At 38.4% G+C, this 144,179-nt stretch overlaps 3 protein-coding genes and 2 long non-coding RNA genes across 7 annotated transcripts in view; 3 read left to right on the top strand and 2 right to left on the bottom strand.

Moving 5' to 3' along the window:
- Positions 1-23,594: 23,594 nt before the first annotated feature.
- On the top strand, positions 23,595-107,622 carry plekhh1 (pleckstrin homology domain containing, family H (with MyTH4 domain) member 1). 2 transcript variants are annotated; one of them, XM_028438641.1, is made up of 30 exons: positions 23,595-23,827; positions 34,622-34,781; positions 49,937-49,999; positions 51,856-52,005; positions 52,092-52,175; positions 52,270-52,351; positions 54,559-54,741; positions 57,486-58,267; positions 59,193-59,271; positions 60,993-61,084; positions 61,272-61,419; positions 63,090-63,226; positions 63,320-63,430; positions 65,057-65,143; positions 67,915-68,073; positions 68,316-68,396; positions 71,118-71,297; positions 71,470-71,581; positions 72,920-73,032; positions 83,872-84,048; positions 84,132-84,229; positions 89,497-89,674; positions 92,611-92,766; positions 92,856-92,953; positions 94,446-94,587; positions 95,334-95,476; positions 98,118-98,247; positions 101,399-101,482; positions 101,864-102,010; positions 106,934-107,622. In XM_028438641.1, the coding sequence occupies exons 2-30, from the start codon at positions 34,638-34,640 to the stop codon at positions 107,084-107,086; spliced, it is 4,293 nt and encodes a 1,430-aa protein (XP_028294442.1). In that variant the 5' UTR covers positions 23,595-23,827; positions 34,622-34,637; the 3' UTR covers positions 107,087-107,622. The 2 variants fall into 2 exon arrangements, with proteins under 2 accessions (XP_028294442.1, XP_028294441.1); XM_028438640.1 differs by having other exon boundaries at positions 54,559-54,753.
- Positions 107,623-117,033: 9,411 nt separating this feature from the next.
- LOC114456705 (zinc finger protein Dzip1-like) lies at positions 117,034-123,212 on the top strand. 2 transcript variants are annotated; one of them, XM_028438647.1, is made up of 6 exons: positions 117,034-117,134; positions 118,551-119,923; positions 121,478-121,545; positions 121,631-121,682; positions 121,846-121,963; positions 123,006-123,212. In XM_028438647.1, the coding sequence occupies exons 1-6, from the start codon at positions 117,120-117,122 to the stop codon at positions 123,078-123,080; spliced, it is 1,701 nt and encodes a 566-aa protein (XP_028294448.1). In that variant the 5' UTR covers positions 117,034-117,119; the 3' UTR covers positions 123,081-123,212. The 2 variants fall into 2 exon arrangements, with proteins under 2 accessions (XP_028294448.1, XP_028294449.1); XM_028438648.1 differs by having other exon boundaries at positions 121,631-121,650; positions 123,006-123,134.
- A 2,950-nt stretch (positions 123,213-126,162) lies between these two features.
- LOC114455859 (uncharacterized) lies at positions 126,163-132,208 on the top strand. Its single transcript, XR_003672761.1, has 5 exons — positions 126,163-126,257; positions 127,571-127,627; positions 128,557-128,651; positions 131,932-132,052; positions 132,129-132,208. It is a non-coding gene; the product is annotated as an uncharacterized LOC114455859 (long non-coding RNA).
- Positions 132,209-142,242: 10,034 nt separating this feature from the next.
- On the bottom strand, positions 142,243-142,636 carry LOC114455944 (uncharacterized). The gene is made up of 3 exons (XR_003672773.1): positions 142,569-142,636; positions 142,432-142,483; positions 142,243-142,268 (listed from the first exon to the last, which is right to left on the bottom strand). It is a non-coding gene; the product is annotated as an uncharacterized LOC114455944 (long non-coding RNA).
- A 1,434-nt stretch (positions 142,637-144,070) lies between these two features.
- LOC114456331 (zinc finger protein Dzip1-like) overlaps positions 144,071-144,179 on the bottom strand; it is a 1,267-nt gene continuing 1,158 nt past the window's right edge. The window contains exon 2 of the mRNA XM_028438020.1: positions 144,071-144,179. This exon is cut by the window's right edge and continues 886 nt beyond it. Within this exon, the coding sequence (XP_028293821.1) occupies positions 144,071-144,179 (109 nt within the window).

Below are 144,179 nucleotides of genomic sequence, written 5' to 3'. Positions count from 1 at the left end.
GTCAGATGCCCAACAGTGGAAACATTTGAGGATGATGAAGACGTGTATATTATGAGGAAGATTGGGCGCCACTCTTATCTATCCTTCATAGTGTGTGTGTTCGTGTGTATGGCCTTCAGCAGAGACTCTGTGTTGCACTGAGTACAATACGATCTGTACTGTTTAATCTAACATGATTCAGCTGTTCAAAAGTGCAAAGAGTAATGGAGTCATCATGTATTAAAACATGACAAATTGTACACATGAACACACATTTGACGATATTATGATGAATATAAAAATTGCCATAACAATATTTTGACACTTAATGTGTTGTGTTACTTTAAGTCTTAAAATAACAAAATAAATTACAGTTAAGTAATGATTGTTGTTTTTAAAGTGATATAGTGATATATAGGAGAGGTAATGTATATGGTATCGTTTTGTGCATTTACCTTTTTTTATACTTAAAAAATGCTGAAAATGTCACGTCCCTTCAAACATAACAATAATCTTGAGTTTTGACGTCCATCCCATCATAACAGACTTTATACTGTGAACATTTTTCACTTACCCATTAAAATTATTAAATACAGGCGTTCCAATCACTTCTACTTTCAAAGGTGTAAATCAATATCTTAGTTTTGTGAAAGAATGGCTTCTGAGGACCTTGGTGGTTTCCAGCTTGGTGCCATACCAGGATTCAATCACCACTATTCTTTACTTCTGAATATTGCACATTCAACACTCGGTGGAATTAAAACAAAGTGATTGCAAATTTCCGCAATTCAGCCATGAAGGGGTGGACCACATAAAACGAAGGAGTTGATTTGCCAGTAGATTGTCTAACTGCACAGTGCCAAGGGTAAAGTTTGGTGAAGGTTTGTATGGTTGTGAGATTAAATTAAAGTTGACACTTTAGTTGCAATAAAAGCATACCGATATCAATCATAACTGCATTCAAGTGCACAAAGCAGTGATTTCAGTGTGGATGAACTTGACTGACCTGCTGATAGAACTACTGAACACCTTTGAGAGGAATTAGGAATTACAGCAGAGGCAGAGAGAGACTGAGACCTCAAATTCTGGAAGAATGGACAAAGGTTCCCAGAAACTCACTGAACCACATTATAAAGTCATATAAGGAGAGCTGCAGTTGTCATAGCTGCAAAGATTGGTTCGATATATCAAATTATATGGATTAAGAAAAGGATCAGTGAAATTTATTTAAGTTTGTGGATTAATAACTTTGGCTATAAAATGAAACCTGTGGAAAAACACCATTGTATGAAAAAAAAATAAAATAAATGAAAGGGACAAAAAAAAACTAAAGCTTACTAAAGCTTTTGGAAAAAAAAGGATGAAGTTTATATAAGCAACACTTCAGGAATCAGATTTTTGAGCTTTTGTTTAAAATAATTGACAGCTTATTAAAGTAAATGACTGGATGTATCATGGCATTGCTTTTGGTTGGTGGTTGAAAGACTGGGTCTAATTGAGAGGTTAAAGACTCTCTCCAGAAGCTTCTGGACCAACATCAGCCAATGAGACTAAAACTGGGACCAGAGTGGTTTGGGCGATAATTCAGAATATCACTTTTACAATCACATCTTCAAATATCCGTTTAATATAAAATATAATAACCACAACAATATCAATTATCACGGAAGAGGATTAGGGCCACCGAAAAAAAAATAAAATAAAATAAAATAAAAATATCAAGACTTAATAAAATAAATATATAAATAAAGTATGGGAGGCCGTTTAGAAAAAACACAGTGAAAATGAAAAAAAAAAAAAAACACAATGAAGATTTAATTTATTTAAAAAAGAAATAGTAAAATTATCTTTAAGAGAAGTGACAGTTAGTCGGGAAACTATATGATGAAACATATTTTAATCATTATTAACTACGTATGTGTAAGACATAGAATAGAACTGTAACATGGTTCACCAGATTAGAGTTTAATGAAATCGTAAATGGCTGTTTTTATATAATTTCCATGCCAATTACAATTACCAAGTCAATTATCTGAACTCAATTACAATTAAATAATGATTACAACAGCAACAGATTTTTACAATTACAATTACAAATACAATTACATCAGAATTGTAATTAATTATCTATTATGCAATTACAATTATAATTGACCCCAACCCTGTCTCCAGCAGACAGTGTTGCTACTTTAGATTATGATTCATGATGTTCTATTTTTATTCTATTTTTTTTCTTCATTTTCACTTAATTTTCTTTTAGTAAAAGAATATAAAATAGTATATTGAAATCAATCATAAATAAAGATGGGTGATATTATTGGCTCACCAATAATATCTTCCAATATTTGTCATTAACTGTAATGATGGTTGACATTGATATCAATTTTTCTCTGATTTTGAAAATTATAGTTTTGTGCTGTTGTTGTTTCAAGCTTTTTGTTACTGAATTTACTTTGTTGGTTTGGGCTTCCCACCCTGACCTTTAAAATGCTGGTCATTTCCTGTAAAAACAGGAAGTACCGCAACATACTCGCTTGAGGTGAATGTATCTACGATAAATGGCTTGTTAACCTATAATCTGCATGCAAAAGTAATGTCTGTAAGTTATTACAGTTGGTAGACATTGTTTATGATGTGTTTCAGTCATTTTACATGGTAAAATGTATCGTAGGTCCCTATTTCCTACTTATTTAACAGGCCCAAGGCTAACCACTAAGCTAACACTTACTCGCGAGCTTTGTCAGTCGATATGCATCACATGTACATATGTTATTAATGTTATATGTGATGTTTGCGGCACATTTTTAAAGTCATTGTGTTCTGTTTTGTTACAGTAAACATCATTAAACACTCCTTGTTGTGGAGTTCTTATACGTTTTTAATTGCTTCGATAATTAGCCTGGACAACGACTGTGGACGACAGCTGTTGTTTGGGACAATATATAAAATAAATACAGTATATAATATGGCACAATTTTTAATTCTTTATTCTTATTAAGTATTCTTATTATGCAGATGATATTTTGTGGAACACATTCATTAAAAGTAGGCTTAAAATGTTATTTCCATGGAGATATATAGGCTACTGTATAATGTGACCAAAAATTTGGCTGGTGTTAAATATCAGTATCGGTTATTATTGGAAATTTTGTGTTGGGCAATACTGGCAAAAAGCTATCATCTGTTTGATCATACATATGTATCAGTATAAATTATGCTAATTCTTTTCTTTCACGCCCTGCGATGGACTGGCGCCCTGTCCAGGGTGTACCCCCGCCCAGCGCCCAATGAGAGCCGGAGATTGGCACCGGCAGACCCCTGCGACCCTGAACAGGAATAAGTGCGTCTGAAAATGAATGAATTAATGAATTTTCTTTCACTTGTGATTACTTTTTCAATACGTAAGGGAAACCATTAGGTGCCAGGTACTCCCACCCACAGGATCGTCTTTCAAAAGAAAATGCCAAATGTTACATTTTGTGCTATTTTTAATGTTAAAAAAATGCAAGAATATTTCTTCTATGACCTCTTTAGTAAGTAACTGAGCTTTTTTTTTTTCTTTTTTTTTTTACAAATAGGTTTAATTTCTGTCATTACAGGATCGGCTGCTTTCACTGGTTTTGTAAATAGGTTAAATACTGGCCCATATGAATACAGTAAATGTTTTGGCCTAAGAACCCTAATTATGTAGTAGTTTCCCTTTATTGTTTCTAACGTTATGATCAGGGCATATGCATGCACTGATCTTACAAAACTCCTCTTCCTGCATAGATGTCAGTTTTCCACACCTTTCAAAACACCGCCCACGAAGTTCTCAATGGCTGATTGTATGAAGCCACTATTACTGACCTGCACTCTTTCACCCACAAAACTGCTGCCTCTGCTTCGAACCATTTGGCTGTGCACATAGACACATGTGCGCAGCCACTTTTTATTCATTTATTTATTTCATAACGCCATTGTGTGCCTTTTTTGTAGCTATAGATACACACGTTGGTTCATAAGCACAAGCATCCAAGCATGCATGCAGAACCACAGAGCAGCCTCTCCTTTCTGCTGCTGCTCCATCTGCTGCCCAGATGTGCACTGTTATGACACCATAGGCCTACTCCGAGGTGCTGCTGAACGCAGGATGTTTTGCATTCTCTCTGTGGAACATGTGAGGCGTTCCTGTGGGCCGTCCGACTGGCTGCATCTGTCTGAGTGTCACCGGATCAGTTAGCCTCAGCCCCCTTGTTGGTTAGCCGGCTGCAGGGGTTTGGGCATGTCTGCTGCTCGCTTGCTGATTCAGGGCAGATGTGGGATGCTGAATCAGGTGATAGGAGGAAACTTCAGCCGTAGCAGGAGGGAGACACTAGCTGCCCTGTGTGCAGACCCTGCCCTGTTTTACAAAAACCATCCCAGTCTGACCTTCACTGCTCCTGCAGTGGCCACATCTGGTACGGAGAAGGATATTCTAACAACTTCTGAAGTGTATTTGTTTTTCTACATAAATCATATGGGTGTGTACGTTTCCAGTACTAGTTTCCTCAGCATTTTTAAGCTCCAAACATCAATAGTTCAGTGTATACCTTCCGTTGAGGAAACGAAGCTAATTTGTTTTTTTCAATAATAATAATCTAAACTATACTTCACTGGGAAACCTGACCTTTGAACAAAAACATTAGAGATTTTCTGGTGATCTCATCTTTGAACTCCTAAACCCATAAAGAAATAATGAATATGTATAAATATTACATAACCATGAAAATCAACATTATTGTTATTCCTTCCTGTTTACGAGTAACGACAGGAAACGTCTTCCAGAATTCAAATGGCGTAGAAATATAGACTTGTAAAGAATGTAATTTTGCCATTTACATGCATCATGTATGTTTATATTTTTACTACATTTTATTAACTTTAAACAGATTCCATGGTCTTTCATTATTTGGTCACACAATAGTTCTAATCTCTGCATTGTTTAGTGGGTGGTTTTTATTTTTATTTTTCATGTTGGTTAGTCTAGATCTGTTGTGTGTTCATTTCAGTGTTATGCACAGTAGGTTCTGTGTATTTTTAAATACAAATTTGAGAATTTGATGGTTAATGGTTAATGGTAGGAATTGGTAAGTCTCGCTCAATATGAGGACCTGCAGGATGAATATCGTAACAAACCTCCTGCAGTACGGTAGTCGGCCACTCATGAAAAAACTACAGATTTCCGGCCTAAGTTTTGGCCTAGAGAACATAAATCTGCACAGCAGGACAGACATTGACTTCATTGTTTCCTTCTTTTCTTTAAAACACCAAAATAGCAACTTCATCCTGACATTTAAAGAGAAAAAAAATAATGCCAAAACAGGAACAATTACAATGACTCCGCCTTAAGTTAAACTAGAATCTACCTCGTGATATTTTGCCACCATCTATTTTCAAACTCTTATGACTCATTACACAGGTCCAGCAGACCCTATTGCGTTTATATTCCTCTACAGTATTCCTTCTTATTCAGCAAAGCTGGGCCGTTGGTCGGCGGCTTCACAGCTGGCACAAAACAGTGTCCAGCATAAGCCAAGCGATTGTTGCCACCGCACCACCTGCTATTGGGTCATGGTGTCCAAGTGAGATGAATCAAGATGTTACTGTGAATGTGTGTGTGTGTGTGTGTGTGTGTGTGTGTGTGTGTGTGTGTGTGTGTGTGTGTGTGTGTGTGTGTGTGTGTGTGTGTGTGTGTGTGTGTGTGTGTGTGTGTGTTAAAGCTCCTGAGTGCGTGTCTGCGTATAGAGCAGTAGAGGATGCTTTAACACACATAACTGACACAGCATGAGGCTCCATTGTGTCCTAATCAGTATACCAGGGACTGAGGAACCAGTATGTCCTCCATCCTTCGCTCCACTTGACTGAATAGGATGAGATCGCGATGACGAGAGACAGAGAACTGGAATTCCCCTTTGATCAAAGTGTCCGTTATTCAATGGGATGTGGCGTACTGGGGGCCTGAGTGCACAGAGAGAGTGCTCAATTGTTTTGTCCCTTTCTTTTTCTGGGAAACTTGCCCCCACCAAGAAGCCAATACCAAGGTCATGACCCTTAGCCCCTCCCTTTCCTTTGCCTTCATACTTAAAGGACGCTCACTGTCACAAGGAACTGGAACGACCCCCATCTCAGAAACATATCAACTCTGATTGTCTTTTCAAAGTGACGTCTTTCTTGCCACTCTGCATTATTTAAGATGTGAGGCATCGACTCGGAGGCGGGAGCTTTTTTGTAGAGGAATATATTAGAGACAAGAAACTGACAAAAATGGAACAAAGAAGAACTTGACTGTGTTGGTGCGAGTGTGTGAGCGACGGCAGCATCTGTTGTGGAGTGCGGTAATAGTTTTGCTAAAGGAACCACAAATATTTATTCCAGGAATCAGAGGAGGGGCTGCAGCAGAAGGGGAGTCTGGTGTTATTTACTCCATTGTTATATTGCTCTACAGCCAAGCTGCCAAGCCATCAAAGGCTTATGAGCAAAGCATTTGGTCATTAACAGGCCTGTTTTGTTTGGCAGATGTAGACCATATTTTCACTTAGATGTGCTACAACGAGCAACAGGTCTTCACACAAAGCTTCTGCAGTCTGTTTAGCAGTGACCGACTGCTGATTTCTCACCAAGACTCCACCAAGATCACATTATTAAAACATCACAAGACGTAATTCCAGGATGTCTCTCCGTTAGCAAGCTTCACTTAAAAAAAAACAAACATTTTAAGTCACAGAGCAGCTGTGCTACGAAGCAGGGTATCAACACGTTAACTTAAGCCAGCTGTTTCCAACCTGACACTCACGTAAAAAGGGCGGAGATTGTAGCGTCTGACCAATCACAAACACGGACAAACTCTGTGGAGCAACTTACGGCACCATGAGGAACAATTCTTACAAAATATGAAAAAAATGTAATCCATCATTTAACCAAAAACTTCACTGTTGCAGAAAAAGCAGGAAGGAAGGAATGCATGCAGGGAGCTGCAGACACTGTTAATCCGTAAACGCATGAGATTATATAGCACTTTATCCCCACACTGAAGCAGTCTCAAAGCGCTTTACATAACAGCTCATTCACCCAATCACTCTCACATTCACACACCAATGGGACAGGACTGCCATGCAAGGTGCTAGTCGACCACTGGGAGCAACTTAGGGTTCAGTGTCTTGCCCAAGGACACTTCAACACATAGTCAGGTACTGGGATCGAACCCCCAACCTTTCGATCAGAAGACGACCCTCTACCACCTGAGCCAACAGCGAAAAAGAATGAATGAATGAATGAATGACTTTATTGGTCCATTCTTGGACAGGTCATTTTCCAAGAGAACTGATTGTTCAGGAGGCAGATCTTAGCCAGGGCCAGGTTAGCCATTCAGCCTAAGTTACCATGGTCATTTACCATGGTAAGAAGTTAATCAGCATTGTAGTACAGGAGACACAGAATAAATCCCAGAAGTTAGAGCGATAAGAGGAAATCCAGCTTTGTAGTACAGGCTCAAGGTCTACTCCACACTAGATTGTTATGATTTGTTTTCATTTTTTATATTGCTATTGAGTTGAAAAGGTCATACCCAGACTATGTATGTAAGTGTCTCCAGAAATAAAGTTAATGGTTAATTTTACAACAGCAATTTGTTTTTCTTTTTGGTCTTTTTTTCCTTGCCAAAGAATATCATATCGTTATCGCGAGACAATTTTTGGTTGATTGTAACTTATCTCGAACTCAGTGTATCATCCCATTCTACCCTGGTTCAAATGCTTTGCCCTTGCCATGATGCAATTCCAGACAACAATAAAAAAAAGCAACAGTTGGCCTACCACAATTAAAACAACCTTAATTTTTGTTGTCCTAAAACCTGCCCAGGACATTGCTTTTGAGTCGGCTCAAAGTTGTGCATGAGAATGGTGTTTCACTGCACTTAAAGTACCAGATATTAAAATACTAGAGTATCCTAAATATTATAGCAAATCCCTTTCTTTCCCTCCAACTATTCCCTACTCTAGCTTTTATAACAATAATTACATTTTCCTACTGTTTGGAGCCATTAAAAATAAGTAATTGAATGATGAAGATGATGAAGAATCAAACAAATAACTTTTTTTAGACTTGCTCTAAGATGTAGGAAATTGGTTCTATGAACTAACCTTTAAATTGTCTACTATATAATAGGAGGTCTTTTACACAAATCTGAAAAGATAGGTTTTTATGGTGTTAAGTGTATTGCAATAGTTTGTTGCAAACTCATGAGGCTGAAAGATGTCACAACTAGACTGTATTTTTACTTCCAACTATTACGTCACTCTGATTGTTGACCCTCCTGGTTGAAACATAGATGAAGATGCAAACTGCAGCTTTGGCGGACTCTTGTGGACAGAAATGTTTAAAACACGAGTAATAAATAAATACATAAATATTGTAATACTACTTTCCTCCAACAGAGCGCAGCAAATCACCATGACTTGGGCATCAGCTAAACTTTGTCTTTGGCCTAATTTCTTTTCTCCATCCATCCCCTTCTCTTTAATTCCATTCATTTACTAATAAGTCTTTGTACCTTTTACGATCTAAATCTGTTTCCCTCATTCCGTCACTTTCAGCCAAGTTGCAGACAAACAGACGATACCACACAAGCAGACAAACCGCCCTTGTCTGGACTGTGATTTGTGTAGCAGAAAGCTGTTTCCCCTGTGTGCTTTGCTGTGTGCTCAGCCCAAGTCTGTTAAAGCCATCACTCTACCCCCTCTAACCTACACGCACTCTGTTATTTCTCATCATGAAAACAGTTATTCCTTCTCCTCTGCTTCAGTGTTTGCCTCCTATCAGTTCTCCCTTTTAAGTGCTCTGCTCTTTTCATCCTCTGCCTCCTAATGTCTCTGCTTTACTGTCTCTAATCCTCAAAGGATTAAAGACCCTTCTCCAGTTTTCAAACTTCAGTTCTCACCAAGAATGAGACTTTATTTTCAGCTTGATTGAATCCAAACCCTTATTTGTCAGCAACTACATCATATTAAAATGAAGTGTGGTCAAAGTGCAGTGCAGTGTGGTATGCTCGTTCACTTTTTGTTAAGACAGAAATAAATATTTAATAATGTTACGTGCTCCAATTCAAGAGTTTTCCCTCTGCTGAATAGGCCCATCTTGAATTGCTAAGCTAAAATTACGTTGGAATGTCTAACTAATGTCAGATTCGGAATCCTTGAGGTCAACTTAACCGAAAAAGTGTCTTTGCACATGATTATGGGTGCTTTGATTCCCTGTTTGGTTAAAAACCTAATTTCTCTAATGTTGGCGACATGCCGAGATCTTTGCGAGGGACATGGGGCCACATTTTTTCTAAGAGGTCCATAGAAGTCAAATCAATCGTCAAACCTTACTGTCCAGAGATTGGTCATGGAATTTAGGTATCACTGCTGCTCAGGTTGGTTGCTTACTTGCATATCTGTCTGCTTTCATCTTTACAGTAAGTTTTTATCGAGTCATCAGATTCTTCCCACATTTCAAAAACATGTATGTTTGGGTAATTAGTAAAGGTAGGACATTATATTGTGCAACAAGATATCGCAACATGAAAATGTCACAAGATGCATTGTCAAGGGTGCGAGTGGTATTGCAGGTGGGGGGGTGAAAAAAAAAACATACAATCTACTACACACCAGATTGTTTTATTTTTTTTTTATTTTTTATATTCCTATTTTGAGTTGAAAAGGTATGAAAAGTATCAATAATAATGGTAGGATTTATGTAGTGCTTTTTTCAAGAATCAAAGCGCATACAGAAACCATTATTCATTTACACCAGTCACTCACATCGGTCATCTGGAGACGGTAAGCTACAATGTAGCCACAGCTGCCCTGGGGCATACTGACAGAAGCGTGACTGTCATTTTGCACCTACGGCCTCTCAGACCACCAAAAACATTCATGCACAATTATACCCATTCATACGAGGGGATGTAGCTAAAGTGCCTTGCTCAAGGACACAACGACAATGACTTAGAGTGGGATTCGAACCCCCAACCCTTCGGTTAAGAAAGTCCAGAGTAAAAGTCTAATAAAAGCATGTTTATTCTTCAACCTGCAATTTATTTGGTCTTTTTTCCCTTTCCAAAAATATTTTATTGTATCGTTATAACCCATTGTCATCTATCGTACCATATCGTAAACTCTACTAAATATACACTAACACAGTCACATATTGACTCTGGAGTTTCAAATCCAAACAAAATCAGATTTAAAGCTCTACCAAAAGAATAAGTTCTGATGAACTACGGCCGGGCCTGCGGAAGGTCTCCGCACCAAATAGCATGTGCCATGTTCCCAAGAATTCAGTGAAATGACTCGATTTTACTGAGTAAAACAAATGAAATTGTTAAATGCATAATCGTAATCTACGTTGAATTACCTTTGAAATGGTATATCACATGACTATGTTCCGATAAACTTAGAAACCTTTTTGAAAGTGGGGGTGGGGGGGTGCCCCCACCCCCACTTTCAAAAAGGTCTCCAAGAGGCCCTTGACATCAGCTCAAAGAATATCCATGTCAAATTACAGCTCGATTCAACGAGCATTAACAGAAGAGTATTCATTTGAAAAATTTGAGCCCCCGGGGGTCCCCTGGCGCCCCCGTGGCACACACGGAGTAATGGGCCCCATTCATATATTGGTATGTGTCAATGATTTGGTACCACCAACAGTCGCAATATTTGACACGCAAATAAATGAGAAAACAATTTTAATGGAAATTGCCTAAAAAGGGGGTGGGGGGAGGGACCTCGGAATCCTAATCAAAATGTGTGAGGCATAATTGTAATCTTCATAATCTTCAATTACTTTTGAAACGATATATCAAACGACTATGTTCCCATAAATTTGGAAATGACCAGATATCGGGGGTGGGCCCCCGGGCCCCATTTCTAAAAATGAGCTCCGAGCGCCTCATCATATTCATTCATAGAGTATTCATACCAAACTGCATACCGATCTAATGAGAACTAACGGAGGAGTAGTCATTTGAAGAATGAGGCGTCCGGGGTCCCCCTGGCGCCCCCGTGATACGTACAGGGTAATGGGCCCCATTTATATATTGGTTTGTGCCAATGATTTGGTCACGAATAACAGAGGAGTAGCGATTTTAACTAGTGTACACAAAGAAGAACAAGAACAAGAACAACTTGAGTAGCGTTTTGAGTCCGGTAGCCCAGCCTACGCCGTTGTTTTTAGGCAGTATAAGGTTCATGTCATTTGTGATTAGTTTTGGATATCTCATCTTTACACTTTAATTGTCCATCCATGTCCAAGATGAAGCTGCAGAGATGTTTCCTCAAACTTCATAGTGAGTTTGGTATGTGTCTTCTCCAAGCTGTCCACAGTGGCTGCTCAGGTTGGCTCTGAGATAACAAACACCTTTCAGCACTCACCAACCGAGAGGATTTATGGCTTCATAAATGTCTGCTTTGGGGATATGGTTAACAGCTTTCCTTCAGGAAGTCTCTCTGTTGCTGTTGTCCGCTCTGTCAACACGTCAAACAGCTGGTGACAATGAAAAGTCTGAGAATGTGCAACAAAGATAATTGCCCCCTTTTTCACACGTTTTGTTGAATATTGTGCAGAAATTGGATTTTAGTCAATTGATTTAAATGATCACACCTTCCCTGCACTAATGCACAACTCCAACAATGACAGTAGATGTGATGATGTGTTCATGAATATTGCCACAAAAGATATGTTTATTTTAGTTAAATTTAATAGACAGGGGAAAAACATATGCCTTTTTATCTTTGTGATGTTTGCTTGAATATAATCATTAGTTCCGCTTTCAAGTAAAACTGCCATTCATTTAATTTATTTTTTTTAAACGGAAAAACCTAAAATGTCTGAAAAAAGAGGAATCACAATGATCCTTAACCCTTATTTTATTCACAAAGGGTGGGTTGTGTCCCTCTAAGGGCCTGTAAATGTAAAATAGAGGGCATGAGGAGGGATTTACAAAAAGTTGATTTTGTTTGTTTAGCTTTTGTGGTCATCTTTTAGTTGTTTATTCTGTTTCATTTCAGGTCTTTCTGTGTATTCCTGCTCATGTCTCCACCTCTCAGTGATGACTTGTGTTTGGGTTGTGAGTGATTAGTTGCCTCAAGTTTTGCACTCAGGTGTGACTCGTTACCAATCAAGCCTTCCTCACTATGTATCTGAGTGCTTGGACACAAATTCATTGCTGGTGTATTGAATGTTACCCTCTATATGCTATGGCGTTTTTGTCCCCTGCTCCCATTATTCCTTGTGCTTCTATTTGGATTTTTTTTGTTATCTTTGCAAAGAAACATGGAGTGGTTCTGTGAATCCCACACTGCTGCCTCCTTCTCTTTCTGAGCTTGGGTAAAAATGGCAACATATGAAGACAAACTACCCTTAATACACCCGTTCACTCCTATGGAAAGTTTAACAACACAAGCACAGTGAGAACATGCAAACTCCACAACGGAAAATGGAAAAAAAAAAAAAAAAACATGCATTTCTGAAAATAGTTACATTTAAGAAAAATATTTTATTGTATTATTAGTTTGAATAGTGATAATGTTTAGGGAGAAAGAAGAAGATTGTTTAAGGCTCTTTAACAAGTTTTGAGCTCCTGTGAACTTCTCTTTTGAGGAAATATACTTTTTGACTCTTCCTTATTTGGTGATTACGTTTGAAAACATTTATTTTCATGTTTGTTTGACATTTCGCTCTTTAGACTGGACGGACTGGACCCAAAAGTTATGAAAGGACCCGGAAGTTATTGACGGGCAATGGCCGCGGCATTATAAATGCTGATAGTTTCATCACGTGCTATGTAGCCAAATGCACACCTTGGAAGTACATGCTGAATGCAATTTCAAATAGTTTCCGCGTGTTCGTTTTTTTTTTTTCTCTACACACATCATTGCAACAATTTATGACGGAGTGTGTGCATGCGCGTGGCTGATGCGTGTGCGTGTAGAAAGTCCCAACCAGCAGGACAGGTATCTCACCACACATGAGGTATTTATAATAAAAATAAACTAAAAGAGTAAAATAAAACAAAAAACTAAACAATATTTTTGCAAAAAGTACACAAAACGACAAGAGAAATGCACAAAAATATACAAAAAGGCTCCAAAAACACACAAAATGACTCCTAAAAACAAGTATTACAGAAAAATACACCAAACGACAACAAAAAATATGTAAATGACTCAAAATACACAAAACTATTTATACAAATAAAACACTAAATGACAACAGAAATGCACAAAACTACACAAACAACATACAAAAATACACTAAATGACTCTAGAATCACGCAATGGCAACAAAAATCATAATATCATAATTATACAAAAAAGCACAAAAAGACAACAGAGAGATACAAAAATGCACATAATGACTCCAATAAACATACATTACAGAAATATACACCAAATGACAAAAATATAAAAATGAGTAGAAAAAAAAAACAACAAACAAATTTATCATGTGCATGTCCCATAGAATTAAACCAGGGAAATTGCACACGGTATTTAACTTTGCACCCAAAAATAAACCCCATTTATAACACTACAGAGTACAGAGTATGTATACTGTACCTCTTTGTACATCCAACCTTCAAACACATACTCATTTGGCCATAATTGACAACTCTACTTAAGCTCCTCCCACTATATGAATACATACTTCCGAGGGGCACTGTACTAGTTTGTTGAATAACAAAAGTATTTGCACAGGGTCACAGAGGCTTTCAGACAGAGAATTCCCAGATCAGGAGTTAGACCCTGTGTAATAAACAAGCGTTAATTTTGTTTACTCAAAAGTTTTGTCATAGATTTTGTCAACTACAATTGTCTTTTAGTTGTCTCTGGATGTAAATAACCCAGTAGGGCTGGGACAACTTGATTTTATTCACAATACTTGGGTGCCGATTCGATTGAAATTTTGATTCTGATTTATTATATTTAGTATTGCGACTGGATAATAATGATTATGGCAATTTCGAATTTCCTTATTTTCCTCTATATATCTGAAAACAAAAATTGAGTAGTACCTTTTTAGAAACAATACATGAGTAAAAGTTCCAAAACAATAATGCACGTTAAGTCAGTGCACTACACAACATGTAGTAAAAAAAATTTAAAAAAGAAGGAGTGGAAAAGGTAATGGTAGTCTACATAGTACATTTAAAATAAATAAATAAATGTAAAAAAAAAAAAAGAATTAAAAACAAAAAATACTGATTCTGGTGAGAAATTGATAGATCATCACTAAAAACAAAAACATTGTTAGAAGTTTCACACAGTTCGATCGCTCTCATCATCATTTATTGTCTCTTAATGGTTCTCTTTTGATTTGTCGTCTTCTACTGTAAACACTGGGTTTGTTGTGTCTGAGGGGTCTTTTTTGTGCTTGCTGTTTTGTCTGTCAAAATCTTAATGATCCAATGAGATTTCCTCGTTGTATGGGATGCAATTCTTTTCCTAGCGCTTTTAAATGACAGCATGTAAAAACAAAAACGTTTGGCCTAATGCTGAATGTACATGTACTGTATGGGTTGATAAAGTCATTGATGATGATCGCATTTTTCTGCCCTTGCTTCTTGTTTTGTCCCCTATCTTGTAAAGCTAATAGGAGACTCTCTCTGCATTCTTCCAAAACCCAAAATTATGGAATTGGTCAGCTGGTCTCTTAATGCTATTGATCAAATATTCTCAATGAGAACACCAGGCCGAGGTGAGCCTGTGTGTTCGGATGGAACGTTTGCAGGTGGATACACGATTGATTCTTGGAACAAGTGGAAGGACGTGTGTCTGTCACTTCTTTTCATTGAGGACATTAAGGATAATAATAATAATAATAATAATAATAATAATAATAATGATGCATCAATTTTATATAGCACTTTCTTAATGACACTCAAAGTCGCATTACAGAATTAAGGGATTATTCTTTTACTCCACACTTAGTGGTGGTCAACTACGATTGTAGCCACAGCTGCCCTGGGGCATACTGACGGAAGCGAGACTGCCATAGTGCACCATTGACTCCTCCGACCACCACCAATGCTCACTCACACACTACATTCATACCAAGGATAGGTACATGATTGGAATCATGGTAGCAGGGATGCTGTTGATTGGAGCTGGCGGCTTTCTGATCTATCGTAAAGTCTGTATTACGTTGGCAGCTGTTTTGGGAAGGCTGTCAGTCATATCTGAAGGTTGGGGCAGAGCATTGAACTGTCAGACTATCACGATGAACAAACACAAAAGTAAGCAGGAGGCTTTCCATTGGAAAGGATGGAGAGGATGTCTCTGCCAAATGCTGTTTGATGCCACACTATTAGATTTACTGTGACCAAAGACGTCAAGGCTACTGAAAGAGTGCTAGTGGTTGTATCATAATCTCACCATGGATGTTCACAGATGTGATGCTCCGTCTTCCTTCTACCCCCCCACCTCCCTCTTTGCCATCTGGACTCTCATCTTCTGAACCATAACATTTGACTGTATCAGAGGAGAACAAAGTTTATTTTGTCTAGGCCTTCACTGGCCCTCCATTCATCCCCCCTCCCCTCCTGCCCAGGGAAGGTGTCTGGAGGGGCGCCCAGAGAGGCTGTACGCCCACGCCCTCCAGCGGCTGGATATCCTCTCCCCCTCTCCTAAGAAAGAAATGTGATGCATTATCAAATCCCTTTCAAAATAAAAGCATACAATTGTTTTATTTTTGTTTTAAATGACATTGCATTGAATTGGGCTGTTTTCACTGTTTTGTGAATCTTTGTTTTGCAGGTATGTGTAATGAAAAAAAAAAGTTTTATTTTTAATTCCTTGTTGGCCGTTTTCTGTGTTAACATAATAAAACTGACACGTAATGGGTCAGAATTGGAGGCCAGGCCAGTGGTATCACAGATATTGGTGAGGCGATGACTGTAAAAGACTGCGAGGTTTTACTGTTTTCTTTCACAGCTGTGGCCAAAGGGGATCTGACCCCTACCTGCAACGCTAGCCTTTGTCAACTCAAAGTCACACTGCCACTCATGAAGGAGACCACACACAAAGTTAGAGAAAACACCACCAATCTGAGAAAGAGGGAAGGAGGGGAGGAGATAATGGTTAAGTTACCTCTGAGGGAGGAAAAATGAAATGGTGAGAGATTTTTTTTTTTATATAGTTAACCTCGTGATGTTTTGTTCACCACCTTTCAAACGTCCTCTGAATATTTAATCCACATTACTGTCTTCACACCCACAATACTGCTGTTCAGGACGGCTGAGTTCATTTTCTTTTTTATATAAAGTTTCCATCACACTCCACTCCCTCTGCGGTTCCAGCATGGCTGGACAAATGGCTATAAAACGCTCAAAAGACATCAGAGAGGGAAAATGAGACCCATTTGTTTGCCTAATCAAATGTTTGGCAGTGAAAAAGCCAGCGTGTTGTACTCAAGTGCTGTAAAAAAAAAAAAAAGTAGGAGAGATTAGCTTCTTCATCCCTACAGTGTCTTTGTGTGGAAGTCTAGAGGAAAGTAAGTTGTTTTTTGTCTTAAATGAAATAAAAAGTGCAAATTCTGTATGTATGAATGAAAGCAAAGCAGCTTTGATTTTATATCATATTTCCCATAATTATCTTACAATAATAACACAATAATACTGTTGGTTTCATATTTTTGAATAACCATTAATGATAAATCCTTATTTGAACACTTTGTATGACCATAAACAGAAAGTACTGTATATGTGCTTTGTTATTTGTATGACTTTAAATTGTGCTTTTCTTTTTCCTTTAATTGTACGACCATAAACAATTGTTAAAAATGTACAAGCATAGACTCGTGCAAACAACACATACATGAGTCTATGCTTGTACATTTCTAACAACTGTTTCTGGTCGTACAATTAAAGGAAAAAGAAAAGCACAATTTAAAGTCATCACATTTCTTTCTTAGGAGAGGGGGAGAGGATATCCAGCCGCTGGGGGGCGTGGGCGTACAGCCTCTCTGGGCGCCCCTCCAGACACCTTCCCTGGGCAGGAGGGGAGGGGGGACGAATGGAGGGCCAGTGAAGGCCTAGACAAAATAAACTTTGTTCTCCTCTGATACAGTCAAATGTTATGGTTCAGAAGATGAGAGTCCAGATGGCAAATAGGGAGGTGGGGGGGTAGAAGGAAGACGGAGCATCACATCTGTGAACATCCGTGGTGAGATTACGATACAACCACTAGTACTCTTTCAGTAGCCTTGAAGTCTTTGGTCACAGTAAATCTAATAGTGTGGCATCAAACAGCAGTTGGCAGAGACATCCTCTCCATCCTTTCCAAAGGAAAGCCTCCTGCTTACTTTTGTGTTTGTTCATCGTGATAGTCTGACAGTTCAATGCTCTGCGCCAACCTTCAGATATGACTGACAGCCTTCCCAAAACAGCTGCCAACGTAATACAGACTTTACCATAGATCAGAAAGCCGCCAGCTCCAATCAACAGCATCCCTGCTACCATGATTCCAATCATGAATATATCCTTAGTATGAATGTAGTGTGTGAGTGAGCATTGGTGGTGGTCGGAGGAGTCAATGGTGCTGAAAGTTTGAGGGGTAGGTTTTTCTTCTTCCTGCTCCTTTTGACCACAATTGTTTTAGTTTTGTTATTATGTAAATTAGGTTTGTAATATGCTGCTCAAATGAATAAATAAATGAAATGAAAATGAAATATAATTCAACTATGTTTAAAGGAAAATATGAATTTTCTTTACAACAAAGTTAATAATGAAAGTGATAAATAACAAATCTGAGGTATTTCCTACTCATTTCTCTTACATAGTGTTTAAGTTTTGAATATAGAACCTACTCTTCTGCTCCCAGGTCTGCTCGATGACCCAGTCTTAGTCTAAAGGTCACACAAGGGCAACTAGTGCTGCCCTCGGTGTAATTTAATGTGGCTCTCAAAGTAAATTCTCAAACTGTCTCTGAAAACACAGAAAATGACAGAAAAACACACAAAATGACAGAAAACATACAAATTAGAAAAAATATACCTGATCACAACATAAATATACAAAATGACAACAATAATACTCCAAAAACACACAAAATGACTGCAAAATACACAAAACCCTTTGCTCCTAATGCTTAAATTGGTCATTATTCTGAATGCTGACATGAATGTTGGTAATTTGGCCTCGGATCAGACAATCACATTTTTGTGGCCCCAGCTGTGATAAAAGATGCCCATCTCATGACATTACACTGAGGGTTAAAAAGGTGTAAGAACACACATGAAGCTCCAAACACTTCATGAAATTGGCCCTAAGCATTCTCTGCTTTCCTCCCGCTGCACTGGCAGCTGTGCCCAAGCTTTGGCATGTGAACCATGTTTGCCTGACACCAGTTGTTTTGACTGGAAGCACTGAGGCACTGACTTATTGTGCAACACACTGTTGGCCCTCAGTTTGGCCAGCTACAACATGAAAATTCAGGTAAAAATCTGTACTTAAAAATCACTTTTTTTAAACAGTAATGTGAAAAACTGATTAGGTTTTCTTTTTTTAAAAAAAAAAAAAAAAATTAACAGTAATTTATATTCTAACAAAAGGACAAAGGAAGTTTGTACATATTATAATTTTTTTTTATAAACATTTGGTGATTTTTAGAAAAAGATTTTCAAAATACTAACAATGCAAATAATACACAAAAAAATTTCTGACCGATTTTTTTACAATTACTCAGTTTCCTTTATGGTAAAGAAGAAGAAGAAGAAGAAGAAGAAGAAGAAGAAGAAGAAGAAGAAGAAGAAGAAGAAGAAGAAGAAGAAGAAGAAGAAGAAATAGTGGGAAGAAATAAGAAATAACATCATTGAGCAGACACTATTTTGAAAGTGGGTGAATTTACCGGTAATTAAAAAAATTAAAAAATAAAAAACTTTCTTGCTATATCAAACTGCTATTGCTAGATCCATTACAAAGCAAAGGCAGGTTTGACAAAAATGGAATAAAAAAGAAGTTTTTTTAATGACAAAATGCTTCTAGTATTATTGAAAATAACATTTTTCCTAGTGTAAGGGAAAATAGTTGGGTTTGTTGGACAATTTGATGCTAATTAATCCAAACTCACAAAAGTTTTTGCAGCGTTCTTTGTGAACATGTGTCACTTTGAACTCTACAGTTTCATTGTGTTTGCTTTTTCTTTTCAAATATGTTTTCCATATATTTTAAGTCCATCGGTGATATAAAATTACCATTTAGCTAAGGCAGTGACTATCTGTACGGTTAGACAGAACCCTAACCCTAACCCTAACTGACATTCTATCCGTATGCAGCGCCCCTATTTGGCCAGTTTAGGTCACGTGACTAAGACTAACCCTAACCCATAAACCTAACCCTAAACCTAACCCTAAAACTTGTGTGATATTGGGTTATAACCTAACCCTAACCCTAAAACTAACCCTAATTCTAACCTTAACCCTAAAATGCTACTTTGTACTTTGGTAACCGTACCAATAGCACTAGTGGTTGTCCGTACGGCAACCGTACAAATAGACACTTTCTTGAGCTACTGAGTTGCCCAGAGAATGTTCCTTACATTTAAAAATGAATTTAAAAAAACTTATGAGTGCAATAGATTACTGTAACACATTTTTCAGTCCAAGCTAAAAAATGTCACATAATTAGCAAATGCATATCTTTTTTAAGGTTACATCAAAGACCCCAATATATAGTTTTCCAAATGCTGATGTCATTATTTCACTTTCACTGTATGTGATTGTAGACGTTGACAAGTTCAACAAGAGAAACAAACAGAAAAATTTAAATAATGGGAGTTGGTTAAGTGTGAAACAGAGTATGACCACTAAAAGGACATGTGACACAAAGCAGACGAGGAGTTATTGTGGCTATTTGTGTGCATACTTTGCCTTGCTCTGATTAAGTCTCCATACATGTGTTGTGTGTGTGTGTGCTGGGAGGCAGCAGGGTGTGTCAAACCACTGCATGCTTGTTACATTAGCATTCAAACTTAAAGTGAAATAGCCCATGACTCCATTTCAGGCATCAACATGATTAGTTCTTTTGGTTTTCTTTCATTTGGCTACTGCTACGTTGGTTCTGTGTGATTGTGAACGGAAGTTTGATTTTTATTGTGAATTATTCGAGTGTAAAAAGTCAAACACTAAGACAGGCACTATAAAATATTCCAGATGGAGATGTCTTTGAGGGGAAACCAATCTTCCCATAAGGGCCATAAGTCTTCCTCCCAAACTTCACTGCTGATTTAGGTAACTTGGCGTTCAACAATATCTGACATTTCAGGGATCCTAGTGAGGTGAAGCACTCTGAAGTAAGAATGCATTACCAGAGTGCACATGTATTCATTTGGTTATTTTACAACCCAAAAAAATGAATGGCTACAACTGCAAATCTGTGCAGATTACTGCGGCAGTATTCCTGATCTTTAAAGTAAAAACAAATATGGAAGACCAGGCAGAAATACCTTCTTTGGTATAACTTTTCTGTGATTAAACTTTGTCGTTTTCCATCAACTGTAATCACTGTCTTTTTAAAAAAAATGTAAAAAGAGAGGTTGACTTTTGATGCCATAGTCCAGTGGTTGGTACACTCATGTCATCTAAACAGCCAGTTTAAACTAGAGATGAATATTATCAATCGATATAAACATAACATAAAATGTAATATTGGTCTACATTGGTTTCAGTTCTTCAACTGAAATTGAAAAACGCATATCTGCTGTTGTTTGAGACAACATAATAAAAACATGTACAGCACTTTTCCATCACTAAACTTGAATGATAACTCTTATTTTGCATAGATGATATATACTGTATTTGTTAAATACCTCCAGTGGGGCATTAAATTAAAAGTAGCCTTAATTTGTGGTTTCTACGTTGATATATATTATGTGACCCAAAATTAGGTATGGGGGGAGGGGTGCTATGTATATATCATATTGGTTAATATCAGACAATATCGGATATCTGCAAAAAAGCCAATATCGGACATCTCTGGTTTACCCATTTATGCTTTTCTGTTCATTACTTAAGCCTAAATCATGCTACTGCGTCAGGTCTATGCCTATGCCTAAGTAGGCATAGACCTGACACAGGGGTTGACACAGTAGCATGTAGTATGATTCAGGCTTTAGACTGTACAACTTTCAAACACTGATCACACACATATACATTTAATCATCCAGTGAATTTAAACTCCTACCAACTCAACCATCACACACTCATCATTGTGGTACATTAGTCTCAGGGTGCATTCACACCGGTTTACTCACGTACTCGGTCTGAATGGGCAGAGGACACATGATGATTTTATCACTTTGGTTTTGCTCAGTTTGCGTTCAGGACGCAACTTCTGACATGAGCTAACCGCTTGAGGGGGCCATTACTAGAGTGGAGAGTTATCTAGGCAGAGAAAAAAGAAACCTGAAGAAGAGGCTCTGAACAATGGGTCAAAGTGTTGGCAAAGTTCGATTTTGCAGACTGCACTCTTCTGTTTTACAGGATAATCACGCTTTCCCACTCGCTCTTTTATTTGTTTACCGCAGGTGTAGGTGATTAGCGAATCAGGTAGTCACATGATCACATTACATCATCTGATACAAATGCCTACATAACAGAAAATGTTTTCCTCATCCTCAGGGACAAAACAACAACAAATAAATGAAATGAGAGCACACTGCTCAACACAGCGAGCACTTAATGCTGCGTTTACACCGAATACGTCTTCGGCGACACCGGACGAGTCTGCCGCACGAAACGCAGGATCAAAAAATGTCCCCATTTGCTTCATATGCGCATTTGAAGCGAAGCACCGCCCACCAGCGACACATCCAACTGGGTGAGTTTCACTGCCTGTTGAAGCAAGGCGCTGCGCTCCTTTTTCTCCTCTCATAAACATAAACCACCAGTGAAAAAAGCTGGTGTGATTAGCGGCTAATACTACCCTAGCTCAGTGCAACCTGTCAAACATGAAAACTACAGAGAGAACTTTTACCTGCTGCAACCACCTCCTCGCTGATTCTCCTCCACGCCAAATACTTCCTAGTCCGGTCCTGGTTATAAAGGCCGTGTCATACAGCTCCAGGTGGTCACACACAGTTTCTACTCCATGGTTGAATGGGTGAACAGACCAGTGTCCGTGTTGACGGCCTGACGTCATCGTCAACAAAGACTCTGATTGGCTTTTCTCATTCGAAACAGTCGCAGGAATTCAATATTATCAACTCGAGCGATCGTGCGAATACAACAAAAAATCGGGAGCGCGCTCGCACGGCCAACGCTTTTGATGAGCGGATCGGACCGCACCACCGCACAGAAAAGATTTTTCCTATGGGACGTGTCCATCCATTGACTTTGCATGTAATCTGGTCACGCGAATATTTTGTGACACATCCGGTGTGAAAGCAGCATAAGAGTGCTCAGAAACTTCCGCAAAACCTTCTCCATTTGTCCTTTCACAACATTCAACAATGGAGCAGCAACGAGTTGCTGTGCTTTTGGTAGTTTTTAAATCCCTGTTTAGTGCCCTCGCCGGCTCTACTGACCACCCACAATACTGTGTGCTCTATGTCATCACATACTTCCTGTGTTTGATCCGCTCCGACAGCTGTTGTGTTCATGGTGCTCCTCAACGCTCTAGGCTTCGATTGGAAACACTCCAAGACCGACAGAAACTATTGCTCTAGGATTCGTCTGTTTGATCCGCTCTAGACTTCGTGTGCGTGTTCACACCGACCAAAGGAATCGGACTATCTGATCAAACGAATCAACGCTCTAGGTGTGAATGCACCCCTAGTTTCAATCACCAAATTCAAAGCAGAGTGTATCTAGAATTTCTTCGAATCAAATGCAAATTACTGTTCAGAATGTTTATTACAGTAGAAAGTACTTTACTAATAAATGATGTATATTTACTTGTTTTAATCTACTGTAAAATCAAATCAGAGGTGTTGGACTCAGATCACTTTCAGTTCCAAATATGGACCATTCTTTTCTCAACTGGCCCCCTCCAAATTAATCCAATTAAAATAGAAAAATTAGGAAATTCAACATTTTTGTGCCTTAATTCTAAAACTTCTGTGTCACTGGCTGTATATTAATAATTCATTGTTCCAAAAGTTGTCAAACATTCAGTTCTACCAAACCATGAGTGTTTTCCCTGCAGTTTCCACTGAGAGCCAAACTGTCCTGTTGGGGATCAAATTGGATGGCTTTTAGGGCCGCATCTGGCCCACAGGCCTGGAGTTTGACACCTATGTAAATGATGTTTACTGTTTATCAAAACATCAGGTATTCATTACGCACAGAGGAAACCATAATAAAGATCTATCCAATGGTTCTCAGGTGATCATCTACATCTCCACCTTAAGTGTTTTCTGCTTTTCTTCAAATTTACCTTCGGGCTCTTTTAAAAACGTGTCTCTTTATAAAGTCCCTGTCAGATAAAACATGGCAAGATGTAAGAAAGTCCTTGTGTTTACATCCTTAAATAAAAAGCCAGGCCGTAGGGTTAGGGGGGAGGGGGGTGTGGGGGAGTTGACTCCTGGAGAAACCTGATCCTGCATTCGGCCCTTTAAAGGAAACTGGGATGAGTCTGTTCTGTTGAATGGAGCCGTGAGTGAGTTTCACTGAAGTCTGCGCTGCAGAGGAAGGACTGAGGGCAGCGGGACCGTCAGATTAGGACAAATGAATGAGCGCAGATAGTGAAAGTCGTGAGAAAGTGAAAAAAGGAGACTTTATAATGCACCGGGGAATGTGTCCATGAGCGGAGGGACTGCGGTGCACTAAGGAAAGCGGTAGACAACAAAGTCACAAGGTAAAGTAGCGGTGAGACACTCCATGCTAACTCCAAACTGTTTGTTTGGCTTCCGTTCACATCCTCCCGGTGTGTGTGTGTGTGTGTGTGTGTGAATCTGTGTGTGCGGACTTTTACGCACGGCTGCACGAGGATGTTCGGGGTCAAAGGACGTCGCTGTGTTTATAACCGCCTGCTTGGACTTTTTTTTTTTTTTTTTTTTGCTGAGCCTTGGCTTTCGCTTGTGTGCACACCTGTTACTTGAAGACTTTTTTTTTTTTTTTTTGGGTCCAAAACATTTGCGTAAATGTATCTTTTGCGCATGTGGACAAGTCCTGTGAGCAGCTGGAGCCATGATTTAACACACTCCCATACTGATAAATGGACATGACACAGAGTATAATCTGTCCTATAGTGTATGGTTAGGCATGTCTCCTACTATAAATCAGTTCTTCTTCTTTTGCTTAGAAACTGCTTTTCTTCTCTCCGTGCCCTGCAGTGCTGCACTTATCCAAAGGCAGAGCAGAGGAGTAGATCTAGAGGTAGATGTTTACACCATGATGCCAGGGCCTGTATTTAAGCCTCAGACTCATAATGAGTGTAGTCACTACTTTGCTGAGGTCTGTTATTAACCTGTTCTGGGAGAGGGAGCGAGATCTGCAGAAGGTTAGAGGAGCAGATGATGGGAACAGTAGGAGATGGTGAGGCTGGAGGGAGCAAGGTGTGGGAGGAGGAAGTGGAGAAGACAGCTGTGCAGCTCAATGGAGAGAGATAGGACAGATGTCTACAGAAGAGGTTTCGGGCCAATTTTGATGGAGAAACTAATTTTGGGCAAATCAGGAATACATTTGAAATTTCATACGAAGTGTCACACAAACCTGACTATAGTTCAGGTGTAGTGAAAAATAGTCCTATGCGTGAAAGCATGCGCGCTAATAGTAGAAGTAAATATTTACACGTTAACGTACAATATTATGCTACCTTAAATTTTCCTTCTATGATAAACCCTAATTCTAACCCGAACCCTAAAAATTAGAGGAAATATTATAACCTTTTTTCAACATGACAGACGCGCATGCGCAGTTTGCCAGGTGCGCATGCCCGTTGTCTACCGTTGGAAACGTTCATGGTCACTGCCGGACCTTTTCTACATGAGCGTAATGTGCCTGTGTTACAATGGCTGAGTGGGCCAAGGCGCTAGACTCAAGGATTTTTCCTTACGCTGATGGGGATTCAAATCCCACCTCTGACATATTTAATTTTTTTGCATTTTAACATATTTAAAACGGCAAATTCCACTTTTAAAAAAATATATATATATATGGAAAAAAAGAAACATTTTAGGGTATTTCCTGGGTTAGGGTTATGGTTAGGTTTAAAATAAAACTGACAGAACTATAGTGTATAGCTAGAAGGACACAGGTCCAGCAGTGACGGAATTGCCGGCATTCGGTTTGCTGCGTATACAAGTACCGGAACCATGGTCTAGTCCGAGTCAGGTGTCACGGTCTGAGTTCACATCATACTCAGATTGTATATGCGCACAGGCGCACTACTGAAAAATTATTTTTTGCTTTTGTTTATTTTTGTTTTCAAAGTGAATGGACACGTGTTTTATTTGTTTCTTGGATTATGTTAGGGTTAGGGTTATAATCTCAGTATGGGGGTAAACTCAGACCGTGACACCGGACCAATAGCAACAGCAAATATAATATCAAAATTAAAGTCACAATTTCGAAAATGAAGTCAAAATACAATGTCCTAATAAAAGTCGAAGGTCCGCAAATGAAGTCAAATCTACAGAAGCTGACGAGGGCCAAGTAACCATATAAACAACAGCAGATTGTGGCAGGCTGTCTACAAACCGCTGTGTATCGATGAAGGCTTTGAACTATACTTTAATAATAACAGAGATTCTTTCTTTATTAGATCATAAACATGGTGTTGTAATCTGTTTAAGGACTTTGAAGAGATATTACCAAAACCTTAATCTGTTCAGAAGGAAAAACAATCATCTGAGCATTCAGTCCGTCTGTGGCTATTGAGGAGCTACGGAAATGGATTAGGGCCAGTTTTGATGGAGACTGTTGTCGTTTATGGTGAATTGGCCCTAGTGGATTTGACTTGACAAACCGACTTTTATCACGACATTGTAGTTTGAGTTTATTTTTGAAACGTCAACTCTATTCTCAAATTTCAACTTTATTCTCAACATTTTCACTCTATTCTTGGTTTGCCCAAAATTATTTTCTCCATCAAAATTGGTCCTAATCCTCTTCCTTAGATATCATCCAGGACCGGGTAGTGTTTTCTTTATATTATATATATATATATATATATATATATATATATATTGTATTATATATATATATATATATATATTGTATAATATATATATTAACAACAATCAAAATAGACCATTTACTAGACTAATAGATGAAAGGATTAAGTGTGAAGCTAAATTGTAGTGGTGGGACGATATACAAAGTTGAGACAATATACGGTACTGGGCTCACGATTACGATACAAGACAATATTAGTGGAAAATTTAAAAAAGCCCCCAAAAATGCGGTTTAAAACCTAACCATGCTTTTATTTGAGTAACTCAATATAAAATAAACAATAAAATAAATATTTTTTTTCCAGTTTAAAGCACAAAAAGTGCCACACTGCAAATGGAATACAAAAAACAGAGGCTGACAATTTATGGCATTTTAGAATTAAAACTAAATCATGAATCAAACGAATATTCCTATCTGTGCATGAATTCTGCATAACGAAGTGTTTTTAAACATTAAACTAGAACAGTGTACACAGCCCCAATCTAAGATATAGACGTGTTATTTTTCTTCAGTATTAGCACGTCTACATTTCTCATCGCGATAAACACTCGTATTGTTGCACGATATATTGTCGATAAAGTATGTTCTAATAGTTGCTGTAGAATGCAACCAAATAACAACAAAATAGGTCAAAGGCATCCAATGGACTCTACATGAGTTTATCTTTGTCACTGACTTTTACACACACTCATCCGTCACACACACGCACACACACACTGACCCACATTCACACCCTTGCTATGTAATGCAGTATGTTATTCAAAGAGGTGTTTGGATGCCAACGTGTTGAAAAGCCAAGTTAGACCTCAGCAGGGACAATAGCAGCGAGGATTAGAAAAGTGTGTTGGAGGTGATATCACCGACCCACCCTAATCACTTCCATCAGCACAGCTGCACGCTCCACACTGTCTCGTCGTCTGCATTTGCTTTTGGGTCAATCTCCTCTCTGGTAAATGAGCAAAAAAAACAAGTTGGTTGTGTGTGTGTTTGGTTTGCATGTGCTCTCTCCTTATCCTCCAGGAGAACTCAACATTGATCATCATCAAACCATAGGGAAACATAACTCTGTCCAAAATATTTTATTATGGAGCCTGACATCCGTCAGCCGCTGGATAAAACCTCTCCCTGGATATTCATCCTGACCTATTGAGGAGTAATTCATCATGTTAGGGAATGGAAAGTCATTGGCAGTGGCAGTGGTAGAAAAGCGTCCTGCTGGGGTTGTTTCGCTGTGGCGTTTCCATTCAGTTTTGCTCCGATTGTGACCACATGAAGTTCCCTCACAGCACGTCAGTCATCTAACATCCATATAACACACATTTTTTTAGCGTAAATATCGTCAAATTTCCTTGTCAGTCACCTGAAATCCATCATTAACATGACGTGATCAGAAGGAATATGAAACGGCTGCTGCTGAGACTGTTAAAAATATAAGTAAAGAATGTGGAGGAGATGCTTTCAGTTTCAGAAATATAATTCATTGCAGTTTCTGACTTTGCAGTAGGGCTGGGCAATTTTGCTTAAAAAAAAAAAAAAAAAAAAAAAATCAGATTTTTTAAAGAAAAATTTGAGTTTCGATTTGATTTTTGATTAATTTTTTCAATGCATTTAAAAATGACTGCAGACATCAGATATATTGTCAAACTTTATTGCTGTGATTGTCCTCAAGAGTTAAAATGCATAGAACAATCCCAAAATAAAAGTAAATGAGTCTCTGTCATTCAACAATTTCAAGCTTTAACCCAGGTTTAAGCAAAAGTGCAACAGCAACTTCACAGTAGCTTCAATTTTCAGATTAAGAAATCAGATAACTACATATTCTATAACATATAACATTACAATTAAAAAATAATAAACTCTTAGCCTTGGCATCTCAGCATAGTGCGAATAAAAAATGAAACATGCCTGTGGCACATATATAGCCTACTCAAAGGGTAAACACTTGTAAAGAAAGAGGGTGCGGGCTCACATCGCGTTACAGTAACCCACATGGCGGAATGCAAAAAAGTCCAAAAAAATATAATGGGAAAAAAAAGAAAACGTTTATTTTTTTAAACTCAAATTTGCAAAATAAAATTTTTTTTTATCAACAAGTTCGATAAACTGAATAAATCGATTATTTATTTATTTATTTTTCTTGCCCAGCCCTACTTTGTAGTTGGTTGCATGTAAAATGTGACTTTAACCTGCTGGATTATCAGATAAAGACATAATACAGGTCTCATAGATCAATAAATCAAAGATCATTTGCTCAAAAAAAGATGTAAAAGGTTGAAATTGCTGCTCGAAAGTCTGTTTTGATCTCTACTGTAAGAGAGTATTTAAAGTGGAGATCAAAACAAACATTTGAGCGGCAATTTTGACCTTTTACGTCTTTTTTACAAACAATGGGTATAATTTGTGCATTTGGTCATGTAACATATTGAGGAATTCTATTCTAGCATAAACAACTTGTCATTTCCTGATGTACTTTGTTTTGCTTGACATTAATTGCGTTTTTTAAACTACTTTACTAACGCCTTAGTGTGGGTCGATCTCCATTGTTGGTAGCCCAAGTGTTATGATAGGTGTGTGTGAATTTGAATTCTAAGGCTGTTTTCGAAATTGCATACTAACGTATTACTCATACTAAGTATGAAGTCAAAATTTGTATGTTGTGAGTTTACATTAGATAGCATGGAGCGATTGAGTACACGAGAAACACCCGGATGTCTACTATATCTGGATATTTATGAAGTATGCACGGTGGGAACACACTAGTCACACTCAACCGCCCCATGATGCATTGCGAGCGGAATGTAAAATTGCTCTGGGACCAGCTTGAAGCTAAAAAATCAAACATCCCCCTTTCAAAACAAAGCATCTCTTCTTGTCTTCCATTAGTTTTTTAACGCTTTCATAAATAGGGCTCTTGTTTTGAAGTTAAACAGAAGTTTTGTCAGTAGCGCAATGATGGGTCTTCGAAATGTCACTTTCTCGCGTAAAATACTTTCAGAACTTTTAAAGGTGGCAAATCAACAGAGATATTTAACCTCAGTGTGCTTCAGGTTTTTGTCATTGTAGGTTCGAAATGCATCTTGGAAAACTTGGAAGTATGCTTCAGTGGGAACTGTCATCATCCTAACCATGCTTTAGTGGTTTGACTTTGTAGTGCGTAGTATGCCATTTCGAACACAGTCTTGGTTTGTGTTTTTCGCGACCCTATCCTCACTGTGTTCAGCACATATTGTCCCAGACGAACACCTTCCAGTAAAAAAGATACTTATTATCAGACGATCTCTAACAAACAGCTCACTGGAAAATTGGCTTCAGCAGAGTGTAACGCTGATGCAAAAGGAGAATGTGACTTCAGTTTAAAATGTGATTGGGTTATCACTCCCACGCACTTCATGTATATTATATTGCCTCATACTTGACACGAAAGTGCTGAGTTTTTCATCTCTTCCTGATGTGCTCAGGAGAAGTGATCTTAAAGGAGTACGCCTGCATCAACTCATGCAACCTTTGCTTCCTTTATACTTGCTGGCCTTAAAGGTCCTATGTCATGCTATTTTTCACTCATCTCCATGTGTTCTAAGAACCCCAAAAACATAGTATTTGAGGTTTATCTTCCCAAACTTGCCTGTTTTCAAGAGTTTTAGCCTCTGAAAAGTCACTTTCTGAGCAACTCTACACAAACAGGCAGATTTGCAGCATAGTTATACATATTCATGAGTGGGCGTGTCTATAGACGGGACACTGACTTCCTCCTCCCCGCACGGTGACGTAGCGCCAGAGGATGGCCCGCCCTCCTCCCACCCACTCCGTAGCTGAGCTCATGCTGCTTTATAAACACGAGACAGAGCATGGGGGCGGGGCGTTCACCGGTACATACATAGACTGTAGAAAATACATACATAGCACTGCGCGAAGTCTGTTAACATGTCAATCACGGCAGAGAGCTTCCTGGCGGCACGGTTTCTCCAGCTCAGTGCCATGTCAAATTTGTCATCAAAGTGGGAACGCATCATCAAATTGGAGCGAGGTGTTTGTGCTCGCCCTGCAGTAAGAAAGGAGCAAATCCCCCTCTAAACTAATGACTGAGGGAATTATTGAAAAAACGCTTTGGGCATGTGTATGAAGCCCAAATAGCACTTTTATGATGTTTAAAGCACAGAAAAGTTGATTTAGCGTAACATGGGCCCTTTAAACAACCCACAACAAGAGAATTAGCACTCCAACGCAGAGTGTTTTACCAGCAAATGGCTTGTTTACACCCATTTGTTTGGGATTTGGAGGAGGGGAGCAACAGTTTGACCCGCAAGGTTTTTTTTATTTTTCTTCAAACTGACTGATCCCTCCTCCTCCTCACCACAGGGATGTCCGGCTTTTCTTGTCCTTTATCCTCAGATTTGCCTCAGAGAGAGAAAGACGTTGGTTGGTGGACCTTGGGTTCTCAGGCTGGATAATGTGGTTGACTGGCCAAACCTCCACATGCTTGACTTCTGTAATTTGTTTGTTAGGCCTGTCTTTATGAGCATGCTAATTGTAGGGATCGCCATAGCTAAGTTACAGCTTGTGGACTTTGATCGTCTGCTGACAGCGTCTGGCTGCACACCGAGGCTGAAAAATAACCCTGAATAGACATCATAAACCAACTGTTTCGCTGTTTTCGTGTGAAAGTTTACTCAAACTCCGACTTCAGATTCTTTATCTGAATTTGAAGGGATCACACGGAACAGTCACGGCAACTTTCATCGCATGATAATTAGGCATCTCTGGAGTTCACACAGTGAGGCTTTAAAGTTTGTGAATGGGTGTCTTGCCAGAGAAAAATAGCCTCCAGCCAATCCTCCACAGGTAAAAATAACTTCAGCGCCCCAGTTTCCCACATTCAGCCCTGAGCCCATTCATTGTCACACATTCTTCCTTCTCTCTCTTTTCAGAGACAGGCTGACAGCCCCCCCACCCTCTAGCTGTGATGGGACCGTCATGCAAAAAGACACTATTGTGCCGTGCAGGATCCCCTTTCGCTCCTTCCTTGTAATTAAGAAGGGATTGCAGGAGGGATTGTGTTAGTGGGTAATTTGGCTAAAAAGCAAAGCGCTGACCTGCTTTGTGGCTGCCAGGCCTGAGAGTCGGCACGCATGAACCCGCTCTCCTGCTGACACAGAGCCTTCCCGCTGAGGTTTTGTTCAGTGTGTGTGGGCATGAGAGAGTTGAAGGAGAAAGAGGGAAATAGTAGCTGCTGTAACATCTCTAAGGTGTGTGTTTTGTTTTATATGAACAGACGGCTGAGATTCACGTGTTCTATCTGGGAAGCAACAAACTCTAGTCTATCACTTTTGTCATTGCACAGTCATCGTTAGTAATCACTTTACGCACATTTTTTCCTGTGAGTCATGGGAAGTGCGGTCAACACAGCACGTTTTCCACTTCTTTTTATAACATGTTGTGTTCAAACTGCAGGCAAACAGATACTGAGGTGCTCTTTAATGTCTATTTTATTTCATAAACAATCCTTTTGCTTTGAATGAAGTCCCTTTGGCCATCACTTTGTATAGCATCCTGCTTTAGTTCCATAATGATAATCTGTCTTCCTAACTGTATAGTATACTCTTGCTAATTTCTGTTTATGGCTTTTCTTTTACTGCAAAGTTCAGAACTATTCTCTCTTTGCTTTTGTTGTATTTCTAAGTGCTCTTGTTTCCTAGGAGTCTCTAAATCACCCATCAGAGGGAGTGGGTGTGAATGATATCGTCTGTCTCTATTTGTTGGCCCTGAGATATGCGCCATGAAAAAAACAGGAACAAGTTAGCATGAGACAAACGGAGTAAAAAGGACGAAAACCTTCATTTTCTAAGAAAATAGTGATTCGTCGGTTTTTTGTTAATGTGCTTGTTGAAGTTGTAAAGAAAGCACTCCATGCTTCAGATAACCGTGTCAGAGGTTTTAAAAAGGTAAACTTTGTCTTTGAAAACAGCTTGTTTTAGTACCGAGCGAGTCCCTTGTTTGGGGGTGTGGAATCTCACATCTCATCAACATATCGGCCAATAAACTACACACTGAAGTAAAACCCGTGGCTTCTTATGCATCTATTCTGATTATGAGTCCGACTAACGCTGCTTTATGAAGTGTGTGCAGCAGCAGCAGCAGCAGCGTAAGACATTTAAAGGGGAGGCATGCTGAAAAAATCACTTTATAATGGATTTGCTCCAGTGATATAGATCTATTTAGCCTCATCCAGAGGGCCAAAGTTGAAAAAGTTCTGTTTCCTCCCCTCCTTGTTATTCCACATTTTGCTAAAAGTTGGCTCCAAACAGGCGAGTTGGATTTTCCCTCGTACTTGACATCACCTACGGGAAACTCCTCCTACCATGGACATAATACATGCCTCCCTATAAGAATGTGAGCTCCTCCTTCTCAAACTATCAAACAGCTAAAACAAACACTGCGGTTTAATGTCGAATATATGTTATACTAGTTTATTGCCATATATGTAAACGCAAACTGCACTACTGGACGCCCAAACTGCACTACTTTTCCTGCTGCTTGTGTCTGCAATCTTTGCGATCGTGTCAGGAGTCACTGCTTGGAGCCACGGCCGCATTGTTTACACCCATCAGCTGTTAGCACTCTGTGCTAACAGCTGATGAACACCCGACATCCCTCTTGAATTGAGGTGTAATCCGGGGCACATCACTATCAAGGTGCAGTTTTGTAGTAAGGATATTAATATGTGTGTCCCTGTGGAGGAAGAGGATGTTCAGCTGCTGAGAGGATGATAAAACATTGTTTGTCTAACTCAAACTCACAATAGCCACTTAAATAGCCACGTGTTTACTACAATGTGCAGTTTTTTGGCTGAAAACAATAACAAGAGTGTGTGCATAGTTTAAGATAATCGCTAGTGATCAGCTGTTGAGTGTGGCTAGCATCTACAGACATGCATATTCATAAGTAGGCGTAAGTGGGAAAATAAACCTCAAATACTATGTTGTTGGGGTTCTTAGAACAAATGAAGATTGGTGAAAAATATCATACTAGACCTTTAACTGGAGCAACCTGTTTCAAACACTCACCAGAGCTGCTCAGTCTCTTTCTTGTCCTCCTCACCTCTTCTGACCACAGAAATAATAATTTTAAGACAACAATCCTTTGTTTTTCTTAGCGCTGTGTTGCATTGAGTGACAAACAACATATCAGCTAATCCGACATACATAGGCTATACGAGTGGAATTCAGTCAATCCATTTCTGAACACTCGCGCTGCGCTTCGATTTAACTCTATACGGAAGGTGAAGTCATTCACTGCGGCTGTGAATTGCATTAAACCCATTAAAACATACATTTCGAAACATTGTTGGGGGTTGGGTTAATGCAAATCCGCAGCCTTTGTTTATGCCCCCTCAGCTGGCTGCTTTAATGTGATTAAAACTTCAGAATCTTTCAAAACCGATGTTCAAATGGTTCAAAATTCTTCAAATATTATTTGATGTCTTTGTGCGTGACACAATTGAAAAGCTTAAAATCCACACTTTGAAAATTCATAGATCAGTGGTTCTCAAACTTTATTGGCTCAAGTACCCCCTTTCTCTTATTTCTGAATCCAAGAACCCCATTCGTCCGACTACAAAATTTGAAACTGTAGAGCATAATGATGGAGTAAATGAGTAATAAAACACATTTTAAAGAATCTCATTTTGTAAATAAGTGGAAAGAAACAGTATTTAGTGTAGTGGTTCTTGAACCCCATTTTGATACCAAGAATCTCTGGTGACCCCAAAGACATTTTTTTTCTATATTTGGTTTTAATCATGTTTGAGCTCGGATTTTTTTTTTTTTTTTTTTTATTGCATTTTAGTGTAACTAGATGTATATTTAACAAAGTGAATGTATAGAAATACAATTGTTTAAGATTGTGTTGTTTTATTAATAAGAAAAAAAAAAAATTATTAAAACATTTCAAAAATCTATTTACATTTTTCTGAAATTGCAGGCGACCCCACATGGGGTCCCAACCCCAAGGTTGAAAAACACTGATGAAGTCGCTGCTGAATAGATTTATTTGTATAGTTTTGATAATTTACGGTCATCTCACGCCTAAGATGGGACCAAGACTGACACTTTATTTGTTCATTATTTGTTCATTTCTCTCTCTCTCTCTCTCTCTCTCTCTCTCTCTCTCTCTCTCTCTCTCTCTCTCTCTCTCTCTCTCTCTCTATCTATCAAGTACCCCCTGTTGTGCCATTGCGTACCCCTAGGGGTACACATAACCACATTTGAGAAACACTACCGTAGATGACTCAAAACGCCCCCTGGCTGACTTGTTCCTGTTTTCTCATGGTGCATCACATATACTAGCTTGATTGAATGCTCCAAATCCAGATTTTTGTCCCTGGGCCAAGAGTCTCTGACTAATCTCAGGTTTGAACAACTAGCAGAGTAATTCCAACTTGACATTTAGAAAGGTTTTTTCTTCCTTCACATTGCAGCCACAGAGTCGTCACCATGGCGGACGTGTTCGAGAGCAGCGGAGCCGGAGCTGCTGGAGCGGCTGGTGTGGATTGGCAGAAGCGTTGCGTCTCTCTGGAGATGCAGCTGCTGAGGTTCCGGCTCCAGGCGGGGAAAATCCGTGAGCTGCTGGCAGAGAAGGTGAGAAAGTAGAAGGAGCATAATGGGAAGTGTGATAAGTAGCAGAGATGGCCTGCAGAGTTTGTGTCTGAAATCACTCTGTTGATCTCTCCATGTCAGACTCTCTATAGTCAGCGATGATGATTTTCAAGCTTCCTATTCATACGTTGTGCACCAACCCTGGGGCGTGCAGAGCAGACGCTGTCTTGCCAAAAGTATCTTCATCCTAATTCAAATTTTGTGCCTGGCAGAATTTGGACGATGAAATAAAAGGAGCAGTATGTTCTGATAGTAGAAACATCATGGTTTTCTAAATCAGGAAGGAAGAATAACATTTACTTGTGTGTAACAATCAATCCAAAATATAATATTTGCTGGTTAAAACCCTTCATTCAATGTCTTTTACATTTGTGGATGGGTTTTTACTTTATCTTGTGGAAAGTGTTGTGAACTTCATCATGGGACACCAAGCCATTTAAATCTAAAGTTGAGGTTTAATAAACTTTATGTTACTGAATTTTACTAGATTGTTGACGTGACAGATTGAAGCTCCCGTGGCATGAAGTGAAACTGCAGGCGTGTGACATAAAAATGTCAATATGAACTCCATGATTCTATAAATCAGAGATGGGACACTTTTATCTCAGCGAGGCAACACAAATGTGATTATCTGATCCTAGGGCCACATTATCAACATTCATGTTGACATTTAGGATAATGATCGAAAAAACAAAGGGATTGTTTTTTGTTTGCAGTCTTATTTGTGTGATTTTGTTGTTTTGTTTTTTTCATTTTGCTTATCTTTGTGTCATTTTGGGAATTGTTATTGTAATTTTTAGTTATTTAGTCTGTTTTTGTTATTATTTTAATTATTTTTCTGTCATTTTCTTAATATTTGTTGTCGATTTGAGCTTTTTTTGGAGTTATTTTCTGTAGGGGTGTCCAATATCAGCCAGAAAATGAATATTGGATTTTATTGGGCTGCATCTAAAACCTCCGATATAATACATATTGGTTTTTTGGATTTATTTTTTCAACATCTTCTATTTTATTTTTTAACTTCTTTTGTTCATTCATAGAATATTCTTATTCTAAAAGATCAATTATATGTAATCCATTATTTCATAATAAATGGGTCTGTTTTTTTAATAATTAAGCTTTTTCTAACATTCCACACTACAAAATAAGCAATAAAAATATGTATGATTTGTGCTGATGTTGTATCGGCTCGATATCGGTATCGGCCAAATACTCGAGGCTGCAGTATCGGTATAGTATTGGAAGTGAAAAAGTTGGATCGGGACATCCCTACTTTTCTGGATATTTTGTAATTTTGTTGGCGTTTTGTGTTTTTTTAAGTCATTTTGTGTATTTTTGTGCTTTTTTTTTTTGTCATTTTCTGCATATATAAGTTATTTTGTGCTTTTGAAGTCTTTTTGTGTTTTTTTAAGTCATTTTGTGTATTTTTGTGCTTTTTTTTTTTGTCATTTTCTGCATATATAAGTTGTTTTGTGCTTTTGAAGTCTTTTTGTGTTTTGTTTTTTTTTGTTGTTATTTTGTGTACATTTTTCTGCATTTGCATTTCTGCATGTTGTTTTTGGAGTTATTTTGTCTATTTTTTTTGTAATTTTGTTGGCGTTGTGTGTTTTTGAAGTCCTTTTGTGTGTTTTTGTTATTATTTCGTGTACTTTAGTTTACATTTTGTTGTTTTGTTGGAGTTATTTTGTGTATTATGTTGCACTTCATATTCCCTCCAACTTCATGAATTACAATTTCTTTTCTCGGGGGCCACACAAAACTAGGCCACTGGCCACATACTGGCCCAGTTTTGTGTGGCCCCCGCCAGTTCCCCTGTCTGCTGTAAACATTTGTGTATTTGTGCAAATGTAAACTCTGTTGTCTTTAAAATAAAACATGATATAAGATTAGGAATATTCTATTTAAACCCTCCAGATTGTAGTTGGGCCATCTTTTTCTTCTGGTCTGTTTTTCAATGCATAAAAAAAAGAAAGAAGATTAAAGCTTTTGGGTCACTCTGAAATACAGGTGGTGATGACTCGTTGTTTGTGTGTAGGAGTAAAGACAGATGGGATTACTTAGTTTATATGAAACACTTGGATGTGCTCATTGTGTGTCATCAGAGGTTTAGTACAGTTCCATCCAAAAGGAATACTCATCCTCTATTACAGAGCTTGTCCTCATTTCCTTCATGTGGGGGGAAATAGCCTCTTGCCACTAGCTGAATAATCGTAAAATCATGGCTGTCGTAAAGTCAGACTATAAAACACTAAAAAGTAATCACTTTTCTGAAGATGCGGAGAAGAAGAAGAAGAAGAAGAAGAAGAAGAAGAAGAAAAAGAAGTGTAGTAGTTTTGGCTGATTTCGAAGTGGCCGTCTTTTTATAGATCAGCCGAGGGTTACTTCCATTTGTTTGTCGCGCTGCTTCACTTTTTTGCATCGTCTCTAATGACGAGACAAGTGGAGCGCTCCATTCAGTGAGTCAGCAGGATGTTTACAGTCCAAACATAACCCGATGGCTGATGGGAGCAGGATGATTCCCTGCTGTGTCTGCTGTCAGGTCCTGTCAGACCTCCTGCTCGCCTGTGAGACCCAAGGAAGTGTGCACCTTTACACAAATACACAAACACACACACACACACACACACCAGAGTTATTAATGAGAGTAGTTCCATCCACCTCAGTAATCCCACAGGAAGTTATACGCCATTAAAATGCTTCTGCTGCTTCATCTTTATTTTGTTAATAATGCAATAATGACGACAGAAAATTAAAAAAAGAAATACTTTTGTTGCTGGAAACGTTAGACAGGTAATCAAATAGTTTCATATTAATTTAGGCACCCTAATTAACCTAAAATACATGTTTTTTGATTGTCGGAGGAAATTGGAAAACCTTCTTATTCATTTTTTTTTTTTAAATCAGATAAATGGTAAATGGACTTGATTTATATAGAGCTTTATCACCACACTGAAGCAGTCTCAAAGCGCTTTACATATCAGCTCATTCACCCAATCACTCTCACATTCACACACCAGTGGGACAGGACTGCCATGCAAGGCGCTAGTCGACCACTGGGAGCAACTTAGGGTTCAGTGTCTTGCCCAAGGACACTTCGACACATAATGGTACTGGGATTGAACCCCCAACCTCTCGATCAGAAGACGACCCTCTACCACCTGAGCCACGGTCGTACATACCATACGATCGACACATACCGTAGTGTAGACCTCATAGATCCACTGGGAGCAACTTAGGGTTCAGTGTCTTGCCCAAGGACACTTCGACACATAATGGTACTGGGATTGAACCCCCAACCTCTCGATCAGAAGACGACCCACTACCACCTGAGCCACGGTCGTACATACCGTACGATCGACACATACCGTAGTGTAGACCTCATAGATCCATAAATTGAAGATCCTTTGTTCCAAAAAGATATGGTAATATTTAAAATTGCCACTCAAAACTTTGTTTTGATCTCCACATAAAACACACTTATTGATGTTGCAGAAAACGTTTTGTGCATTGCATTGTGGGATGTTGAGTCCTGTAGATAGATGTATAGAAATGTTTTTCTTCTTCTTAATGTGATTTCTTGTGGTTCTTTGCCAGACAAGAAGGACAGTAGCTGGGTACCCATTAAAGATTTTTGCAAAATAAAAGCTGTTTCTAAATGTCGACGAAGTATAATTTCGTTTTGAATGTGTTTCCATTGAACGTTGTTTTGGGGGGAAGGAGCCTCATTGCTCCTGTGAAATCTCATCTCACGAGGCTTCGCTGCAGGAAGATGGATGCTCAGAACCTCCTTATAACACTCTGTCTTCCATTGTTGTTTCACACCTAATGTGGCAGTAATTAATTTTTTTTGTCCTGGTCTCCTCATATGTTTACAAATACCCCGCCATGTTTTTTCGGAGAGAAGTGGTCAGGTACCTCACGTCATGTGACCATGTACGTGTATTTGTGGAAAAAGCGTTTCCATAGCGCTTTTGCGACACATTTCAAAATTGAAATGTCTGAAATTCCTCCTCATGAAAGCAGAGAAACTTTTTAGTGATATTTGAGTGTTTTTTCATATTCTATGTTATATGTTTTATTTTTTAATATTTTTGGTTTTGCCCCTTAGAAGGCCCAAAGTCTCACCAAAATTTGCACGCACCTCAGGTCTGCTGATCAATTAGATATTTTGGCGCAATGAAAAAAAAACTAAAAGATGCCCGATTCAATACGAAATTCGCCACATGTATTCTTGACCCCAAGATGAGCAAAAAGTTACCCGATAACCCACGCCTCAAACCAAACAGGAAGTCAGCCATCTTGACTCAAAAGTCAAAAATGGCTAAACGCATTTGTGTGAACTCGTCTAAGGGGGTTCATCCGATTCGCTTCAAACTCTTCCAGAACACTTAAGACCCACTGAAGATTAAAAATCATCGAAATAATTTGCGTATCTCTAACGGTTTGATCGTGGCGCCGCCGCATAGTTACAATGCTAATTTCTGAAGCACGCCACAATTTCAAAAAACCCATAACTCTGACACACAAAGTTCAATCAGCCTCAAATTTCACACAAATGACATATGCCCATGCCTATTCACGACTGCCTTGAAACATTTCCCATCATGCCTTGCATTTTTGACTGGTGCCATTTATGGTCATGTTCACTGTTAGCAACTATGGCACGCATATAACTCTAATATACAAAGTTCAAGCCGCCTCATATTTGATACACATGATGGTTGCTGCAGGTCGCTGATGAAGAAAAAACATTCTGTGATCAGTGGGGGGGTCCTATAATGTCACTGGAAAACCCTTCGCCATCACATTCTAAATGCTGTATCTTGGCTATTTTTCAATGGATTTGCATCAAATTCACTACATTCAGTTATAAAAATCCACTTTCAAGCCTCCAACTTTGAAGCTCCTTTTCATCCTCTCTCTTCCTTGGTGCCATGTAGCACGCCATAATAGGAAAATGCATATAACTCTCAAATGCAAAGTTCAAACTGCTTCATATTTGATACACATGTTGACTGTCCACCCCTAAACAAGACTCAATGTCGAAATTACCTATCATGCTTTTTCAGAGGGCGCCGCTTTTAGTGGCGTCCAACGCTAACAGCTCTAGCGAAAAGTCGTGTTGACTTCAAAATAGTGTTGGATAAATCTTATAAGATGGGAGAAGGTCGCTGATGGAGAAAATACAGGCTTTGATCAGTGGGAGGGTCCTATAATGTCACTAGAAAAGCCTTCGCCAATCGCATTCTAAATGCTGTATCTTGGCTTTTTTTCAATGGATTCTCATCATTTCCTACCCCTATCTAAGCCCCACTCTATCCTAATGGATCCTGTTTTTCACCCTTCTAGCTACCTGCACTAACAGCTGCAGCTCACATATTCGACATATTCAACCAGTTGGTCCGAGCGCCTGAAAACTGCATCTCGCGAGGGTTTTCTTGCAGTGCAGTAAGTATCCATCACGCCAAGGAAGGAAAAATGATGAACCTAAGATTTGGGTCACAGGCAGCCAAGGTTCATTGATGCACATCTGGAGGGACGGTTAGCTGGTTTAGTACGGACTCAGCAGACCTGCTATCATAGTTCCCAGTGCTAAAGAATGTAAACGGTTCTGAGACAAATGTGTCCTAATACGAAGTGCAGCGTAGGTTGTTATTGCAGGGGTTAAATTTTGCTGAACATTTGACATCTATGTCTTTGTACAGGTTCACACTATTGTAGGTTTGGGTTTCTTAGATTCCTACACACAGACGCACAGAGCATAGCTTTAAGTGGAGGCCCGTGCTGCTGAGTGAATGTTTCATGGGGGGAGGAGGGTGCGGGGGGTTGCTGAGTGACTACCGTTTCGTCATATTATAGCTGTTTGGAAAGACTGCCTCACTCTATTCATCTCTTCTCTTGCCAAGTTAGGAGTGTTTTACACATTGACCCACTTTGGTGTGGAAAAACTTTGGGGGGGGAGGAGAAAGTTGACGTGGTTGCCTGTGACATGGCGTTTATCTCTAGGAGATCACTGGGAGTCAGAAAGAAGAGAGATGACCTACTGGCCTTTGGAGAAGTGTCACAAAGTTTGAGCTTCAGTAGTTCACAAGTTTACGATCACACATGCACACACACCTAGACGCCTACACCTGGCCTTTGCCACAATGTAGGAAAACTTATTCTTATTCCCAGATTATTCTAACAAAGATGTTATTCCCAGGTTTTGGTTGGTTTCACCTCGCTAATCAAATCTGGGACTAATTAGATTACTCCTAACACAGAGCGGCTGTGTGGAGTGAGGAGAAAAACACTGGTTTGAGTCAGACCAGTCGTATCATTGAGACAGGAAGCAGGATGAGAGGTCACCAGGTTCACTCTAAACATTTACTTTCAGTTAAAGAAGTTAAGCAGTTTGTTTTTACGTAGAGCTCAAAGAGTAAAAGCCTTTGTAAACCTTGTTTTTGCTGAGTATAGTGGTGTTTTGACTTTTTGATGAATCTGCAAATGTATTTAAAATGTGTTTAGGTGATGTAATTTGTACCGGGGTGTAATTGAGGGATAATAGTTGCTTATATGAGGCAACCAGCCGACTCATGGCACAGGGCGGCATACACCACATTAATGGGCTCATGTGTATTTCTGCCAGATACAGCTAATTATACAACCACACCAAATAGGTTGAATTCGTGTGTGTAATCAGAATCAGAAATACTTTATTTATCCTCGGGGCTGATTACTTGCAGTACAGAGGCTCAAGAAATATTACAAATAAAATGAATAAACACGAATCAAAGAAAGGAAAAGGAAAAGAAAAAATTACATAATTAACTAAAAGACTGTTAATTAAATAAAGATTTAATACAATTGCACACATTACAGTAGAAAAAGACAAGATATAAGAATAATAATACAAATATAATACAGATATGTACAATAATCAAAGCAGTTTCTAAAAGTTCAAGTATATTCACATATTAATGTATTCTAAAAGCACAATGAAAAGAAGCAGAGTTAAGTTCAATTACATTTTTCAATTACAATTATGTCTTCAATTATTCATGTTCATGTACAACTCAATTATGATTACGGTGACTGGCATTTTTCCCAATTACATTGATATTTTTCCCCTGAAAGTCAATTACAATTACGTTCTCAATTACTAAATTTCCAGTTCCCCAGTTTTACATTTAATTAATTTGTAATTGACAGTTTTTATAAAATGTTAACTTTCAATTATGATTACAATTATGATAATGTCATAATTGTAATTATCTATCAATTATGAAGAGAAGGCACTAATCTTTAATAACTCTACTGAGACGATCAAATGAGCTGATGGAGAACATGAGGTGTACCATTTAACAATGTATTATTGATCTCCTGCAGTAGTTTTGCTAATGATAACTGCAAATGCAAATGTTTTTTTGTTTTATTTTGGTGTACGGTCAAACTTTATTCTTTTACAGAATCAGAAACGTTTTTGTTGCCATGAATGTTTTCACGTACAGGGAATTTGCTTTGGTCACATACATAAAATACTATGAGTTTAAACTTTATATACCCTGTCCAGTTTGTGTCTGATGCTCATATGTTTGGTAATGCTTCCAGCAGTGGACAGTGATGGAATGGGCATAATGGGCACCTAGACTGGCCTCAAACAAGCCTCAAAATAAACATCCACCATTATTTTTGCCGCAATTTCCAGTCCATAAAAACACCAGAAATGTGTTGGGAAGGCACTTTGGTAGAGTTTTTTGGGAGCAAACACAGGAAATCACAGTAAAAATGAAGTAAAAACTCTTCTATTTATCCCACAATGCAATGCTTTTGTGACATGGTCAATAAGGGAGTGTTTACAGTTAAGATAAAAACAGACTTTTGTGGGGTATGTTAAGAAGCGAAATTACCTATTATCGCGCTAATTTCCAGGATTTAATCAGTGTGTGCTGGACAATTAAGCTGGCTAACGTCTTATGGAGCTAAATCACCATGGTAACTTAAGCTGAACGGCAAGCCTGGTGGTCGAGAGCAGGTTTTGCTCTGGCTCGGATTTGAGCGAGTGCTCAAGTTCCGCATCCTGACCAATCAGATCTCTTAGAAAGCGAGCTGTCCAATAAAAGGTGATGTATGAACACGTGCGCGGATGGGTGAAGTCATAAATGAATTAAACAATATGTGACCTCAGGGCTCGAGACTGCGACCAAAATTGGTCGCATATGCGAGTATTTTTTCAGTGTGAGAGTGAAAATTTTATCTGGTCGCATCCGTGCGATTACGTATAGAGTGACGTTATTTTATAGGAGCGGCTGAGCACTTCGTCACGTCCCACTGAGTACACTTCTCTTTCTCTCTCTCTCTCCACACTGCGGATTACCGTAAAACCATCTTTAAACATGCACTGCAAATTGGCTGGCTGCTAAGTTGAGGAGGCTGGCTTGACCACAGTGCTGCGGGTGAGGAGACGGTGCACGCTCACACATCTTGGCTGTGGGTAATGCAACGATGAATGCACCGAGTATAAACGCCAATGTGCTCCTTTGGAGTGCGCGCGGTCCGCTATGAACGGAACCAGACATAACCAACCCTTCACTGAGTGCACGCTCACATTGAGAGCAGCAGTAAAATGGAAAAATGTGCCGAGCTCAGCGATGGAGCGTACACGCTCATCAGAATCAGCATTTATTTTATTTTAAACTATTTTTAAGTTAACGTGATCAATATGAATTAAATCTAACATTATTCTATATAATTTTAACTGTATATAATTTAATACACTGTATTGTCTTCATTGAGAAGGTATTTTTTTGGCTCCAGGACGACTTTAATCCAGGTGAGATGAGGTTAAATTGTTCCTTGTAAAGTAAAGGTTGCAGACCCCTGACAAGGGAAAGAGGGATGGAAGACCCCACCATAAGAGCTGGACCCTCTGAATTAAATTCCATGGGGTGAAGCAATGCAGATGCTAAGCTGGTTATGCTACTGTTAAGTTAATTTGAGTACAGCATTTCTGCAAAATACAATTTTAGCAAATAAATCTCGATCCATTGTCAATCTTTACGTCATACAAAACTACGGTATGCCAGTTAAGTCAACTATTCATTAGCATGAATGGCTATGCTGTACACCCCCCCCCCCACCCCGCTCAAAAAAAAAGAAAAAAAGGTGCGACCAAATTCTGTGCTGGTGCGACCAACTGGGAAAGTTAGTAGCACCAGTGCCACCACTGGAAAAGTTAGTGTAGAGCCCTGGACCTCACTCGTCCGCGCATACGGCATCAGCTGACACTGCGAATGCGTAAAAGTGTCACATTATTTATGATATTAATCCATTGGATGGGATATCCCATGATCCAATGGATTAATGTGATGAATAATATAATGCAGCTTCCTGCCTGGGTTCTTTCATTTCTGCTTTTTCTTTAACAACAGTGTTGTTTTGGTCTGAATTATGGATTTGAATTATTCCTAATTTTAAACTTAAGCAACACCTAACCTGGTCAGGACCAGGTTATGAAGTGGATCATATCTGAGCGAGTATAAAAGCTCCGCCTACTGGTGCGCAGCACAACTGTTGCTCTTTCTGTCATCATGGATTTAAATTCCTGATATTCATTTAAGATCATAAGCTGTTCCTCCTGTAAACATGGTCGCTCTGCCAGGTTCTCCATTGATTGGTCAGACGCTGCAATCTCCACCCCTTTTATGTTAATGTGCATGTACCAAGGCTGAAAACACTTCGCCTAAATTAGCGTGTTGTGATCGACTGTCGTAGGACAGCTTCTCTCTGACAGGTAATGTTTGGTTAGTTGAAGCCCGCTAACAGAGAATAATCCAGGATATAATTATCTAGATTCGTAGCTTCGCCCCTTGAGCGATAATTTAAACTTTTTACACCTTTTCTCGAGCCAAATATCTTTCATTTATTGATCTATGAGGCCTACACCATATCTTTATCTGTTAAACAATATATATTGTCCAACAGCTTTAAAGTATTCATTAATATTTGAAATATTAGTCATGGTCAAATTGTGTAGCTGATCACTGTATCTAACCATTAATCCTACCTTGTCATGTTTTATACCTGCTCCAGATCACAGTCACCTCAAGTTGCACCAAGTGTGTACTCAAAACCAATCACATGTCTATAACACTTATTGTCTTATTGATTCATACAATCAGCTTTTTCTTGTTTTACACATGGATGCACAAGGTAAATATACACCATTCAGTTGGAATAGTAAAGGTTGTTGTTTATTTACTTCTTTAAGGATTCAACGGCTTTAATGTCAATTCACCCGCATGTGCCTGACATACGGAGAAATAGACAACACAGTTCTCCTTCTCCCACAAAATATAAGAATACATTTAAAAAATGCACAGCAAAACAAAAACAGATAAGACATTTAAAAAAAACTCCTTTGTGAGTTGTGTAAACTTGGTCCAAAATGCTATTTATTGTCTGTTGTTCACTGACAGCCTGATATAATTCATAAAGTGACGCGTTCATATCACTGTTGGTTGGAGACTAGTGAAATTACTGTAAATTCCTTCAGCAGACAGAAAGAACAACATCTTATTGTATAGTGTGAACTCTGCCAGTGGTGAGCAGTGTTTGCATACCACCTCAGCGTCCCGACACCACTCATCACGGATGTAAACACGGACTTCACAGTTGCGAGTCTTTCCTCTGTTTACGAGGGCTTTGTCCACTCGATAGCATGTTAGGTGCTCCAGTTGTACAGCAGAGTCTGCGATGTTGTCATTTAGCCAGGTTTTAGTGAAGAAGAGCACAGAACAGTTCCTCACACTGATGTCATCATTTGTATGTGATCCATGTTATGATTTTCTTGCTATGAAATGTAATTGAAAGTAAAACTGATGGCTTTATGTACAACAGACATGGATGGGCATTTTATTATCCCCTGCCCAAAGTGTGAAGGGGGATATAGGTTTGGGCTGCGTCCGTCTGAGTTAAAAGGGACAGCTTTTTTCAGAAACTGTTTAAGATAGGATAACCAAATTGGGTGTGTGGCTTCAGGGTATCAATACCTTAATGGAGTTCAAAAATGAGAAGTGCGCTATTATTTTTCTGGAGTTATTGCCCTTGTTACGTTTTTCTTTACTCTGGGCGAGTTTGTGTTTTGACCTACCACTGTTGCCGTAGTAGTCGGAAGTTGCCATCTTGAAAATCCATGGTCTACTGGTTTCTACTAACTAAGTTCTTGTATTTTCAGCTTGAAAAAACATATGCGTGTGAGTATGTTTAAGTGTACTGTGTGATAACACTCCTAAAACTGTGTTTGTGAAAGTTGGGCATAAACGGTGTCATATAAATCACTGCCGATCACAGTAAATGTTAGCATAAGCATATACATGGGTTTTCCCATAGACGTTAGAATGAAGCTAGTGGACTTTTTGTATAGTGGTATTTTTTATCCCCCGCCACAAAGTGTGGAAGGGGGATATAGGTTTGAGCTGCGTCCATTCGTCCGTCCAAGTTAAAGGGGACAGCTTTTCTCAGGAACTGTTTAAAATAGCCAGATTTGGTGAATGGCTTCAGGGTATCAATACCTTGATGGAGTTCGAAAATGAGAAGTGGGCAATTATTTTTACCGAAGTTATTGCCCTTGTACCGTTTTTTTTTTTTGGCAGGGGATGTTGTTGACTGTCTTCTTTTTTTTTTTTTGCAATTCCAAGCAAGAAGGTCCTGGGTTCAAGCCCTGGGTGGACACGTGGGTCCTTTCTGTGTGGAGTTTGCATGCTCTCTCCGTATCTGTATAAAATAAAAGGTTTGTCAAAATGTATAATTATTTTTCAAATAAAATAACATTAATGAAATCAATTCAAACTAAATAAACTCTCAGGCTCTAAGTATAGCTACATTTACGAACTCCAAAACTGAGAAAATAATAAGCATTTAGTGCTGTTTTGGTACCGTTAATTACGTTTAATCTGATTGGTCGGCTATGATGTGATGCATTTGATTGTTGTATGGGTCATTTCATTTTTTTGTAGTTTCACAATGTCTGTTGATCATTTTAAAACAAAAAAGAATAATTTACTCAGTATCCATTGGGTGTAGAAATGTAACAAGTTACTGTACTTCTTTTAAAACATACTTACTGTAAGTACAAGTACCCGTGAAAGCAACCCAATTACAATAAAGTGAGTACTTGTAATCCACTACTTTCACTTCTGCATATCACCCAATGAGAGCTGGAGTGGAGATCGGCACCAGCAGACCCATGTGACCCTGAAAAAAAAAGCAAGCGAGTCAGAAAATGACTGGAAAGATGCTTTCACACTAAGTGTATTCGAGACCACATTTATTTACAGTTGCTAATATCCAATTCCGCTTACATATTGGTTACATGTGTACATGCAATTACAATAATAATCCTCTTACCTATTAATGCAGTGGTTCCAAAACATCCAACCACTGACTCTCCCATGTCTACAAAGCAGGAAGTGCCAGTTCTTCTGACCTAAACTGCTCACATCTTTTTCTATATATGACCTCTCTTTCTCCATTAGTACATGTTCACCCCTTCTTTTCTTGTTCTTAAATTGGGGGATAAATACTGTTTACACTTCTTTGGCTAAAGCTCAGTAAAGCCCTTGACTTGCACTAAAGTTCTTCTGACCCTGGGGTGAAAAGTCACCCAAGCACAAACACTGGCTCTCCAGCAGCGCCCGGCCCTGCAGATGCTCTGTGGGGTTTGCGAGCGTTAATCTGGCTTCAGGGAAGCGTTCAAATGTTGTGAGGAGGAGGGTTCTGTTGGAATCAGAGGTCCTTTGTGGAAGCGTTGAGAAGGCAGAAACGAAGACTGACGGAGACAAAGGGAAGGGAAACAAAAAAAGATGTGAGGAATCCAAATGCATCTCTCAGGCGGAGGGAATCCATTAGTGTGTTTGTTCTCCTTTCAGTTGGGTCACTGAACTCCAAAGAAAGGCCATCCTGTGTTGAACTTGTGCGTGTGCAAGCATTTTGTGTGCATTTCACTGCCGTGTATGTACGTGCATGGACGGGAGAGGGTGCTCAGAATGGACGGTGTTTGCCTTTGAAAGCATGAGTATGCATGCTTGCACAAAGGATGACGCAAGCTTGTGCACACACACAAACACACTGACAGAGAGCCACTCACACATTCTTCCTTCGTTCTGTTGAAGAGTTTAAAAAATGTCAAAAAGGTTTTTGAAACATGGAATGAGTTTTTACGATTTTAAAACTTGATTTAATGAAAAACTTTTACTTAACAGGTTTGCCTTGCCCCGCTGATTAAAGTTCCCTATTTAAATGTTTACCTCAAGGATTTCTTTATTAGAAGTTATTAAGTGTGCTGCTTGGGCTAGGTGTGAGTTAAAAAGGTAGACTTCTTGCTTGGTGGTCTAACGCAGGGGTTCTCAACTAGTCTCACACTGGGGCTCACATTTTGCCACGGTTATTAAATCAACCAACCGAATTTAGTTTTTCAAAAATAGCTGTTGAAAACACACACATTTAATCCTTTTTAAAACATAAATCTATATATTTTCCTGTGTAACACGCATTTCACAGCATGTCTGTCAAAAGAAAAGTTTCTTTCAAAATAAAAGACAATTTGAGAGAAGTTTTTTTTCTTTTTGACCAGCTGTCCACGACCCACCCAATACAGGTCTGCGACCCACTTTTTGGTCCCGACCTACCAGTTGAGAATAGCTGGTCTAACGTACCTTTTTATGGAAGGTTATGATGTATGTTGACATGATCGTTACTCTAAGATGCTGTTTTTCCCCAGATTTAAATGCAAAACCAGACCAAGGAGGGAAATAAAAAAAACAGCCATCTAACCATTATCCTAACTAACTCAGGCTTTTATTTTTAAAGTTTAAAATTTTAAAATAAAAATTACAGAACTACATTGCTACAATGGGACAATGGTGTTTTTTTTTTTTTAGTTTAACTTATTCAAAGGGGGTAAAAGCATTTGCTTATTTAATCATCATCATCACTTCTATTACAGACTCATGGCCCAAATGTAAAAAACAAGAAAATAGAAGAAAAAAAAAGGAAAACAAGAAAAAACAACAAAGTTTGTCATTTCTTAAGCTTCACTATATGGTACAGTACCAATATATACCCCCAGAAACAGAAATCATACAGCAATCATTTAAAGCCAAATAAGAACTAATAAGAAAACAGGAAAATAATAGCAAAAGACAAAAAAATGTAGATTTTAAAATAATTAAAAAAAATAGAATCATATTAAAGTGATCATGTGACAGTCAAACGTTCAAGTCTGTTTGAGCTCCACAACATCAGAAATACAGAAACTCTATTCTTACAGAATTTTTTAAATTCTCAAGTTAAAAAAAAATTCCCCTGAAGTTACAAGTATTTGAATAAATGAATTGTAATATTTTTGACTGTAAGAATAGTTGTTTTTGGTGTGGTCCTGATATCTAGCCTTATTAATAATAAATAATGGCTATAATTCAGTTTTGTAAGTATGGGCTGAGATTTGTACCACTAGAAACTGAATTTGAATAGATGGTATGGCATTTGAAAGTAACAACTTGAAATTTAATTTACTGTTTTGAAACTGAATTAGAAACTCGAAATTGTATTTTGCCTGTTGAAAATGAATTCATTCCAAAAATTAAATATTCAATTTTACTGCACGGAGACACACTTCCGGTCCGCGAGGTTGAGCAATCAATCACTGATTCATGGAACTCCTGTTTACGTCTACAAAAACTCCTTTATGGACATTGTTGGTGAGACCATAGATATCTTACAATAAAGGCATTTATTATCTGTATAGCCCTGGAAAAAACTCCATATTTAATTTTTGAAAATGCAATTTCAAGTTACTGATTCAGTTTCAAAACAGTAAATTCAATACCAACTATTCAAATTCAATACAAACTATTCAAATTCAGTTTCGAGTGGCACAAATCTCAGCCCATATGTAAGTATTTCTCCAGACTTACACAGTATATTCTGCACTGGTCTCTCCTTTTCTAAATTAAAGTGATTTATAGTCAAGAAGATGCTGTTTTGCTTTAATACTTTTTTGATATTTTGGAATGGATTTATTTGATGTCCGATTCCCAACTCAGTTTTTCTTCTTATACAATTTTAAAGCATTCAAAATGTTGCTGTGCCTTTTGCAGATGCAGGAGTTGGAACAGAGGGTGACTGAGGCGGACCAACGAGCTGAAAGTGCTGAGAAACAGGTACAGTGCCAACCTTGAACCTGTTATGGACAAAACATCAGGTATAGCTTCAACAAACAAAGCTACTTATCAAGTCCCGGTATCTATCCTGTTAATTCGACTTGGAAAACACACTCATGAATTGATCCAGTTGTAGAGAGAGGAGGCTGACAGAATTCTGATGGAAAAAAACAACAACCTTGAAATAAAAAAGAGCAAAGTACAAATCAAAAGGAGTCCATCAAACAAAAGTACTTTCATCCAAACCAACAGAACGCAAACGTGGCAAAAAAGGAAACGGAGATATGTTTGGCAGAGAATCTAGAAACATTACATTACTGCTGGCTCTGAAGAAGTAGTCCAGAGTAGGGCTCACTTTGTTTTTTAGTGTCAGTGTACTTATTAATCCACTTTCAAATAAGCTCTTATTTTAAAGCATTCATCTGAAAAGTGCCTGGAACCAACATAGCAGATCTTTTTGCGACTTCCAAAGATAAACTCCAACCATTGTTGACGAATTGTTTCATCCAAAAGAGGGCTGTTTTCTTAGCATCCAAAAATAATTTTTTTAAATTTTTAAAAGCTAAAGGCAGGCAGCGTCTACGGTGAGCAGAATAAACTGATCGACACGTAGTTATCTCTCAGCTGTTTTTGACGTAGGTGCGTCCTGAAAGTGGGGGGAGGGGTGCAAGTTTTATTTTTATTTTTAATTTAATTTTGAATTTTTATTTTGATGTATAAATAAGTTAGTACAGACAACATACTGTAAGACATGGTTTTCTTACAAAAGTATTTAAAATAAATAATTTAAAAGCTAAATCTGCGGAGGCAGGTGCTGTGGGATGAACTACGAAAGAGAACATAGGCGGGGGAGGGGCCTCGTTCCGAAGGCGGAGCCTCGTCCCCTCGAGCAAAACAGCTGGAAAATGGCTGCTGGCAGGAGATTTAAAGATTACTCAAAATTACGTGAATCAATCTGAGCAACACTGGAGGTATGTGTTTCAGGAGGGAATGACACTAACATGATTATAAAGCTTGAAAAAGTGATTTTTACATGATAATCCCCTTTAACATTGAGACAAATTAACAGAAAACACATACTAACTAAACAAACATTAAATAATATAATTTATTACAAATTTAAAAAATCTAAATGATAGAAACACATACAAACATGTATAATAATCTAATCTGATCAAGTATATATCTGGGAATTAAAGGAATTAAACATTGATTCATGTCAAACTTATGTCTATTGGATTGAATTTTAAAAGTTGACATTTACCAAAAGTCTGTGTAGAGGAGTAGGTGTGAATTACATCCCATGTTTATAGGTTGAACTTCTAAAGCCTCAAAAATTCTCAACAGGCTTTAAAAAGTTTAAACTAAACATAACTATTCTCCTGCCTGGAAGTCATTGGCTCAGTTGTAACCGTGTGTAGATCCAATAGAAGCTGTTAAAAGGCCAACAGAAAGCATCCCAACATGGAATAAAGAACAGTTTGGGCTTCATCATGACTAGCTGAACTCTCAACATCTTAGAATGAGTTGGCGCTTGTGGACACAACAATAGAAGTACGAGTTTGTCTGTGGTTTATAGGTTGGGAAAGCTAATATATATCTTGCACGCTCTGTCTGCTGCTGTCAGGTTTAATCACCTTTTTTTTTGGTTTTTCGCTGTCTTTACTGGCAGTTCCAGGTGTTTTCTGTATGTGTTAATGGTACCCTTTCTTTGGAAACAAGCCCTACCTCAGGGCTTTGGAAGAATTTCCGCATCTCATCAGCATCCACTGTGTTTTCGTCAAAGCTAAACAAATCATGTAAATGTGAGGTTTGCCTCCGCATTTGTTCCTTATATCCTTAATCACCCATTTCAGATTCAGGTCATGGAGGAAAAGCTGAAGTCTGCAAACGTGCAGACTGATGAATTGGATAGTTCTTTGTATAAAAAGTATCAAGACCTGACGAGTCAGATTCAAGAAAAGGATGTCATCATAAAGAGGTTGGAGATGCAGCTGGAGAAACAGGTATGAACACAGCCATCCGATTATGCTGATGATGTGTGAGTTTTAGAAATGCTCAGAGATTTATTTATTTTCCTTTTCAAATGCAGATCTTAGCCAGAGCCCAGGAGGCAAAAATGATTGAGGAGAAGGCTGCCAAGATTAAAGACTGGGTCACCTTTAAGCTCCGAGAGGTAAGTTCAGACATGCATCCAACCTAACAACGCTGTATCTTTAAAAATCTCCTAGTGCATAGAGATGTTATCAAATTTGTTCTGCTTGGTACAGATGGAACAAGAGAACCAGCATCTGAAAATGACCAATCTGCAGCAGACAGAACAGATTCTTCTACTGCATGACAAACTACAATGTGAGTATACAGTAGATAGAAGGGTTCATTCGTTTTGTCCCGATATAACTTTTTCACTTTCAGTACAATACCAATATTGCAGGCTTGTATATTGGTTGATACCAGAATCGATATCGGTATCACATCAGTACGAATATTGGCAGGAATCGTACATACTTTTATTACTTGTTACTAGGCAATGTTAGAAAAGGTTTAATACAGTGATATAGGTATGGAGAAAACTGACCCATTTACCTATTAACCAATGGGTTTTGTACATTTCACCCTTAAATATAATAATATTTTACAATGGAATAAAATAAATAAATTAGAAGACCCTGAAAAATAACCTCAGAAAATCCAATAAAAACAAATGATGTATCGGCGTGCTTATATCAGAGATTTTAAATATATATAATCTGATATATAATTTTGTTCTTTTGCTGAAATTGGATTGTGGCTAAAAAATGTGCTAAGCACTCCTGATTCTAGAAAATAAAGGTTTGTCTTTAAGGTTTTACTTCAATTTCTTGAGTAACTGCGTTCTTGTGCTGCGTTCACACCGGACGCGTCACAAAATGTTTGTGCGACCAGATTACATACAAAGTCAATGGGATGGATGCGGTAGGACGCAAATTTTTCTCCTGTTGGTTGGCGCGGTTAGATCCGCATGGCAAGAGCGTTGGCCGTGGCATGCGTGCTCCCGATTTTCCGTGACATTCGTCATTTGCCTGAGTTGAAAATATTGAATTCCAGCTTATGTTTTGTGTGACGCGCAGGCGCGAAAGCCAATCAGAGTCCTTGACAATGATGTCAGTCCGTCAACACGGACACCGGTCTTTTTACCCATTTCTGCATGGAGGACAAAATATTTGTGGTGGTGTGTGACTTCCAGGAGCTCTACGGACCGCACTAGGAAGGATTTGGCGCAGCTCCAGAAGAAAACAGAGTTGGATGCTTCGCTGGTTAACCTGGTGAATCCTGGAATGCCAGAGTTGAATGTCTTGATGGCTCTTCAGCTTCCACAGACGGTCAAGAGTATCGATTTTACTGGGGTCCTCCATAGTTGATGGTGAAAAGAAAGGGATTCTGGTTGGTGGTACTTTTATATACGCTTCAGATGCGCATATGAAGCAAATATGGGGAAAACGTTTTTCGATCCTGCAGTCCGTCATTGTAAAGAGGGAGCTGAGCCAAAAAGCGAAGCTCTCTATTTACAGGTCGGTCTACGTTCCAACCCTCACCTATGGTCATGAACTTTGGGTCATGACCGAAAGAACAAGATCACGGGTACAAGCGGCCGAAATGAGTTTCCTCCGTAGGGTGGCTGGGCTCTCCCTTAGAGATAGGGTGAGAAGCTCAGTCATTCGGGAGGGGCTCAAAGTAGAGTCGCGGCTCCTCCGCATCGAGAAGAGCCAGATGAGGTGGCTCGGGCACCTAATTAGGATGCCCCCTGAACGCCTCCCTAGTGAGGCGTTCAGGGCACGCCCCTCCGGAAGGAGGCCCCGGGGAAGACCCAGGACACGCTGGAGAGACTATGTCTCTCGGCTGGCCTGGGAACGTCTCGGGGTCCCCCCGGAAGAGCTGGAGGAAGTGGCCGGGGAGAGGGAAGTCTGGGCCTCCCTACTGAGGATGCTGCCCCCGCGACCCGGAAACGGCTAAGCGGGAGAAGATGGATGGATGGATGGATCCTGCAGAAGCTTTTGCGCAGTGGCCGCGTCTCTAAAATTTGTGCCGCATCCGGTGTGAACGCAGCATTACAGTTAGTGACAATCTGATGAAATGCCCGAGGAGGGAATCTCTCCTCTGGACTTTATACTCATTATATGTTACAAAGTGTTCGCAAAATGTGGATATGGAATGTAAACAAATAAACACCTCGCGTAAGAATGGATAATACAGGAGCCTTCTAACTGAGCCCAAAAAATTGGACACAGTCAATGTCAAGCTGACCATGACACACAGGAACCTAGTGGCTACTTCATGCTTAAATCCTAGTGTAACTAAATATGAATTTACAGGATCTATATCAATATTGGATGTTCGGGACACTCTTCGGGAATTCAATGCTAAAGACATGAATATTAATTTGTGCTTGTGATTCAGAAATATTGGCTCATGCTCTCCTATTAAAATAAAGTTAAAGGTTATATATGAAGGTATCATATTATTTAAATGGATATCCTGAATTTCTGTGGGCAAAAGGTGTTTTCTTCATGTCTCCATAGCTCTACTGGAGAAGCATTCATCCTTCAGCTCTCCTGCCTCACCCACTGTGATGGACACCCACCTGGTTCCCAGCAGCCCCCTGTTTCCCCCCAGTTGCCCGAACACACCCCCAGACCATGACGAGAGCTGGAGACAGACGGGCCCTCATGGAACGGCTGCTAACACCAAGACCTCACCTGCAGGTGCTCTGAACTGTAAGAGTCAGCATTTCTGGCTTGCTAATATTTCCTGTGAAAATTGAGTGATCTGATTTATTGTGAGCTCTGTGCTCCACTATCTGTCCATAGCTCTGAGAGACCGGCTGGGTTCATACCTGACTATCTGCTCACTGATGTATTCTGGACCAACGTAATTCACTAATTCATTTATACACCAGCAGCAGAACTTTAAAGTCTATTCAGAGGCTGACTAAGAGCCAGCCTAAAGACTTTAAAACTGGAGTAATGTGTTCTGACCTCTTTGTTCTGGTTAAGACCCGAGCTGCAGCGTTCTGAACCAGCTGTAGCTGTTTGATGCTCTTTTGGGGGATTCCTGTTAGAAGACCATTACAATAGTCCAGTCTGCTGGAGATAAAAGCATGGACCAGTTTCTCCTGATATTTCAAAGTCATTAAACCTTTCACTCTGGAGATGTTCTTTAGGTGGTAGAAGCTGTTTTTGTGATAGATTTGATCTGACTGCTGAATGTCAGATCCGAGTCAATCAGAACACCAAGGTTTCTGACTTGGTTTAGCTTTTAAAGATCGAGACTCAAGATACTCGCTGATAGCAGTCCTCTTTTCCTTGTTACCAAAGACAATCACCTCCATCTTGTCATGATTTTGTTGAAGGACGTTTTCACTCATCCAGCAGTTTACTTTTTCTAAGCAGTCACACAACACCTCAATGGGACCGTGGTCATCTGGGTTCAGTGATAGATATAGTTGTGTGTCATCTGTGTAGCTCTGATAATCAACCTTACAGTTCTGTCAAATTTGTCTTAAAGGAAACATATAAAGGCTAAACAGAAGGGGTCCAAGAACAGAGCCCTGAGGAACCCCACAGGACATTGGTAATCTGTCAGATTCAAAGTTTCCAATGCTTACAAAATACCTTCGCTCCTCCAAGTAGGACCTAAACCATTGCATTACTTTTCCATTTTGTCCAACCTACGTTTGCAATCTGTGCAACAAAATTGTCCGGTCCACAGTGTTAAATGCAGCACTTAGATCCAATAGAATGTGAACAGCTACTTTTCCTGAATCAGTGTTCAACCTTATGTCATTGATCACTTTGATTAGAGCAGTTTCTGTGCTGTGATGAGAACGAAAGCCTGACTGAAATTTATCAAATATTTTGTTGACTATTAAGAATTGACTTAGTTGGTTGAAGACCACCTTCTCGATGATCTTGGCCATGAATGGAAGGTTGCTGATTGGTTCTATAGCAGGGGTGGGCAACTCCAGTCCTCGAGGGTCAGATTCCTGAGACTTTTAGATGTGTCCCTGCTCCAATACACCTGGTTGAAACCAATGTGTTGTCATTAAGCTCTGCAGAAGCATGATAACGAGCCATTCATTTAATTCAGGCGTGTTGGAACAGGGGCACATCTAAAAGTCATAGGAATCTGGCCCTCGAGGACTAGAATTGCCCACCCCTGGTCTATAGTTAGCCAGTATAGAGGCATCCAGTGTTCTCTTTTTAACAGATGTTTCACAGTAGCTACTTTCAGGGATTTTGGTACGGTGCCTGATTGGAATGAGCAGTTAATTATCTGACACAAATCAGTGACAATTGACTTTACAACAGTTTTAAAGAGGTTTGAGGGTATTGTATCAAGGCAACAGGTTGATGGATTCAGCTACCGAACAGTTTCCTCTATTGTTTTTGGGTTCACTGTAATTAACTCTATCATTGTAGTTGACAGATTGTTCTGATGTCTGTCCTCATTTTCCATTTTACAGTAATTCAGGGGCTATCTGATCTGGGGAGGTTGTGAGCTTTTCAATTACAGTAAACAATATGTGAGAGTTGTTGACATTTTTAGCAATAATTTCAGAAAAGTATTGCTGCCTCGCTTTGAACAAGCCATCATTGAATTAATGCAGACTTCTTTTGTACAGTTCTAAATGAATTTGCAGTTTTGTTGATCTCCGTTTACGCTCAGCTCTTTTACAATCAGATGTCAAATTCTGCATTATCTCAGTCCTCCAAGTTTTTTTGTGTGTTTGGTTTTCTCTTAGTTTTGATTTGAGCCAAAATAGTCTATTTTCCCCAAATCAGTCTGGTTCTTTGGTCGGAACAATTATTCTCGAAATATTGTGAATTCATTCTCGAAATCATATGACAATAATCTTGAAATGTTATCACTTTAATCTCATAAAATTACGACTTTATTTTCGGAATATTGCGACTTTAATCTTGAAATATTATGACTTGAACTCATAAAATTACGATTTTAATAAGATACTTCTGGATTCTTAATAAAATTACAACTGTATTCTTGAAATATTACGACTGGTGGCTTAGGGGTTAAGAAAGCGGGCTTGTAACCGGAGGGTCACTGGTTTGAATCTCACCATGGGCCATCACTGTGGGCACCTGAGCAACGGCCTTAACCCCCAACTGCTCCCCGGGGGCCACACCGTTACTGGCCACTGCTCTTCAGGGATGAGTCAAATGCAGAGAATAAATTTCATACTGTATATGTGTAAACATATATGGCAATGAAGAAAGGCAAAAGCCCTGATTTACTTTACTTTAATTTCGTAGTGCCCAGATTTTTTATTTTTATTTTATTGTGGCCCTAATATGCCATTGTAACTAATCACCACATTAGCCTTTTGTAGTAATGTGCCTAATTTAATTGACAAGTCCTCTGACATGGACTTTATTGTCTCTTTACTTTGTTGAATTTGTTTGTACTCTGATGTATTCTATCCTGACAGATGTTAAACGGACTCCTGAAGAGGTCAGTAAGGGGATCTGTGTGGGGGAACTCTCAGCACTTGAGGTGGGCTCTCCGAGTCGGACCAGAGAAGGTCCCAGCAGCAGCAGCAGCCCTGTGTTCGTCAGTCGAGCAGAACTTTCTGTTTGCCTGAAGGAACAACCAGAGAGCTCGGATAGAGACAACTCCTCAGATGAGCTCAATAGCAAGTTTCGCTCGCAGTGTCTTCACTCCTCCTCTTCCTCCTCATCTTCATCTTCTGCCTATGAAATGGCTCATGGACCCTGCTCCCTAGAGGCAAACATCAGAAGAATAACAAAATCTCCTCTCTTGCCTCGCTCCCCCTCCACCAACAATCCCTTCCCCAATCCCCCTCATGTTCCAGCTCACCAGTCAGGAACCAGTATGACGTTACCAAAGGTACGGACTCCTCTCACCCCTAGAGACAGTATCCAGTTAGTCAAGAAGCACTACAGTCAGCCCCAGCCTAGCCTGGACAGGCTCCACCACCTCAATGTCAACATAGACATCATGACTCCATCCTCCACTTCCTCTACACTGAAGAGCACTGGGACCAGCACCTCTCCTTTCTCTCATGTAGTGGAAGAAACGGATATTGACGATGGACTCTTAGACAGCATGGATGGAGTGGTAGAGGGCCCTGGCTCAGAGGAAGAGTCTCAGGATGGGGTGTCCTTTGTGGGCCTGGCAGAGGAACTGGAGCGACTGGATCCAGAGTATCTAAAGCCTCCCACTCCTCCTTTACATCGCTTTCCATCATGGGTATGAATTCACTGATGCATGTTGGTTGTTATTGTCCTGAGACAATTTATTTCTTCGTCCTCTTTTTAATTTTGACTTTTCAGAATTAAAACAGAACAAGAATGCATTAACTCTTAAGTGTTATTTATAAATAGTCTAATCCAGGGCTGTCAAACTCATTTTTGCTTATGGGCCAATATACAGAGCAGTTTGATCTCAAGTGGGACACAGATTTTTGGTGGGAAAATGGTGGTTTTAACATTGTTGTTTTTATAGTTTGCCCAAGTTTTAGGCACGGGCAATATCCAAGTAATAAATCAGTCCCTTGGTAATGTTTGTGAGAAATTGCTAGATTTTTCTCAAAAATTGTGAGCTTGTGACTGCAGTTATGTGTAGTCGCTGGAAAAAGGCAACTCCTACAAATATTGTGGAGTGTTACTGGATTTGGAGGGACTGAGATAACAACAACAAAATTATTTGGAAATTTACAAAATAATTCATGTTTTCTCTGTCATTTTTATTTACAAATTGGATACGCTTAAGGGCCTGATTTGACCCCCGGGCCTTGAGTTTGACACGTGTGCTTTTAAACCCTTTTGATTCTTTTACTTATTCAATGTTTAAGCCATGAAATTTTCAGAAATCGAATATAATCAATTGTTCCCTAACATGATTTTTCCAAAGTTTCCTGATTTAAAAGGATAACTAACACAGTAGTTACTGTGATTTCTATATACATTGGTCATAAAATGCTGTGTGATCTTCATCAGAGTCACACTGTAGCAAAAGGCAAACACTGTTTTATATGATTTCATGTCAATGAAATGTTTCCTTACGTGAACAGAACATATAGAATATATGGCCCGTAGATTAAATATGTTGAATTTAATCTCAAACTCTCTTTCAAGATATTGCTTTTCATCATTATTCTTCATTGTCTCCACAGGAGAGTCGGATCTATGCTGTAGCCAAGTCAGGAATGAGAGTGTCTGAAGTGTGTCCTGGGGCCCGGGGTCCTGGACGAGGTGAGCCCACGACAAGCAAACAAACAAATATGCATTAAGCTGTTCCTGCGGTTTGGGAAATGAGCGTGAGAGATGTGTCATTCAGATGCTTCAAATTGCAGGGGGATGAGTGAGGTTATTTTGGATCTGTCATTGCTGCTTTTGATGTCACTTCCTGTGGCCTAAGGCTCCACACACCTGTGCAGGTGTGTCATCTTCTCCTGCAGGATTCTCCTCCTCTTTTTTCAAGAGCTTCTCAGAGATAATGGGTGGAGGGCAAAGAAAGGCAGCCTGCTTTTTAATCAGCAGCAATGAAAGGACTTGTTCTTAGCGTAATTATTGCTTTTCCCACATCATCTGTTGTGTCAGGATGTGGACGGCAAACTCTGTCAGCTCTTTGAGCAACTTCACTTTATGCAGCTTCTTGCCCTGATCCTGCCTGAAGGTGCAGAATCTGGAGAACCAGGCTTACTGTCAAACATGTTGACAATGATATCTTAGAGCAGAGATAGGCAACTGGTGGCCTGAGGGCCACACGAGGCCCTGGGTCTAGTTTTATGCGGCCCCCCCAAAACAAATTTAAGAAGTTGAAAGAAATATATAACCCATCTCAATAGACAATATATCGAAAACAAAATCCACAAAATGACTGAGAAATCCACAAAAGTATACAAAACAAAAACGCAAACAACAAAAAAGGCACAAACAGCATTTTAACTACACAAAATTACTCACATAATAACAGAAAAATCCACAAAATTGTGCAAAAATACAAAACGTAAAATTCCAGCAGAAACCAAAAATGACTTGAAAAGTAGTTTACAAAATGACAGAAGAATACACAAAGTATGCAAAACAACTAAAAAAGCACAACATTACAACAAAAATACACAAAAGTACGAGAAACAACAAAAAACACAAAATTACAAAGGTACACAAAACAACAAAAAATATTCAGAATTATACCAAAAGCGCTGAAAATAACAACAAAAACATACAACATCACAAGAAAAGTATATATAACTAGAAAAATATGCAAAATGAACTGAAAAACCCACAAAACAATCCTCTTTCATGTACTAATGCTCAGATTGGTCATTATTAAAATGCTGATTATGTGGCCGTCAGATCATATAACCACATTTTTTGGGCCCCACTGTGATGAAAGTCTCCCATCTTTGTCTTACAGCATTTATTGGCTTGAACCTGCTTTACTGAATTAAAACACGTTATATTTCATTTTCAAATCTTTTGAAGTATGTTACCTACAAACATTTTATAAATGGCTCAAATGTGATTAAAAAATGTGTATTGTTATTGTTTAAAGTTGTTATTTTTTTAAGCATTTGTGTTTAAAGGATTGATCCTTGGGATGTTAATGGACAGTTTCAAACTAAGTGTTGGTTAATATAATGTTATTATATGTAATGATACATCAGGCAGCACAGTGCTCGTAGTGCTTACCTCTGTGTGTAGTTTGCATGTTATCCCTGTGCTTGTATAGGTTCTCTCCATGTACTGCTGCTTCCTACCACAAATTTTTTTTTTTAGTCATTAAATTGCTTGATTGTGAATGGTTTGTTGCTATGTGGTGCTACAGTGGACTTTAAAGCCAAAGTGTGCTGGAGATTGGCACCAGAAGAGTTGAAACGTCATTTTTGCTTACAATACATTTTGAGTTGTGATTTTGTTTTGTATTTTCCTCCATCATATTAAACAAATCTACTGTATGTGTTTCCCAGGCTCCCACTTACCTCAGTATCCAGCAACAGGTCTATTCTCCCAGCTGATTTATAAGAATATCAATGTACCAGTCTATACCACACTGAAAGGGGTGAGTCAAATGTTGCTGTGTAGAACTTAAAATGTGTTATGCTCTAACTGTTCTAATCTTAGAACTGTGGTTTGGTGTGGAGCATGATGTGTTTACAAGAACGTAAATGTCATTTGAATTGTTTTGTTGTAATTTGTATTATATAGACAAATAAAGTTGAATTGAATTGAACTGTTTTAATTCTCAGAAAGCCACTAAAATCAGCAGTGTGCCTCTGCCAGAGGACGACTCTGGCTCGGAGGATGACAGCAGTTCTCTGGCCAGTTTACGGACCTCCATCCTGAGTCCTGAGAGAAAAAGCAGCGTTCCTGGAAGCCCACGGGCTGTCAAAAGAGGTAAGGACCACAGATTGCACACATTGTCATATCCGACCCTCCAAAGCATCCAAATCCAACCCATGGGAGGATTTTGTTCAAAGTAAGAAAATTACAGAAAACATTCATTATTATGTAAATCCCTGTAGAATTCAATCTGAATTTGTCTGGTCCAGCTCACTACGGATAAACATGGGTCGCATGTGGCCCCTGTTATAAGCAGGGGTGTCAAACATGGGGCCAGTGGTCCAGAACTAGCTTGGCAGAGGGTGCAATCCGGGCCGCCTGGGGAATTTGCCAAATGTAAGAAAGTAAATAAAGTAAACTAAAATGTCTTTATCTGACTACAGAGGGCGCACATTAAGAGTAGTAGTACAACACAGGGGCCGTTTCTCAGTCTGTGTACTTGTGTGGATTTGTGTGCTCGTGGACTCGTGAAACGTCATAACGCGCAGCCCAAGTCCTGTTTCAATTCAAAGTCCGCTTCCCATCAAGTCTGCTGTAAATCCCTGGATGAGAACTTGCTCCACCCATTTTACTGAGCATGCATCAGAGGAGACTTGTGCGTACTCCGCCAGCTATATTTCCCAGCATGCACTTCGAACAAGTGCATGATATCAAAGATGACGACGGAGGAGGATAAGCCGCACATGTGTAAGTTACAAAAAATACACTGACCAGCATATTGAACATAATAATGATAATAATAATAACAATAATGCATTAGATTAGTTTAATGTGATGCAGATTCTGTTTTGTCCTAAAGAAAATATTTTCAGGACAGAATTTTGCTTTTCCTTAAAAAAATGTAATACCTAAAACAATTATTGAGAATTAAAAAACCTCATTCTAAAAGGGGAATTACTTTTATATTATTTTTTTAATATAATTATTATTGTTGTTAGTGTGCCGAAAGTGTTTCGAAAATCTATCCGGAATTATCTATTAGTTTTTTAGCTACTCAATGATACATATTTTTTTCTTTAATGTATACAGTGGAGCGCACATACTCCACACTGTTGCGCACAACAATGTCAGGAAGTTTGCTTAGTCCCAAAACGACGAGTAGGCAAAGTTTGCGCTTGCACATTCCGCAAGTCCGTTCTCCAAGTTTGTTCCCATGAGTCCGTACCAAGTACGGAGTATGATACTAAGAATTGATTGATTTTTTTTTTAAACACCTAAGTTTTATATTTGACCACAGGGAGGCGCACTGTTTCACTGAGGGTAAGGCTACAACACAATGTTTTTGTTTGTAAATAAAATTCTGTTGTTAATTTTTATTTCCTGGTTAGAAAAATGAAGTAAAGTCATCTGTCGTTAGTTTTGATGTGTACAGTAATAAAATGAGGCATAATATTGCTAAAAATGCGTTGTTTTTTTAAATTAAAATTCTAGGTCTTTTTTAATGAAATATGAGTTGTAAATGGATTATTCAGTGTCATGTCAACGTCTTAATGCATCAATACTTCTTAGCATGAAAAAAACTGACATGCATTTAGAGTTTTATTTATTTATAGAGCAATATTTAACATGTGCAGCCCGTCTTAAATTAAATTGCACTGTATGTGGCCCCTGAGGTGAAATAAGTCCAACTGTTTTTGAATCATTTCACTTCAGGTTTAGATCATTTCTCCAGTTCCGTGACGTTCCCTCTTTTCGTTTTTCCCCATGTTTCTGTTGTGCTTCAGGCGTGTCCATGTCCTCCATCAGCTCAGAGAGTGATTACGCCATTCCTCCAGACGCCTACTCACTGGACTCTGACTACTCGGAACCAGAACATAAAGTTCAGCGTACCTCCTCCTACTCCTGTGAGAGTATTGGGCCTGTGAGTCTTCAGTCCTGTCCCACATAATGGACTAATGGAACCATGAAGGAAAGTCTCTGTTGATGGTAACTCTGTGTTGGTTTGTGAGTTTAGGAGATGCTTGAAAAGTCTGGGTACCTACTGAAGATGGGCAGTCAGGTGAAGGCGTGGAAACGGCGCTGGTTCATCCTGAGAAATGGAGAGATTCTTTACTACAAGTCTCCAGTGAGTAGGGCTTTGATCTGTGGTCACCAACATGGTGCTCGTGGGCTCCAGGTTGCCCACATGGACCATAAGAGGGGCCCACATGAGCTCTAGTCACCAATAAGCATTGTCTAAATTCACTTTCCATGCTTCAAACTGATTTAAGTGGATCTTTAGTGGGACTACATACTGCTGCACTTGATCAGTTTTTGTATTAAATTAACCATTTATTTTTACTAAAACATTAGGAGAAATTTAAGTTTTACAGATTTGATTTTATTTAAGAAGCTGCAGATTGTTATGATATAAGATTTTTTTTTCATTTCCTTTTTTTCTCGTTATTTCACTTTTTTATTATAATTTTTCTAATTTTTTTCTCTTTTTTTCGCAGAAAAAAGATTTAAAAAAAATTTACATTAATATTACTAAATTGTAAAATTGTACAGATGTTACATGTTTTCCGATTAGTTATAAATTTGTATATTATTTATATTAGTTATTTGCTAGTAAAATAGGAACAAAAAGATTTCTTATGAAACCATTTCTTGAATTAAGAAGACAAAAAGTGTTGCGTGTTTAAACATTTCCTGCTTTTTTAAGGTACTATTAGTTTTCATTATTATCTGAGCCTTTAATTAAATTGAAACCGTGAACATTTAGAAGTATGTATCAAACTGGAAGCTCTTTGGATTATTTATTCATAGTTACAGAAAGGTTGGTGAACCCTGGCTGAAATAGTTTATATATAGTTTATAACACAGTATTTTTTACGAAAGCTTATTGCATTCACAGAAGAAAAAAAGTTTTGTTTTTTTTTCTGAATTGATGAGATAAAAATAAGTAAATTAACGGAAAGTATTTCCTTTTTTTTATCTCATCAACTCAGAAAAACCTAAAAATATTTTCTATAAAAACTTATCACCATTTCAGAAAAAATGAAAATATTTCCTATAAAAACGTAAAAACGAGGCTATTTTTATTATTTAGTTACTTTTTCTCAACTCATAAAAGCCAAAGAATATTTGCTTTAAAAAATTATCTCATCAACTCAGAAAAACCATTTTTTCCCCTGTAAAATAAGAAAAACAGGGCAACTTTTATTTTATTTTAATTCAAAATATTCCCTATAAAATCATAAAGATAGGGCCAGTTTTTTTTATTCAGTTATTTTTATCTCATCATTTTAGAAAAACTGAAAATATTTCCGATAAAAACATAGAAATAATATATTTTCAATATTTTCATTTCAACTCAGAAAAACCAAACGATATTTGCTTTAAAAAATTATCTCATCAACTCAGAAAAACCGAAAAATATTTCCTTTATAAACGCATCTCATCATTTTAGAAAAAACGAAAAATATTTCCTATGAAAATGTAAAAATAGGGCCAATTTTTTTATTTAGTTATTTGTATCTCATCAACTCAGGAAAAAATGAAAAATATTTCTTATAAAAAGTCATCTCATCAATTCAGAAAAAACAAAAATATTCCCTATAAAAATGGCCAATTTTTTTACTTACTTTTTTTTATCTCATCAATTCAGAAAAACCTATAAACGTTTTTCTTCTGTGAATGCAATAAGCTTCCGTAGCGTTTGACTAAAAGTGAATGTTTTAAAGATTTCCTGAACTGTGCATGTTTGCAGAGTGATGTGATCAGGAAACCTCAGGGTCAGATTGAGCTCAACTCGGCGTGCTGTGTAGTTCGTGGAGAAGGAGCGCAGACGTTTCAAGTGAGTGGACAAATCCTCATTAGTCATGAAACTTAACTTTGACCGTGGCAGCTGTGAAGAGCTACAGTCAACTTCACTCACTATGTGATATAACGTTAGTGTGTAGCGTTACCGCTGCATAGCATAGGTGTAGCTCTACACTGGTGGAATTTATTCTCTTCTCCTCTGACGTGGTGACGCTATCTAGCTTAGCTTATCTTAGCTTGGTTTGGTTCAGGGTTGGGGTCAATTACATTTTTCAGTTACAATTACATTTTCAATTACCCACGTTTATTTACAGTTCAACTACGATTACAATGACAAGCGTTTTTTCCCAATTACAATTAAATTACAATTGTTTTTTTTATCCTTTATTCACAATTACTGAGCCTAAAATAAATAATCTAATACAAGTTAACCTTCCTCTTTTGTTAGCTTTCTGTTAGCATCTCTAATGATAACGGGTCATAATCAGCTGTAAAATGCACTAAAAACAAATAAGTATGTATCTTATTTCTTTCTCATCTATTGGTTACCTTGTTAGGCTTCATAATCAATGAAAATAAATATATTTATGGTGTGGTCGTCTGAGCCTTTTTTTGTCTCATTTTATTTTCTTTAATGATAAAATGTGGGAAAGCTTGATATGAAACCTGTTTTATTACCTTTTAACTACATATGTGTAGAACTGTAACATGATTCCTTAGTTTTGCGTTAAATGATAATAAATTCTATAAATTATATTTGACAATTTTTATAGAACTTTTATGAGAGTCGTAATATTTTCCATTTTTGTTGTGAAACGCTGGTCAGCTTCAGGGTTGTGGTCAATTACATTTTTCAGTTACAATTACGCTTTCAATTACCCATATTCAATTGTGATTAGTGACCAGCATTTTTTCCAATTACAATGAAATTATAATTTTTTTTTTCTAATCCTCAGAAAGTCAATTACAATTACGTTCTCAATTACTGAAGTTCAATTACAAATAATCACAATTACTGAGCCTGAAATAAAAAAAAAACCTAACAAAAGTTGACTATCATGTTAGCATCTCTTATGATAGCGGGTCCTAAATCAGCTGTATAATACACAAAAAAAAATATCTATCATCTAATTTCTTTCCTATCTATTGGTTACCTTGTTAGGCTTCCTAATCAATAAAAATATAGGTTTTAATATTCATGGTGTGGGCGTTTGAGCCTTTTCTTGTGTGTGTCAGTATACCCCTCGATTTATATATTTTTTTAATTTATACAGTATAAAATGTGAGAAAGCTTGATGTGAAACAATGAACTGTAACAATGTTTCCCCAGTTTAGAGTTGAATTTATAATTGACAATTTTTATAGAATCTTTATGGCAATTACAATTACAAAGTAAATTATCTAAACTCAATTACAGTTTAATTACGATTACGACAGCAACAGTTTTTTTAAAAAAAAAACCCATTAAAATTATAATTACGCCATAATTGTAATTAATTATCAATTACGCGATAATTAATTACGGCAGACCGCCGCGACCCTGACAAACAGGAATAAGTGGGTCTGAAAATGGATGGATGGACGATTACAATTACAATTGACCCCGACACTGGTGTGGTTTATTGGTCAGAGTCGGAGCATAAACAGTCAATACACTCTGGTCAGAACAAGGGGAAAAAAAAAAAAAATTAATTCATAATCAAAGCAAATGTATATACATGCATAAATATATATAATTGATACTGACACACAGAATAATGTTTCAGGGGGGAAAATATATATATATATATAAATAGAAAATGAAATAAAACAATTATAGAAAATACACTTTACTGTTCCCTTTCATACACTCCTTTGTAGCCCAGAATCACGTCCATCACAATATCTTTGTACCTTTTAAAAATATTAACACATTTCTACTATTTTTCAATTCATCTGGTAACACATTCTATAGCTTCACCCATATATGCAGATATACATCTACATGTCATGGTTGTGTTGTAGATTGGCTGTTTTCAGTTTAGATCACCTCTGAGGGGATAATATCCCTCTTTTACTTTCAATGACATAAGGTTGAACACTGATTCAGGAAAAGTATCTGTTCTGATTCTATTGGATCTCAGTGCTGCATTTGACACTGTAGATCATACAATTTTGTTGCACAGATTGCAAACATGGGTTGGACTAAATGGAAAAGTAATGCAATGGTTTAAATCCTACTTGGAGTCGTGAAGTCATTTTGTAAGCATTGGAAACTTTGAATATGACAGATTACTAATGTCCTGTGGGGTTCCTCAGGGCTCTGTTCTTGGACCCCTTCTGTTTAGGTTTTATGTTCTTCCTTTACGACACATTTTACACAACTGTAAGGTTGTCAGGAGCCAATGTGAACATTTTTAAATCAAAGTTAAAGGCACTCTTTTTCTCTACTGCGTATGATTGAGATGAATCATGTTGATGTAATGTGTTTCTTGATGATTTTAATTGATTTTACTGATGATTTTAAATGTTCCTAATGATTTTCAGCTGTTGAATGTTTTCTGCTGCACTTTTTGATAATGTAAAGCACATTCAGTTGCCTTGTGTATGAAATGCGCTATACAAATAAATTTGCCTTGCCCTACTATAAGTAATGTATTTGTATGTTCATAAAAATCAACATTGTGCAATATACTTATGGCACGTTTCTGTATTGTGCAAACTGTCTGTAGTGTAGTTTTACAAGCATTGCCCCCTACTTCAACACAATAAGTTAAATGAAGTTGTTTTCCATTTTTACACGAGTGTCTTTGTTTGCATGGTCAGCTAATCACAGAGAAAAAGACTTTCTATCTGACGGCGGATTCACCCAACATCCTGGAGGAGTGGATCCGGGTTCTGCAGAACATCCTCAAAGTCCAGGCCAGCAGCCTGGTTGCTATGGAGACAGCTGCCAAGCCCACTGTCAGAGGTTGGCTTACAAAGGTCAGAGGTCATGCGTCATTGCCGCATTCTTATTTCTGAGAGAAGTACGACTTAAAAAGTGATGTCGTTATCTGAAGCTTCATCTCTGAATAGGCTGAAATCATAAATACATAATATAAAGTGGGTGGACATTTTAAGAAAAGATTGAGCTCCCTAAACTGCTTGGTTGATGTATGTTGTACTATTAATGTGACAAATATTTGAGTCTGAACAGTGATTAAATAGGATTTCTGTGCTTTCAGGTCAAACATGGCCACTCTAAGCTGGTGTGGTGTTCTTTGGTTGGAAAAGTCTTCAACTATTATCGTAACCAAGAGGACAAGGTTAATGAAAATGTTTTCTATCTTTAATTTTTATTTATTTCTTCCAATATGGTAATTTTTTTTAGATATTTACATACAACCAAATGAAATGAGGGCTCTCCTGATAACACCTTTTCACATCCGATATGATGCCGATTTTGCAGCCTTGAGTATTGTCGATATCGATTTCAGCACCATTTATACATACATTAATCAGTGAATATGTGGAATGATAGCCTTGATAGGGTGATATTTCTTAAACAGAAAACAATAGTCAGCAAAAGTAAGTATGAGGAAAAACTGAGACATTTACTATTAACCAATGGACCACCAACATTTAAACCTTAAACATAAGAATTGTCTACAAGTGAGTAAAAAATGATGTAAAAAAAAACAACACTGAAAAATAACCTCAATAAATTATTGAATTTATATTTTGAAAGTATAAAATAACCAGTTGTTTAAATTAAACATAGACACATTCTATTGTGTTTATATCAGAGATATTAGATGGCCAATATTTTTTTTTTCTTCTGATTATTGACTGATATTCGATATCAATAAAGAATAGGGACACCCTTTAATTAAATGTTAAAATATTAAACTAATTTTAAACAATTAAATGGATATACAGTGTCACATTGGGAGGACCAAATCACAGAGAGAGGAGATAAAGGAGTTGCATTAAATTCCAAAACTAAAACTAAAAATACTGAATAAAAAAATGACTAATAATACTGAAAAACACCACTCTGTATCCAAGCACTTTTTTGAATAGTGAGGGAAGATAATTAGGAGATGAGGAACATCTGAGTGAAAACATAAGGGGGCCTAATCACGCACTCTCACACACACACAACCCGAAATAAGACAGGGAGTGGCTAGAAACACCCAAACCCAAAAGTCACAGACAATATTAATCCCTTAAAATACTAACAAGAACTGAACAAAACTGAAGCAAAGTCAAACACAACTGAAATAGACTTTATCAGTGCTTAAACTCATACATTTACAGTAACAAACTCACACCACTGCAGACAATGTCATTTAGCAGCGTTAATCATTATTGATGTATGTTTTGGCACGCCCAAGAATACCATAGATTCCTATTTCAGTATACTTTTCAAGTATTAATACTATCTAATCTATCTTTATATTGTAATAGCAAACTGATAAATGTTATATAGAAATCATAGTATTGAATTGTATTTAGTTGCAGACAAGGTTGGGGTCATTTATAATTGTAATTGTGTAATTGATAATTAATTACAAATATGGTTTAATTGTAATTGAAAAATCAGTTGCTGTTGTAATCATAATTGAATTGTAATTGAGTTCAGATAATTTACTTTGTAATTGTAATTGGCGTTAAAATTCTAAGAAAACTGTCAATTAAAATCTATCTATAATGCAAGAAAGGTCTGCGTGTGTGCGTGTTTGTGGAGCGAATATTTCCCCGACGCAGTATCTGTTTAACCTGAAACTTTGTCAATGACTTCCAGATACCCCAAGTGTGTGCATGCGTCATTTTGGAGTAATTTGGTCATTTCAAAATGTTTATTTAATTTTTTTTTTTGCCCGGATGGCACATTCATGTTTGCCCAGAAGTGAAACCTATTCAACTTGTGACCTCAGTGTTTGAGGGGGCACTAGCGCACCATCTATATCTATTTCACTGCACAGCTCCTCACAGAGGCAAGCTAGAGTCACGTGTGCGGCCAGAGCCAATCGCTGCACACACAGCCAAGCAGACACGGACTGCAAACACACGAGTGAGAGAGTGTAAGATTAAAGCTCTTTCACAAGTTTTGAGCTCCTGTGGAATCCTGTGGACGGAGAGGGAGGAGGGCCGTCTCAGCAGCCATGCTCACACTGATATACTAGCAAAGCTCTCAAGTCTCACGCATTCGGCCTGATGTGAGTCACTGATGTCTGTCCATGTGCACGGCTAAAACGCTATGCGTGTGTGTGAGCCATGGAGTAGTAACGAGTCACACACAAACATACACATCTCAAAACACGCTTCACCACACATAAGGTATTTATAATGAAAATATACTAAATGAGTAAAATAAAACAAAAAACTAAACAATATTTATACCAAAAGTACACAAAACGACAATAGAAATGCAGAAAAATATACAAAAAGGCTCCAAAAACACACAAAATGACTTCAGAATCACACTACAATGGCAACAAAAAACGACAATTATCCAAAAAATGCACAAAAAGACAACAGAAAGATACAAAAATGCACATGACTCCAAAAAACATACATTACAGAAAAATACACCAAACAAAAAAATTATAACAACAACAAACACATTAATCATGCGCATGTCCCATAGAATTAAACTAGGGAAATGGCACACGCTATTTTACTTTGCACCCGCAAATATACCTTTTTATAAGAGTATGTACACCTCTTTGTACATCCAACCTTCAAACATATTCACATTTGGCCGTAATTGACAACCCGACTTAATCCTCCACATGAATACATACTTCTGACAGGCACTGTGCTAGTTTATGTAAATGCAAACCTGAGTAACCATGTTATCATTCTATGGTTTACGCATATGTAGGTAATTCATAATTGTAATTTTAATTGTAATTGGAAAAAATGCTGCTCAACATAATCATAATTGTGTTGTAATTGAACATGAATAATTGTAATTGAAAAATGTAATTGACCCCAACCCTTTTGTGTCATCTAATCCCTTTTTTTGGTCTGTGCCTTAGCTGCCTCTGGGTCAGCTGCAGATTCGAGAAGCATCCGTCCAGGAAGTAGACCGCTCCTGTGATTCTGACGAGGACTACGAGGCTGGAAGTCGGGGTTTCCTTTCCTCTCACTGCACCATTGTGGTCCAACCGAGAGAACAGAGTCCCACATACCTGCTCATCGGCACCAAACAGGAGAAGGTGCACAAACCATACCTGGATAACTGGAGATAAATTTGTTTTTTTCAAGGAATTTAACTTGAATGTGTATTAAGTTCCCTGCGACCCTGACAAACAGGAATAAGTGGGTCTGAAAATGGATTGATGGATGGATGAATGGATGTATTAAGTTAACCTGTGTGTTGTTAAACAGGACACGTGGTTGTATCACCTGGGTGTGGCAGCGGGAAGCAGTGCAAACCTCAAAGTTGGAACGGAGTATGAACGGTTAATTGGAAATCTTCTCGATGCAGACGGAGACCCGGGTAAGAAGTTTTCCTAAACAAAGATTCCAGCTCATTATAATTACACATTTTTAAAGATCCATTCATGTCTGACTTTTTTGTTCATGTAAAGAAAAGAGAATTGCATCTGTTAATAGTTTGTAGAATTTATCATAACTCTATACTTTTGTGATGAAGTACCATCAGATTGACAGTAATCTAGCCTGAACCTCTTTCTCTTCTTCTATAAAGCAGCTACGAGTCAGACTGTGAGATTTATTGGCAGTTAATATTAACTCATTCAGTGCCAGCCATTTTCAGATTTTCTACCCCTCTCAGTGCCAGCTGTTTTTGAGCATTTTGACTGATTTTTAAAGACCCACAGAATATTTTCTACTACGACTATCTGAAATCTGACACCGGATTCTGGAAGATTGAAGCCTCTACTTTCATCAAAAAATTGTTTCTGGCTCGTTTCGTTATTTTTGTAAGCAGCAAGTTTTACACAAATCTTCAGTTTCAGAGCAAAAAGCTGAGAAAACAGCTTTCTAAAAAAAAAAACCCTGTCAGTGACTTTAAAGCTATTTTTTTTTTTTTTGCTTTAGTGACAACTCTAGCATCTGAACATTGTTTCCTTATATAAAACAAAAAAAAAAAAACACTGAGACTGGGCTTTTGATGGCAAAATTATTTAAACCATTCAGATCCACACATGTTCTGTGTTAGTATGTGGAGCTGTGCACTGCTGGATACGTCACAATATCACTCTGTAGCGCCATAATCTCACTCGTGAGAGTGTTTGGATTTGAAATGACGAGTTATCTTGTCAATGGCACTGAGTGAGTTAACAAGGAAGGAAGTTTTAATTCTTGTTTTTAATATGTGTCCTTTAAAAAATAAAATAAAATGAAAACGGTGTCCTTTCCGGCTTTTATTATTACCCGCCACAAAAGTGTGAAGGGGGATATACATAGGTTCCGACTTCGTCCGAGTTAAAGGGGACAGCTTTAGGGGGAGGAGCTTGTGCATGGAATAAACAACTCAATGTTAGTATTAATAACATGTGTGTGCTAAGCTTTATTATTTGTTGTTTGTCCAAAATAGTGGGTTTGTTTTATTTAGCAAATAAAACATGTGAAAAAAATAAATTGAAAAAATATATATATATTTTTTTTTATCATCGTTTTTTCTCGATTATGTTATTTTTGTAATCGTTGCGTGTAATAATCGAAATCGTAATCAAATTTTTATTAAATGAGCAGCCCTAGTATGAAGTTCTGAGTCGTAGATTTGACTCTCACCTTTGTTTTGTCTGCTTGTGTTTTTACCAGTTTAAGAAGTGTGTGTATGTGTGTGTGTGTGTGTTTTTGGTTTTCCCAGAATTGGCGCTGTGGAAGAGTGAGGCCTTGAGCTTCTGTAAGGAGGGTCTATGTTCGCCCCTCACCACGCTGCCCTCTGAAGCTCTACAGACGGAGGCTCTCAAGCTTTTCAAGGTCCGTCTCTCCTCCTCCAGCCAATCTCTCTGTCAGCTGCTTCTTCTTCCAGCCCACTCACTCTTACTTTTTTCTTTTTAAACCTTAAATCTCTCTCCTTCTATTTCCCTCCCTCCCTCCCTCACTGTAAGCATCTGTTCAAGGCATCATCCATCCTACTCCAGTTTGTCCCCTTTTATCCCCTCCTACTGCACACACCCAACACAGCATAACGTGGATGGCTGTTCATCATAGGAATGGGATCCACACAAGGTTCCTGCTGCTTAACAGAAGGTTTTCCTTGCCGCCATGATGAATTCATGTTGGGTGTGGGATACATATGTATGTGTATATACGTATATATGCATATGTGTGTATCCATAAAATGAAGAGTCCGTCCTTAAGACTGCTCTACTGTAAAGTGCCTTGAGATACCATTGGTTATGATTTGGCGCTATACAAATAAAGATTGATTGATTGATTGATACTCCTGGGTGCTCCCTGGCCCTATTTCTCCTCCTCCCTCCTCCATCCACAGCAGATCAAAGGCTCCTTACTGAGGGGCCCAGCTCATCAAAAGTGTGGAAAAGAGATAATGGCCTTGATTATCTGCTCTGATTGAAGCTAACCATTCCTGTGGTTTACAGCCTGTGTGAAAGAAGAGCCCGTTTTTTTTAGTGAAGACATGGGCGGTCAGGGCCTTCACATTGGCAGTGGTGGTTATGGGAATCACAGATTAGGGAGGAGGAGGGTGCAAAGAAAGATGGCAGGCCCTTCTGTCTTTCTTCTCCACTCCATAAATGTGGATGTGCCCACCCAGGAGGCCCCTCCATTCAATACATCACAGTCCCACAAACTTAGATAGGGCTGTCTGAGTGAAGGCAGGGTGAGTCGTCACTTTCTTTGACCAGCCGGCCTTGAAAATGATCCCCAACACACACACACACTCACATTGAAACAGAATAGTAGGAAGTGACGCACGTTTCCAGTGTATGAACCTTTGATGAAGGAAATCTGAAAATATCAAACGTCGTCTAAAATGGCAACAAAAAAAGATGTTATTTGTTGCTACGCAGGTCGGTCCCTGGCAGTTTTAGGCTAAACAAGTCAGCAGATGTTAGTGTTTAAAGGCAGATTTCAAACGACTTTCAAAAATTCAGTTATTAAAACATCCAAAAGTATTTAAAAAAATTATACACATATTGCATAAAGACAGCTTGAATATGTTGGCAATTTGTTTTTAACAATGATTTATTGGCTCCATAAGTGAAAAAAAATGATTTCTTAAATAATATGTTTTGCACTGACTCCAATTGAGAACAAAATTAAAATTGCTGTAAAAAAAAATCATATATATTTTTTTTTTAATAAAATTATCTGTTAATTTTAACATTATCTACAATGACTCCAAATTTTTGTGATTTTCTAAAATAACATTGAAAAAGTATTTTGCATGAATTGCAAATATTTTGTACAATGTAGCCTCAATTCAGGAGTTACGCGAGTGTGCTGAGACAGGCAGCGGACCCGAGTGACGAAGACACAAAATCGATTGAACAACAGGTCATTGACTACTTGGAGTCGAAGGACATTGTGTTGAACCCTGACAACATCAACTCCTGCCAACTCCTTTCAAAGCGTGATAACAACAGAGCTGTAAAAGTCACCTTCACGAATGTGAAATTCAAAGGAGAACTACTGAGGCAAGGCAAGAAACTGAAGGAAACTAAGGTATTTATGAACGAAAATTTGACAAAACGAAACGCAAGCATCGCATGGAAGGCACGCCTAATAAAAAAAGGAGGAAAAATTCTAAAGACGTGGCCAAGAAACTGCAGGATTTATATCACACCACTGGGAGAAGAGAACGGAAAACCAATCTTCATCAAAACGATGGAAGACTTGGGAAAATACGAAGGATCCACTAAAAGAACAAAATTACTGATGGTAATCATGGACATGGACCCAGATCTATATAAACACTGAAAACAAGACTCAGACTGTGCTTATTTTACGGAGACTGAATTCAATGTGGAAACCAAGAGTAAAAAAGGTTTGTCACTTATTCATTTCAATTGTCGCAATATGTATGCAAATTTTGAACACATTAAGGATTACATTACAACCTTGTACAAGTTTGAAATAATAGCACTGTCAGAAACTTGGTTAAATGAACAGAAATGTATGAACTTTACGATAAAAGGATATAAATTTGTCTATAAGAACAGATTATATAAACCAGGTGGTGGAGTAGCATTATACATAAAAGATAACAATGAAGTGGAGATACTAGAATCGATGAGTACAACTGTGGAAGGAGTAATGGAATGTCTAACAGTAAAAATAACGAGACCAAAGGGAGAGAAGATATTAATCTGTTGTTTGTATCGAGCTCCTGATTGCAAAATAGACATATTTAATGAGAACCTAACCAAAATAATAGAAAAGGCTAAACACAAGAGCATATTGATCTGTGGAGACTTCAATATAAACATTCTAAATCCCTTAAAAAACACACACATCGAAGACTTTATTAACTACATGTACACAAATGGACTAAAATATCTTATAACGAAACCAACTAGAATCAATAAACACAGCTCAACACTGATAGATACATCTTCACAAACATACAAAATTCAGAACTAACCAATGGAATATTAATAAATGACATCTCCGACCATCTATCAATATTTACAATATTTAATACTAATGACAACATCCACCCAGAAACACACAAACCAATAACATACAAAAGACTGGAAGGAGAAAAACAGCGAGAAAACTTTAAACAACAGATAAGAACAGAAACGTGGAAGGAGGTTGTCACAAAACAAGATGTGAACAGTGCATATGACACATTCACAGAGATAATAACTACAATATATGATAAATGCTGCCCTTTGAAACAAATAATCAAACATAAGACAAACAGAACTACGATACAAAAAATACAGAAACAAAGTCAACACTCTCCTAAGAGAAAAAAAAGAGAATATTATGAAAAACAATTAAAGGAAAATAAAAACAAAAATCAAAAACTTTGGGAAATTATAAACTCCATAACTATGCGTAAAAGCAAAGAGGAAGCCACAGACCACTTTATAATAAACAACTTCAAGGAATACAATAAGAAAAAAATCACAGAAGAACTTAATAATTTCTTCATAAATATTGGAATGGAGACTGGGAGAGGAATCTATCAACATCCAACACTTAAATGGAACCATTTTGACAGTGAGAATATAGAGAATGATAACTATTTAACACTTGAAGAAGTAATGGAAGCAGAGGTGAAAGCAATCATTACAAACTGTAATTCAAAAAAATCCAGAGACATTGATAATCTAACTATGAGTCTACTAAAAACTATAACAGCTGAAATAATCCCACCACTAACATATATCAGCAATCTCTCATTCAAAAATGGTATTTTCCCAGACCAAATGAAAATCGCAAAAATCACACCGATCCACAAAAGTGGAAACAAACGAGATTTCACCAATTATCAACCTATTTCAATATTACCGCAATTATCGAACATTCTAGAAAAACTGTTCATGAAAAGGCTGGACACATTCATAGAAGAGAATAATATATTACATGAAGGCCAATATGGGTTCAGAAAAGGACGTTCAATAGCAATGGCTATAACTGACATCACGGAAAATATAAGAGATGCATTAGAAAATAATTGATTTGTATTCGGCATTTTTTTGGACCTTAAAAAAGCATTTGACACAATAAACCATGACATTCTGGAAGAAAAACTTCAAAACTACGGCATTAGGCACAATGCCCTAAACTGGATTAAAAGTTATATGAGAAATAGGAGACAATATGTTGACTTCGAACACAACATATCAATATGCCAAACCATACAATGTGGTGTGCCACAAGATTTGATTTTAGGGCCAAAACTGTTCATTTTATATATAAACGACATCTTCAAAGTCCCAAATTGCCTCAAACTAACGTTGTTTGCAGACGATGAAACCATCCTATGCTCAGGTAAAGACATTAAAACTCTAATAGAAACCACGACTGAGGAACTATCAAAAATCCAAACATGGCTCAATGTAAATAAACTAGCCCTAAACGTCAGCAAAACAAAATTAACATTATACTGAAAGTAGACACGGACATAATTGAACAAGTAAAAGAATATAGAGCACTAGGAGTGTAGATAGATGAGAAACTGACCTGGAAAAAGCACATACAAGTAGTTAAAAACAAAGTTGCTAAAAGCACCTACATCCTATGGAAATTACAACAAATACTACATACCAAATCACTGAAGACGATCTATTCTTCCCTTGTTGGGGTCACATTTAAATTACTGCTCAGAAATCTGGGGAAACACCTACAAAACGTATCTTGAACCTTTATTTAAACTCCAAAAAAAAGCAAGTAGAATTCTATATAAAGCACCACACAACGCACACACAAACGAACTATTTGAAAAGGCCAAATACCTAAAACTGCAAGAAATAATACACTATAACACACAAATTCTGGCATTTAGGGCATCTCTTAAAACACTCCCATATCAAATACAAAAACGTTTCATATACAAACAAACTGCTTATGAACTAAGACATAGTAATGTGTTTATACAAAAAAGGGTTAAATCTAACATTGGAAAATACAGCACTGTCAACAGAGCTATCTCCAGCTGGAATAGCCTTGATGCAGAGACAAAACAAGCTGCAAACTTGACTAGATATAAAGAAAAAAGTCAGAACACATTATTACAAGAATACGTGATCAACACATCGACGAGATGGAATTTATCAACTGGTCAATGAACACAATTGACTCAATCTTCACGAACAGAAGATCACAACAACACGAGGAACGCAAACAACGGCTGGGAATTAAATCTGCAGGGAAGAAGGACGACACGAACGACGAGGGAGAGGAGAAGGAATAAAAAAAGACAACACTGACTACATATGAGAATGAATTCTACATAAAAAAGAACAAAAAAAAAAAATTGTAATTGTGCTCAGGAGAACCAAAGACTGTTTGACCAGAGAGACAAGCTTTGATGTAAATTTTGTGTTTGTGTTTTGTGTTTTAAACAGGGGACTGGACCTAGATAAGCAAACTGCTTCTCTCGTCTCCTTTTTCGACATGTACAAAACAAAAAAAAATGAAATAATAAAACTTCTGTGAAGGCAACCATGTCGGAAATAAACTGAATAAATAAAAATAAAAAAATAAATTATTTGGTAATCTGGACAATAATTTGTTTTTTCTATCTTTTTAACTTTTTCCTGCAGGCCAAATTTGATGGTCTGAAGGGCCAGATTTGTGCTGTAGGGCTACATTGTATATGACATTACATTATGTTTTTAAGTGTGCAGGAGTAGGGGGTACATGGCTTCAGGTTCAATGTCTGAAGGGGTACATGACTGTGAAAAGTTTGGGAACCACTGTAACATGAAAGATATTAATGTACAAGTGTTTCTTTAGTTTTGAGGGCTAAGTTTTTGGTGAAAGTTGCAAATCTGTAGCACATATAATTGATTTGTTGGGAATTTTCAAAATCCTGAACTTTAGAGGCTTGATGTAGTGCCACGTTTAGGACGATCAACCTGTTTTTATAGCTATGGTAATCTGGTATGGGAATGAATGTTTGTGCGATATGCAGGATAACAATGGGCTTCCTGACCCCTAATAATGTACAACAGCAGGTTGGCAGATCTTAAGACAGGCTATGGCTTTTTATTTATTTATTCAGTTCATTTCCGACATGGTTGCATTCACAGAAATTCATTTGACATTCAGAGCAAAATCACATCATTGTTTTTTTTTTTTTTTTTTTTGTCCTTTTTTTGTCCTTTTTTTTGTCCTTTTTCATGCCGGAAAGGGCGACGGAAAAAAGCATTATGCTTATCCAGATCCGTCCCCTAATTTGAACACAGATAATTTTACATCCAACCTCGTTTCTTCCCTTTTTTTTTGTCCCTTTTTTTGTGATGTGTTCTCGTCTGCAGTCATTGTTCCTGGTGTTACTCCTCTTCACTGTCTCTTTCCTCCGTATTTCCTCGGGCTTTCTTTTCCAGTCGTTGTTTACGTTCCTCCAACTCTCCAAACGTAAATTTCTTCTTCTTTCGGAGTACCTTCATATCCTCTGAAAGTCGCCTCTGCTTACGATCCATCCGGAAGGCACATGCACATACACATACCCCCATCATTAGCAGGCCAAAGATCATGACTCCTAGCAGATAGATGTCCTCCACATCTTCAACATCTGGCTTCTCCCTCGTGCATCCATGACATATCCACCTGGGTATGTGTCCTTTGGACACGGTATTTCGTGCTGAAGCAATTGCCTCGTTGAGAAGATTTTGTCAATGGTGCTCAATGACCAGTTGATGAGTTCCATGTCGTCGCTGTAGCGTTCAATGAAGAGTTGACTTGAGATCTGTATGTGTGTAAAAATGTACTCCTCGTTTTGTCCTTAAATTGTTTCAGATTATCTGACTGTTGTGTCTCTTCGTCAAGGCTGTTCCAGAGGTTCATGGCTCTATGCACAGTACTATGTTTGCCAACGTTTGATATGACCCTGTTTGGTCTAAACACATTATTATGTCTGAATTCATAGGGATTTTGATTGTATGTGAAACGTTTTTGTATTCGATGTGGTAGTTTTTTTGATGCAGCCCTAAATGCGTGTATTTGTGTGTTGTAGTGTATTATTTCTTGCAGTTTTAGGTATTTTGATTTCTCAAATAAATTGTTTGTGTGTGCGTTGTGTGGTACTTTATGTAAAATTCTTATAGCTTTTTTTTGTTGTTTAAATAGTGGTTCAAGATACGTTTTGTAGTTATTACCCCATATTTCGGAGCAGTAATTTAAGTGCGATGCTATGAGTGAAGAATAGATTGTTTTAAGTGATTTGGTATGTAGGATTTGTTGAAGCTTCCATAGGATGTAACTGCTTTTGGCAACTTTGTTTTTAACTATTTGTATATGTTTTTTCCAGGTCAGCTTGTCGTCCATCCACACTCCAAGTACCCTATATTCTTTTACTTGTTCTATTATTTCCATGTTTAGTTTCAGTCTTATATCTACCGTTTTATTTCTCTTTCCGAAATTAATGAATTTTGTTTTACTGAGGGCTATTTAGGGCTAATTTGTTTACATCTAACCAAGTTTGAATTTTTAATAGTTCCTCATTTGTTGACTCTATTAGAGTGTTAATGTCTTTGCCTGTGCATAGAATGGTTGTGTCATCTGCAAACAACGTTAGTTTGAGGCAATTTGAGACTTTGAAAATGTTGTTTATGTATAGAATGAACAGTTTTGGCCCTAAAATTGAACCCTGTGGAACACCACATTGTATAGTTTGGCATTTTGATATGTGTTCTTCAAAGTCAACATATTGTTTCCTATTTGTCATATAGCTTTTAATCCATTTTAAGGCGTTGTACTTTATTCCGTAATTTTGAAGTTTTTGTTCAAGAATATCGTGATTAATTGTGTCAAAGGCTTTTTTTAGGTCCAGAAAAATTCCGAATACAAATAGTTTTTTTTCTAATGCTTCTCTTATATTCTCCGTGATGTCAATTATAGCCATTGCTGTTGAACGTCCTTTTCTAAATCCATATTGTCCTTCATGTAGTATATTATTGTCTTCTATAAATTTGTCGAGTCTGTTCATGAACAGTTTTTCCAGAATTTTTGATAATTGTGGTAATATTGATATAGGTCGATAATTAGTGAAATTCCATTTTTCTCCACCCTTGTAAATCGGTCTGATTTTTGCAATTTTCATCTTTTCTGGGAAAACACCATTCTTGAATGAGAGATTACTTATATGTGTTAATGGCGGGGTTATTTCAGCTGTTATGGTTTTTATTAGACTCATAGTTAGATTATTAATGTCTCTGGATTTTTTTGAGGTACAGGTAGTGATTATTCTGTCCACCTCTGCTTCTGTTACTTCTTCAAGTACAAGGTACTTATCAATGTCTTTCTTCTCATTGTCATAATGGTTCCATTTAAGTGTTGGGTGTTTATTTATTCCTTTCTCTGTGTTTTTTCCAGTATTTATGAAAAAACTGTTGAGTTCTTGTGCTATTATGTTTTTATTGTATTCTTTTACATTGTTTATTATAAAAAAATTTTCTTTGCATTTGCGCATGGTTATATTGTTTATTATTTCCCACAATTTTTTGTTTTTGTTTTTATTCTCTTTTAATTGTTTTTCATAATATTCTCTTTTTTTTTCTCTTAGTAAATTATTAACTTTGTTTCTGTATTTTTTGTAACGTACTTCTGCTTTTAATGTTTTTTCTGTTATATATTTTTTATATAATATGTTTTTCTTTTTGCATACGTTGACTATTTTATTAATCCATGGTACATTGTTTATTTTACTTTTGGTTGTTATGTGTTTCAAAGGGCAGCATTTATCGTATATTGTCGTTATTGTGTCTGTAAATGTGTCATATGCTACGTTCACGTCTTCTTCCTTGAAGACACTCTCCCACGTCTCTCTTTTTATCTGTTGTTTAAAGTTTTCTAGTTGTTTTTCTCCTTCCAGTCTCCTGTATGTCTGTGTGTTATGGTTTTCACGGTTCTTCTTCTCTTTTGTGTTTAGTATCATAAATATTGGTAAATGATCTGAAATGTCATTTATTAATATACCACTCTTTACATCTGTGTTTTGTATGTTTGTGAAGATGTTATCTATCAGTGTTGAGCTGTGTTTATTAATTCTGGTTGGTTGCGTTATGAGAGGTTTTAATCCATTTGTGTACATGCAATTGGTGAAGTCTTCAATGTGTGTATTTTTTAAAGGATTTAAAATGTTTATATTGAAGTCTCCACATATCAGTAATCTCTTATTTTTAATTTCTTCTATCATTTTAGTTAATTTCTCATTAAATATGTCTATTTTACAGTCAGGTGCACGATATAAACAACAGATTATTATCTTACATCCCTCTGGACTTGTAATTTTCACTGTTATACATTCCATTACTTCTTCCACAGTTAAACTCAAAGACTCTATAATCTCCATCTCAATATTTTCTTTTATGAATAGTGCTACCCCTCCTCCTGGCTTATGTAATCTGTTCTTATAGACAAATTTATATCCTCTTATCATAAAATCCATGCCTTTTTTTTCTGTCATCCAAGTTTCTGATAGTGCTATTATATCAAACCTATACAAAGTAGAGATGTAATCCTTAATGTCTTCAAAATTTGCATACATACTGCGACAATTACAGTGAACAAGTGACAGACCTTTTTCCTTCTTATTTTCCACTTTGAAGTCATTCTCTGTGTAGTAATGGCAGTTCGTGTATTGTTTCCAATGTGAAAAGTTATTTGGGTCCACTTCGTCTACTTGATTAATCTCCCGTTGTTGATGTTGATGATGTTGTGGATGATTTTTAGTGGTTCTGTCCATATCCATGATTTTTATCAGTGTTCTTGGCTTTTAGGTACCTCATTCGTATTTTTCCAGGTCTTCCATCCTTTGGAGTAGAACGGGTTTTCCATTTTCTCCTCCTAGGGGTGTAATGTAAATCCTGCAGCCTCTGGTCCAAGTTTTCACAATTTTCCCTCCTTTCTTCAGTTGGCGTGCTTTCCATGCGATACTTGCATTCTGCTTCGTCAGGTTCTCGTTCATAAACACCATCGTTCCCGCCAGTTTTCTTCCTTGTTTCATTATTTCAGCTTTATATTTCACGTTGGTGAATGTAATTTTCACATCTCTGGTGTCTTTGCGTTTTGGCAGCAGCTGGCAGTAGTTGATGTTGTCTGGGTTCACTTCAATACCTTTCGAGTCCAGGTAATCAATCACCTGTTCTTCAATCGATTTTTCGTCTTCGATGGTCGGATCCTCTGTTTGTCTTATTGCACTGGCGTAGCTCCTTGGCCTTATCTTTAGGCCCGTGATGATGACATCCTTTTCTCTTTCTTTTCTTTCCAAATCTTCAACCCTCGCATCCAGCGTTTTTATCTTTTCAGCATTCTTTGCATTTTCTTCTTTCAGTACCTTGACATCATTCTCCAGTATTTTCAATGATTTCTCCAGGGCATTCGTCATGTTCTCCATCTTCATCTCCATCTTCGTAGATAGATCCTCTCCTAAGGACGTGAAATCCTGTCTCATGTCCTTAATCATTTCTTTAAGCTCTTCTTTGAGGAGCTTAAAGTTCTCTTCCATTTTTGGTGGCATGTTCTGGGCCCAGTTTTCTCTGTATTTATGATGCAGTACTTTGGATTTCATGGTGTGTTTCTGTCTCCACCTGCTGGTAGTGAAGTGTATAGAAGAGGAGTAGGGCCACTGAGAAAGAAAAAAACTGATCTAGTAGTGGAAGAAAACAGAAATCATAATTTATTAACAAATTATTAACTTTTTTGTCTGTTTTTTTTTTTTTTTGTTCTTTTTTAGGCTTAATCTTTTTTAGCTTTGATTTTCTTTCAGTCAAATTTTTTTTTCTTAACTTTTTTTCCATTCCTGTTTTTTTTTTTTTTCCTCTCTCTCTCGTCGTTTTCATCTGTTACTATTTCGGAACTGCTGCTTGCCTCCACATGTGGTGTGTGTGTGGGAGGAGCTTGCAGGCGTCTCGAAATAGAAAAACAAAAACAAAAAAAAACATTACTGGAAAGACCAAACAAAAAAATCAAGACAAAAAAAATGAAGACCAAAAAGAAATAAAAATTGTGATTGTTTTTTCTCTCCCTCGACTAGATCTGTTTTTTTGTGCTTTTTTTTTTTCAGTCGCTCTGTTTTTTTTGTGCTTTTTTTTTTCAGTCGCTCTGTTTTTTGTTTTTGTGCGTGTCATGTAACGTCTCAAGTCTAAAATAGTGAATCCTCTCCTGCGTCTGCAGTCCTGCCAGCTCTTTATCAACGTGCTGGTCGAGTCTCCATCAGTCGATTACCACACCTCGCTGGCCCAGAATGCTTTGCAGGTGTGCCTCACACACCCCGAGCTGCAGAATGAAATGTACTGTCAGCTCATCAAGCAAACCAATCATCGGACGCCTCACAACTACTCCCTGACTCAGGTCAGCAGCTTTCATCATGATTCTTTATTCTTTTACCAAATGTTTACATCTTTTTTTTTTCACTCTTTGATTCCCTTCTGTAGTGTTGGCAGATGTTGTCCTTGTGTGTTGCCGTGTTCCTTCCTCAACAACATTTCCTCTGGTATTTGAAACAATACCTGCAACACAATGCTGACCCAAGGTGAGCTCACTTAAAGGGATTCTCCACTCTTTTTACATATGTAGCCTAAAACCTTTGAAATGTTCTTATTAGAAGATCAATGCCTAACAAAACACATTATTTTACACCGTATTTGTTTTATTAACTTTTAAAACTGTGACTACTTTACCCCCAATTTCCACTGGTTGCGGCTCCGCTGCATTACGTCACTGCCGCGTCACCGGAGCTGATGTGTTTCCATTTTAGTCTGTGTGTTAATTTCCACCGGGTCCGCTGCGGTGCATGTCAGCTCCTTCCCAGATGCGGTAGTCCGGTGCCCTGCGCCAGATATACGCAGGGCTTCTATTTCTGGCAGACACCGGAGCACGACGCATCAATCAGCACAGAGCAAATGAAGCTAAACAGGAAATTAAGCACGTATTCCGCGATAAAATATCGAGTTACTTTTCAAAATAAAACCCTTCAGATTATCCATCCATCCATCCATCTTCTTCCGCTTAATCCGGGGCCGGGTCACGGAGGCAGCAGTCTCAGCAGAGATGCCCAGACCTCCCGATCCACGCACACCTCCTCCAGCCGTTCTGGGGGGACCCCGAAGCGACACCAGGCCAGCTCAGAGACACAGTCCCTCCAACGTGTCCTGGGCCTTCCACAAGGCCTCTTCCCAATAGGACATGCCTGAAACACTTCCCGAGGGAGGCGACCAGGAGGCATCCGAAACAGATGCCCGAGCCACCTCAGCTGGCTCCTTTCGACGTGAAGGAGCAGCGACTCTACTCCGAGCTCCTCCCGGGTGACTGAGCTTCTCACCCTATCTCGAAGGGTGCGCCCAGCCACCCTGCGAAGGAAACTAATTTCGGCCGCCTGTATCCGCGATCTTGTCCTTTCGGTCATTACCCAAATCTCATGACCATAGGTGAGGGTAGGAACGTAGATCGATCAGCAAATTGAGAGCTTTGCCCCCCAACTCACCACAACAGTCCGATACAGCGACCGCATCACTGCCGACGCTGCACCGATCCGTCTATCGATCTCACGCTCCATCCTACCTTCACTCGTGAACAAGACCCCAAGATACTTGAACTCCTCCACTTGAGGCAAGGACTCTCCACTGACCCAGAGAGGGGAAGCCACCTTTTTCCGGTGGAGAACCTCAGATTTGGAGGTGCTGATCCTCATCCCGGCCGCTTCACACTCTGCTGCAAACCGCCCCAGTGCTCGCTGAAGGTCCTGATTTGAGGAAGCCAACAGAACAACATCATCTGCAAACAGCAGAGATGAAATCCTGAGGTTCCCAAATCGGACCCCCTCAGGTCCCTGGCTGCACCTAGAAATTCTGTCCATAAAAGTAATGAACAGAACCGGTGACAAAGGGCAGCCCTGGCGGAGACCAACATGCACTGGGAACAGGTCTGACTTACTCCCGGCAATGCGAACCAGGCTCCTGCTGCGGTCATACAGGTAACGGACAGCCCTCAGCAAAGGGCCCTGGACCCCATACTCCCGCAGCACCCCCCACAGGGCACCACGAGGGACACGGTCGAACGCCTTCTCCAGATCCACAAAGCACATGTGGACTGGTTGGGCGAACTCCCACAAACCCTCGAGCACCCGATGAAGGGTATAGAGCTGGTCCAGTGTGCCGCGACCGGGACGAAAACCGCATTGTTCTTCCTGAATTCGAGGTTCGACTATCGGCCGGATCCTCCTCTCCAGCACGCTGGAGTAGACCTTGCCGGGGAGGCTGAGGAGTGTGATCCCTCTGTAGTTGGAGCACACCCTCCGATCCCCCTTCTTAAAGAGAGGGACCACCACTCCGGTCTGCCAATCCAGAGGTACTGTCCCCAACTGCCACGCGATGTTGCAGAGACGTGTCAACCAAGACAGTCCTGCAACATCCAGAGACTTAAGGTACTCAGGACGAATCTCATCCACCCCCGGGGCCTGCCCCCAAGGAGCTTTTCAACCACCTCGGTGACTTCAGCCCGGGTGGTGGGCGAGTCCGCCTCTGAGTCCCCAGCCTCTGCTTCCTCATCAGAAACTGTGGCAGTGGGATTGAGGAGACCCTCGAAGTACTCCTTCCACCGCCCGACAATATCTCCATTTGAGGTCAGCAGCTCCCCCCCCCTGCACTGTAAACAGTGTTGGTGAAGCACTGCTTCCCCCTCCTGAGGCGCCGAACGGTTTGCCAGAATCTCTTCAAGGCCGACCGATAGTCCTCCTCCATGGCTTCTCCGAACTCCTCCCAGACCCGAGTTTTTGCCTTTGCAAACGCGCGGGCTGCAGCCCGCTTGGCCTGCCGGTACCTCTCGGCTGCCTCCGGAGTCCTCCCCGCCAAAAAGGCCAGGTAGGTCTCCTTCTTCAGCTTGACGGCATCCCTTACTTCCGGGCGCCACCACCGGGTTCGGGGATTGCCGCCGCGACAGGCACCAGAGACTTTACAGCCACAGCTGCGAACGGCCGCATCGACAATGGAGGAGGAGAACATGGTCCACTCGGACTCCATGTCTCCCACCTCCTTCGGGATCTGGGAGAAGCTCATCCGGAGGTGGTAGTTGAAGACCCCACTGACAGAGGGATCCACCAGACGTTCCCAACAGACCCTCACCACACGTTTAGGCCTGCCAGGTCTGACCGGCTTCCTCCCCTGCCAGAGGATCCAGCTCACCACCAGGTGGTGATCGGTTGACAGCTCAGTCCCTCTCTTTATCCGAGTGTCCGAGACACGCGGCCGGAGATCAGGTGATACAACTACAAAGTCGATTATCGACCTCCAGCCTAGAGTGTCCTGGTGCCACGTGCACTTATGGACACCCTTGTGCTCGAACATGGTGTTTGTTATGGACAAACTGTAACTAGCACAGAAGTCCAATAACAAAACACCACTCGGGTTCAGATCGGGGAGGCCGTTCTTCCCAATCACCCCTGTCCAGGTCTCACTGTCGCAGCCCACGTGGGCGTTGAAGTCCCCGAGTAGAACAATGGAGTCCCCAGTCGGGACACCGTCTAGTACCCTTCCCAGGGACTCCAAGAAGGCCGGGTACTCTGCGCCAATGTTGGGCCCGTAGGCCGAAACAACGGTGAGAGACCTGTCCCCAACCCGAAGGCGTAGGGACGCGACCCTCTCGTTCACTGGGGTAAACTTCAACTCGTGGCGGCTGAGCTGGGGGGCAATAAGCAAGCCCACCCCAGCCTCTCCCCGCGGGCAACGCCAGAGAAGTGGAGCGTCCAGCCTCTCTCCAGGAGTTGGGATCCAGAGCCCAAGCTGTGTGTGGAGGTGAGCCCGACTATATCTAGCCGGTACCTCTCAACCTCCCGCACAAGTTCAGGCTCCTTCCCATCCAGCGAGGTGACGTTCCATGTCCCAACAGCCAGAAGCTGTGGATGCGGACCGGGCCGCCGAGGCAACCCCCCTCGACCGCCACCCAGTGATCTCTGCACCCGACCCCTACGGATCCCTCTGCGAATGGTGGGTCCACAGGAGGGCGGGCCCATGTCGTCCTTTCGGGCTAGGTCCGGCCGGGCCCCGTGGGCAAAGGCTCGACCACCAGGCGGTCGCATTCGAGCCCCAACCCCAGGCCTGGCTCCAGGGTGGGGCCCCGGCTGCGCAATACCGGGCGACGTCACGGTCCTTGCTCTTATTAAATCCATAGAGGGTCTTCTGAACTGCGCTTAGTCTGACCTGTCACCAAGGACCTGTTTGACATGGGAGACCCTACCAGGGGCAAAATGCCCCAGACAACATAGCTCCTTGGATCATTCGGGCACTCAAACAACCCCACCACGTTAAGGTGGCAGTTCACGGGGTTGAGATTATATTTCAAGTAAATACATCACCAAAATGTCATAATGTGTAAAAACAAATTCACAACCACTATATTGATTCCTCTCATACTGTAACTACACTGTAAACTGCAACAACTTTGATTTAGTTCATGTTTTACTGGTGCAGTTTTATCTCTTCCCTGTTGGCTGTTCCTATGAAATGTGACTGATAAATCCAGAGTCCAACCTTCTTGTTCTCCTTTGTTAGGAACATTGACCTGTTTATCTGTTTATTGTTGTTTATAACACATACATTTAACCGCATTCTCGCGTGATTATATAAATATTGTGAGAACTGCTCTGTCTGACGTCACACTCGTTCAACCGGAGCGCACCGCGGCGCACTCAAAATGCAACCGGTGTGAATTACCGGACGGCGGACAGCGGTGAAATACCGGATCGGTGCCGTGGCGCAGCGGAGATGTATCCAGTGGAAACCCCGGGTCACCCTGTGTGCTGCCATGTTGGAATGATGTCATTGGTGACGTGATTAGCCCCATTTAGTTCATTGAGTTCTATAGAAGGTGAAGCATTTAGGATCTTTAGCAACTTTTTCAGTCAAAATGACAACTTGTGCTGCTTTGGGTTGCTCTAAAAATCAGTAAAAGTTAAAAAAGTTCATGTAAACCTCTTTTGTTTATCGAAATTTGATAAACAAAATTCATGAGCAGAAAAAACCCGAGACCACAGGGGGCGATAGTTCCAACTCTGCTGTTTCATAGATGGCATGAAGAAGAGAAGAAGAGCTCCATGCATGTAAATACAGGCAACCAGCTCCTCAAACTGCTGCTCATTACTGCCGACTGCCGAGTTATGTTAGGGTAAGGGTTAGGTTAAAGTTAGGGTTATAATCTCAGTACGGAGGTAAACTCAGTACGTGATACCAGTGTTCTTGTCAGAAATGGTTGAAGGTATGGTTTAATGGTTTGAAGTTTAGATTTTTTTCTCTTCTTCATGCCATCTACGAAGCAGCAGAGATGAAACTGTCACCCCCTGTGGTCACAGATTTTTTTGGCTCATGGATTTTGTTTATCAAATTTTGGTAAACAGAAGAGGTTCACATCAACTTTTTAACTTTTACTGATTTTAGAGCAACCCAAAGCAGCACAAGTTATCATTTTGACTGAAAAAGTGGCTAAATGATCCTGAATGCTTCACCTCCTATAGAACTCAATGGACTAAAAGGGGCGATTTACGTCTCACTCCCATTTCAACATGGCGGCGCACAGGGTAAAGTAGTCCCAGTTTTAAAAGTTAATAAAATGATTATGGTGCAAAATAATGCCTTTTGTTAGACATAGATCTTCTAATAAGGACATTTCAAAGGTTTTAGGCCACATTTGTAAAAAGAGCGGAGGATCCCTTTAAGTCTCCTAGTTTTATTATTTACCCCCAAAAAACTCACAAACTTCATGTAATTCTGTGCGTGTGTGTGTTGTTGTTTTACTACTCACTGTCAACAGGAGCGAGGTGGGTAAATATGCCGTGTACTGCCAAAGATCTCTAGAGAGAACTTTACAGAACGGAGAGCGTGAGGCTCGACCATCACGGATGGAGATTGTTTCCATCCTGCTGAGGAATCCCTACCACCACTCACTACCTTTCAGCATCCCCGTTCACTTCATGAACAACACGTATCAGGTATCACAGCAGCAGCCTTACTGTTGCACTCAGACATCTGCCTTGTATTATGTCATTATCATCCATATATAGGAACACCTTTTTTTTTTCTCTTGTCTGCACATGCTGTCAAAGGTCAACACTACAAGAAGTGCAATCATTATGAGACAGCAATGCATGTTTTGTTATTGCAATAAAATAAATTGATTTATTTTATTGCTTAATTGTGACCATCACCAGCCCTCCCTAAGGAAGGGTAAGAAATCTTTTATTATAGGAAGGATATAAAAAGGGAGAGCAGTGTTACATGTCTAAAGTTAAGCCCAGCATGAGTTTTATCCCACATCCCAAAGCGTGCCAGTGCATCGTATACAAGTATATGTGCAAAAAACCGCAAACCCAGGAACTGCCCCGGGCCCGATAGGAACACTTTTTGCTGATTGTTTTTAGTCCAGTTTTTGAAAAAAGTCACTTATTACATATATATAAATTACATATATAATTATTTTTTTAAAGTTAAGTTTTCATCAAACTTTAACTTAAAAAACAATTTAAATGAATTAACTATTCTTGTCCCTTATAAATGCAATATGCTGTAAACACAATATATCCACTGTAATGTGGATTGCTGTTATTTAATATAGCAAATTTTGATTTACTTTTAGCCTTTTGACTTAGTTTTAGTCCAAGTATTCAAAATATTTCAATAGAAGTCTAATTTTACCGCAATAATATAGCATTGAGATTATCGTCGACTAAAATATACAGCATAAGACATGTCAGGAGATCAAAGTGATTTCCTAAGGAAAAGTTGTCTGAATAAAGGAAACCTTAACATATTATTCACAAAGAAGAAAAAAATAATCTTACTGGAATTATTATGCAGCAATACCATTTTTTTTTAAGATTCAAGTACCATTGATCAACTTGATATTGGATGGTATCAATGCTTGTAAACACACACAGACTGATCTGAGGGGTATTCCATAAAGCGGGTTATGTTCAAACTCTGAGTATGTTCAGGTTCAAATGAGGGAAACTCTGAGTATCCCATTCCTAAACGCGAGGTATGTTCTTCTCTGAGTATGTTACCATGGCAACATTGTCCGTGAACTAAACCTGGTCACTGGCAGGTTTTATCAAAGAAACCCTGGGTTTCTACCTGGCTCCGCCCACCTGAACACCGTTTCTGAACACTTTAATGAACCTTAATACTCTTCTCTGGAACACATTAGTAACATCACACACCACAGACGTGTTCACATCATTACTAATGTTGTCGCTTTTTTTTTTTTTTTTTTTGTGTGCAAACGGTAGTTTCCTTTATAACATCGTGGATACAGATCATTAAGTGAAACACACTGAGAGGTTGATCTGCATTATAACATCTACTGACGTCTGTAGTAAAGTTCACTGAATACAGACCTGTGGATAATATAAAGGAGATGATAATTTAATGATGGCGCAGTGAGTTGTGACGCTGCTCTTAGAAGCGATAGGTCACAGGTTTGCGTCCCGCTTCAGTGTTTTTTTATGACATTTTTTAGGACGTTGAGATGACTCTGGCGACAATATTACATTAAAAATCAATATAAATGATGCAATATCAAGCGGCATTTACTGTCTTAATATCCAGTGTAACAGGAGGACTCTCTATGCAGACATCCTATGCTGCTGACACGTCTCCTCAGACACATTTTATTCATATTATTCACCACTCGTCACGTCACTGAAGCAATAAAGTGATGAAGCGACCAAAAAGTGTGACTAATTACAGGTGATTTAAGCCACTATAATCACTGAAGACTGAACGCACCTTTAGAACAGGCTCATATTCCTCAAACATTGGCTTATTTCACCCATTACGGTGAATAAATCACTATTTTCCGGGTGATTGCCATGGCAGCTCGACTCATTGTCGATCCATTGATGATGGCTTTTTATCGCGCGCGTGCACGTCAGTAACCCAAGGTTTACATACTCAGGGTTGATTGACCCACTTCATACCAGCTGTAATGGAATCCGATACCCAGAGTTTGCCATCCCGGGATATGTTGACCCAGAGTTTTTGAATTGACTCAGAGTTTGTTTACCCTCCTTTATGGAATACCCCTCTGATGTGATCAGTGCGTAAGATCACATGAGTGCTGATTGGATTACATACCATGTGACTAAATTACGATTTACTTTTTTATTAGTCCAGGAAAATATCAATATAGTTTTTGTTCACATGTATTTTTTCTTTTTATTTAGTCACAGTCTAGTTATTGTCATTTTAAAAAAATGTAGTCAACGAAATGCGTGATGAAACATTTTTTGTCAACAAAATGAACACTGATGGGAATCTGGCATAGGAAACTTTAATAATACAGCCAGTCCCAGTACTCCAACACACACATACACGCACACACGAAAATGTAAAATAAAACGAAAGTGCAGTTTAGCTAACACGTGTTGGACTATTTACTTTATAAAAAAATAATGACTTTTCAAAAGAAATGAACATACCGTATTTAAAAGGCTGCCTAAACTACCCCTTAATAATAAAATTAGAGTAATTAATACAAAAAAAATAGCATAAGCTGTGCACTTACCAGGGAGACAGCATTACAAAAGTTCTGCTATTCCCCAGTGTTTGACCCAAATCAGCAAAGGTGATGCATTTAATGACCCTTGGATTAATCGGTTTTAGCGATATGTGTTGATAACAAGTGGAATCACATTAGATTTAAACTCTTTTACACTAGAAAAATGTCGCATTTAACTGAGCATCACTGTCGGCCATGTATGGGACTGATCACAGTATTGATCGGTGCATCTTTAGCTTCTATGCACTGCTGTCAGACAGTATTTCTAATGGCCTGGCACAGTTATTGCGTCAGAACTACATGCCACTCATTCAGAGGTGGACAGTGGAAGTTGGTTATATATGGTTAATGGGGGTGTGACTTATAAAGGTGGTGGGATTCGATGGCTCCACGACTGTAGAGGAGTTCCTCAGCACGCTGAACCAGAGGATAGGAATGAGGAAGCCTCAGCTGACGGGTTTCGCTCTCTTCACTGATGATCCATCAGGGAAAGACCTGCAGCACAGCCTGCAGCCCTCAGCCAAGGTAGGACCGTGGGTCAACACACACACACACGCACGCTCATCCAGTATTAATGCCTATGGCTGGAAACTGATCTGAATCTCTTTTGTCAGATCTGTGATGTCATTTCCAAATGGGAACAGACTTTAAAAGAGATGCATCCTGGGAAGAACGAGGGAACGCGTATTGTTCGACTTACATACAAGAGCAGGTAAGATTTGATTTGTTTCAACAGGAGCTTTTAATGTTGGTGTAAAGCACAAATAAATGTGTTATGAATTTGTCACAACACAGAAACATGCGTCATTGACATAATGACACAAAAATTGCAAAGTATAAAAAATTAGGTCTCAAAATCATGGAAAAACAAGCACTTCTCTCTGCTCTGAGATGTTGGGGGCGTGTCAATTAGAGGCGCTGAAACCACGCCCACGCGCGGGAAGGGTGCCGCCTCCTTACTGTGTTTATGGGAGAGAACAATGTGAAAGCGGCTCTCGCGTCAATAGTGCTTCCAAAAGTGATCGGACCAAAGAGGTGTCAGCGGAAAGGTCTGCTCCGCCCACATATGTGCATCCCTGCCCGGTTGAGTCAAAACTGCGCCCGATAGAAGCGAACAACTGTACATGGTGTATAAAAGTGCTCATTTCATGAAAAATGTAGCACCAGCGGACGCGTTTTATTCCCGAGTCTAAATGTGTGGTTTGTTTTTGGCTAGGGGCAGTTTACTGAGCTTCAGCAGCAGGGTCAGGTTTATGCTAATGATGGCTCCTTTACGTAACGCGTCCCTGATTTCTGACCCGTCCATTAAATCCTGAACACAGAAATTGGAAACACTTTTTGACGCCTAGCTCCACTATTCAATTAGAAATGGATGAATGACTTTTCAAGGAATACATTTATGACCCATTTAATGTGTTTAGAAGAAAATGTCAGAATTTGCTTTACACGGACTTTAAAGCTCAAGTTTAGGACATTGTGACGTAGAATTTTAACAGTTTATTTTAGATTTCCTGCATTTGTAAAAGTGATTGAAATGGTAATTGTCAGAGGTGAAAGTAATAGATTACAAGTACTTAAGTTACGGTAAAGGAGTTGCTTTTATGGGTACTTGTACTTTTTTGAGTATATTTCTAAATCAGTAATTTTGCTTGTACTTAGGTACATTTGAAAACAAGTAAAGTAAATCATTACATTTCTACACCCAACCATTACTGAGTAATTTATTATGACAATTGGATTGGGACTGTTTTAGAGTTCAGAAATTAAATTGTATTGTATTGAATTGTTTTTATTAAATAATTATTTTAAATTGAACTCTTTGGTGTTATGTTTAAAAAAAAAAATTTGTACATTTTGACAAAACCTTCTATTTTATACAGATGCCTTTGTGGAAAATAAATTAGGTTCCGATTGTATAAGATTTGGTCTCTTCCTTTTTAAGTTTATACATGAGATGTCATGTATGCAAGGGAACAGTGGCAAGATTTATTACCAAAAATAGACAATTGTGGTGAAAGTAACTACTAACTTTTACTATTTCATTGAGCTACTTTTTACTTGTACCTGAGTATTTTATGTATGACTTACTCAAGTAACAGTACTTCTACTTACGTACTAGGATATATCAGTACTCTTTACACCTCTGGTAATTGCCTCTAAAGTCAGGTATAATGACTGGGTTCTCTCTACGTACGTATGTGCAGACTTTGTTTCAGATCTCAGGTGAAAGGAGAGACAGAGCGAGAGCGCCTCCTGTTGGCCTACCAAGTCAATGATGAAGTTCAGCAGGGCCATTTTCCTGTGAACAAAGAGCTGGCTCTGGAGGTGGCAGCCCTCATGGCACAGGTCTGTGAAAATGGTTTTTATATTATTTATATTAAATTAATTATAAATACTGTAAATCTGAATACTTGCTAAAAAACAATAACTCATTAGTAAAAGTAACACATTACCACCATCTAGTGATAGGGGGCAAATAAATCCCCTTCAAAATAAAAAAAAAACTAATTCAGACAAAAACCTGCCACCCACTGGAAATCCATCCATCACAAACAGAGATATTATGAATCTAAACCAAGATCTTCCTCTGACATTTTAATTAGAATTTTTATTTTCTGCAGTCTTCAGAAGAACAAAAACAGAACAAACAACACTAATTGTCTCAGCTATTACTATTGTTACTATACATGTTTAATATTAACATTTATATATATATATGATTTAAAAAGTTTTTTAAACTGGTTTATGTTGCTGCTTCATTTTATTTCATATTTCATCCTTTAAGCATTTCCATAGTTTTCCTTCTCTCTCTAAAAATCTTTCTGCAACCTTTTTGGGAGTGAACCTTTGCTTGATTTATATTTAATTTGGAATTTATAATTAATTTAACCTATTATCTTCATACTCAGAAGTTCAAATATATACAATTCTTATGAACTATATACAAAAGAACAAAGAGAGTCTGCTGAAGGGGGTGGGGTACGCTTGTAATTTAGACATTTCTGAATTTTAAATCTGGTGTTTTTAAGAACGATCTATTTGTGTGCTGTCTGTATCCTGCTAATCCTAATAATCTGGTCCTCTTTCCACAGGTGGAACATGGGGATCTGGATCGCTCCAGTGCATCGTCTCCTACTGGTTCTCCTCAGCCTAAATCACAGCTGATTCTGCTGCAGGCTTTAGAACGCTTCTACCCCAAACGCTACAAACTAGACTGCAGCTCTGAGCAGCTCCGGTAACAGTCAGATCCTGCTCTTTTTAATTCACTTTTAGAATTCATATATTTAATGGCTATTGACCGACTTGTATTTAAATTTAACTTGGAATTTATGTTCATAGAGCAGATTAAAGTAATTCTCCACTGGTCAACATATAATCATTGATTATATTTATACAGTGTTTATTTGGATTTTTTTTTTCTGTGAATACTACAGGTAGGATTTATAGCACCGAAATGAAATTTTTTGGCCGAAGCCGAATAAAATATAAACACTTGGCCGAATACCGAATGTCGAATGCGGTTGTTGTTTTTCACTATTTTTTTTTAATAGTGCATAAATAGCCTAGAACAGCGATTTTCAACTGGTGGGTCGGGACCATACCTGTCAAGTGTCCCTCTTTTCCGCCATCGTCCCGTATTAGTATTTTCCCGTAAATATTCCGTGTTTTAATGTAATAATAATGAAAAGATGCCTTACTAAACTGAGCGCAGTCACTAGCCTCGTGAGAACTGTCACTCAAGCCATTTCAGGTGGCGGTTCTCACGAGGCTAGTGACTGCGCTCAGTTTATATAGTTCATATTAGTGCCGACAGCGGCAACAAACCCGGAAACAACTCAGAAAAGAGATGAATGAATGAAGACGTTCTGGCGAAAAAAACAAAGAACTCGTGTAAATACCTTGGAAACTGGAACAGAGAGTTTATCTTCCTAAAGAGCAGCAGGATGGGACACAGTTACACGTTCTGTTAGATTAATGACTGAGATTTTAGCGTCTACCACGGGGAAAGGAACAACGTAAGTCACCATGAAAAATCAGCCAATCACAAGCTTCACAAATATACACTGCTTTATAAAGTGTTAAAGGATGTAAAGTCTGTAATAAATGTGTCTAATAAGTCATTAGTGAATACCAGAGAACCACATGAGTGAGCATGAGAAATTAAAATAAAATATATAATGAAAATAAAATGTTAATGTCTAACCTAAAGACAAGCAACGTGAAATTAACAGTAAATATACTTGTATATGACCTGTAAGTATATTAAATAAACACGAGCTTAATATATCCATTTATGTTTTAATTTAGGCTGTTTTATAATTTAGGAAATAGGGCTGGGCAATATATCGAGATTTAAGATGTATCGAGTTTTCTATTATATATAATAGCTTATTTTGTATCAAAATACTAGTTTTAAGAGTCACTGCTTTTACTTCTCAGAACAGAGTCCTAACTCAGAGCTTCCCCATAACAAGCCATATTACAGATTACATATCACTCACACATGCTGTCCCTTACAGGAGAAAAAACCAAAAGTGGCACATATTGTGCAGCTGTTTGTTAGTAAATGAGCCTGTGTAGCATTTTGGATCAGCAAATGTAACCCAGAATTCTCTTTCTTCGCAGACTTAATTCGAAATAAAATTATCTAGATTTATGTCATATATCACCATTTTGAGAAAAAATATTGAGATATGAGTTTTGGTCCATATCGCCCAGCCCTAGTAGGAATGTTCTCAGCATTTCAATGTTAATAAAGGTCGACCTACCAGCTTGGTTGGGCGGGTGGGAAAATTTCACTTATTTTCAAATCCAAAACTTGACAGGGATGGTCGGGACCCAAAAGTGGGTCACAGACCTGTACTAGGAGGGTCGTGGACAGCTGGTCAAAAATTAACAAATACTTAATGTCTCTCATGTTGGACTTGTGTTTTATTTTAAAAGAACCTTCTTTTGACAAGCGTGCTGTAAAATACATGTTACAAGGAAAAATATATGGATTTATGTTTATATATATGTGTGTGTGTGTGTGTGTATGTGTATGTTTTAAGCAGCTATTGTTGAAAAACAAAATTTGGTTGGTTGAATAAAAAAAATAAAATGTGGGTCGGGATTTAATGACCGTGAAAAAATGTGGGTCCAAGGGTGAGACCAGATGAGAACCCCTGGCCAAGAATACATTTATAGACATGTTTTTTAAAGAAAGTAAATGTTTATTGAATATACTGACATTTTTTAGATATTCCAGTAGTCTTTGCTTTTCATAAAAAAGCACAACAAAGTTTTTTATTTATATTATCCCTTCAAATAATTCCAAAAAAAGCTAAAGTGCATTAAAGGGGAGGTATGATGAAAACATCACTTTATAATGGTTTTGCTGCACTACTTTTTTTGCTTCCGATCGTGTTGGGAGTCACTGCTTGGAGCCACGGACCCATTGTTTACACACATCAGCTGTTAGCACTCCATGCTATTGCTACACCAGCCTATGCAGTGAGACCCGACATCGCTTGTGAAATGCGCGTTAACGGACAACGGAGAGCAGTAAGGAGAGAGTCTGGCTGTGTTTGTGTGCGGAAAGAAGGAGCTGTTGCTGCTGCTGCAGCAATGTGCACACACTTTTCCGAATCACAATCACTGCACGTTGTTTGATTGCGTCATACGCTACTATTCGGCCTTGTTTTTAACCCACTAAACCGAAGGCCGATTGTGGCTTTTTTTTTTTTACAATATTCGGCCGAATATTTGGTGCATCCCTGATTTATAGTGATAATCACTTGTCCTTTATGGTGTCATTTGTGTATGTGTGTCCAAAACAAGTTTCCCCACGTGGACAGTAAAGGAATGTCTAAAGTCTGGTCCTCGTTTCCTTTCAGAGACCTTACGGAGCGTCTGGCCACTAAGTGGTCCGTGCTACGTGGGTGCACTGCATCCGAATGTGTGAGGATATATCTGACTGTCGCTCGAAAATGGCCTCTGTTTGGAGCCAAGCTGTTCAACGCTAAGGTAGAGCATCATTAGCACTTTTTGTTTTTCACTTTTACTATTTAGTGTTTTTTTTTTTAATGAGATGTAATATTTTATAAGTAAATGCATTGATCTGCTTTTTGGATCAGTTTACCTAGTGAGTTTTAGGTAGGAATGAAAGGTTTAGGATATTCCATGTCTAATCTGATCTAATCCATCTAATCTAAGAATATCTAAATATGTTCCAATATAATGTAATATAACCATATCTAATATGATCAAATCTATATGATTTTATCTAATCCATTCTAATCTAATGCATGTTATTTAATATGATCTAGTCTAATTAATTATGTCCAAATATAATCCAATATAACCTACTGTATCAATCTAATGTAATTTAATATTTTAGTTATGATCTAACCTATTATAATTTTATTCTAATCTAATGCATATAATCTAACACACTCTAATCTGATATAATCTAATCAGAATCAGAAATGTTTTTAATGGCCATGTACAGTTTTAAGGACAGTACTAGGAATTTGTCTTGGTAGTTGGTGCACAAAACAAACAACAAAAAAAAAAAATAAAAAATAAAGAAAAAAAACAAAGAACAACCCAGCAACAATAATAATAATAATAATGATAAATATAAAGGATGAGGGATAAATAAAGGATAGATAGAGAATAAAGTATAAATATATATATATATATATATATACAGGTAAAAGCCAGTGAATTAGAATATTTAGAAAAACTTGATTTATTTCAGTAATTGCATTCAAAAGGTGTAACTTGTACATTATATTTATTCATTGCACACAGACTGATGCATTCAAATGTTTATTTCATTTAATTTTGATGATTTGAAGTGGCAACAAATGAAAATCCAAAATTCCGTGTGTCACAAAATTAGAATATTACTTAAGGCTGATACAAAAAAGGGATTTTTAGAAATGTTGGCCAACTGAAAAGTATGAAAATGAAAAATATGAGCATGTACAATACTCAGCTGTCCAAAAGGCGACCATCGACACATTGCACAAGGAGGGAAAGACACAAAAAGTTATTGCTGAAGAGGCTGGCTGTTCTCAGAGCTCTGTGTCCAAACACATTAATGGAGAGGCAAAGGGAAGGAACAACTGTGGTCAGAAAAAGTGTACAAGCAATAGGGATCACCGCGCCCTGGTCAGGATTGTGAAAAAAAACCCATTCAAGAATGTGGGGGAGATTCACAAGGAGTGGACAGCTGCTGGAGTCAGTGCTTCAAGATCCACCACCAAGAGACGCTTGAAAGACATGGGTTTCAACTGCCGCATACCTCGTGTCAAGCCACTGTTGACCAAGAAACAGCGCGAAAAGCGTCTCACCTGGGCTAAGGAAAAAAAGAGCTGGACTGCTGCTGAGTGGTCCAAAGTCATGTTTTCTGACGAAAGCAAATTTTGCATTTCCTTTGGAAATCGAGGTCCCAGAGTCTGGAGGAGGACAGGAGAGGCACAGGATCCACGTTGCCTGAAGTCTAGTGTAAAGTTTCCACCATCAGTGATGGTTTGGGGTGCCATGTCATCTGCTGGTGTCGGCCCACTCTGTTTCCTGAGATCCAGGGTCAACGCAGCCGTATACCAGCAAGTTTTAGAGCACTTCATGCTTCCTGCTGCTGACCTGCTCTATGGAGATGGGGATTTCAAGTTCCAACAGGACTTGGCGCCTGCACACAGCGCAAAATCTACCCGTGCCTGGTTTACGGACCATGGTATTTCTGTTCTAAATTGGCCAGCCAACTCCCCTGACCTTAGCCCCATAGAAAATCTGTGGGGTATTGTGAAAAGGAAGATGCAGAATGCCAGACCCAAAAACGCAGAGGAGTTGAAGGCCACTATCAGGGCAACCTGGGCTCTCATAACACCCGAGCAGTGCCAGAAACTCATGGACTCCATGCCACGCCGCATTAACGCAGTAATTGAGGCAAAAGGAGCTCCAACCAAGTATTGAGTATTGTACATGCTCATATTTTTCATTTTCATACTTTTCAGTTGGCCAACATTTCTAAAAATCCCTTTTTTGTATCAGCCTTAAGTAATATTCTAATTTTGTGACACACGGAATTTTGGATTTTCATTTGTTGCCACTTCAAATCATCAAAATTAAATGAAATAAACATTTGAATGCATCAGTCTGTGTGCAATGAATAAATATAATGTACAAGTTACACCTTTTGAATGCAATTACTGAAATAAATCAAGTTTTTCTAAATATTCTAATTCACTGGCTTTTACCTGTATATACAGTGCAGCAGATAATGTCATCATGGAGGTGGTGATCGGGTGGGGGGGGGTTCAGTGGGTGACTTGGGGTGTGTTCATGTGGATGAAGTATGCTATCATCTCCACTGTCTTTAAAGTGTTGAGCTCCAGGTTGTTCTGGCTGCACCAGGACACCAGTCGGTCTGTCTCCCACCTGTAGTCAGACTCGTTCAAGAGCTCTTCTCTTGAATAAGAGCAGCCAGTTGCGGATTTTACGACAAAAACAAGACAAAAATGTGCGCACCAACACACCACAGCAGCCATCCGCGGCGCCATCTTGCCTTTTCTCTTTTCTAATCTCATCTTTTCTAATCTCATCTGATCTCATCTAAATTAATATGATCTAATATAACTGTATCTAATATGCTCTAAATTGATCTATACAATCGATGGTAATTATTATAATATGATCTAATCTATTATGCATTGATCTCATCTATTCTAATCTAATCTATTAGCATTTTATCCAATATAGTATAATATAATATTATCTCATCTAATTTAATATGATTCTTATAATCTAACAAAACCATATCTAATATGATTTAATCCAATTTAATATCTAATGTAATCGATAATGAAACTAATTTCTTCTAATATGATATGATTTGATCTAATCTATTCTATTGTAATATGATCTATTCTAATGTGTCTTATTCTAATCAAATATGCTCTAGTCTAATTTAATATATAACCTAATCTTCAATCTATTCTAATATTTTCTAACATAATCTAATAAAACCACATTTAATGTAATAAAATCCAATCTAATCTGATTTTATTTAATCTGATTTAATCTAAACAAATGCAAGATAATCAGAAACTATTTGTTTGTTTCTTGGTTGTAATGATGGCGTCTCTAAGGCTGTTCCTTCTGTCCACAGCCTGTCCAACCCTCTCCTGTCGACCACAGCCAAGTGTGGCTGGCAGTCAATGAGGATGGACTGTGTGTACTGGACTACACAATGGTGAGGGTCCACTTGTGTTTGTGCACTAACACATTGTTATAGTCACATACAGTATTGTACAACACAAACATCTGAACCCCAAAGGATGGTTTATGGTTTTACTTTACCATACGTGACGGTAACAAATAAAACACAGAGCTCTGTAATGTTTAGCCCCACCCCCCCTTGTCGATCCATTTTAACCTTTGGTCTGGTGCATAAGTACTGTGGGAAAACGAATAGTAAAATTGCAATCATTTACTGGATGTGATGTCACTTTTTTTCGACAAACAATAAAGCCCTAAAATAAATGAAACTAAACAGTTCCCCAAAGGAAACTCAGTTAGAATTGAAAGGTTTAGTCATGGTAGTTTTCACACTGGAAATTCTTCTTGTTCTCAGCACACTTTGCTCACGTACTCCTACCAGTCTGTGATCACCTTCGGGGGTTGTCGGGATGATTTCATGGTGGTCACGGGTCAGCCGAAAGAACCTGGATGTGGAAAGAAGAACGTGGAGAAGCTGATCTTTGCAATGGCTAAACCAAAGGTAGGAATCCTGCGTAATGTCTATAGAGAAGCTTTGACCTGCATGTAGGTTTGTTCTAGGACAGTGGTTTCCAAACTGGGGTACATGAGCACATTGCAGGGGTACTCAAACAGATAATAACAAATGATCAAAAGCTGTTGGGTTATTTTTGAGCAAATTCACCACAAACTATCAGTAATATTGCTCAATAAATTACTATATTTTCTTGTAATTTATTTAAACAGGATTATTTTATGCTGTAGAGGCCATTTCATCACATTTCTCACAGACAATCATTAGCTACATTTTACAAAGGATACCTATTTATTTTCTATTATAGTAATCACATAAGTTGCATGATATATTCTTTTGAAATATTTTACACTTTGCACACATTGTTTTGAATTTGTAGATTAATCCTTAGGAAGCCCACATTTAGGGGTTTATGAGAGCTCACTGTTTCATATATAAAAAAGCATATGAAATTATGGAGACTGTACTTATGATATGATGAGGGGGTACACATGATTTGACAGAAATGCAAAGGGGTACATGGGACAAAAAAGATTGAGAACCACTGTTCGAGGACACATGCTGTAACGCTCCAGTCACAATAGATTTATTCATCCTTATACTTCATTGTAAATCTTAATCTAGTTTAGTGACAGTTCTTTTTTGCTTTACTTACTTAGTGTTTCTAGTCTTTAATAATACTTTTTTCAAAACATTTGAGTAAAGTTTATTTGTTGTTCTCTATCGTATCTCCACATAGTTACATATTCCATATGTACGGGGACTGATCCCACTGGGACAGTTGACATGGATATTTGTTTAAGACACATCACTACGTGGCCCATGCGTGGGCTTAAAAACCCCAGGTGTGCATGCAATCACCGATGTAGTAGGAGACGTGAGAGCAAGACGTGTGAAGGGAGAATAGCGTGGATCCACTTACCATTCGTGTGAGTAGAGAGTCGATCTCCGGGCCCCTCTCGGGATTGCTGTCTGCCTTTTATTCTTTGGAAAAAAAAGAAAAAAATGGAGGGGTACTGTAAGGCGTATTGCACGATCCGCTCTGCTAACGCGCCCAGGTATAGTCCACCACTGAAGCTGACCTGGTCGGCGGATATGGCGTGGCATCCCCCTCCGCCCGTTGATGGAGGAGTAGCGCGGGGTGTATCGCTGGGTGTCCGGCTTCCGCACCTGCGTGTCCTCCTGGTCGTGTGTGTGCAGCAAGCACTGAAACACATTTTCCTCTGTCGAAGTCGACTGTATTGGTGGGAATAGAGGCTCGCTGCTGTGTCCACAAACCACCGCAGCAACAGTTAGCTGCCACTGCTACAAACACAGGGTGGGAAGAACACAACCTGGTTTGGTTGTTGCGTCAGTATGGCAAGCGGGGAGGGACCTCCCTGCAGGGGCTGCAATACAAAAATGCCTGCAGAAGATGGCCATGATTACTGTGTTATGTGCTTAGGGAGTAATCATGCACTTATGGCAAGGGACGATCCATCATCTTGCATGAGTTGTTTTTGTTTGTCAACGAGACTAAGGGAGGCCCGCTGCCATGTGTTTAGGACACAGCCACCTGTACCTGCTCATGGGCTGCAGTAGGCCAAGCGCTCTAGGACTGTGGCTCCAGCAGCACAGAGTCCAGCTGGCATATGTGGCCCCTCAATCTCCACTATTGGGACTAAGTCAGTTGGGCATGAGCAATTTCACAGGCAACAAGCCTCAATTAGTAAACCTCCCGCTCCTGGATCCTTCACCATGTTATCAGTGGGGGCTGATGGGGTCTGTCAATCTGACTCGGAGTCAGATGGAGAGGTTGATATTATGGGCCTGGAGCTCTCAGATAGTTATGTCTTCCCCCCCGGAAGGGGAGACAGTCATAGCAGAACGTGAGGAGTATTGAATGTAGAGCTGCCATCCAATCAGGGGCCTGGCCCCTCCCGTTTCGATGATGAGGCAGGGGGCTGATCCACACGCTTCCTGGTGCCTCTCCTCTCGGACTTTGAGGAGGTGCTCCGAAAACAGTTCCAGTCACCATCAGGTCTGGGCTCTGTAAACGCCTAATGGCGGTTCACAACAGGGAGAAGATAGGCTGTGGGCCTTTACCTTCGGTGGACCAGGCCTTAGCGGCTTTGGTGTCACCATCTAAGTCAGTGCTTGGGAAAAGCGGCTGCCCCAGTAAAAACTGCAGAACGATGGACACCCTGCTCACCAAAATGCATGATGTTATGGCGATCCAGACCCAGTACAGGGGCCACATTATCCCTGTACCAACACTATCTGACCCAACAGCTGGGGGAGGGGTCCAGTGATGACCTGCCGATGGAGCTGCAGCAGGTCTCTTCACTTCTCTCTAAGCTAATGAGGGAGCAGGCTGAGGCAGCGGGAAAAGCCATGTCGGGCCTCTGGACTGTCAGACGCCACCTATGGTTGTCGCAGTCCACGCTACGAGCCAGAGGATAGAGCTCGTCTACTCAAGCTGCCCGTAGAGCCATCAGCAATGTTTGGACCAGATGCGGCTACCATGCTTCAGCAATCACAGGAAGCTTGTCGCTGTGCTTGGGAGGTAGCAGGTTCCTTAAGGCGGAGCCAAGACTGGCGACGTCCCCAGCCACCGCAGCCTTAGCCTGACTGGAGTCAAGGGGATCTGAGGGGCCGGCTAGATGTGGCCAGGCGAGGTAAGTATAAGAGGAGTAGATGTGGCGGTGGTGGCCAGAGGCCACCCCAGACCTCAGGGGACTGAACAGGTTCCTTCGGCCTCTGAAATGCAAGATGCTAACCATACCGAGGGTGAAGCAGGCTATCCTGGTATGCGACTGGTTTGCAACCGTCGACCTCAAGGATGCCTATTTTCAAGTACCGATCTGGGAAGGGGACAGACGATTCCTCAGGTTCGCCTTCGAAGGCAGAACCTTTGAGTTCTGTGTCCCCTCTTTTGGAATTTCTCTGGACCCCCACACCTTCACCGGATGTATGGATGCAGTTTTAGGGCCTCTGCGAGGTCAGGGTCTCAGGGTAATGAACTACATCGATGACTGGCTAATATGCTCTCGGACGGAGGAGCAGTGTCGTTATGTGTACCACCATCTATCGGGGGTTGTTGGCCCACATCACGAGTCTGGGACTGCGTATCAACGACAAAAAGTGCAAATTACAGCCCGCACAGACCACCCAGTTCCTAGGCATGTGTGGGCATACACAGAGTCCGGTGCTCCGGCTCCCAGAGGAGTAAGGGCGCACTCCACGAGAGGCGTGGCAACCTCGTGGGCCTTGTGGCGGGGAGCCTCCTCGTGGTGTGTCTTACAGGGTCCCCGTACATATGGAATATGTAACTGTGTGGAGAGCAGTGTTGTGCTGGTTACTGAAAAAAAGTAACTAGTTACCGTTACTAGTTACTTCATTCACAAAGTAACTCAGTTACTATTTTGATTACTACACCAAAAAGTAATGCGTTACTGGAAAAAGTAACTTTTGAGTTACTTAGAGTTAAAGAATGTATTAATTATTTTGGGTCATTTGTGTCCATACAGCTTCATATCAGTGCTGTAATAATATAATAATCCACTGATGATCAACTGCTATAAAACAACCATAAATTATGTGCATATAAAGCACAAAACAGCTGCTCCAAAATGAAAACAGTAATTTTTCAGCCTTAGCACAGTAATGCAAAGTAAGCTGTGCATATTCCAGGAGCACATTCTGCTGTTAAAAATGCTTATAAAAATAAATGTGGAAAAACTAATTCACAGCATTTTTCTCAGCTACACAATGCTAAACATATCAGGCTAATGAGCTGCTGTTAGCAGTGACTCAGCAGCAGCGGCAGGCTTCTTATTTACAACAGCATACCGTGCAATAGTTTGGCTGACCTGTCCCTGGATAACAGTCACAGTCCGTCAAAATCCAGCCGCAGCGTTAGCTTAGCTTCACTGATGCATCTTTTGGAGACAAAAATAATGCGCGAATTTCCACTCTGAGAAGCTCGTCCTGTTTGGCACGGCATCACGCAAAAATATGTAGTGCTACTGTAAACAGGAAGTACACTGCAGCTAGCAAAGTAACAGACAAACGCACCATATTGTAACCGTAACGGCGTTATTTCTTTAGAAAAATATTGCGTTACAGTACTAGTTACTGTCAAAAGTGATAGAGAACGTTCGGTTACGTTGTGACCTTGATTCTCTGAGTGAAGAGACCATCTCTCCAGTGCAAGGCCGCTCGGAAACGTTCCAATCAAGGTGAATCGGTGATTGCATGCACACCTGGGGCTTTTAAGCCTGTGCATGGGCCACGTAGTGGTGTATCTTAAAGAAATATCCACGTCAACTGTCCCATTGGGATCAGTCCCCGTACATATGGAATATGTAACTGTGTGGAGAGATAGTCTCTTCACTCAGAGAACCAAGATTACAACGTAACCGAACGATATGTTTTTGTTGTTTTTCCTACACTACTCTTTGTTAATATAAGGATAATCTATGTTCTTGTACAGAAAAAAATGAGTGATTCAATATTTTGAGCTTGTTTTAAGCCTGTCTTAATTCGTTCCCTCTCTGATCTGCTCTGAGGACAGTTTCTCTGCACTGACAGCTGAAGCGTAACACTTTCTTTTCTTTTTTTTTGCAGCACAGCACACACTTAAACAGCTGTTGCTGCACATATAATCATGTTTAGGCATTAAATAAATTATATTTGATATTTAATCCTAATCACCCATATAAGTGCATTGCATTTATTTATTTTTTTTTAACAGCATCGAAACTGATAGTATTGCTGGTCGACCAATTAAAAAATTGACAAATTAGTTAACTAAACGACCAAAGCTGGCAGCTCTACTCGTTTCATATTAAATTCTGATTTGGGCGCGTCATGCTCCCCACTGACATACATGTGTAATGCTAACGCTGTTGGACTTTGCTCTCCTGTCAGATACTGGAGCTGACTCTGCTCATGGCCAGCTACGTCAACCACTGGAACCCAGGCCTCCCCCCAGCCTCACACCAGCAGCTCGGCCACTGGGACTTAGACAGCAGACATTTTCCCACCATGAACTACACCACCAAGGGTCCCACACTACTGTGAACTCAACAACACGATCAGAGATCTCTCCTAATGTTTGATTAATGAATTTGATTACTAACGAGTACGTACTCTCTTAGTACTGAAGTCTAAATTAATTTAATATGCTAATGAGATTACAGTTCTATTCAATAGTAACTTTTTAATTTGACATTAATGAAATCCATTTAGATTAGAATTAAATAGATTATTTAATTCTAAATAATTTAGATTAATTATTTGTATGTTTACAACTAACTTCATTTTTGCATCGATTACCATGAACAATTTTTTGCTTTCAGAAGATTTCTGTCTAATATGACTGAATAAAAAGCAACGGTTTACATAACTGAAACCAGTCAACATTGGTTACTTGTATTTTAACCCATTGAATTAATTAATAAAGTGACTAAATAAATCCTTAATTTGCTTACATTAGTACACCTTTTTTAAATGCAGGTCTGTTTTTCTTGATGTTTTATTTAATATTTGGTGCTTTTTTTTAAAAAAAAAAAAAAAGACAAAAACATTGTTTTAAAATCAAAATAAATCATCCTGTACTGTCCAAATTTAAAATATACACATTAAGGCAAAACAAAAAAAAAAGGTTAGAAAGATGATTCATTACCTGTGTTAAACAGAATTCTTTAAAATCATTCAATTTATCACTAAAATACTTGGTGTTTTATTAAAAACACAATTTACAAAAAAACAAAAAAAAAAGCTATAAAAACACCTTTTTGACTTGAACTACTTGGATAAACCACTGTCATTGTGTTGGGTTAAATGGCGTATTTATTTCACCATGTTGGGGCTTTGTAATGAAATGTTTGAATCAGTGATTACATTTGTGTCATAAAACAGAAACATGTTGTTTGTGTATCTGAATAATTTAAGAGCAGGGTGTGTTTTTTACTGTAATTAAATGTTCAACAAAGATGGGATCTTATTATTGCAGAATGTTTTCTACTTGTGTGATAATAAAATGCATTGTAACGTTTTGCTTTTTTTGCTTATTTCGATTTTGTATTTACAGTATCTATGTAGAAGTTGTTCAAATGCTGTCCTAGATTCTAACTAAATATGATAAAAATAATAATAATAATAATAATGCATTGGATTTTGTATTGTGGTTTTGTATTGTTTTAAATGCAAGAGCACAAAAAATTCTGAGAATTTAATGAGATTTAGAATTTTGATGGTTCATTCACAATAATTATTGAAATGTATTGGTATCAGATCAGTGTCGTTGTTACTGGTCCTGTATATATTTCATATTAGTTCAAGATTGATCACATTTTATTATTGCACTTGGACACTACGACTCTGTCTTCTTGACCTTCAAATTTTGCTTTTGTTTTTGATTAGGGACCCAGGGGGGCCCCAAAGGAAGAAAAAGAATGAAAGTCGATTTGTCATTTGTTTGTGACAATTGGTAGTGCAGAATTATTAACACATACCAATATATGAATGGTGCCCATTACTCCATATGTGCCTCGAGGGTGCCAGGGGGCCCCAATTTTGGAATGACTACTCCTCGTTGAATTGGGCTGTAATTTCAAATGGATATTCTATGAGCGAATGTCAAGAACCTATCGAAGACCTTTTTTTACTCAGAGGAACCGAGTCATTTTACTGAATTCTCGGGAACGTGGTACGTGCTATTTGACGTGGAGACATTCTGCGTCCCTGGCCATAATTCATCCAAATTTGTTTGGTTAGGTCAGGGGTCTGCAACCTTTACTCTCAAAGGAGCCATTTAACCTCATCTCACCCCGAATAAAGTCCTCCTGGAGCTGGAAAAATACCGCCTCAATGTATACAATACAGTTTATTAAATTCTATACAGTTAAAATTATATAGAATAATGTTTGATTTAATTTCATTTGATCAAGTAAATGACAGCTTAAAAACAGTTTAAAATAAAATAAAATGAAAGTGTCTTGCATCTTCAAATTCTTACGCATTTCAGTTTACATGAACACAATTTATATAAATAATATTTTTTATGTTAATGTATTTAATGTATTAATGCATGATCATGTGGTCAACACATGCTAATTGCTAATTTCTTGCCACACATAAAGCATGCATATTTAACCGGTACATTGGTAGTTAAAAGAATCTGTTCCCACACAATTAAAATCTCTGTTTTCTTCCAGAATAGTGTTTTTGTTGGTTTAGTTATTTTACCAGGGATTTAAAACTTAAGGTTAACCACAGGTGCAGGAAAGTCAATGGTCTGTAGATGTTGCAGGAGATGAAGTAGGAATGTGCACAACGTGATTTATTTTTAAGTTAACAAATTGTTATATCATGATTTTATTTGTCATTAATCATTAATAGCCTCTGTAAGAAAATAACTCTTTATTTCAGTATTTTTTTAAAGCTATATGGAGCCATGGCAAAGGACTCAAAGAGCCACATGAGGCTCCAGAGCCGCAGATTGCAGACCCCTGGGTTAGGTGGAGGGATCTAGTGGGATTAGGTAAAATTAGGGATTACAGTTGGGGTTCCGTAGGGATAGGGTTTGGGCAGGGGTCACCAACACAGTGCCCACAGGCACCAGGTAGCCCGCATGGACCATGTGAGGTGCCCTCAGGAGCTCTAGTCACCAATGAGCTCCATCTTAAATCTGATTAACTTTGCAGGATTCAAACTCACAAAGATAAATACAGACGACAGTAGTAAATGATGTAGTTAGTATTTGATAAAGACCACACAGGGCAAAATATAGCCGATGGCCTGAGGCAAGCGATGGCTGCATGGGACTTGAAAGAAGAGAAACTCGTCTGTATCACAACAGACAATGCCTCAAATATGAAGCTGGCAGCTGAACTCAATGGCTGGATGAGGCTGCAGTGCTTCGGGCACAGACTCCACTTGGCCATAGTTGATTAGTAGGTTTCCTTCTCCTGATTGTGTGATGCAATTTATTAATAATTAAACAAATCATGTACAACAGTGGTTCTCAAACTTTTCACAGTCCCGTACCCCTTCAGACATGTAATCTTAAGCCATGTAGCCCCTACTTCTGCACACTTAAAAATTATAATAATGAAATGCAGTTTTTTTCCAACCTTGGGGTCAGGACCCCATGTGGGGTCGCCTGGAATTCAAATGGGGTCCCCTGAAAAGTCCAATAGTTTGTAATAATAAAAAAAACAAAGCTAAATATCAATGTATTTTTAAAAATGTTTTAATTATTATTTTTCAAATTTTAACATCACACAACAATCTTAAACTGTATTCTATACTTTCACTTTCTCAAATATAAATCTAGTTCAAAATAAATTGCAGAATAAAAAACAAACAAACATTATCAAAAGCTAATTCTAGAAAGAAAGAAAAAAGTCTCTGGAGATTAAAATGGGGTCACAACCCAAAAAAGTTGGGAACCACTGATGTAATAAACAATGTAGCCCTACAGTGAAATGTGTCTCTGAATAATATATAATAATAATAATAATAATAATAATAATAATAATATATAATATATAATAATAAATTTAATAATAATAATATTCTGTAACCATGGGTTGTCTTACATCAGCTAATGTGTAATTTGTGGCAAAGCATGGAGGCTCCTGACTGCTGGTCGATTTATATTCTAGTTTCCATTTTTTTTTTTTTTTTATTCACATACCCCCTATGACAATTTGCGTTCCCCACTTGAGAACCTAGGAACCTAGAGGCCATTATAAACATAAGTAACCCTGCAGCCAATCAGGAGATGTTGCAGAGACACAACAAACTCCCTCAAACTACTCCTGCAATGTCTTTCCAATCCAGTCCAATACGACTTTATTTGTTAAGACGAAAATAAAATACGTAGCAACAAAAACTACATTTGAATTACAAAAAATTATAAAGTATAAAACATGAAATGTCAAAAATGTCAAGGAATGTAGCAAAATAAGAGAAATAAAATGTATTTGGCATCTAATGCCAACGCTCTGTATCAAGTCATTCTTTATTAGTTGACGTAGTTTATCTACACTTTTTTTCTATATGTGACAAAGGTTTGTATATAGAAAAAATATGTATACAGTAAAGACATTTCACTGGAATTCTGACTGTACATACATTAATTACTCCTTCCTATTTGTCATCAGGCAATGTGGCTGTTTTAATAATATTCATATTTGTGGTCGTGGACATGCTTCAGTCGAGACTTTATTGGGACCATAATTTAACAGGTACTAAATATTCTGGAAGTTCCAACTCTAGTTTTTAAAAAGAACATTAAAGTAAAAGATTTTCAGTTATTTGAAAACATGGCTGTGAAATGATAATGTTTAGTGCAGGAACATCTTCCCACCTTCCTCTTCAATGGCTACGAGGACTTAGACACGTTCAAGCTGCTGGAGGAGGAGGACCTGGATGAGCTAAACATCAGAGACCCTCAGGACAGAGCGGTGCTGTTCACAGCCGTAGAGCTGCTACAGGAGTACGACGGTGGGTGGATCAGTGACATACCTGCATGATTGTGCCCTAGTTTGCACTAAATGACATCTTCATCCAAGCAATAAATGACATATTTGAGTCCCTACAGGAACTTCACTTCTAAATTCCTTGATTTTGAGACCCAATTTCTGTGTAAGATGTTAAATGTATTTCTCCATGAAAAATAATAATAACAAAAAATGTAATTGTCATCATCAAAGGTTAACACTACATGTAGTGCAAAGTTTTTTTAACAGCAATGAATGATTAAAGTTGTGGTTATAAAAAAGTTTGTGGGTCGGTAAAATAATATTTTGGCCGGTAAAACCTCACCCCTGAGTCTAGTTGTGTATGACCTTATATCATTGTTATATTTTACCCAATATAAATTACTCTATAAAAATCTAATCACCAACTCTGTTGTTTTGCATGGATACATGTCACAGCTACACGTGCTTCATTTGTTTTATTTTAGGAAGAAACCTAATGAAACCAACAACCCTGAGGAGATCCTTGTCTGGGTTTTCATCCTCAGGTTCAATGAAATCCAACCCAGATGAGTCAGGAAGGAGTTGATAAGGTCTACAACATGACATGATGGTGACTTTCACTGAAGTTCTGCAAATAACATCTGCGTTCTTACAAACACGTCAGCTCTGTGTGGAGGACAACATGAACATGAACAAATCACCTCCACAAGGAAGTACGATTAATCCTAAAGATTATTAGGATTCCCCCCGTCCGCCATGCTGTTCCCCGGCGAAGTGGGCCGACAACAATGCCAGGGAATGGGGGGGGGGCTCCACCGACGCGGTGAGGAGGACCGAGCGCCGGGCCTCCGGCGGCAGCGGCTGCTGCTCCTTCAGCCGCGACACGAGCCCAGCCTCACAACAGGGTTGGGGTCAATTACATTTGTCAGTTACAATTACAATTCAATTACAACTACAATGACCAGCATTTTTTCCAAATACAATTTGATCACAATTATTTTTTATCCTCAAAAAGTCAATTGCAATTACGTTCTCAATTACTGCATTTCAATTACATTTAATCACATTTACTGAGCCTGAAATAAATAATCCTATAAAAGTTAACCTAACTGTTGTGTTAGCTTTCTGTTAGCATCACTAATGGTTAACTTGTTAGGCTTCCTTATCAATGAAAATAAAGGTTTTAATATTTTTGGTGAGGAAATCTTGAGTTTTTTGTCAGTATACCCCTAGATTTATACTATTTTAAATTGGTAAAATGTGGGAACGCTAGATACACATTTTAATAATTGTTAACTACATTTTTGTAGAACTGTACATAGAACTGTAACGTGCTTCCCCAGTTTTGTGTTAAATTATAATTGACATTTTTTATAGAATTTTCATGGAAACTTTAATTACAAAGTTAATTATATGAACACAATTACAATTTGATTATGATTACAGCAGCAACAGATTTTTTTCATGCCATAATTGTAATAATTATCAATTACGCTGTTACAGTCTCCTCAAGAAAAAGTGGCTTGATGAAGGGAGACCACTAACATATACAAAAGGACACAGACAAAAGGGTTCGAGTTTGCAAGTTTTATTGTAAAGAAAACATTATTGAATCAAAACATAAATCAACAAACCAAAAACGCTACAGGCGCCGGCCAAAATAAGGAAAAGAGGGGTGAAGAACCTGGCTAACTGCTCCATGGGCCATCGGACCAGGCCCCACCCTGGCTAAGCCACCTCAGCTGAAACTAACTATTAAACCAAGAAAGAAAACCCAGAAAACAGGACTACCGGCGACTATAGCCAAACTAAAATAACAAAGCCCAGCAATCTAAACATGCATGAGATAAATGATTGCTACTTAAATAGAAAGAGGTTTCAAACCACTCAACAAAACAACCAACAAGACAACAACTAAGCAAACAACAAACAAACCTCACTCTGTCTGTCTCTGTCTCTGTCTCTGTGTGTGTGTGTGTGTGTGTGTGTGTGTGTGTGTGTGTGTGTGTGTGTGTGTGTGTGTGTGTGTGTGTGTGTGTGTGTGTGTGTGTGTGCGTGCGTGCGTGCGTGCGTGCGTGTGTGCGTGCGTGTGTGCGTGCGTGTGTGCGTGCGTGTGTGCGTGCGTGTGTGCGTGTGTGTGTGTGTGCGTGCGTGTGTGTGTGTGCGTGCGTGCGTGCGTGCGTGTGTTCCTCTCTCCTGCCATCCTAAATAAGCTCCCTCACCCTGATTGCCAACAGCAATCAGGTGTGCTGCAGCCACTCAGAAAGGGGAAGAAGGGAGACCGGCGATAGAGAAAAACGTAACATACGCAATTACAATTATAATTGACCTCAACCCTGCTTTGCAATACAAAAATTTAAATATTTTGTTGGTATTTGACACATGGGTTATGTCATTATGTGGCCCTGTATATAGGACTAAGTCTGCCATAATTTAAAATGAACAAATGAATAAATCACAGGGTGATGCCAGAAGAAGAAAAAAACTTGAGAACCACTGGTGTAGTGTATTAGTCATGGTAAGTAGGCTCATTTCCATCTGCACCAGTAAGTCCAGTGTTACCACTAATGTCCCTTAGATCTCCTAAGAAGAGCTTAAGAACATTAAACTGGACAAAATGTTATATCCCACTGTACACATTTTCAGACAAGTTCAGATAGTAGGGGTGTAACAAAATAGTCAACTCACGATATGATAGGAAATACAATATAGGCCTCACAATACAATATAAAAAATAAATTCCAATGAAGAATAACAAATGTGTAACAAATCTTTGTTGATGAAAAACAATTTGACTGTCAAAGTTGGAGACTTTGCTTCACAAATAAAGAATGAATTTACCAGTCTTCTTATTGATTCTCATTTCTCAAACATAAAAGTTTTGAAAGCTTTTGTTTAAAGGTGCAGTCTGCAACTCTTATAAAAGTGACTTTTTGTCATATTTGCTAAAGCTGTCACTATGTAAGGACAGCTTTATAAAAAACTAGTAGTTTGTGTGAAAAAACAGACTCATTGAGCCCTCCTGCTGCTCCTGCAGCCTTTGGCAGATTGCCAGAATGCAACGCAACCGAGCAAAAAGAACCAATCAGAGCCAGGATTGTGTTTGATGGACTGTCTGACAGCTGTTTCTCACAGGCCCCGCCCCTTTCCCAGAGCTGAGCTGTAGCGTCAGCTTTTTTACAGTGTATGGTCTGGAGGAGTAGAAGATAAAATTAGCAACTTTTCTGCTTGAAAGGTAGTTACTGCTGCTTGATTTACATTATGTTTGATTTGTAATTGTTACACTGAAACTCTGTGGTGCATGTGTTCATGTGCGCGCAGCAGGGCAAGAGAGCAGCTGAGAGGGAGGGGGAGAGAGGGATCTGAGAGTTGCGGACTGCACCTTTAAGGCCTTTACATTGCAGTGTTTTGTATATTTGTAAATTCCTTGAAGGCTCAGTGTTACTTGCACGTAATGGTCTGAGGTGTTTACCTCGTCTGTAAGGGTCACAATAACTGACCGTTAAGTGTAATGGTCAGTTTACAGACGAGACCATGTCCACTTTAGGTATTTTCTATCATACACTATACGTAAATAAGTAGGTTTTGAGTTTAGCTTTAAAGGTGGAGAGAGTAGCAGCTTCTCGTACTAAGAATGGGAGCTGGTTCTAAAGGTGAGGAGCCTGGTAGCTGAACGCTTTTCCTCCAATTCTACTTCTGGACACTTTAGGAACTTCCAGTAGACCAGCAAACTGAGTGATCTGCCCAGATGATAGGTCACTAACAGGTCTTTAAGATATACAGGAGGTTGATCATGTAGAGATTTGTATGTTAACAGGAGGATTTTAAACTCTATTCTAGATTTTACAGGAAGCCAATGAAGGGAAGCTAATACTGGAGAAATATGCTCTCAGAGAACTTAAAATAGTGTGATCAAAATAAACTTACACCAATCATATGCATTTTTAGCAATACTCGTTCTTTCACGAAATAAAAATATTTATGAATAACACATTGAGAACATAAATAACGAATGAAAAAACATCCCCAAAGAGAACTTAAAATAGTCTAATCAAAATAAAGTTACACCTATCACACTTATTTTAGCAATACACACAGCCGTTGTTTAAAAAAATAAAAATATTCATGGACAAAACAAACAATTTAAATAAAAAATGAAAGGAAGAAAAAACTACACTGAGAACTTAAAGTAGTGTAACTCAAAGAGTGTTGCTACATTTTATATCTACTGTTCTATACATTTTACAATACAAGTGATTGTGGAATTATGAAGAGGACAATAAAATAAAATTCCTGTCCAAAGTTCATACAATTAAGCTTTAAACTGAATGAGATATTCAGAGTTTAAAGCTGAATAAGCAGACGGTCTGACCTGAGACTTTCAACATGGCTGCTGCTTGATTCAAGGGTGTGCAACGTCAGATTTGTTTCAACTGCAATGATACTGTTCATTAATTATTTCATAAAATTGCCTTAAATGCAGCTTTGCTGAACAGCTGAATTTTGACAGGTAGTCATGGTAACTCAGGATAAGTTAGAACTAGAGTTGTCACGATACCAAACAAAGTATCACGGTTCCGGGTAATATTCAATACTGAAGCAATTTTTTTATTGGTATTATTTTTATGAACTGCAATGTATTTGTACAAGTTAGAAATACTTATTAATTATGTATAGTGTTGTTTGGTGCATGATAAGAGTACATGAACAAAAGCATATGAGCAATAAAAAACTAATAAATTAAGTTAGAATTTATTTGGTTGAAATTCAAAAAAATAATCATTGTTTCCTTTGCACATTAATTTGTTTAACTAATAAAAATAATCAACTTTGGATAACAAATTCACTGTCGTTTTTTTTTTTTTTTTTTTTTACTATTTGACAATAATACTTCTCCAATATAATAAACCATAGAGGATGAAATACAAACAAGTTTCTGTCGAAGCGGAGCTGTCTTCAGTTCCTTCTTGCCAGCAGAAACACACGAACAGCCAATCAGCTAACAGACGGGCGGACCCAGAATGCGGACACTGCCAATCATATCTCCTGACGTCACCAGTAACAGGCAAACAGCCAAACATTCAGCACCTGTGGAGTCCGGTTGCCATGTTGGTATGTTTTCAAGTAAATAGCGTGCAGTGAGCTTAGACTGTACGGTGAGAACCTCAGAAAAGAGTAGAGGCAGCTGCTATGTAGTAAACTGGTACCGGTAGTATCGTAATCCACGGTAGTAACGTTGTGTAGAATTTCTAGTATTGTAGGTAGTAGGTTGTTACAATTTGGCACCGCGGGGTACAGCGGGTATCTTGCAACTATAGTTAGAACAGCTCATTGTGGACAGGTAGTCATGGTAACTCAGGATAAGTTAGAACAGCTCATTGTTGACAGGTAGTCATGGTAACTCAGGATAAGTTAGAACAGATCATTGTTGACAGGTAGTCATGGTAACTCAGGATAAGTTAGAACAGCTCATTGTTGACAGGTAGTTATGGTAATGGATTCCAGAATTTGAAAGCCATGTAGAATGTAGAGACAGCACAAAGAGCTTTTAGAAACGACTGAAGTAGGTCTATAATTTTTAACACACCCCTTAAATATTGAGCAGGAGTCCTCAGTGAGCAATGTTTGTACCTAAGGTAAGTTATAATGAATCGTGTGTGTGTTTCAGAATTAAATTTGCATTAGGAATTGAGTGTTTACAAGGTCTGTTGAAAGAGGATTTTACTTTTATTCTAAATGAAAGAGAAATTAAAGCTTTTAAACCATCCATGAAAAAGCTACTTAACCTCCCACCTTTCTATAGACATACTTCCTACGGCACTGCACTGGTATTATAAAATAACAAATATATAAATAAATTGCAGTCACAAATAGATCCAAACATGAATGTGTGCCCTTTTCAGCCCCTTTAGCATCTGATACAATTATAAAGCATCACCAATTGACTTGTAAATTCACAATAGACCCAAAATAGCTAACTAGTAAGGACTGTTCTTGATACTTGTTAATGTTTACACACAAAGATGCACTTTAACATGCAGGATATGAACAAAATCTTGAGTTTTCATTGGTTGTCATGTTTTATTTACAGGTTAACAAGTGCAAATTTAGTAAACACCCACAAACTAGGCAAACAATAAAAAAATAAAAATAAAAAAGGTCTTTAAAATTGTATAAAATAAGACAGAAACCCAAAACAAAACTCTTAAGTTACATCAGAGTGGAAGTTAAAATGATAAACTATTCAAACACTAAATGACAAAGTTTTTTAATTATTACATTTATTTAATATGAAAATATAATTATATAAATCTCAAATCTATACACGGAAAAAAAAAGAAGCCTTTCAAACATGAAATAAAACGATGAGCAGTGCAGTGTGTCCATGTGATCTTTGTCTGTTTTAGTTCTCACATGTTATGGGGCGCCGATGGCAAAGAGCAGCTTTTGGCAACATTTAGCAACAAACAACATTTAAAAAAAACTTTTGTGAATGTATTTATTTGACCAGATTTAGAGCAATACTTGTGAAATTTGATATTTTTTCTTGTAAAAATCTAAAACTACATGTGAAATATTAAATCTAAATGTTACATTTAAATCTAAAGGTTAAATTTTAATCCAGATGCTAAATGTTAAATCGAGATGCTGAATGGTAAATATAAATGTTACATATAAATGTTACATCTAAATGTTGAATCTAAATGTTAATTCGAAATGTTAAATCTAAATATTGAATGCTAAATTTAAACTTATTAGTTAAATATTGAGTTTGACCCATAACATTTAAATTTTACATTCAGATTTAACATTTAGATTTAAATTTAACATTTAGCATCTAGATTTCGATTTACCATTGACATTATTTTTTTACGAGAAGAAAATTATCACAAATTTTCCAAATGTTGCTGTAAATCTGGTCAAAAGTAACAAAAAAAAAAAAAATGTTTTGCTGCTCAGTGGTACGAAAAGTTGCTGTTTAATTTAACTTGCACAACTTTACAATCGGTGTCCCATAACATGGGGGTTCATATCTGCTGTTTCCCTTTCAGCTTTTCCTAGAAGGAGTTAATTATCCCTATGGTGGTGACACCCGTAGGAGCCCTGCACCAGCACCAGCCATGACTCCATTCAAATTCCACCTGCGCCGGGAGAGCGTGGACTGGAGGCGGATTATCGCGGTGGACGTGGACCTGGTGGTGAGCCAGGTGGACTTGGACATGCTTCAGGAGCACATCAGCATGGTGACCTTCTGCAGCCTGGAGGGTGAGTGCTGCGTCCGCTGCAGAAACCCCATTGATCCCTCCTTAGTGAAGCTGCTGAGGCTGGCTCAGCTCTCCCTGGAGTGGCTCTTGTACTCCCAGGAGGTCCTCACCCACAACCTGGTCGCTGTCGAGGAGCTGCTGACTGCGGCCGATAGGGAGCACAAGCAGCTGCTCGGGCAGCTGAAAAAGCAGGAGGAGCATGACATCGCGCTGAAGCCCATCACAAACAATACATCTCTGGTCAACAGCCTCAAAACAGAAAACATTAGCCTCAAATCAGAAAACATCTGCCTCAAATCAGAGAACATCAGCCTCAAATCAGAGCTCAATAGACTAAAGGAGCAGATCAATGAGCAGCGGCAGACCATTGAAGCCAAAACATTTCTGGAAATGAAGCAGCAGTCACAGAAAGACCTGCTGAGAGCGACTCGTGTCAGCGACGAGGCGATGGCCCAGTTTGATCGCAAGCTCGACGACACCAAAAATAGCTTGCTCAGGGAGATGGAGTCCATCTACAACCAAAACCTCCATGCTCTGGACAAAGTCAGTCAGAATCAACTTGTCAGGCAGGAGATACTTGTCAACCCTGTGGACTCGCAGCAGCAGAGAGACATCTACAAGGAGACCCAGAGCCAGACCATCCAGATGTTGGAGCAGCAAAAAAAGAAACATAATCAAAAATGGAAATCCAGGTTGCAGGGAGTCAAAGCTCATCACAAATCTGAGATTGACAGGCTGATGGATGAGCTGAGCCAAATGCAGATGTACCAGTCTGAGAACCACAAGATGTCCCGGATTCTGCGGAAGAAGAAGCTCATCATCCAAGCTCAGAGGGAACAGATAAAGAGCATTTATTTAAACCCACCCATCAAAGAAGAAGAAGAACAAAAAGAAGAAGCAGAAGCAGAAGAAGAAGAAGTACCAGTCATCAAGAGTTCACCTGCACCAGAGCCCCAACAGAAGAGAGTTTCCACGATGAGGCCAGTGTCTGTTCCAATCTTGGATCCTCTACAGGAGCTGTCAGAGGATTCAAGCACCATATCTGAAAAGAGTCCAGCGAAGACAATACCCAAGCCTGAGCTCAGGAAGGAGGTGGCACTGACGCTCGTCAGGCCGGTGGAGAGTCAGAGAACGGAAACTTCTGGGAGCCTTACAGAAAAGTAAGATCAGAAAAAAATGAAGAAAAGAAAGCTGTACATACACATCAGAAAACACACGTGAATCACAAATGTAAATTCCAAGCAGATCATGATACCATAAACTCGGATTATGATTTATTACAACTAAAAATACATATGATTATTTATCGCCAATTTTGTTCTGTGCAAAAATGTTGTTGCACCGTTTAAAAAAAAAAAAACGTGTAGAATTGGCTCAGCTGAATTCAATTTGCACTCAATGGCCCTCATTTATCAACCTTGCGTAAAAATGGTGCAAATCTGAGTGCAAATGTGGTCGTACTACAGGACCAATGCGTGATTCATGAAACATTCGTATCTGACCAATCCCACAAACAAATGATCGGGTGTTGATAAATGCGGCGGCTGACTTCGATCAATATTTACGTGTTATGCCCTCCTGTTCCGCCTGTAAAATTATAAATCTAAATGTTAAACCTAAATCTAAATGTTAAATCTTAATCTAGATGTTAAATATTAAATCCAGATGCTAAATGGTAAATCTAAATGGTAAATTTTAATATTAGCGGAGGCCCCGCCCACTGAGGTCAAGCAAGAAAAGAAGCATTTCCAAGGTGAAAATCGGCATCCTCACATCAGAGGTGGAGCAAAACAAAGATGTGCTTTTTGACAGTGTGAAAACTGGACTGAAAGCGTTTAAAGTCTCTGTGGAAGAGAATCAGCTACTGAGCAGGTGACGTCTGCCCCCCTGTGTGCGCTGAAAACAACTTCACAACAGAGACCCTGGAGACACATATGGATATGACGATTTTTTTTTTTTTTTTTTTTTTTTACCTCAGTTAAAGCAATACATATCACATTAAAATAAATTAATGATTGAAACCTAGTAAAGTTATGTACACACTTCAGGTTAGATGTTAGTCTGATGTGGTTGATTCTTTAAGATTTATACAATTTTAGTCAACACTATGTTTCTCAGTGTAATTGAAATAATTGTGTGGAGAAGGTAGAATTTACCCAAATCTGATCAATTTACCAAAAAAAAAAAAAAAAAAAAATGCTATTAGAGCGCAATATAATCTATCAGTTTCATTATTTTGACAATAATAACTTTATTTATAATAAAATAAAATACAAATACTGAAAGTCACTGTTTTAATTAGATTTTTTGGGTAATTGTACATTGAGTATTTTTTCCCAAGTGTAAGTGTAATTTTACTCACACTTAAGTACAATCTACACTCTGTAATCTACATTGCTACTTTTAGAATGAAGAATGAAGGAATAGAACAAATATTCAGGCTATCAGGATGCCCGATCGTGAATGCGCCAAGTAATAACCTACGACTTAAGGAAATTACATCACCACTTTTTATTCTTTCAACACACAAAATTCCAGATTCAGGTTTACCTTTGTTTACAAAGCAGCCGGTGTTTAATATTTCTATATTTAGTTGTTCACCTGAGAAAATTGTGGTTGAAAGTCGATAATCTACACAAATAAATCAAATGGAATATTTGGTGATTGAGATTTAATTCTTCCTAAAAATCTTTTTGAATTCTGTCCCTGATCAGGAAGCCTCTGTTGAGCTTCATTGAGGAATCGGATCCTGAGATGGAAGAGGTAGAAAAGCAAGGAAAAGGTTGGCCGCTTGTTTACCTAAACAGTCCTCTTTCATCCTTATTGTTGTTATGATCACATTATTAATCTCCTCTGTTCGGTTGCAGTAAAGAAAAAGAACAAATTGGTGAGAAAAATGAAGATCTTGGGACAAAAGATGTAAGAAAAATTCCAAAAATGTTTCTTAACAAATGCTTGGAGTTGTGTGGTTGGGCCCACTTCAGATCAAACTGGTCCAAATGTGGCCTTTGAACTGAAATGAGTCTGACAGCCCTGGTGTAGATGGTAAACGAGTGAAAGCCTGTTTGTTGTGTGGGTTCAGTTCACAGAGTTGCAGGAGAGTATTGAGTGTTTTTCGTTGTCGGAAGAGGAGCACTGTAGAAGAATCTGAATCATCATCAGAGAGTAAGGAAAGTTCTACAGAAATGTCCTCCAGTCAGGTCAGCAGTCACATCCTTCAGTTTTTCCTTTTAATTCTTAACAAATATTTTCTTAAAAACATGCTTTAAAGTGGAGTGCATTTTGTCGCTTAAATCCACAGCTGAATCGAATTGGCTCAAAGTGTCCCAGAACTTTTAAAAAAAAAGCATAAAAATGACCGTTTTATTTTTTATTGGATTATGCTTTTTAACAGTCCTGTATGTGGACATGAAGCAGTGAAGTAACTCACAGAGCTTTATGCCTTTATGATTCTTTTCTCTGAGATTTTAAACCTGGACATATGTTCTGTAACAATACATTTAATTTTTAGGCTACATAATAAATATAAATGTAAGACTGCAAACGTTTATTTCAACATTATTGTGCCCTAGTTTCCTCCTCTACGTATACATTAAATACAAAATATGTTTTAAAAAAAACGATTTTATCCAAGCAATAAGTGATGTGATATCAGTCCCAACAGGATCTTCACTTTAAATTTGCTTGATTTTGTGACCAATTTCTAATTAATTTAGAGAAATTATGTCATAATTTGAGGAAAATGTAAGGATTTTGTACGAATTTTGAGTTTCACTTTAAAGATGACGGCAATCATGTGATATAGGCAGCGAGAAAACTGTGAGCCCTGCAAATATTGTTGAGTTTCATTTTCACAATGATTCATGATTCCTCTGTCATTTTTACTTTCTCCAAAGGGCCAGATTTGGCCCTTGGTCCTTGAGTTTGACACAAGTGTCATAGGGGGTATGTGAATTAAAATCCAGAATTTGAAACGAATATAAATGGAGCAAATTACACATTTTATCTGAGATTACATTATTATGTTTAAGTGTGCAGGATTAGGGGGCACAGGGCTTCAGGTTAAATATCTGATGGGGTACGGGACTGGGAAAAGTTTGGGAACTACTGGACCAATCCATAGGCCAAACTTTCCATGCAGCAGTAAAGGTTATATATCATAGTTTTCCAGTTGAGTTGTCTTTGTCATTTGGGTTGAGGATTCCTTTATATGTGTGTCATGTTCTTGTTCTGATGTTCCAGGTCACATCTGACGTAAAGACAGACGGCACCATGAACGGCAGCCTGACTTCCCTCAACGACGTCAGTGAAACATAGAGGCCATTAGAAACATAAGAAACCCTGCAGCCAATCAGGAGATGTTGCAGAGACACAACAAACTCCCTCAAACTACTTCCTGCAATGTCTTTCCAATCCAGTCCAATACGACTTTATTTGTTAAGACGAAAATAAAATACGTAACAAAAAAAACTACATTTGCATTACAAAAAATTTAAAAGTATAAAACATGAGATTTAAAAAATGTCAAGGAATGTAGCAAAATAAAAGAATTAAAATGTATTTGACATCTAATGCCTACGCTCTGGAGCAACTCATTCTTTATTAGTTGACGTAGTTTAACTACACTTGTGTGTAACCTGCTGTGTTTTAATACTGGTTTTATAACATTGTACAATATATATTTTTTTTCTATATGTGACAAAGGTTTGTATATAGAAAAAATATGTATACAGTAAAGACATTTCACTGGAATTCTGACTGTACATACATTACTCCTTCCTATTTGTCATCAGGCAGTGTGGCTGTTTTAATAATATTCCCATTTGTGGTCATGGACATGTTTCAGTCGAGACTTTATTGGGACCATAATTTAACAGGTACTAAATATTCTGGAAGTTCCAACTCTAGTTTTTTAAAAAGAACATTAAAGTAAAAGATTTTCAGTTATTTGAAAACATGGCTGGGAAAGAATCATGTTTAATGTAGAAAAACAAAATCAGCAAAAAGAATCCCTTCCAACTGTTGAGTTTGGAAATTAAACATATTTACATGACACACACACACACACACACAAATGAAATACATTATATGTAGATCAGTTGAACGTAAATCTCGCTCTTACTTGACATCTCGCGAGAAGACGCTTCATTTCGCTCCTGTTCCAGTTTGAAAACGAAGATAAGGTCCTTAAAGCTCACTATTTCTCTTTGCTCAGCGATGCAGCACCATTATAACCGGTTAACCTAAACTTTGTGGCTTTAAACAAAATTAAAAACAAATCTATCCGTGCACACACTCAAAGGCTGTTTTTGGCCGAGCAGTTGATGTTTTGTTTGACTTGAGATGATTAGCTTGTAAGCTAACATGGACAGAAATGTCAGTGAAAGACCTGTGAGGACAGACCGCTATGAATGGTATGAGCAATACATACTAATAAATTAATCAATAATACCAGACTATAGCACTATTGCAGATACTTATTTGTTTACATTGGTATGTTGACATTTATTTACAGAAATGTTGCACTAAAATAGTGTCACTGTTCATAGGACACGTTTTCAATTTATTGTCTTTCAGAAATATGAAATAAAAATTGTATTTTTTCACTTAAACTTTTTTTTTTACTTGTTATGTCATGGATTATCGTAGATTGATTTCTGACCAATATATCGCAGTATCGTCGAGATAATTGTTATCGCGAGCAGAGGTTCCCACCTCTAATACACACCCCTACATGACACTAAATCAAGCCTTACATCTTCAAGGAGCTCTGAAACAACTGGTTTTGACTGCAGCAGGATGAGCCACATGTGTAAAAATGATCCTTATTATAATTCATATTTACTCCAATATAATAAACACCGAAGAGGCTTTTTTAGAACAGAGGTTTTCAACCAGTTTCGCTCAAGGACCACATCAACTGTTGTATTGATCCAAATTAAGAGGATTTTCCAACTTTCACAATAATTTGATGAATTCATCTTTATTTTGGGATATAGAAATTGTTCTTATAGGGCAACATAAAAAGCATCACAGTCAAAGCAAAAATGGTTTTTTAAAAATGTTGAAATGATCTGTAAAGTTGACTAATTGGTGTATCTAAATAAGTCAATGTAGTAATTGTTGTATCACCTAAAAATGACAACTATCAACAATAAGAATAGTCTGTTACCCAAACTTTATTCTTTCAACACACAAAATTCCAGATTCAGGTTTACCTTTGTTTACAAAGCAGCCTGTGTTTAACTATATTTAGTTGTTCACCTGAGAAAATTGTGGTTGAAAGTCGATAATCTACACAAATAAATCAAATGGAATATTTGGTGATTGAGATTTAATTCTTCCTAAAAATCTCTTTGAATTCTGTCCCTGATCAGGAAGCCTCTGTTGAGCTTCATTGAGGAATCGGATCCTGAGATGGAAGAGGTAGAAGAGCTTGTAGAAGACCTGTGTGGTAAATCCCCAGATCCCAGTCCGAACCAGTTGGTCAGCGCTACAAAGACAGCGATCAGAGTGGTGGAGACTGACCCCCCCCCCCACAGCTAGAGAGCCACAGGGACCAGAATAGCAACGTGCAATTTTTCACTCTAAGAAATGATTCATGGGGTTTGTTAGTTGAGCTTAAAATCAAGAGATTTTTTCAACATAAAAGAATACATTTGTTACATGGACTTATTATAACAAGTTGATAACTTATTTTAATAAGTTGGTCCAGCTGAAAATATAAAAAACTGTTAACTTAAATATGTATACATTTTCAACAAAACGTTTGCCTGACCAAAGGGCAAACCCAAAATCAGTTCCACCTCCTTCATTGAATGAGCTGAATCACAGCCAGCAACTGGCAGATGATTAATAACTGAAAAATATAAATTTAAATGAATAAACGTAAAATAAGTAAGACAAAATGTTTTCCTAAATGTCTAAGGGCTGAATTTCTGTATGACTTTCAAATCATGCTTTAAGTAGAGATGTTCTCTTTTATAAGTCTTAAAGAGGTGAAGGTTATATTCTTTTGAGGACCTTTGAGCAACCGACCGACCACATTAAACATCCGTTATTTCAAAACAAAAGCACAGGTCATGTTCATAGTAATATGAGCTTTTATTTTGAAAAAAAAAAAAAAAAAAAACAGGATGTTTTTTCCTAGTGGCAGCTTGAGCTGATTTTTATCGCGCAATCACATACAGAGAGGAACCAATGCTTCTGGATTTACACCGTCAGGGGATGGAGATTAATGTGGGTAATGTTTTGAATGAAGTTAAAATTATTATGACTTAGGAAAAGGATAAAACTCTGGTTCATACTCCGATAGAGTAGGTGGCGGAAAATGCACCTTTCACTGATGAGTGCCACCCGCCAATAAACCACAGAAGAAGAAGAAGAAGAAGAAAAAGAAGAAGAAGAAAGGCGTCAGGCTGCGACCGTTTTTAACACCTGTTGGAAAATTCATAAAATCAGAAGAAAACAAGAGTTTCTATGGAGTGTCACTAGGTAAGTACCTGTTTTGATTTATTTTGTTCATAACCGCTAATAACTGTATCAGCAAACGGTACAATAATTCGTTTTAACACAAAGTTGATATTAAGCTAATTTAGTGATTGTAAATGGTAGACCCTTGGCTGCTTCAGCAGTGACTTCCCTCCGCGACACAACCGCCCCTCAACCGTTTATTCTTGCCGAAGTGACCGTCAAACACAGACGTTTTCTCCTGCATGGTTCGTGTTTTTGTTTACTGTGGCAGGCAGCCGAATGATTTCAATGAATTAAATTAATTAATGAAACGTTAATTGTGTCGCTGCAAAGGTGCGAGGGATTGGTTTTTGTTTGGTCCAAATTTAAAGTTTGCGCTACATTGAAGAAGCTAACCGGTAGGTTAGCTACACTGCGCATGGTGATAGCTGATCGCTTGACGGTCTCAACTAAACCTGTAACAAATTATTTTATGAGAGAAATTTAAGTTTTAAGTCTATACGTGTTGGTCTGTGTTTATGTTAAAACACCGACATTACTTGTAGAGACGCCGTAGAAAAGGTTTTGTTTTGGTAAGGCTGCAGTAGGCCTGGGTATTTTTCTGTTTTGCTATTGAAACACGTGGCATTTTCTGAAGTTAGGAATGATCAAAATGTGTGTGTAGTCAACACATCTTCTGTTGTTTCATTTTCATTATTTTTTTCTTGCTAAATTCACTTTAAAAAAAAATCTTTCAACATATTAAGACAACAACAATGATATGGTCCAAACATATTTAAAATATTTTTTGGTTGCCAGCAAATTTTTAGTTTTTCCAAATTCAATTTAGAAACATCATAGGCTACAAGTTTTTCTAAAAGTGATGCTGCACAGGTTTTAAGCACCATAGCTTTGAAATACTAAACAATTAAAAAAAAAAAAAAAAAAAATCAAGCAGTTTAGACAGAGCTTTGCTTAGTTTTAAAAATGAATTGGACCTGTAAACTTTGCAAATTTGAAGTGTCAAGAAGAACTGATCCTTTAAAGCATTATAGACTTAGACATGGTCATGGTGGAGAATTTCTCCCTTGCCTCTATTGGGAGTGTTATTGCTCGTTTAAAACATGGGGCAGCCTGAGAACCCATCTGTCAAGAAGCCATTTAACACGTGAGACAGGGACACGCACAGAATTTCTGTCTTTTAAATGTTCATGTTGTTCTTTAAACACCATCTCCACAGAAAGAGAATACTTTGAACACATTGGCCGTCATTTAAAAAAGCAGGAAACTGTGTCTTGCGTTTTTGAAAATTGCTCTTTTAAAACAGTCATTTGTGGAACATTTGCCTCTCATAGGAGCCGGAAACACACTCCTCATATCCTGGATGACTTCAGGCCTGAGCTCTTGCAGAGGTATGTTAATCCTTCAAATACAGGAGACGATCCTATTGAGGAGGATATGGAGGGTACAGTGAGTGAAGATCCTGAAGATGAAGAAAAGAGAGAATTGCCTAACTTAATTGGAAAAAATGTTGCCCACCTGCTGCTGAAAATGGAAAGCATATTCAATGTACCACAAAGGTGTATTGATGAGTTAGTGGAAGAACTTCACTTTATTTCTTCATCAGCTTCAGGTCCTCTTTTAAAAGATATTTTACGGTCATGCTTAAAGAAGCATAATTGTGAGGTTGATGAATTTATTATCTCAGAGATGGCGACAGACCTATGCAAGTCTAACCCAATTACATTAGCTCTAGGACATAATGCTCCTCTGTCCACCTCCTACAAAAGAACAGAGTATTTCAAGGAGCATTTTTCCATGGTGGAACCTGTAGAGTACATTCTCAGTGCTAGGGAGAAAAGAAGTTTCCAAAATGTACCTATTTTAAAGTCCTTACATGAGGTTTTAAAGAAGAAAGAGATCCTGGATTTGCTCAGACATAGCTCTGAAGGAGACAGCAGGTCTGATACTCACTTCTACAAATCATTTCATGATGGCATACATTTTAAAAACAATACATTGCTATCAGAAAACAATCCAGCCATTTCTCTCATTCTGTATGTGGATGATTTTGAAGTGTGTAATCCACTTGGCACATCAAGAAAAAAACACAAAATTACTGCTGTGTATTGGGTTTTAGCTAATGTGCCACCATTGTTCAGATCCTCGCTGACATCAATCTACCTTGCCATTCTCTGCAAGGCTGATGATGTTAAAAAATTTGGCTATAGTGCTGTGTTTGAACCACTGCTAAAAGACCTTGCCAGTCTAGAAGAAGAGGGACTTTACATTCCTTCACTAAGTCTTCGAGTCAAAGGTACTGTGTATTGTGTCGTTGCAGATATGCTTGGTGCCCACTCTATCGGAGGGTTTGTGGAGAGCTTCTCAAGTACACACGTCTACAGGTTTTGTCTTGGTGAAAGATCCCAATACCAGGTGAGTGAAGTTAAAACAGGAGCATTTTGTCCTCAGACAACACAAGAGCACAAGGTGCATGTTCAGACAGCGCAGAGAGATACAAGTGCATCTCATTGTTATGGAGTAAAGAGACAGTGCCCACTGACTGACAAACTAAAATATTTCAATGTTTTATCTGGCTACCCACCTGATTTGCTACATGATCTATTTGAAGGTATTGTGCCTTTAGAGTTAGCACTATGCCTAAATGCTTTAATCAAAGGGAAACATTTCACACTCAATGAATTAAATAACTTAATCAAAGAGTTCCCATACAGATGGGCAGATAGAACGGATGCACCACAACCAGTTCCACTGACTTTTGCTACAAAGAAAACTGTTGGTGGGAATGCCCATGAAAACTGGGCTTTGCTTCGCCTCCTTCCTTTGATAGTTGGAGAAAGAATCCCTGAGAATGAACCAGCATGGCTGATCCTTCTGAACATAGTTGAGCTTGTCCTTTCTCCTGTTCATACAGACCTCACTATTTGTTTCCTTGACAGCAAGATTTCTGAGCATCGGCACAGATTCCTGGAGGTTTTCCCTCAGGAAAGACTTATTACGAAGCATCATTTTCTTGAACACTTCCCAAACCTGATAAAGGCTTTTGGTCCACTTGTGTCTTTGTGGACTATGCGCCTTGAAGCTAAGCACAGCTTTTTTAAGCGTGTGGTCAGGCATACGCATAGCTTCCGAAACATTCTGTTGTCTCTTGCAGTGAAGCATCAGTTAATGATCGCATACCAACTACATGGCAGTAAAATTGTTAAACCTCTACAGGTAGCAAAACTGTCAACAGTGGATTTGACTGTGCTGAGGGAAGACATTAAAAAAGCAGTGGAATCAAAATTGCCTGGTGAATCATTTGTCCACATGGCAAACACAGGGTGCTACAATGGCACCAGTTACACTACTGGCATGATCTTGGCACATGGGTCAACAGGTGGTCTGCCAGATTTTGTAGAATTGATACAGCTTGTTGTAGTAAATGGGAAGGTTGGCTTCATTGTGAAATGTTTAAATTAATGGTATATTGAGCATCTTAGAAGCTATGAGCTTGAAAACACAAGAAGTGTTAAACTCATTGAGCCTAGTGAGTTGTTTGACATCTTCCCCATGGCAGCATACAGTGTTGCAGGGAAGCGCATGGTGACCCAGAAGTGCTACATTTATGTACCATAGATGGCAAAGGGGTCAGCATACCTTGTCATTTGTTTGAGTTTATTGATGAGACCTCAAAAATTGCATCATCCTCTCTATATATGGAGTTACTGTCTCATTACGAAAACAAAGATGTTGTTTTTTAATGAATGTACTTGCCCCATACTTGAGCACAAATGATAATTTTCACTTGCAGGTGTAGTGAGAATATACAACTCCTCCAATGTGTGTATTCCAATAATATTTTTGAAAGTGTGATAATGTTCAATCTATAATCAAACATGAGGCAATACTAGTGTCTCAATTTGCCAGAAGCATGGTATGACTTTTAAACCCAGACCACAGTGATTCTCGTTGAGGAGGAGAGGATGTTTGGCTCTTCATGACTCTGCTAATATGTAAAACAAGTGGTGAAAGTTAAATATACAGTTTTATGTTGTTCTAGTATAATTATATGTGCTGGCTGGGTTCCTTTAGAGGAGTGTCATCATTCTTAGTCATACATGTGATATAAAAATAAATCGGATAGTATATTAGAGAAAAGGGAAAATGTAATTGTTTTATTTTGATTTATGTCAAATAGAGAAACTTTGGAATATTATTGGAGTCAGGCTGAATTAGATTATATGCAAATGTGATGTGTTGTTAATACAGTAATTTACGTACATTTGTAATAATTGAACTTTGTAAAAGATGTTATTAAAAAAAATGGTAAATGTGTTTAATTGAGAAAGGCAGAATACACCCTGCAGCAGAGCTAGGAACATCGCAAGCTCATCTCTGTCTCTTGTGTTCCTTTCTCAGGGTTTACATTCTCACCCCTCTCGGGCACGGGAGGGGCAACAATAGCAAATACTTAAAGTGGACATGGTCTCGTCTGTAATGGTCACAATACCTGACCATTACACGTAACCATCAGTTATTGTGACCATTACAGACGAGGTAAACACCTCAGACCATTACGTGCAAGTAACACTGAGCCTTCAAGGAATTTACAAATATACAAAACACTGCAACGTAAAGGCCTTAAAGGTGCAGTCCGCAACTCTCAGATCCCTCTCTCCCCCTCCCACTCAGCTGCTCTCTTGCCCTGCTGCGCGCACATGAACACATGCACCACAGAGTTCCAGTGTAACAATAACAAATCAAACATAATGTAAATCAAGGAGCAGTAACTACCTTTCAAGCAGAAAAGTTGCTAATTTCCTCTTCTACTCCTCCAGACCATACACTGTAAAAAGCTGGCGCTACAGCTCTGGGAAAGGGGCGGGGCCTGTGAGAAACAGCTGTCAGACAGTCCATCAAACACAAACCTGGCTCTGATTGGTTCTTTTTGCTCGGTTGTGTTGCATTCTGGCAATCTGCCAAAGGCTGCAGGAGCAGCAGGAGGGCTCAATGAGTCTGTTTTTTCACACAAACTACTAGTTTTATATAAAGCTGTCCTTACATAGTGACAGCTTTAGCAAATATGACAAAAAGTCACTTTTATAAGAGTTGCAGACTGCACTTTTAAACAAAAGCTTTCAAAACTTTTATGTTTGAGAAATGAGAATCAATAAGAAGACTGGTAAATTTGTTTTCATTCTTTATTTGTGAAGCAAAGTCTCCAACTTTGACAGTCAAATTGTTTTTCATCAACAAAGATTTGTTACAGATTTGTTGTTCTTCATTGGAATTTATTTTTTATACTGTATTGTGAGGCCTATATTGTATTTCCTATCGTATCGTGAGTTGACTATTTTGTTACACCCCTACTATCTGAACTTGTCTGAAAATGTGTACAGTGGGATATAACATTTTGTCCAGTTTAATGTTCTTAAGCTCTTCTTAGGAGATCTAAGGGACATTAGTGGTAACACTGGACTTACTGGTGCAGATGGAAATGAGCCTACTTACCATGACTAATACACTACACCAGTGGTTCTCAAGTTTTTTTCTTCTTCTGGCATCACCCTGTGATTTATTCATTTGTTCATTTTAAATTATGGCAGACTTAGTCATATATACAGGGCCACATAATGACATAACGCATGTGTGAAATACCAACAAAATATTTAAATTTTTGTATTGTGTAACTCAGGTTATTCTGTCACTCTAGTTTCGCACTGCCCTTGAACGCACCGCACATGCGCACTTCACCCACAGGCCATGCTGCTAGCTACATGCTGCACACGCGGAGAGAGTTGTGCTCTCTGAGCTACTTCAACAGCTACGGACAGGTCTGTAATCAGATTAATAGTTATGTGCATGGTTCAAAATGATGATGAGTACTTGATTTATATTTTTTTTTGTCAGAGGGAGTGTTAGAACCAGGAGTAACTGCAAGCGAGCTTGAGGAGCTGACGTGTTTTTTTTCCGTCAGGAGATGCTGGGGTGAGTTAGCACCTGAAGTTAATGTTAAGTTGTATAATATGTCTATGAAGTGATAAAGTTTTGTGTTGTGTTGTTGTATAATGAAGGTAGTTAACAGTTAGGGTACGACATGTGAACTAAAGATATGGTTTATGCTTAGTATTTAATACTCATCGCTGTTGGCTGAACTGCGGCCTAGAAGCTAAGCTAAAAGCAAGATACCATGTTCATGAAAAGTCGAAGTAAATATGTCGATCTTGTGTTTAATTTAAATTTAATATGTCAAAAAGATCGTATTTAATTGTTTTTTTAGTTATTTGTTTTTCATCATGATCAAACTTCATGCTGTTATTTAATTAACAAATTGACTATGGACTGGAAAAGTTGAGACTGAACAATACTTTTCTGCACACTCGTGTCGTGTGTAGGTTTTTTTTTTTTGTTGAGAGTCATTTCACTGGTGACAGAGGAGCTGTTCCCGCCATCATCAGATCATCTCTGCTGCTCAGAGGAATCCTTCTTCAGGACGCGGACGTGGAGATGTGGTGCTGGTCCCAGGAGCAGTAAGGAATCGAATCAAAGGAGCTAACTAAGGAGTTTCATATTTTATTTGATACTTTTTCCTTTCCACTGAGATCTCAGGTATTTTTCTTTTATCCTTGGGCCCAAGGTAACCAAAACTGACACAAATGACGTCATAAATAAACTCAGAATTGAATAATTAGCAGAGGAACATTCCAAGCAAAGCAGCTTGAAGTCAACAACTTTATTTTTATTTTATTCTTTTATTTTACTATTTTGAGAGTCTGAAAAGAACTGATATTTGGTTTATTAGGTTTGGGTCCCAGAAGGGATACATTTATGTTCATTATACATTGATATAAATTTGGTTGTGTGTCATTTTATCTGACCTAAGAGTGGCTCAAAGATCTATAAATATATATTGTTTCATATAATTTGAGATGCAACATGATAGTGAATAAATTTGAATTACATTGTTTTTCAAACTAAGAAACAAAACTGTGTACATGTAGGTGGGAGGTTATATATTTTTTTCCTTCTTACCCGGCATTGCTACTACCAATCTCCCTTTAGCTGAACCTGCTGGAGTTTAGAACTGAATGAACCTGTGATTTATTGAACTGTAGGATCTCAGTGAGAATATTTTTTTTTTATTAGAACCATAGATTTAGATATTATACGCCAAGGTCAACAGTATAGCTTACCCATTACTGGGGGACACAGGACACCGGTTACATATTGCAAAGCAGGGTTGAGGTCAATTATAATTGTAATTGCGTAATTGATAATTATTACAATTACGGCATGAAAAAAATCTGTTGCTGCCGTAATCATAATCAAATTGTAATTGTGTTCATATAATTAACTTTGTAATTAAAGTTTCCATGAAAATTCTATAAAAAATGTCAATTATAATTTAACACAAAACTGGGGAAGCATGTTACAGTTCTATGTACAGTTCTACAAAAATGTAGTTAATTATTAAAATGTGTTTCATATCCAGCTTTCCCACATTTTACCAATTTAAAATAGTATAAATCTAGGGGTATACTGACAAAAAACCCTCACGATTTCCTCACCAAATACAGTATATTAAAACCTATACTTTCATTGATGAGGAAGCCTAACAAGTTAACCATTAGTGATGCTAACAGAAAGCTAACCCAACAGTAAGGTTAACTTTTATAGGATTATTTATTTCAGGCTCATTAAATGTAATTGAAATGCAGTAATTGAGAACGTAAATGCAATTGACTTCTTAAGGATTAAAAATAATTGTAATCGAATTGTATTTGGAAAAAATGCTGGTAATTGAATTGTAATTGTAACTGACAAATGTAATTGACCCCAACCCTGTTGCGAGGCTGGGCTCGTGTCGCGGCTGAAGGAGCAGCAGCTGCTGCCGCCGGAGGCCCGGCGCTCGGTCCTCCTCGCCGCATCGGTGGAGCCCCCCCCCATTCCCTAGCGTTGTTGTTGGCCCACTTCGCCGGGGAACAGCATGGCGGACGGGGGGAATCCTAATAATCTTTAGGATTAATCGTACTTCCTTGTGGAGGTGATTTGTTCATGTTGATGTTGTCCTCCACACAGAGCTGCGTGCTTGTTAGAACGCAGATGTTATTTGCAGAACTTCAGTGAAAGTCACCATCATGTCATGTTGTAGACCTTATCAACTCCTTCCCGATTCATCTGGGTTGGATTTCATTGAACCTGAGGATGAAAAGCCAGACAAGGACCTCCTCAGGGTTGTTGGTTTCATTAGGTTTCTTCCTAAAATAAAACAAATGAAGCACGTGTAGCTGTGACATGTATCCATGCAAAACAATGATTAGATTTTCATGGAGTAATTTATATTGGGTAAAATATAACAATGATATAAGGTCATACACAACTAGACTCAGGGGTGAGGTTTTACCGGCCAAAATATTTTTGTTACCGACCCACAAACGTTTGAGTTTGTCAAGTCTTTTTGGAAAAATAAAATAAAATTGTAGCAAAGTCGGCTTATTGGAGGAGCCTGCCAATGGTGAGTTACCTATATTTTTTACTCGCCAAAACATAATTTTACCCATATTTGGTGAGTGGCATGTGCTCATTTTAAACCCTGGAGGAGCCTAATAGCTGAAAACTCTGACACCCATTTAAATTCTAGATACACTAGAAACGTTTAGTAGACAAGCAAACAGTGGAAAGTTCTGCCTGGACAATAGGTCATTAACAGGTCTTTAAGATATATAGAAGCTTGATCATGTAGAGCTTTGTATGCTAACAGGAAGATTTTATTATTATTTTATTTTTCTATTCTAGATTTTAGAAGCCAATACTGGAGAGATATGCTCTCTCCTGTTAGTACCTGTTAGTATTTTGCCTGCAGCATTCTGATTTAACTGGAGATTTGGTTGAGAAGGAGAACGTTACGGCTCATCCAGCATGTGATGTATTTAAGACAGGTCTAGAGTTTTAATAACTGATGAGTTTCATCTGATTTAATTTTTTGACGATTAGATCTGTGTATCATTCACAAATCAACGGAAATTTAAATTATGATAGTGTTACCGAGTGGAAGCATATATAATGTAGAGAGTAATGGTCCTAAAACTGAACCTTGTGGAACTCCGTGATTAATTCTGGCATGCCCTGAGGTAAGATTATTAACATGAACAAAGTGGGTTCTGTCTGATAGGTAGGATTGAAACCAACCAACCCTCCAGATCGCTTAATTGAGCTCACAGGACATTATTACTCAAATTTACATCAAATATTAGCCCAGGAGTGTGAAACTAATTTTAGTTCATGGCCACATTCAACCCAGTTTCATTTAAAGTAGGCCAGAGTAGGAAAAACATATGAAGCAGTATTAATCATAACTGCAGGGAGCAATTAAGCTTTGTCTGTAATGTTTAAAAACTGATCTGTAAAGAAGTTGAAGTCATCACTGTTCAGGTTAACAGGAGTAGATGCTCTACATTGCTGTGTATTTGGTTGTTTATTTTATTAATGAATAATAGGAAGTTTTGGCTTTACGAAGAGATTTATTATAGGATAACAAACACTTTCTCCACGCTTCAAGAAGTCCCACCAATTTTGATGAAAACCACTTCCTTTCACAACACAATTCAGAATTGTTGCAAGGTGCCACCCTTTTATGGTGAAAAAAGTGAACGGACCGAATGGGATTATAAGCATAAATCTTAAAATGATCATCTAAGTTTGTCATTTTTCTGCCCAATTTGTTCTTTTTCTTTACTGCAACCGAACAGAGGAGATTAATAATGTAATCATAACAACAATAAGGATGAAAGAGGACTGTTTAGGTAAACAAGCGGCCAACCTTTTCCTTGGTTTTCATTCTCCATGTTGCTATTCTGGTCCCTGTGACTCTCTGGCTTTGGGGGGGTCAGTCTCCACCACTCTGAGCGCTGTCTTTGTAGTGCTGACCAACTGGTTCGGACTTGGATCTGGGGATTTACATCACAGGTCTTCTACAAACTCTTCTACCTCTTCCATCTCAGGATCCGATTCCTCAATGAAGCTCAACAGAGGCTTCCTGATCAGGGACAGAATTCAAAGAGATTTTTAGGAAGAATTAAATCTCAATCACCAAATATTCCATTTGATTTATTTGTGTAGATTATCGACTTTCAACCACAATTTTCTCAGGTGATCAACTAAATATAGAAATATTAAACACCGGCTGCTTTGTAAACAAAGGTCAACCTGAATCTGGAATTTTGTGTGTTGAAAGAATAAAAAGTGATGTCATTTCCTTAAGTTGTAGGTTATTACTTGGCGCATTCGCGATCGGCATCCTGATAGCCTGAATATTTGTTCTAATTCCTTCATTCTTCATTCTAAAAGTAGCAATGTAGATTACAGAGTGTAGATTGAACTTAATTGTGAGTAAAATTACACTTACACTTGGGAAAAAATACTCAATGTACAATTACCCAAAAAATCTAATTAAAACAGTGACTTTCAGTATTTATATTTTATTTTGTTATAAATAAAGTTATTATTGTCAAAATAATGAAACTGATAGATTATATTGCGCTCTAATAGCATTTTTTTTTTTTTTTTGGTGAAATGATCAGATTTGGGTAAATTCTACCTTCTCCACACAGTTATTTCAATTACACTGAGAATCATAGTGTTGACTAAAATTGTATAAATCTTAAAGAATCAACCACATCAGACTAACATCTAACCTGAAGTGTGTGCATTACTTATAATTTCTTTTAATGTGATATGCATTGCTTTAACTGAGGTAAAAAAAAAAAGAAAAAAAAAATCGTCACATCCATATGTGTCTCCAGGGTCTCTGTTGTGAAGTTGTTTTCAGCGCACACAGGGGGGCAGACGTCACCTGCTCAGTAGCTGATTTTCTTCCACAGAGACTTTAAATGCTTTCAGTCCAGTTTTCACACTGTCAAAAAGCACATCTTTGTTTTGCTCCACCTCTGATGTGAGGATGCCGATTTTCACCTTGGAAATGCTTCTTTTCTTGCCTGACCTCACTGGGCGGGGCCTCCGCTAATGTGAAAATTTACCATTTAGATTTACCATTTAGCATCTAGATTAAGGTTTAACATTTAGATTTAATATTTTACAGGCGGAACAGGAGGGCATAACACGTAAATATTGATCGAATTCAGCCGCCGCATTCATCAACACCCGATCATTTGTACGCTGGGATTGGTCAGATACGAATGTTTCATGAATCACACACTGGTCCTGTAGTACGACCACATTTGCACTCAGATTTGCACCATTTTTACGCAAGGTTGATAAATGAGGGCCATTGAGTGCAAATTTAATTCAGCTGCGCCAATTCTACACGTTTTTTTTTTTTTAAACGGTGCAACAACATTTTTGCACAGAACAAAATTGGCGATAAATAATCATATGTATTTTTAGTTGTAATAAATCATAATCCGAGTTTATGGTATCATGATCTGCTTGGAATTTACACTTCTGATTCACGTGTGTTTTCTGATGTGTATGTACAGCTTTCTTTTCTTCATTTTTTTCTGATCTTTTCTGTAAGGCTCCCAGAAGTTTCCGTTCTCTGACTCTCCACCGGCCTGACGAGCGTCAGTGTCACCTCCTTCCTGAGCTCAGGCTTGGGTATTGTCTTCGCTGGACTCTTTTCAGATATGGTGCTTGAATCATCTGACAGCTCTTGTATAGGATCCAAGATTGGAACAGACACTGGCCTCATCGTGGAAACTCTCTTCTGTTGGGGCTCTGGTGCAGGTGAACTCTTGATGACTGGTACTTCTTCTTCTTCTGCTGCTTCTTCTTTTTGTTCTTCTTCTTCTTTGATGGTTAGGCTTAAATAAATGCTCTTTATCTGTTCCCTCTGAGCTTGGATGATGAGCTTCTTCCTCAGAATCCGGGACATCTTGTGGTTCTCAGACTGGTACATCTGCATTTTGCTCAGCTCATCCATCAGCCTGTCAATCTCAGATTTGTGCTGAGCTTTGACTCCCTGCAACCTGGATTTCCATTTTTGATTACGTTTCTTCTTTTGCTGCTCCAACATCTGGATGGTCTGGCTCTGGATCTCCTTGTAGATGTCTCTCTGCTGCTGCGAGTCCACAGGGTTGACAAGTATCTCCTGTTGATTCTGACTGACTTTGTCCAGAGCATGGAGGTTTTGGTTGTAGAGGGACTCCATCTCCCTGAGCAAGCTATTTTGGGTGTCGTCGAGCTTGCGATCCAACTGGGCCATCGCCTCGTCACTGACACAAATCACTCTCAGCAGGTCTTTCTCTGACTGCTGCTTCATTTCCAGAAATGTTTTGGCTTCAATGGTCTGCCGCTGCTCATTGATCTGCTCCTTTAGTCTATTGAGCTCTGATTTGAGGCTGATGTTCTCTGATTTAAGGTAGATGTTCTCTGTTTTGAGGCTGCTGTTCTCTGATTGGAGGCTGTTGACCAGAGATGTACTGTTTGTGATGGGCGTCAGCTCGATGTCATGCTCCTCCTGCTTTTTCAGCATGCCCGAGCAGCTGCTTGTGCTCCCTATCGCACTCAGTCAGCCGCTCCTTGACAGCAACCAGGTTGTGGGTGAGGAACTCCTGGGAGTATAAGAGCCACTCCAGGGAGAGCTGAGCCAGCCTCAGCAGCTTCACTAAGGAGGGATCAGTGGGGTTTCTGCAGCGGAGGTAGCACTCGCCCTCCAGGCTGCAGAAGGTCACCATGCTGATGTGCTCCTGAAGCAATTCCACGTCCACCGCGATGATCCGCCTCCAGTCCACGCTCTCCCGGCGCAGGTGGAATTTGAACGCAGTCATGGCTGGTGCAAGGCTCCTACGGGTGTCACCACCATAGGGATTAGGGATGTAACGATTCACTCAACTCCCGATACGATTCTATTCACGATACTGGGTTCACAATAAGAAGGTGATTTGTTCATGTTGATGTTGTCCTCCACACAGAGCTGACGTGCTTGTAAGAACGCAGATGTTATTTGCAGAACTTCAGTGAAAGTCACCATCATGTCATGTTGTAGACCTTATCAACTCCTTCCTGACCCATCTGGGTTGGATTTCATTGAACCTGAGGATGAAAACCCAGACAAGGATCTCCTCAGGGTTGTTGGTTTCATTAGGTTTCTTCCTAAAATAAAACAAATGAAGCATGTGTAGCTGTGACATGTATCCATGCAAAACAACAGAGTTGGTGATTAGATTTTCATGGAGTAATTTATATTGGGTAAAATATGACAATGATATAAGGTCATACACAACTAGACTCAGGGGTGAGGTTTTACCGGCCAAAATATTTTTGTTACCGACCCACAAACTTTTTTATAACCACAACTTTAACCAAAAAATATTCTGGAAACAGGAGCGAAATGAAGCGTCTTCTCGCGAGATGTCAAGTAAGAGCGAGATTTACGTTCAGCTGATCTACATATATTGTGGATGGGCTTGTTCTCGTTTGAAGCAGCAATCTTTTGGTTTAAGGGTCAGATGTTACAGAATAAAAGTATAAATTGGTCATTTTACGGCATGTAGCACCTGTTTTAAAATGTATATGGTTACATTGTAAATGTGTTTGGTTAAATATTATATAGAACAACGTTTATGTTGTGTCATGCTGAGTTATCCTTCCAGTAGTACATAGCCTTCTGTTTGTGCTTGTGGAGATAAATTCCAGAAGATGGCGCTAGTGCAACAATAAGGGCACAAGTTACTAAAAAACCTCATTTTGAGTGAAATCGATTTAACACAGATTGTGGTAGTTTCAATAATGATTGGGAATGATCTATGTCTACTGTACACAATTGGCTATTTTTCGGCACAGCAGTGCCCCATGACATGAATGATTCATTCCTGTGCGGAAATTCACTTGTAAATGACAATGTCAGTAAGTGGAAATTGTAGTTTATATAATTCATATTGTATGTAGGCAAACACATAGTGTGGAAAACTGACATTTATAACTGAATTTGTAAAAAAATAAAATAAAATAAAAAAAAGACAAAGATTTGTAATCTCAGATATAAAGCAACAGGAAGTTGAGATCTGGTTACAAAATAAAAGCACAAAGAGGAAAAGATTTATATACGACCCTAATCCTGGCCCAGTAAGCATCATCTCATGGTAACAAGATTTAATTTGTGTGTGTGTCATGTAAATATGTTTAATTTCCAAACTCAACAGTTGGAAGGGATTCTTTTTGCTGATTTTGTTTTTCTACATTAAACATGATCCTTTCCCAGCCATGTTTTCAAATAACTGAAAATCTTTTACTTTAATGTTCTTTTTAAAAAAACTAGAGTTGAAACATCCAGAATATTTAGTACCTGTTAAATTATGGTCCCAATAAAGTCTCGACTGAAACATGTCCATGACCACAAATGGGAATATTATTAAAACAGCCACACTGCCTGATGACAAATAGGAAGGAGTAATGTACGTACAGTCAGAATTCCAGTGAAATATCTTTATTGTATACATATTTTCTCTATTTACAAACCTTTGTCACATATAGAAAAAAAATATATTGTACAATGATATAAAACCAGTATTAAACACAGCAGGTTACACACAAGTGTAGATAAACTACGTCAACTAATAAAGAATGACTTGCTCCAGAGCGTAGGCATTAGATGTCAAATACATTTTAATTCTTTTATTTTGCTACATTCCTTGACATTTTTTAAATTTCATGTTTTATACTTTTAAATTTTTTGTAATTCAAATGTAGTTTTTGTTGCTACGTATTTTATTTTCGTCTTAACAAATAAAGTCGTATTGGACTGGATTGGAAAGACATTGCAGGAAGTAGTTTGAGGGAGTTTGTTGTGTCTCTGCAACATCTCCTGATTGGCTGCAGGGTTTCTTATGTTTCTAATGGCCTCTATGTTTCACTGACGTCGTTGAGGGAAGTCAGGCTGGCGTTCATGGTGCCGTCTGTCTCTACGTCAGATGTGACCTAGAACATCAGAACAAGAACATGACACACATATAAAGGAATCCTCAACCCAAATGACAAAGACAACTCAACTGGAAAACTATGATATATAACCTTTACTGCTGCATGGAAAGTTTGGCCTATGGATTGGTCCAGTAGTTCCCAAACTTTTCCCAGTCCCGTACCCCATCAGATATTTAACCTGAAGCCTTGTGCCCCCTACTCCCGCACACTTAAACATAATAATGTAATCTCAGATAAAATGTGTAATTTGCTCCATTTATATTCGTTTCAAATTCTGGATTTTAATTCACATACCCCCTATGACACTTGTATCAAACTCAAGGGCCAAATCTGGCCATTTGGAGCATCGAGTTCAGCCCGCAGGAGAAAGTAAAAATGACAGAGGAATCATGAATCATTGTGAAAATGAAACTCAACAATATTTGCAGGGCTCACAGTTTTCTCGCTGCCTATATCACATGATTGCAGTCATCTTTAAAGTGAAACTCAAAATTCGTACAAAATCCTTACATTTTCCTCAAATTATGACATAATTTCTCTAAATTAATTAGAAATTGGTCACAAAATTAAAGTGAAGATCACTTATTGCTTGGATGAAATCGTTTTTTTTAAAACATATTTTGTATTTAATGTATACGTAGAGGAGGAAACTAGGGCACAATAATGTTGAAATTAACGTTTGCAGTCTTACATTTATATTTATTATGTAGCCTAAAAATTAAATGTATTGTTACAGAACATATGTCCAGGTTTAAAATCTCAGAGAAAAGAATCATAAAGGCATAAAGCTCTGTGAGTTACTTCACTGCTTCATGTCCACATACAGGACTGTTAAAAAGCATAATCCAATAAAAAATAAAACGGTCATTTTTATGCCTTTTTTTGTGGATTTAAGCGACAAAATGCACTCCACTTTGTAAGGCCCATTAAATCATGTTTTTAAGAAAATATTTGTTAAGAATTAAAAGGAAAAACTGAAGGATGTGACTGCTGACCTGACTGGAGGACATTTCTGTAGAACTTTCCTCACTCTCTGATGATGATTCAGATTCTTCTACAGTGCTCCTCTTCCGACAACGAAAAACATTCAATACTCTCCTGCAACTCTGTGAACTGAACCCACACAACAAACAGGCTTTCACTCGTTTACCATCTACACCAGGGCTGTCAGACTCATTTCAGTTCAAAGGCCACATTTGGACCAGTTTGATCTGAAGTGGGCCCAACCACACAACTCCAAGCATTTGTTAAGAAACATTTTTGGAATTTTTCTTACATCTTTTGTCCCAAGATCTTCATTTTTCTCACCAATTTGTTCTTTTTCTTTACTGCAACCGAACAGAGGAGATTAATAATGTGATCATAACAACAATAAGGATGAAAGAGGACTGTTTAGGTAAACAAGCGGCCAACCTTTTCCTTGCTTTTCTACCTCTTCCATCTCAGGATCCGATTCCTCAATGAAGCTCAACAGAGGCTTCCTGATCAGGGACAGAATTCAAAGAGATTTTTAGGAAGAATTAAATCTCAATCACAAAATATTCCATTTGATTTATTTGTGTAGATTATCGACTTTCAACCACAATTTTCTCAGGTGAACAACTAAATATAGAAATATTAAACACAGGCTGCTTTGTAAACAAAGGTAAACCTGATTCTGGAATTTTGTGTGTTGAAAGAATAAAAAGTGATGTCATTTCCTTAAGTTGTAGGTTATTACTTGGCGCATTCACGATCGGGCATCCTGATAGCCTGAATATTTGTTCTAGTTCCTTCATTCTTCATTCTAAAAGTAGCAACGTAGATTACAGAGTGTAGATTGTACTTAAGTGTGAGTAAAATTACACTTACACTTGGGAAAAAATACTCAATGTACAATTACCCAAAAAATCTAATTAAAACAGTGACTTTCAGTATTTGTATTTTATTTGATTATAAATAAAGTTATTATTTTCAAAATAATGAAACTGATAGATTATATTGCGCTCTAATAGCATTTTTTTTTTTTAATTACATTGAGAAACATAGTGTTGACTAAAATTGTATAAATCTTAAAGAATCAACCACATCAGACTAACCTGAAGTGTGTACATAACTTTACTAGGTTTCAATCAATAATTTATTTTAATGTGATATGTATTGCTTTAACTGAGGTAAAAAAAACAAAATCGTCATATCCATATGTGCCTCCAGGGTCTCTGTTGTGAAGTTGTTTTCAGCGCACACAGGGGGGCAGATGTCACCTGCTGAGTAGCTGATTCTCTTCCACAGAGACTTTAAATGCTTTCAGTCCAGTTTTCACACTGTCAAAAAGCACATCTTTGTTTTGCTCCACCTCTGATGTGAGGATGCCGATTTTCACCTTGGAAATGCTTCTTTTCTTGCCTGACCTCACTGGGCGGGGCCTCCGCTAATATGAAAATTTACCATTTAGCATCTAGATTAAGATTTAACATTTAGATTTAAGTTTAACATTTAGATTTAATATTTTACAGGCGGAACAGGAGGGCATAACAAGTAAATATTGATCGAATTCAGCCGCCGCATTTATCAACACCCGATCATTTGTACGCTTGGATTGGTCAGATATGAATGTTTCATGAATCACGCATTGGTCCTGTAGTACGACCAAATTTGCACTCAGATTTGCACCATTTTTACGCAAGGTTGATAAATGAGGGCCATTGAGTGCAAATTTAATTCAGCTGCGCCAATTCTACACGTTTTTCTTTTTTAAACGGTGCAACAACATTTTTGCACAGAACAAAATTGGCGATAAATAATCATATGTATTTTTAGTTGTAATAAATCATAATCCGAGTTTATGGTATGATCTACTCGGAATTTACATTTATGATTCACGTGTGTTTTCTGATGTGTATGTACAGCTTTCTTTTCTTCATTTTTTTCTGATCTTACTTTTCTGTAAGGCTGCCAGAAGTTTCCGTTCTCTGACTCTCCACCAGCCTGACTAGCGTCAGTGTCACCTCCTTCCTGAGCTCAGGCTTGGGTATTGTCTTCGCT

The sequence above is a fragment of the Gouania willdenowi genome, chromosome 22 (genome assembly GCF_900634775.1).
Source record: "Gouania willdenowi chromosome 22, fGouWil2.1, whole genome shotgun sequence".
Taxonomy (NCBI): domain Eukaryota; kingdom Metazoa; phylum Chordata; class Actinopteri; order Blenniiformes; family Gobiesocidae; genus Gouania; species Gouania willdenowi.
Note: the sequence above shows the minus strand (reverse complement) of the source record. Positions and strands in the feature narration are given on the sequence as shown.

Excerpts from the sequence above, each read along its gene's own strand:
- plekhh1 (XM_028438640.1), top strand. The coding sequence starts at position 34,638 with ATGGCGGACGTGTTCGAGAGCAGCGGAGCCGGAGCTGCTGGAGCGGCT. Across the intron at positions 61,420-63,089 it reads CCCACGGGCTGTCAAAAGAG|GCGTGTCCATGTCCTCCATC; the intron begins GTAAGGACCACA and ends GTTGTGCTTCAG. Across the intron at positions 68,397-71,117 it reads ATCGTAACCAAGAGGACAAG|CTGCCTCTGGGTCAGCTGCA; the intron begins GTTAATGAAAAT and ends TCTGTGCCTTAG.
- LOC114456705 (XM_028438647.1), top strand. Across the intron at positions 121,546-121,630 it reads GGTAGAAAAGCAAGGAAAAG|TAAAGAAAAAGAACAAATTG; the intron begins GTTGGCCGCTTG and ends GTTCGGTTGCAG. Across the intron at positions 121,683-121,845 it reads AAGATCTTGGGACAAAAGAT|TTCACAGAGTTGCAGGAGAG; the intron begins GTAAGAAAAATT and ends GTGTGGGTTCAG.